Source organism: Lepisma saccharinum, chromosome 7 (genome assembly GCF_977018435.1).
Source record: "Lepisma saccharinum chromosome 7, izLepSacc3.1, whole genome shotgun sequence".
NCBI classification, from domain to species: domain Eukaryota; kingdom Metazoa; phylum Arthropoda; class Insecta; order Zygentoma; family Lepismatidae; genus Lepisma; species Lepisma saccharinum.
In genome coordinates, this window is record NC_139235.1 from 43,052,295 (window position 1) to 43,187,533 (window position 135,239).

The 135,239-nt window shown below is 37.1% G+C and overlaps 2 protein-coding genes across 2 annotated transcripts; one reads left to right on the forward strand and one right to left on the reverse strand.

Annotated features, from left to right (window-relative positions):
- Window positions 1–22,535: 22,535 nt before the first annotated feature.
- LOC145989826 (putative E3 ubiquitin-protein ligase UBR7) lies at window positions 22,536–81,874 on the forward strand. Its single transcript, XM_083125211.1, has 10 exons — window positions 22,536–22,760; window positions 42,859–43,001; window positions 44,666–44,726; window positions 50,547–50,696; window positions 64,668–64,770; window positions 67,205–67,305; window positions 70,907–70,964; window positions 75,224–75,324; window positions 76,724–76,907; window positions 80,698–81,874. The coding sequence occupies exons 1-10, from the start codon at window positions 22,602–22,604 to the stop codon at window positions 80,853–80,855; spliced, it is 1,218 nt and encodes a 405-aa protein (XP_082981337.1). The 5' UTR covers window positions 22,536–22,601; the 3' UTR covers window positions 80,856–81,874.
- A 17,766-nt stretch (window positions 81,875–99,640) lies between these two features.
- On the reverse strand, window positions 99,641–120,267 carry Rsph9 (Radial spoke head protein 9). The gene is made up of 5 exons (XM_083125887.1): window positions 119,978–120,267; window positions 117,110–117,254; window positions 111,688–111,829; window positions 107,640–107,789; window positions 99,641–99,884 (listed from the first exon to the last, which is right to left on the reverse strand). The coding sequence occupies exons 1-5, from the start codon at window positions 120,202–120,204 to the stop codon at window positions 99,724–99,726; spliced, it is 825 nt and encodes a 274-aa protein (XP_082982013.1). The 5' UTR covers window positions 120,205–120,267; the 3' UTR covers window positions 99,641–99,723.
- Between the last annotated feature and the right edge of the window lie 14,972 nt (window positions 120,268–135,239).

Consider the following 135,239-nt stretch of genomic DNA (forward strand, 5'->3'; position numbering starts at 1 on the left):
CATCATATGAAGCTGGTACCTTGAGAAAACTTGGAGGGATAAAGGTAGCCAGGAGCATGGTGCTGATCACATCACCCCCACCTTCAGCCTTGATCAAGAAAGTGTGGGGCCCTAACTCCACAACCCTATACACCTTCATGGAAAAGTGCAGGGGAGCACTTTCCTTTTATTTTCTCAAAAATCTGTTCCAACATATCAAACTGTCACGAAAAGACGTAGACCATGTGACCTACAATTTAAAATAATAGTTTAAATGCACAATGGAGTATTAAGTTTCGGTATATTTGGCAGATAAATGTTCTAAAACAAAAACGCGAATTTTGGGAAACGTAACAGTAACAAGTCAAAAAAAGATAATGCCAATTTTTGGTGCCATAATATATCGGTATCTGTCACGTGAGATTGATTGATTTTAATTTTGGGTGTGTCGCCACTTATGGCCATTATGCACCCTTCAGTATATACGGCGAAAATTCCATTATCTAAAATCCTTACCTTAAAATTAAAAAAAGGGATATGGAAAAGGGATATATCAAACTCTCACGAAGAGGCGTAAGCCATGTGACTTACAATTTGAAACAGTACTTTAAAAACACCATGAAGGTGTAATTGCAGATATTTGCCAGAAAATGCGCTAAAATGAAAATGTGAATTTTGGGGAAAATAACACCGTATAGTAAAAAATAAAAAATAAGAAAATACACCAATTTGTAAAAAAATAACAAAATATCAAGGTCCCTACCGATTAGGCATAAATAAAACAAGAATATCAGTTGTAATTTATTACATTAGTAACAGTGAGTCCTAAGCTAATTTTCGGCATAATCACCACCGTTGTTCTGGCATTTGTCGTAGCATGGCACTAAATTTTGTATGCCCATGGCATGTGTGTCTGACAGCAAAGACTGGAACTATCTCTACCGCAGTGTAGCTGACAAATCATTTCCCTGCCAGAAACTTCTTCAGTTAAGCAAAGAGATGAAAGTCGGTACATTCAAGGCCAGGGCTGTTCAGGGAGTGGTCCAAGATCTCTCACCTGAAGTGATGCAAAGGGCCCGTGTGTGCTCAGCTGTATGGGGTTGTGCACATTCGATTGGCCTTCCGTGAATTGTCTGCACCATCGTCTGACCATACTATCACTCACGACGTCCGGTCTGCACACCTCACACGATTGCTGGTGGCTCTGTCTGTGCCAAATTCTGAGCGTGCAATGTAGGCTACATCGCAGTCGGTGGGAGACTGTATGAGAGCTGCAATTTTTAACCTAGAACTGTCCTAAAACGACTGCATTGCAACTGTACCAGATTACAGCTACATGCCACTTCTTTCTGCCTGCACGTGTGTGTGTCGCTCTCCGACCACTAGTGCTGCGTATAGGCACCATTGGAGCTTTTTCAGGATGCCCCTCGTATGTGATCTTTCAGAAGCTTTTATTATTAGAGTGTTCCTGTTTTAATGTGTGGTTAGCTAAATCAGGTACCTATACAACGCAATTCTATAAATTCCTTGCGTTAAATTTCTGATACCTACGTACATATCCTTTTCGTCGGCATTAATGGTATAACTGCATGTTGTCAGTTTCACAGTGCTTCACTTGTATATACTGTACTGAAGCAGAAATCCCATTGATAATGTAAGGAAATATGATACTTTATTTTGTTCGATTCAATTGTTTCACTTATATGCAAGAGTTAAGTTGTTTGCTTTACAGAGAAGAGAGAAGTAGCTTTATGCATCGAAAAATGAGTCCTCACTCATGGTTCTTGCAAGCAGAAGGTTCCAAACCTCAGTGGAAATATCAACATATAATACCCAGAATGTATAAGGAGACTGATAAATTACAAATTGTATTTCTTAATCAATCACTCTTCACTCTTATCTCATTTAGTCGTAACTTTAAAAATAATCAAGTATTTTATTTTAAACTTACTGCGCATGACAAAATTCCGTAATCCTTCCCTAGCTTGTGCATTGTAATAATTTTCCAAATTCACTATTTTGCAGTTTGAATTAAAAACATAGAGAATAGAGAAATTAAGTCATTTTCATAAAAGATAATATTTGTACTTAACAAAACCATATCTGGATCTGTATGAGTTTATTATATCCATTTGCAAAAACATCGATTTAGTTTAATTTGTAATTGTCAGGGAATAATGTAAATTTTGTCCTGGAAAACCTGGAAAAGTCAGGGAATTTCATTTCTGCTTGTTTGTAGCCACCCTGAAAAAAGTAAAAATTGGATTTTTTTTATCTTTCCCCTCTTAGGAAATTAGCTGAAAACAGGGTAAAGTAAATAAATAACAAATAAATGGCTGGAAATATAGCATTGCCACTACTTAAAGTCTTACAAGAAAATAGTGCATGCTTCTAAACTTTTGTTTTCAAAATCTAACTGTCCAAATCGAATTTACAAGTGTCAAAATTACGTGAAAGATTTTTCTCGTTTTACTAGAGCTACGTAAAATTGACGTACAGTGCACAACATAACAAACCAAATCAAGACGATCAGCAATTGCACCCTCCTCATAACAGTGCTGCCTTACGTCTGACAGACTGCATGAGGTACTGCTAGGTGGAGGGGTGTGTAGGTGAAAGGTGGAAGGTAGGGAAGTGAATTAAGGGCACACCACACGTACATTTTACGTACGATAGTGTTCTAGGGTTAATATTCTGATTCAATTCTTGAATATTCTATAGCAAATATCTTGGTAAATTGATGCAATTGGAGCAGAACATACGCACTTATATTGATCAATATTTTGAACAAATTTTAATTGTTGCAATTTTCAAGTATCGTTATCGGTGAAAATCGGTAAGAGTATCGGCATCGGTTCAAAGTGGTATCGGCTCAGCCCTAAAAATTAATTTTTGTGAATCGAATTGGTTATAAGCAGGAAAAGTGACAACATGTAGAATAAACCACTTAGAAAAGATGCAAATCGTCATGCTCTTAGTAGTTAAGAACCTTATTTTTCGATATTTCATTAACGCCGGTTGATGGGGCGGAGTGTCTGACCAGGTTTCGGAGAACTGTTTGCAGTAAAGATATTTTGATATGTTGTGGGATGAATAATTTATGAACACAATGCATTATTTGGTTTAAATTAGTTGGCGACAACTGGATCTAATGGAATCTTTTAGTTTCCTTTGGTCAGTGTCATTAGATTAATTCACTAAGTCCTGATTTATTGACATGTTCCATTGCAGACACCGAAAAATTCCAATTAATTAAAATATTAATGAGACTTGCTGCGCAGACTAAATTGACCGTGGTGCCCGCCCGTCCGTCAACGTCCAAATTTGAAGGCGGAAACAACGCAATCGCACACCACCATTTTGACGAAAGCATTTCCTGTAATCTTTCCAGATGGTTTCCAGGAAAGGATTTTCTGTTATCGGAGTGGAAACCCGAACGAATGGCTATCTGTCCACGTTGTTGCCAGTTCGGGCTGCAAGTCGCATCGCCCTTCCGGATGTAACTCGAGAACGGTCCTACGGTTGTAATTTAAATTTGAAGGCTACACGGGTGACAGTCCCTTCTCAACGGCTTTGATTTCTCACCAACACTGGCGAGAAAAAAAAATTCTCTTTATCGCTGGTGAACTCCGAACAAAAGCCATCTTTCCAGGCGGTTGCCAACTCAGGCTGCAAGTCGAAAACTTCAGTAGAACCTCTCGCGGCCCGGTATAATTGCAGACTAACATTGTTAAACGCCGTAAGTGCCACAATAATTCAAATACCGTTTTCCACGTAAAACTATGAAATGTGCCATGCTATATAATGTGTTAAACGTGAAAAGTGCCTGGTAGCCCTGTTAGTAGATCAAAGGGCGTGTATCACTAGTGTGAACGTTCTTACGGACTGATATGCGCTTTTGGCACTTACAATGTTTACCACTTTTAGTCCTCAATTGACGTCAGTGCCCAGTACCGGGCCTCGGCCTGGCGGTTGAGAAACACTGCTTCGGGTGACCAGATTCCATTAAAAATGGGATTGTTCCATTTTTGGCCTCTTGTCCGATGTAGCGATAAAAATGAAATCGGGAGGCGAAATAACCTATTTTTAAAAAAAATGGCGTCCCTTTTCTAAAAATAATTAAAATAGTCAACTATTTCTATGACACTTATCTGGTACATTGAAAACTTGGCCAATCCTTTTGAAGAATTTTTAGTCAGTACTTTTCAATAATCTTCCATCTTCTAGTGGTATCAAAAGATGTATTTCCAAGGTATTTCCAAAGTTGACAACATACTACAGGGTGGGATAAAAGTCGCTTCCCTGTATAATATAAATACAAGCCAGGTAGACAGTCCAGCGCCAAGTAGGACATTCCTACTTGAAATCCAGTTACGTGTGATTCGGCCTTTAAGAGGTAATGGATGATTGATTATAACACCATTAAGCCTTGTTCCCATGATATGAACACGCAATATGCTGACCAAGGAAGAAAATGTATTTTATTTTAAAACATAAACTAAACGTAACGTTTCAACCTTCTAGCAAGGTCTTCTTCAGACTCTGTACCCAGTATAAATGAAGCAAGGTACAAAACAGGAAGATATATATACACAGAAAACACTCCCCTCCAGACACAAGATTATTAGAAAGTTGTTTTCTCTCTAGAACATTCCAGCAGGTGGCCTTCCCTTGTCAACTGTACTTTCACCTGACAGGCGATTTGGATAAACATTTCCTTTCGTCTGGAAAGTGGTTGGACTCTATATCTCACGTTCTTTTTCCTTATCATTTCTTTCTTCATTCCTCTTCCTTCTTCTCTCCTCTTTCGCTCTTGTCATTTCCACTCTTTCTAACACCTTCTTCCATTCTTCGCTTCGGTGTGAAACTACCGTGTCGCTTCGCTCTGAAAGCTTACTTTAAGGGAGCTTGCAGACCAAAGCAACAGGCTCTTGGAAACGAAACTTTAGTAAATATAACCTTCCGAACCGAAGCAATACGACAAACTGCACGTGTAGCTCAAACTCGGTCGTTTTCTTAATATCGTGCGGTGTGCCACCTCGGTCTGTTGCTGGTGCATATGCGGTGAATACTTGCCTAGACGGAAGGGGTTCGTTCGTGTCGCTTGTAATTTTGTAAGATTACAACCCCAACGTGCGAATTGTCTCCTGTCGCGTGTTTCTTCGGTGTGAAAGCTCCCTTAGTGTACGATGGATAAAGGGTGGATGGACGTCAGAAATACAAGGCAGATTCCATAAACTATCTAGTTATTAGTAATCAACAAACTTTATTTTAGAATAAATATTAATGTCCTTGTCGTTAACAAACTTTATTTTTTCTGACTGTAGCTACAGTGAACAAAATATTTTGCAGGTTTAACCCACGTTAGGGAATAATGTTTTTCCCACTCTTAACTTTCGTTGGAATGATACCCTACATTGATTTTACGAGACGAGACGAGACGGGACAACGCTCTTCGAGACGAGACACGGGACGAGAAAAACGAATATTTTCAAGACGGGACACGGGACGAGACAGCATTTCCACGAGATCGGACGGGACGGGCCAACACTGCCAGCTATACAGGTTGGCAAAATGAAATATGAAGATACCATGGGCAAAATGCCATATATATACTTAAATCAATTACCATAAATTCTTTACTTGCATAAATCAATTACCATAAACTCTTTACTTGCATCTTCTGCAAGGCAGAACACTATGGGGCATGGTTATCGATAATTTCTATGTTCATAACTAGAGCCCGGAAGTTTGGCAAAATGCCTCTTTTTATCTACTGCATATATTGATAAAAATTTTCCGAATATACGTTTTTTATGTTGTTTCGAATGTTTTAGAAGCCTTTTCATTTTGCCTATTTTGCCTATTTGGGACCCCACTGCCTATTTCTAATTATAATGCCTTTTTTGCCTTTCTCAATGAAATTTGAACATTTTTTTAAAAAAATGTGTAAATAAATTATTTTTCCCCCAAAAAACATTGTTGGCATTTATTTTTCTTCCGTTTATAATGTGAATAATTTTCGCCTTATTTAAGTAATATTGAACTCACGTATGTTTCAACATTGCTGAAGGAGAAAAGTGTGTTTTAAAAAAATAGTATTTCATGCTGAGTTAAGATATTGCCTTTCCGTTAACATGTCCTTGTGAATGATTGACTGCTGAAAACCTGTTGCAGAACACCTGCACAATTACGTCATCACGTCCAGCGTCCGTGTCAAGAGGTTATTGACAAGAACCAGCACTAATGCCCAAGGGCCAAAATCAAGTTCTCTATCTTTAGTTTAGTTCTGCACTTTGGAAGGAAAGGATCGTGTAGTTGTCATCATGCCGAAATTTAGTGTGCTATTAAGTGGTAAGTTACATGGTTACGTGCATGAATTTGGTGAAAGCACATTTTTGACAGATGGTACTATTCTTCTCTGCAAGATATGTGAAAAAACATTCAACTTTATATCTCAGCATGCCACAACAGCAAAACATAAATCTGCAGTTGTCAAAAAGGTTTGACAGAAGAAGATATCCCTAATTTCAACAGTGGGCACTTCATCCAACAGGCAATCTCAGTTTTCTCTTGAACTGTACAAAGCTTTCATGGAAGCAGGGATACCTTTCTGGAAAGTGGAAAACAAGTCACTGAGGAAATTCCTGGAGAAATACACTAAAGAAACGGTGCCGTCGGAATCTACGCTGCGGAATACATATTTAAGCATCTGCTACAAAGAAGCTCTGTAAAGAATTCGTGCTGAAGTTGGTGGAAAGAAGGTTTGGATTTAAACAGATGAAAGTACTGACGCTATGGGACGCTGAATAGCCAACGTCATCATATGAACTATGGAACCAACATGCTTCGTCATTTCTTCTCACGTCAGAACAACTAGAGAGAGCCAATGGTTCGTCATTATATCGGTTATTCTCAAATTCCCTACTTCTGCTCTGGCCAGATGGTGTACATCATGATGACATGTTACTTTTTATCAGTGATGCAGCTCCCTATATAAAGAAGGCTGCCATAGCATTGAAAATTCTCTTCCCGAACATGCTTCATATCACATGTATAGCCCACGTAATGCGCAGAATCACCGAAAAAGTTAGAGTGTTGCACCCAGAAGTGGACAGGTTGATTTCGAACACAAAGAAGATATTTCTGAAATCTCCCTCTCGAACCCGAACATTTCAGGAAGTTGCACCTGAGCTTAGTTTACCTCCGCAACCAGTCTTGACGAGATGGGGAACCTGGATATCAGCAGCTATATATTATGATAACCACCTTGAAAAAATCAGTGAGGTGATCGATGCTCTTCCATAAAATGAAGCGGCTTCAATTCGTGAAGTGAAAAAAACTCCTGTGCTATTCAGAACTGAAGAATGAACTGTCGTTTATTTTTGCACATTATGGTGCATTGCCAGAGACAATTACAAAGCTAGAAAAAAAGAGGTGAGACTCTTGTAGCATCCATGAAGCATCCATGAAAATCTTCGAGGAATCTATGCAGCAGATGATGGAAGTGTCAGGAGAAAAGGGGTCAGCTGTTGTGGAAAAGTGCAAATGGGTAGTGAGTGCAAATGATGACTTGAAACAATTGAAAACAATTTGTGATATTCTAAAAGGTGAAAATGCTGTTATCGAAATGAGTCCAGCTACATTTGCTTGTTTTATGTATGCTTCATTAACATTTTGCCAGAAATTATAGATAAATGTAAGTGACTTTCAAATGTGCCTTTTTCAGTTTATTTTGCCTTTTTTCCCATTTTTAGTGCCTATTTTCCACATTATAAATGCCTTTTTGCCTGCCTATTTTAACGAAAATAAATGCCTGAACTTCCGGGCTCTATTCATAACTAAAATGCAGCCTGGGAGTGGAAGGCTGATCACGGCACGGTAGTGGTTGATTGATTTGGCGTTTACGTTCACTTTATTGCACAGTAAGGCTAATCGGTACTGGACCTACAGTTTAAAGTGGGATCCGAACCACTATGTGCCTCCACCGTGTATCGAACCCGGGAAGGCCCAGCACGATAGTGGTCGATGTTCGATCTCACACCTAAAGTTCCCATGTTTGAGTCCCAGCCTGGACATGTATGCTCTTTGTGAATGTTCCTTCATAAAGTCTACCTAATCATCATTCATCACTCACCATCTCGATTAGCCAATAAAACTGGCAGAAATGCGATGCTAAGTAACAAAATACAAATATTAATATTTGGAACTCTCTGCACTTCATTGGCTGTGGTCACGACCGCCCACGTACAAGGTCAATCTAACTTGGACATTCTGTTTTCTTCTTTGTAGATTTGCCTTCCTTTCTAAGCAGGGAGTCGTAACGTACCCAATTTGCGTTACACGGTACGTTCCATTTTGTAGGAGGAAGAGTATGGTTCAACTGCTGGTACCCATGTAACGTAACGAAATGCAATATCTTATAGAGTGACGTTACAAGGAACGTAACAAAATGTATTATGGTAGATATTAACGTTATAAAGGAACGGAACGAAATGAGCACATTGGAACATAACGTAATATGCAATATGGTATATACTACCGTTACAAGGATACAAGGAACGTAGTAACGAAATGCATTGTGGTATATACTAGCGTTACAAGGACCGTAGTAACGAAATGCAACATGGTAGTAAATAACGGTACATAGGAACGTAATGAATGCAATCCTCCGTAACGGAATGAAGTGAAAGGCAATATGGTCAATTAACGTTACATAGGAATGTAACAAAATGTAAACCACTGTAGCGGAACGGAACAAAATGCAGTTGGGTACATACCATCTGCATAAGGAACGTAAATAAATTCAGTATGTTAGATGTTAACGTTACAAGCAAAGAACAATTCACAAATGTTAGGTAGTAACGTTATAGGCGCGTGACGAATATAATCTATTTAACATCAAGGAAGAAAAAGGAATAGCCCAAGTCTCTTACCTTTCAGTATATCGTATGGGATTAATGTGTAATAGCCGTTAAAAATATGGTTGTTTGTAAAAAAATGAATTTCAACCAGGGTTGATAAAGGGTCAGGAATTTTAAATCAATTCAATTCCGGTTCAGCAGGGAATATTAGCAAGCATAAATGGATCTGGACCGTAAAGAGCCTTTTTATGTTTAAAATATTTCAATTCGTTCCAGGAACCTTTTCTCCGGATCAATTGAAATACGGCACAGGGACCTTCTTTCCGGATCAATTTAAAGACTGTCTAAGTTCCATATTGAAATGAAAGAATACGCAACTTGGACCGAATTAAAACTGTGCGATAAAGAAGGTTCCGGTGTTGTTGCGGAACCCAATAGAACCCATTAGAATTTATGGGTTCGTGGACGTTTAACAATCCTGATTTGAAAATTACATTTTTGGCTCGAAATTGAATACAGCTTCCAACTAGTGTAGAAATGAGTAGTCATAGACGTGCGCACGGGGTGCAAAGGGGGGGGGGGCACATGCCCCACCCCCTAATCATTGACGTCTGCCGATATTTTCGACGCAGGGACAAGCAAGGTATTTTTCCATGGGGCATATTAACCAGATAATAGTGTTGCCCCCTCAAGAAACACCACTTGAATTCGAAATTATCGCATTCCTGCATTCCCATTATAATAATTAATGTACATTACTATGACTGGGATCAAATTATACGCGTGAAATATATACTTTTAGCTGACATTCGTTTTCTAAAGGGGAGATGTGGCCATCCTCGCCCCCTTTCAGATTTCCATGCTCCTATATTATTATACTTTAATCCAGAAATTTAGGGTTGAGGAATCTTATCACCGGTTATTAAACGATATTATGCTCTTGAAGAAAATTAAGTATTTTCAAGCAGATGAAAGTTCACAAAGCAACAACGGCGGAAGAAGGTGCAGTGGCGCAACCACAGGGTGCAGGGGAGATTAGCTCTCAAACTTGTACGGAAATCAATTCTAGGGGGTTAGGGGGCAAACATTGAACTATAGAAAGAAAGGTTACAGAATCTAAGAGTAGCAAGACAAAAGGGTACTGAAGATGGATTTAGTTTTCACGTCTGTCGTGCACTATTTCTTCCAGACGGTCAAGAGCACCTGCAAGGAGGCACAGAGGAGCAATTGCCCCCTCTTGATTTCTATCTTTATACAAATATAAATAAAGTTATATAAACTTGGACAGTTGCTGCTGCTTACGGTGTACGTTTTGCCCGTGTAAGGTAATATATAGATGTATTATTAATTTTTGAAACCCCACCGTTCATTTATAAACACACTGTATATGAGTCATTGTGAATTCGAGTCAATTAAAACATTTTGCGTTGTTGGGAGATTATCTATTAGGATAAAATTTGGACATAATGAATCTAAGTAGAGAAAAATCCAACTTGTATATCAAAATTGCCATGTCCAACTGATCTCCGAAAGTAGTGTTTAGCACGTCACATTTCAAGTATATTGTAATAATCTTCAATTAGGCCAAACGTTAACGAACAAAACAACATTTATTTAACTTATAACTTCATGTTATATAAACTACATGAAATACATTTAACAAAGACAAAAGACAAAATACAATCTCTCTCCAATTCGACTTGTTCACAGTATCTCTTCTAAAATTTTTATCTTTTTCTTAACTTCCATCATATATGATTGATTGATTTGAGTCCACTTTATGCACAGTTAGGCTAATCAGGACTGGACCTACAGTTTAAAGTGAAATCCCAATCACTTGTGCCTCCACCGGGTATCTAACCCGGGACCCCTTCATTACAAGGCGATGACGCTACCACTGCGCCATCGGGGAGGCCATTTCAAGTATAGTCCATGATTGTATCTAGTAGTATATGAACGAGATGTGTCCCTCCATTCAAACAATACGTGGCTTGTCCCTATAAGTGTGTCACTTATAAATTAAGTTTCCGAAAGCAGGTATTATGCATGAACAGAACAAAATATACTCGTGAGAAATTACAAAAATTATAAGTAAGTTCGTGGCGGGAGTTATTGACGGTTTTCCCCACAACCTATCCGCTTTAGGTTCCGGGATCGAGTCCTGGTCTGTAAATATCTTTTTTAGGTGTCTCTTCATTAATTTAATCTAATTATCATCCATCTTCATAGTTTCGATTAATTATAAAAGTCACATAAAAGCGAAGCAAAATAAGAACAAATAAAAATAATTGCAAAATGATTACAATGTCAGAAGTACATTTGAAAAATAAAATGCGGACAGGAGATTCATTTTCAAACAGGTATTTGGGTAGAATTGTGTAGACAGACAGCATGCTCCCGAAAGTTGCCAATCCACGTGTAGCATGACCTTCGATACTGGGGTTGTGCTTTTTCAGGAAAGTTTGCTCGACGCTCCTCAAGCGTCTTATCAAGAATGCCTCGGTGTTTGCAGCATTACTAACTTATTTTCCGTCGGGAAAATCTTTTTTCTCCTATTTAATCTGCGGTTGACTCTACAATACAGCATATTAATCAAGATACAACAACTGAATTACGGCGAAGTAGGTTAGAAACCCTGCGTGCTCAAGAGCAGCTTCGATAAGGCACCTGAATTGTTTCGAGCTGAAGCAGGAAATGGGCGATGTTTATTCCCCAAGGCCATTCTGTAAAACTAATGCCACAAGAAGTTTTCTGTGTGGATTTGTGAGCATGAAATTGTAGGTTAATGATAGTACTACAAGACGTCAAGTGGATTTATTTTTCTGTTTCGTTATTTTATATAGCTTTCCTACCTATATAGTTTGAATAACTAATTAATCATTTCATAAGCAGACAAACACGAAGAAGCCGATCCCGTGGCAAATTGGTTAGCGTAATAAACTGCGAAGTCTAATGTCGGATTAGATTGATTGATTTAGTTTATTTTACTTCGCGTTTTGTGCCTCTAGGCTAATTTGCGAAGATGGGGATGAGTGATGAAATGATGAAATTGATGAATGGACATTCACAAACAACCAAGCCCGACCGGGATTCGAACCCGGGAGATGTCGGATTAGAGCCTGGACTAGAAAATATGGATGGGTTGGGTCATTGTCTTTATACCACTTCCATCACCTATCACATCCTTTATCATCGCGATTAACCGAAAGTGGTAGACGCGAAATAAAAATAGAACCTTTGCATGGAAGTCCGAAAGAGAGGCAAGGGGGGGGGGGTGCACGACCCACCTGGAAAATGAAAGTCAACCAAAAATTATATATATATCTCACACAATTCCATTTCAGCTGCAATAATATATGTTAATTATTGCATGAACATAACTAGCTAACTAACTAACTCTCTAGCCTTCTTAAACCCGAAGGTTCATGGCTGCAGAACACAGGCCTTCCATCTGTCCCTATCCTGAGCAAGATCTATATACTCTTTTCCATCCCTACCGATTTCCTTTAGGTCTATCTCAACGTTGTCCCTCCATCTTCGTCTTAACCTTCCTAAAGGTCTCTTACCATCAGGTTTCCCAACAAGAATCCTATAAACTCCTCTTTCCTCTCCCATCCGTGCCACATGGCCTGCCCACCTAAGTCTTCTTGATTTATTTATTCTAATTATCTCCTCATCCCTTTTAGGTCCAAATATTTTCCTAAGGATCTTATTTTCAAATAAGATGAATATGATAACTTCAAATTAAAGCAATGTTTTTTGAGGAGACAACACTGTTATGCACCTTGTTTGCCTCCCTCCCCCCGGAAAAACTACCTTGCTTGCCCCTCTTTGGAAAAAATCCTGCAGACGTCCATGAACCTTTAGTATCGACTTCGGACTATAAAGCATTGATTCTTCAATGTATAGAGCGGCAATATACCGCGACAGCCTCTTACAGAGTATTTGCCAGGAAATATCAACACGAGAACAGGGATAGGAATTCCTCTTATTTTAGATTTTCTCAAACTAATTTCAAGTATCTGGTGAAAATTCTTTCTATTTAGTATGCAAATAAAGGTTTTAAATTTGAATGGGCGTATTAATTTTCTGGGTTTTTCCAGAGACGATATGAAGCACTGCGGATACGAAGGGCGAACTCAACAAAGTGCATTGTGAGGGAAATGCGTTTCAAGTTGTCAGGCACAATTCGAGCTCCACAAAAACTTTGTAACTGTAGATCGGAATGTTTCATGCGTGATTTTCAAAGATTTTATGGAGTTTGCACTGTGCCTGGCAACTTGAAACGCATTTCCATCACAATGCACTTTGTTGAGTTCGCCCTTCGTATCCGCAATGCCTCATATTTTCAATTACTTTGAAGCATTTTGGACCATTTTTTATTTTTATAAGCAACTGCATTAATTGATAGAATGATCTTAAACATGAAACTAATTGTTTTTTCCAATGATTGACTGTTTTCTTTGCCTTTCATTACGCTAGGTCACTCAGCCGCTATCTTTGTTGTGAGCCTAGATTAAGTGTGATTGGAGCTTATCCTATATGCTTTCTTCATACAACATGGCTGTCGGCTACATGTTTGACATCTTAACACAACTTCTTTGAAACATCGCTCATGAAATGTATTTCACCTATCGTCCTACGGGAATCAGAGGAACGTAACTACAAAAATTCTGTTTTCAGTTTCGTTAAAAAAAAATCCTCTGAAGAGTATTTGGAGAAAATCGACATTTTCCACTTCTAATTCTTATCTGTAAGGCGGAGTCACGTTTAAGAGTCATATTCCTAAGAATACATTATTTCCTCTCCTATTAATTTGATAAATTAGAGTTAAGTCGCTCTGGTTCTCACACACGCTATCAGCCCCTATTTTCCAAAATTTGGCACGTTAGGTATTACGCCAGATGTGTCATTTGGGTATGATGCATTTTTGTTATATGCCTGTGGAGATTCGAACAGTGTTCTCGGCTTGCAAGCCAGGTTATATCGGCGTCAGCGTCCAACGTTTGGAGCGCATACATTGCTCTAAGCAGGATGCTCTCTACCTTATGATGGGACACTTTTTTACCCATGAAAGTTATTGTCCGTGGCCTGCAAGCAAAGTTCTTGCAACAAACTGCCTCGAGAGAATTATGCGTAGGCTATGTGTGACTTTTCTGTTTCTCAGACCACGTGTGACTACCTACAAATTATGTGAAACAATAACATAAACAACTTCCCATGTGAGTATGAGAAAACACTTGCATTCTAGCCGGGTTCGATTCCTGTGATTCGAATTCCACTTTGAACTGTAGGCCCACTCCCAATTAGCCTATCTGTGCATACAAGTGAACTTAAAACAAGACAAACTTTCATTCTAACCTCAGTCACTTATGGGAGCTGCTTAGAAGTAGTAGTGTTGACTGCCATGACTAAAATTTCTGGATCCAAGTTCACTTCCTCTCAACGATTTTATTTGTTGTTTTAAGTCCCCTTTATGCACAGTAAGGCTAATCGGGACTGGACCTACAATTTAAAGTGGGATCCGAACCACTTGTGCCTCCACCGGGTATCGAACCCGGGACCCCTCTCTCGACGATTTGACTGAGTCTGCACTCCTGCGCTACACTCCGCTGTCTATGCAATGTAGTTTTAAAAGTTGTTAACTGAGGTATCCTAGTCACTAATTCCACCGCTGCCACCAGTTAGTCAAGGTATGACTCATCATCAGCCAGGCTCGGGCGAAATGCAACTCATTAAACCGTCGCGGACGAACTGTGGCATTTTTCTAGGAATTTCGCTTTCGGACCAAACGCTACTGAACGTACAGCAGTCCCAGTGCCTGCTCCAAGTTGCACTGCTGCTTTCGGAGCCCTTGGTTTGGGAAGGGGATGGGGGTGAGGAAAGGGTCTTTATTTTTCATACTGAAGCTCGTTCATTTCGTTCTCCTATTTCTCTTGGTTGAATTTTCTGAGATACGGAATCTACCTCATTTTCCTTTTCATTTTGTTTTATTGCGTCACCCACGGTACTCTTACATGTACTTAACATTTTTAATTTCCCTGTACCTGCACCCTTTGGTTAGGTAAAAATAAATAGCTGCAGTTCGTCAAATGTTGTATTTTTGTTTTTGTTACCCATTTTTCTCGTACTTCAGTCAAGGGCAATGGAGCTACTGGTAACAGACGTAGTTAGGAAATAGCATGAATTGTTTCTTCCCCGCACTGTAGTTGACCGATAAAAGAACTATGTAAAGTCTCGTTTCTATTACCACAAATTTTACCGCGCAACATGACACGCGGCATGCGACGCTGCATGTGCCAAGCATTTGTTGAAATGGAAACTGTCTGCAACATGCCGCGGCGCAAGTGCCGGGGACAAAATTGCCCCAAACGATTAAGACGCACAACGTGCGCGGCGGACAATGGAAACAGCCTGCAGCAAGTTCCTGGGGCATACGAACTAGAGTAGAAACAGACGACGCGACTACAATCTGTGGTCCAACAAGATTTAATAACAATGCAAAATCACTTGCAGTCATTCTTACAAAGTTTTCGTATCCACTTTGAAGACGTAAGTCTCTCATCAACGAGTTAATTTTTTGCTAGAAAACTTCTAATCCACCATCTAGGTTGTTTTCGCCTCTTTTTTTAGAAATTCATGATACGCGCCTGCCATAACCAACAAACCCGCCATAGCTTTATTGTTCATCTTTACCCAAGTTAAATCACCACCAAATTATTACAATACAAGAGAAGGAACACTGACTACTCTAAAGCACTGCACAACGCTACACTGCGATCCTGCACTCCAGTGTTGTTGCGGACGTATTTTGAAGAAGTAGTTTTGAATTGGAAGCAGTACGAGTACACTAAATGACGCGCAACATGCGCCGGCACATGTTGCACGTCATGAGTCTGGAACTTGTCTGAATGGAAACGTAGCTTAACAGAAACAGAAGGCTTTCACGATTTGTCTGAATATTAAAGTGATCTCTTCTTTCACACCAAAACATAAATAACTATTCTCAGATTTGAAACCGTAACAGGGGTGTAAGGGGTGACCTTCCACGTAGTACACCCAATCGTCAACTTCATTCCACGTAGTACACCCTGGACTGCTCTTTGCAGACTAACGAGGCTCTGGCGACTGACCCTATGGCCAGTATAATTCTGTGTGTTCTGTTTTTTGTCATGTGTGCTGAGTGCCCCTTTAGAGCCTCAGCTTTTAACCTAAGTCAGAATATTTTAATATTTCAGTTATTCGATATTACAGTTACGTTATTTGTTATGGTAAGGGGCTGGACCCCGTATAACGTGGCGGTTGCAAAATAGCCTAAGTGCTGACGCACCCAAAATTAAAAAAGAAAAAAATGTAACAGGGAATATAGCTTTAATAAATGCCTATAAATATTTCACTATCGTTTATATTTATGTACATGTTGTTAATTTCGAAATATTGGGAAGAAATGCAGCAAAATGCTACATATTCGATTACTAATTTGAGCCACTATACATGTTATGTTTTTATTTCATGAACAATGCGACACCACAGGTCCCGAGTTCAGATCCCAGCCTGTGTATTGTTTTCATTATTTTCTTCGTGATGTCCTTTCATCAATTTTGTCATTGCATCACCCATCCTCGTCTTCGCGATTAGCCAAAAGTGGCAGAAAACCAAAGTTAAATATAACAAATCAAATCAAACATTACTTGCAAGACAAGAATGGATAGGTTATTTTGAAGCTTCTGTTATTAAAAGCAAATTGTGTGTAGCTTTCCTAGACAGAAGTTTCAAACACAGAAAGTGATTGATTGGATAAGGGCTGTGGATTCCTACTCGAGCAGAAAATATATATGTTTCAATTTATTACTTACAACAATAGCAAACTGATTTCCCGCTAAATCAAAGAAAACTTGCATTCACAGTTACAAATTGACGTGTTGAATGACCTTAACTACAGATTTCTCTCACTCCAATTCTGATTAATCGAACAGCACACCACAACGTGGGTCATTAAATATTTCCAACTTACTCTCGAGTTCCTCAACTAAAAATAAATTGACTGCGAGACAAAAACTCCTCTCCGATAACACATTATATGCAGAGTATACGTAAGTTGAAATTCCATCATAATAATTTGAATTCTTCAAGTAGTAGCTACAAATATAATTTTTCATGCATATTTTCTTAGCAGAATATGAAGTTTCTCACTTCAGAAGGATAACATATACACAGTATTTCACAAGCGTTTTTAGTTCGAGCTAGTCGTAGGCCTAATATGAATATAAACGTGACTTCATTACTTACTTTAAAAAAGTGCCAGGCAATCAAAATTCGAGGGTATGCCTGAAATTATTTGTAGTATCTCATGTGTCAAGGGGGCTTTATAAGTAGTAGTAGTAGAAACGTAATTATACTGCATGTTGCAACTGAAACCGTAGCCTCGAAGACCGAAGTCGTTGAGTGGTCCACTCATACACTCGGTACCAAACATTTCAAGTTCGAGTAGACACCTGGGCATGGCTGGGTTTTTTTTTGTAAGCATCCCTTCATAGATTTAATATGATCATCATTCATCTTCATCGTTGCGATTATCTACAAGTGGCAGAAAAGAGATATAAAAGAAGAATAATGTATAACAAACAAAAGAGGATAAAAGGATGAACTGAGTTAATGATAGGAAGTTTTATAACATTACTGTTTCTTGAAGAATCCTGTCCTTTGTTACGATTTTATTTCTCAGTCACACGTTGCTCAATGTTCACGTCGACTGTCGTCCTTACGTACTTGAAAATTACTTTCATGTCTGCCTATGCTCTTCTTTCAAACGTGGTAGGTGGGCGCTCTGTCTGTTTCTACACCAAAAAGTTTAATGAACCTCCTGTCCAAGAAGACAAGAATTACTGAAAGTAATTTTCAAAATTGTAAGCGGATGAGGGCCCTTGTAAATGATAAAATATACTGTCCTTTTATTCGCTTAGTTTTGAGAATCACTTCCCATACAATTCTTGCCTTCTTGAGAGTCCAATGGCCCTGTCTAGCCACAAACCAGTTGCACAAACGCGGTTTCGTTTGTTTCGTACAACAATTCCATCTAACGTTTCGTTTCTACGTAGTTTCTACTTGCTAAAAGTGCCTTTCATATCGCCCCAGGGCGTTGTCTACTCGGCTGCTTCGTGACCGAAGGTCACGTGTACAAAGTTTGAGGATTCACATTTTCCGATTTTGCGTGGTGCTGCTGCTGCTACGAGCGAACACAAGGGAAAAAACCTTGGACGAAAAGTCCCCGCACAGCTCTTCTACTCTTCAGCTCGGCCCATAAGGAAGAACGGTCAACTCTCCCCCTCCCCTCCACGTGGTAGTAGTACAGTGCACAGGAGTTGCGGGTCTGCACAGGTTTCTTTCCTTGTGGTTCAGTTCGCCTTATCAAGGTCGTGCAGCAAATAATTATTTTTCGTCTTCCGATAGGAAAAAGCTTGCCTCTCGCTTACGTGGATGAACGCGTAGCACAGATGATTCCTTGGTTGGTCCTTTATGTTTCGTCCTTCAGCAATTTAATCTAAGCATGAATCATTCTCATCGCCAAACATACTGTATTTTTTAATTGATGTAACACATGTAAACTGAAAGAGAGAGAGAGAGAGAGAGAGAGAGAGAGAGAGAGAAAGATATACATAAACGTTTTCTTACAACAAACGTTTGTTTTCTATCGTATAAAGTGAACGCACATGTTAAAATTCATCTTGCATACATAATCAAATTAGAACAAATCCACGTAAAGTGATTTAGTATGCAGAAAATAAATATATTTGTGATAAATACATAGTTAATCAGTAAATTCCAATAACCAGAACTTCTGTCACGCTGAATCTTGTTTACGGATGTTTTCAAACGTTTTGTTTTACAATTTCATTTTTTCACTGACATCCAAAACGAAAATACGTATTATAATTTAATGACTTTCAAAATGTCAAATGCTGTAATGTTAGTATGCTGCCGATCATAATTGTGAGGCTTCTTCGAAAACGCCTTCGATAACGGTATTTACTATTCGTAACGGATATGTGTATCACTTTTTTGAAACAGACTTTTGTGAAGGGAAAGAACTGTAACGTTACAAAAGTAACGAGCACAATTATACGAGAGGCCTATGTTATTCTCTCCGGAACACGGCATCGGACACGTTATTGCACATCGGAACGTCTGTATGATACCAGCTATAAATAACGTTGTTGCTTTGAAGCAAAGAGTGTAACGTTTTTACAATCGTGACCTCAATTAAGTTACTGGTTAATTGTAACGTTACTATCACTTTCCACACACACTAAAGTTACTAGTCAATCGTGACGAACTTGTTTCTTACCCTGTAACGTTACTGGTTGCCGGCAATGGATGTAACGTTAAAGCGTCACCTAACGACCTACTGATTTACAGATCAGTTATGGTTCGGTACCGTTATGCACACCTGTAACGTAATGTTCATATACCTGAGGTAACGTTTCTGTTCACGAAAAAAGTTATTCAGTTTCTGGTTGTAACGTAACGGAAACCGTAATTGAAAATACCGTTCCATTTCGTTACGTTACGACTCCCTGTTTCTAAGACCTACAAAATAAGTCTTGCTTACTCTCTGTCCTATTTATTTATTGCGTTTTCTCCCGGTTTCTGTCGTTTCCTCCTCTTTACGTTTGGTTTAAGAATTTCTTAGGGAAATATTAGGGATAAAACAGTGCAAATTTTGATAAGCTGGATATTTAGCGTACGGACTAAGGCCGTGTCCGAAATGTGGAAGACCGTACTTGAAGCGGGCCTACTTCGAGAATGGTCTCGAAGTGCGGTCTTGAAGTTGTGAACTGGAAGTGAAAATCTTTCGAACTGCACTTCGACTGCAGCGCCAAATACGATCAGTAGATATAACCGAGGACATTGGTTTTCCACGTTTAAAACACTTTATTTCACCACAGAAATCACATAGCATTTGCAAATGTACTTATACATACATTTCCACACCTTACAAGAACTACAACAAACAACTAGCTGGCTTTCTACCTCCACGATTTCAAACAAATGAACAACAAGTCCGCTTGTCACGTGACCGAGCCTGCAATCTTGTGGTGCTCTGCACTGTGGTCTTGGTACCTCGTGAACTTGACGCTTTCGTCACATCCGCCAAGAACATACTCCAAGTATGTACTTTGTACCATTCGGACAGAGCCTAAGGTCTGTACCAGGCCCGTATCCAAGATTTTTTTTGAGGGGGGGGCCAGACCCATAGGCGAATTTTAAATAAATTTTCTCTCATATTATACACTGTGTGTGTGTGTGTGTGTATCGTATATATATATATATATATATATATATATATATATATATATATATATATGGGGTGTGTATAGGAGAGGGTGGATAGAGAAATTTGCTCATTTTGTTACGAAATGTTGAACAGCAGCATTTTCTAACATATATGTATACAACCACGTGACAAATATTTGCAGTTCATACTGACATTTGTTTGTCAGAGAGCAAAAAAAATTGTATGATAGGGACAGATTACATGTGTGCATAATGCAAACAATTCAAATAGCCTACGAAAAGCAACATAGGTATGTGTGTGGGGTTGATAGATGAGGGTTCACACCCATTTTGCAAAGTCCCTGACTTTTCCAGGTATTTTACATAACTGTGAAATGATTTAATATGCTAAAAAATAAGAGTTACATTTCAACTTGTAAGTTAATCAAATGAATCACGTTTGTTGAACATTTTTGAAAATAATTGAAAGAACCTTCTTATAAGCAATATTACCCAAAAAAGAAGATTGTTGGGAAGATAAAACGAAACGAGTTTCCGGTTTCAAATTCTGCCAAGAAAAAATCGTTTGTTTCCAATTACCTCAGTCCTAGCCTTGTTTTCCTGACTCCTTCAGTTGCCCAGGACTTTAAAGTCAGTGCGAACTCTGTAAATAAATTATCTGAAGGGAACGGCTAAGTAACTTCGCCCTGGCAGTGTGTCTGCTGGCGTAATATTGTTTCTATGGTGTATTTTCGCTTGAAGAATCTTATTCGATAGTAAAAATAAATGCTATTTAAAGAAGCTATTAAATGGGGTTGCATACATGTGGTATAGAAAAATGCCATTTTCAACGGCTTGTAGCAATAATTGTTTTTGGCCTTGATGTCTTCTGCACACTGTGAAAGTTGTCTGTTTCCTGTTATACGGTCACACCACTGTGCATTTATGTTCAAGATAATTACAAATAGAAAAGAAGAAAAGTTGCAGAAAAACAAATTCCGATTGACAGAATTGCGTAAATATTAATGTACTTAATTTGAGTGTTTTGGGCAAATAATAATATATGTTAAAAGTACTTCGGGCAAATTTTTGCCCCCAAAATCTAGCAACGATTCTGCTGTAAAGTGGATTCTCCATTTACATAATATTAATTAACCCTAAGCCATTGAGTGGCAGAATGGACATCAGTTGCAGAATAACCCTGATGTCGGAAAAAGAAAACACATTTTTTTTATCCTTTTGCTCAGTGGTGGCGAAAAGGGATCACAGACCTTGCGGATGGACAGCTAAATGCCTCTTATATAGTTGGTTTTGTATTGCAGTCATTGAGGAACCTTTCTTCCATAATGTAAAAAGTATAGAAAATTCCCCACTATTCTAATTATGTGAAACATTTGTGACGGAGCCGAGGCAAAAAGGTCGGGACATGGATTAAAAGGAATGGACTATCCCGACTAAATCGGAACGCCTGATAGCCTTGCATCAATGGCTGTAGAACTAAAATAGACTAATATTGCAGACTGCAGACTTCTATAGCCTGCCTCTGTCCAGAAACAACCTATTCATTTGTGCAAGGACAAAATCGAAATTCATGTAAAATTTGAAAAACAGTGAACGTAATTTTTGTAGGTTTTTATACGTTCAAATTAAAATTTTTCTTGGCTTGAAGGGGGGCATGGCCCCCCGTCCCCCCTTGGGTACGGGCTTGGTCTGGACCGTACGTCTCTACGTACATGCCATGAAATGTCCGTACCTGTACAGTGGGATCCATGAGTATTACCCTGCAAATTGTCCAAGACTATTTTTATTAATTTTTTCTTACATCTTGTGTGTTTTTAAGCGATGCATTTTTATGTATGCTGGTGAAGAAGTTGTCAACAGCTTGTTTTGAGTTTTTTTTTAATTCTTGAAGCTCTTATTGGGTCAAATAAAGTGCACGAACATGGTGATGAACAATTTGAATGGTAATACTCATGGATCCCACTGTACAGTCAGGACCGTACGGTTGGCAACGCTGCGCTTTCACCACTTGATTTCCCTCCTCCTCCTCCTCTGCCGCTATGCACGGCCCTGCTCCACAGTTAGCTGGGACAGGGTATATGCAACCAGACTTTTGCCTCGCCCTGTACATTTTTAAATAGTAGTCCAACTATAACCACAAGGGTGCAATGAAGAGCTCTGTCAATTTAAAATGACATTATTTCACACAGTTAATTTCATTTCAGTCACAGTACTTCATGTTAATTATTAAAATTGCGTTTCAGGAACGTGCTAACGTCAAACTGAACGAGTGACGTCCATGATTGAATCAGCTCAATGTAGAAACATGAATATGGTGATGGACAATTTTCTTACTACTGTCTTTGCAGTCGGATAAATTGACCGATTTGGCAACTGAGCATCTACGTATGTTGTGAAGCTTTGGTGAGAAACGAACTTTCCCGCCAGATGTCTTCCGAGTCGTTCCAAAAAATTGAGTGAAATATGGCGGAAAGCTCAAGATCAACGGACCAAAGTCTTGAAATCAATGAGGAAGATAGTGGAATTACTATGTTAGATGTATTAGAAGAGGAACAGGAATTGGAAGAAGATGCGAAAGCTGTTTTAGGAGGTTCAGATGACCAAAATTGCACTTACGAACAGGTTAGTGATTAGTAATATAATCTCTCTTTTGCTTGTATTTATGTATAGCAACTATGGTGTTTTTTATCGTTATCCATGATTTAATATGTCATTGCTGAATGGAAACGAAAAGTAGTTGAGCTTAAATGACAATGCCTAACTTTAGTAAAAGTACGGACAACGAAATATAATTTAACGGGTTAAAACTCTTGTAATTGCTGATACAAGTTATCCATATGCAGCTGTTATAAATTAATGTTTGTAATTCCACTGTCATACTGTAGTAAATTTAATTTCATCCTTACTTTTTCGTCAAACAAATATATTTACGATATTTTTGTTTGTTTATTTTATGTCAATTTTGGTGAAAGGATTTGTCTATGACATGTTGCTTTTGTTGGCATTATTTCAATACAATCTGCAAACATAAAAATACACCATTGTCCAATAGGTAATTTAATAATAATTGACAGATTATCATGTGTTTTATCGTAGGAAATAAATATGTAGAATATGGAAACTCCAACATACAATACATATGATGTCCACCATCACGAATTCATGAATTTTGCTGAAAAAATATGTGTTAATGGTGCACATGACATGTCCAGAAATAAAATATTTTCTTCCCCTGTCTATTTGTAGCAATAATGTTAGACCCACACAAGCAAACAGGATATTTGAAACATTCCTTATGGAGGAGATGGAATGCTAGATCACAGACGTTATTTCCAAAGCACTATAAATATAAAACAGAGATGTGTTGTTTTTTTATGTGAAAGTGTGTTCATAATTCTTCCTCAGCATTGTTGTGAAACACTTTTGAAACTTAAAAGTCAAAGCACAAGTACAGTCACAGACAGTTCTGGGTTGTAATGATTCCAATGAGAGTCAATGGGTTTGTTACAACCTCCGTGACTGTACGATACGAAACTGGGTTAACTATTTGCAATGATAAATGAAATGAAGGTATAATTTAACAATACAGGGAATTTATCCAATTTGTTTGAAATTTGGGATACTTACTAATTTGGGCCTCGTAATCACGAATCTGCACTTAAAATTTGGTGCTCACGTATAAATTTGGGGGCAGGTGAATCCAGCCAATTTCTAACATACCTTTAACAGGGACTCTATAGAGAAAGCCGGGCAGCCGGAGTGGAGGCGGGGCCGCATTAGCGGTTAGGGGCGGTAGGTCAATTACCCCAGGGGCGGAGCCCGGAATTGGTGGGAAATTTGGTAATCGAGGGTGTTGAAATAACTTAATTTTGCTATTTCCACATGTGAGCGCCAAATTTTGACTGCAGATTCGTGATTAGGGAGCCAAAATTAGTGAGTATGCCGAATTTCAAACAAAATGGAGAAATTCCCGGTATTATAAAATCGCTCCGCAATGAAATTTCATAAGAAATTTTAGAATTTTGTAGTTTTTGTTTTTATATGTGTAGTTGGAGATTTCAAAAGTGTGTTTCTTAACAATGTTTTGAAAGTACTGCAAACATAATTACTAATTAAAAGGGTACTAGATCCGTATAGGGGAGACACCTAGAAATAATTTATTTCGCACTTTTTTACATTGCTAAGGTACAATTCTGCATTGCGGAACATTTCTTTAGGTGTAATAATGAATTTCTAACTGAAATAATGTCTATTTCTTACATTTACCAGTACTTACTGTTCTTCCTTTTCTCGGTTCTCTAACATGCAATATGGTGATAGCGTACTGGCTTATCGCACGGTATGGCAGTGTTTTGTCGATTTAGAGTCTGAATGCAGTGTTTCAACCTTATTCACCAAAAAATACTTAATTTCGTGGCCGGATTGGTAATTATGCTAATACCTCGTTAGCCCCACAAACCATCACAAACATAGTTAAAAAACTTCATGACACATAATCTTCTTGCGAAAACACTGCATGGTTTGCGACACTTATTGGGGGTTACCTCATCTAAAACATGGAACATCGTGTTTACGTGCAGAAAACAAATAGCAGCAACAGCAATTCCGTGTCGGAGAGATATTTTCCCAGAATAAAATATAAATTGGTGTTGAAAAGGATAAAAACTACATTCCCAAACCTCAACAATGCTACAGAAAATGATTTCCGTAAGTACTTTCTTCTGTAAAAAAGTAAGAAATCCGTCTCCACTATAGGGAACTGTTACCATTAAAAGAAATCACCAACCTCACTTTTTCATGCATGGTGCTTTGAAAATATCATCCACCCCCTCCCTCCCTTACATAAGAAATGCAATCCTATAAGCTGTTTCTTTTATTTTCTCACTGTAGCATTGTTGCAAATCAACAGAGGAAGAAATTATTTCATTTTTGACATGTCATGCATTTTTTAACTTTTTGTTTTCAGTTGAATTTATAATTCTGATGTCACACAGTTGTTATTCAACCTGTATGACTTGTGATGAAATTGTATTATTCCTTTGAAACTACATTTCCTAACTTTAAGTTTGGACTGCATACAGTTAGAAGCATGATGTACAATTTAGTACTGTAATACACGAAATAACCAAGTACATGCTACATCTAAATATACCTGCCTGATGTGCATCCTACATGTAATAACTTTGGAAGGAAGCACTTGTGGTGAGTTTATAATTAACTTATTTCTTCTTCATGGCTGTCACGTAGAATCATGTTAAGTTTTATTACGTGGTAATTTGTAAACAAGATAAATGTTGTGCAGTGAATTGGTCACATAGTTATGTTTACAGGCTATGTGAATTAAACTGGTAGTGTATACAATCTTGAAAATAATGAAAATTATGGAGTAGTAGTGGTGGTTTATCTAAAGAATTGACTGATCTGTACCATAATGAAAACTTTCTTAAACGTCTACAGGCAATAATAATAGCTTAAAAGAGTCCACAAGCTCTCGTGCATCAAGTGAAAACTATATTGACTTGGTCTTGCAGGTGACAGAGAAAGCAACTTCTCAGATATGATATTTTAAATTGAAGTCCCCAGTTAGATGATACTCAATGAGGGGTGAATTTGATGGTTGCAGATTTGTAAATCCACAACAATGATTGGAAATATGGTGTTTCTTCCAACTGTAGCAATGACTTTCATATTTCCACTTAAAATATATTTTGCAAAAGTAAATTCAAATGTTACTAAATGATCTATAAATTTATTTAAAAAAGTTTAGAAAGTTCAAGGAATTTACAGTGTTTGTACCAGTCTAAAAAACCTGGAAATGCTGGAAAATTCATGAAAATATCAGGGAAATTTACTGTTTCTGGAAAAAGTCAACATTTCTGTAGTAGTGCAGTAAAAGTAGGTTTTCAAGCAGAGCAAGAACCTTAAAATTTGAAAATTTGTTGTTTATAAACTGTGCAGAGTTTTTAACAGCAGTTACAGTAAAAATTGTATATTAATTTTGAACTTTTATCATGTAGAAATCTACTATTGCAATTTATCTCTTTCTTGGTGCAATTTTTTGTGTGTTCGGTAGATTGTTATTAGGATCAATATGTATGTTACTAAATTGTACTATAATTATGTATGCAATAATTTGATCTTATTAAAAGATGTTAATCATTAGTTACTACATGATAAGTATCACATAAAAGCACACCCCTGATACTTGCTTCCTTCCCCATTTCAACCAATCAGTTACCGTTGAATTTATCTATTCTTCATTACCTTTACATGTGAAGTAAATACAGGGTCTGTATAAAAAGAAATGAGACCAAATTTTTTTTTGATGCGACTGTACGTTGAAGCCCACTTGCTCCAGGTGGGTTCGATGGAGGGAAAGTAAGCTTCAAAACACACCTAGCGTCAGTCGCCTACGAGCTTCCTGCGGTTCGTATCATGGTTTAAGTGGACCCTTGTCTATAAGCTCGGTCGAAGCTTAAAAATGTGACGTGCCATTGAACAGCACTACACCTTTAAATTCATGTGTGGGAATCTGAAATCGGCTATGGAGACGTTGGCCATGATACAGCCAGTCTCGGGAGTGAAAGCCTATCAAAAGCTGCTGTTCAAAGACGGTCGAGAGAGTGTGGAAGATGAACCGAGGACAATGTGCAACGTGTGCATGATGTGTTGAACTCAGACCGGCGGTTAAGTGTTAATGATTGCAGACCACGTAGGAATTGATAAAATGACTGTGCACACCATCATTACAGAGGATTTGCAGATGAGAAAAATCTGTGCCGATAGGAGGCTGCATCATGACAATGCACCAAGCCGCACCTGCTTCATGGTCAACGACTACCTGGCCCGGAACGGCATCACAACACTTCCCCAGCCCCCCTACATTCCCAATCTGGCCCCGGCAGACTTTTTCCTGTTCCCCCGACTGAAGACAGCCCTCAAAGGACACTGCCATGGGACCGTAGCAGAGGTCAAAGCGGCTTTGACACGCTGCTTGAAGGACATTCCAGAAAAGGACTTCCAGGGTGCCCTCCAAGCATGGAAAACTTGTTTGCAGAAGTGTGTCCACACCCAAGGGCAGGGTTGGCATTATTTCCAGGTATTTTTGAAAAACCCAACCTGGGTGGGTATTTTTTTTTCATTCAGTTAAAACCTGGGTAAAACTGTTTTTTTTTTTCAGGTTATGCTGATAAATATATATTTTTAAAAAATGAAATACATTTTCTCTCATAGTAATATATTGGAATATTCAATTTGTATTGTTTTAGTTCACTGAATCAAAAACTATTTAATATTTTCTGTTAACATAGTTAAGAATTGACAGTCGAGGTCTCACACCTTGAAATGATTAAATTCAAAACATCTGTCCCGCAACAGACCATTGAGGGCCCAGGTCTGCCTACCGCCAGCCGACCACACTCCCACCTGATCCTACTCTGAGGTGGAAGATTATGCAACCAGTAACGGAGTGGCATGTGGTCAGCACGACGAACCCCCAGTCATCGTTGTAGGTTTTCATGACCGGGTTATGTTACTCATTCGTAGCTCCCCAAATTAATCATGATGGTGAGTGTTCACCAGTCACATACACAGGCCGAAATCTCAGGAGAAAAGTTGTTACATTTCCCCAAGGAGACTCAAACCTGCAAACGTCCCATAGCCGGAGCCCAAAGCATGACCACATAGCCACAGTGCAGGACAAATTATTAAATTGTCTAAAATACTATGTTCTGAAAAATTTGGCCAACAGTTTGATTCTACTCTTCCTGGATGGCGTAACAGTTAATAAATCTGATCAGTTCCCAGGGTTCCGCATTGTAATACTATTCTAATACTGGATAGCTGTGGTGGTTTAGCTCTTCAAGCCGGTTCGACGTACATGTATACATCCCGTGTAGTAGTGACGAAATGATGCATATTCTGCCATCTGTTGTTTTCCCACATGAACGAAAATGCATGTAACTCAAGAGTAGACTGCAATGTGCTGCCAACTGTTGATTTTCCTTCCAATTACATGAAATTATGTGCAATTGCATCACTTTATTACGTAAAAAAAACAGCTGAGAAATGGCATCGCTTGAGCGGGTAAAGGGCATCGAAGCGGACGAAATTTGTGCGTTTTTAGAGGAAAGTAACAGTGAAGGTTCAATTTATTCATTTCTATCTACAAGTGAAAGCGAAGTAAACTATCAGGGTTGCTACGCGACTGGAAAACAGGGAAAAGTCAGGGAATTTGGTTGGTCAGGGAATAGTCAGGGAATATTGCATATTTTCTGGAATTTACGTGCATTTTGGAGTTGCAGGAGAACCAGTTACAAAATGAATGAACTGTTCATTTCCACTTCCGAATTCGGTTCTTGCGATTCCAGTTTCCCCAAAAGATTCAGTTCAGAAACTTGTTCCTCTCATCATTTGACTTCTAGTCTGTCTACAAAATTATGGTTCCTTTACATTTCGATTCTATATTTATTCACTCTCGGATCTAGGTTCTTGGATCCGTTCATTTTGCGACTCGTTCTTGTGAACCTGTTCATGACCGGAATTTGGAAAGGCCTGAGACTTTTCCTTAGAGAACAAGCTACTCAAGACGAAACCTACGCACCAGCCATCCTCAGAATTTCTTGCGGAGAAAATGTTGCTTTAGCTTTGTGTGTGGTGATTAAATTTCCTTTCTGCAAGAATACACCCATTCGGAACCCGTTCTCTTTTGATACGTGAAGCGGAGCAGGTTGGTGTTTGGACAGTTCATTGTTTTTGGATCTGCAATAACTGTATACTCCTTGAACAAAAGACAGTGTAATACTTTCTGCCGTGAAGAGCAGAATTTCACGTAAACTGGCTGTGGTTGACGTCACACTGGACGGGTGCGAATGCCTAGTAAAAACAAAGGGACTCACTACTTCGTCCCCCCTGTGAATTTGAGTCCTTTGTTTGCGACCCGTTCAGAAGCAACTTGATCAACTAGTTCATTTGCTCGTTGTCGTAGTTTTTACATTGCAGAGATGTGTTACACCTGAGAAATTAGTGATTTTATGCAGTATCAGTGACGTCATTATTCGAATTTGCATGTGTTTATACCTCTTTATCCATTCCAGATAGTACAATACGCAGATGATTTCTGTTTTTACTGTACTACAGATGATGCAACCCAAGGCGTAATCAAAACGCAGAGATTAATTAGCACCATTAGAGAATGGTTTCATAATGCAGGATTAACCCTTAGTGAAAATAAATCCAAAATCATTTGTTTTAATAACAAACGCACAGACAGTTATCCCAATAATATTTTACAAATTTCTGACATCCCAGTGACAGATTCTCACAAATATTTAGGTGTACATTTTGATAGATGTTCTACGTGGAATACACACATTTTATATTTATTAAACAAAGGTCAAAAGTTTTTCACATAATTCGTAGCATGACAACAACAAAATGGGGAGGCCACCCAAAAATTTTACTTCTCTTTTATAAAAATTGCTTTCGCTTATTTTCAGCTATGTGGGAGCAAAATCCAGTCTACTCAACAAAATAGATATATTACAAAGAAAAGCATTGAGATTTTGTCTAGGTCTTACGCAATCAAGCCCCAATGTAATTGTTTATATGGAGAGTAAAGAAACTTCTTTGAGTCACAGGTGCTAATACTTTCACTCTCTTACATCCTTTGATTTATCATCTAGATATTCCATTATATACTCAATGTTCAATCCACTTCAGAGATCTAGGTTTACATACAATGTACAGAGAAAATTGGCCAATCCACGTAATGATTTACGCCGATGGTTCTAAGAATAACAATGGTGTAGGATGTGCCTATTACATCCCAGAGAAAAACATTTATCAACAATTTAGATTACCTATAGATTCATCTATTTTTACTGCGGAAAGTTACGCCCTATACAAAGCCTTACAATGTGGAATAGCGGAAGATTTTAAAAAAATTCTTCTCCTTACAGATTCTCTGAGTGTTCTTCAAGCATTATCTACATCCTATCCCAAATTATGTCACCAATCATATCTTATTATTTTAATTATTCAACAAATTCAATTTGCTTGCAAAAGAAACATTGACATACAATTCAGTTATGTTAAAGCACATAATATTAACGTAGGAAATGATCGAGTAGACAGATATGCTAAACAGGCCAGATATTTACAACTCATAAGTTTCAATAGGTTAATGTATACTGATTTATTACCACGAGTGAAAATAAAAATTATGGAACGAATGGTGCAAAGATCAATTTAAGGTTGTGGGCAACACATATAAATGGATTAAAAAAGTAAAAAATAAAGTGTTCCCCTTGCTTAGCACCACGCCATGAACGCATATAGGGGGTGTGGGGGTAACGCCCCACACTTTCTTGATCCGGTCGTGGTTGGGGGTGATGTGATCAGCACCACGCCCCTGACCACTTTTACCCCCCAGGTTTCCCCAGGTACCCATGTTATTGATGGATTGCAGAATTTAAATCTAAGGTCCCTTGGTTCAATTCATTCACACTCCCACGGCAAGTCATAGTTTTTATTAATAGATTAAGAACAGGACATGTACGTTCACCATCACATTTAGCAAAAATAAAAATTAAAACTCAAGGAAATTGTAAATGTGGCAATAATAATCCCGATGCTCAACATTTAATTCTAGAATGTCCAATTTTTTCAGATCAACAAATCATACTCTACAAAGATTTACAACGATTAAAAATTCCATTTCCAATATCACTCTCATCCATTTTAACAGATTTATCCCCTTCATTAATATGGTTGCTATATGCATATTCTCGGAAATGTAAACTCGAAATATAAAGTGATTTTTATATATACATATATATTTTTTAAAAAAATCAGAAGAAGAAACAGCAAGAGGACAACAAAGTGAATTATTTATAATTGTTTTATATTTGTGATTATGATTAATTTATGAAACTAACTATAAACTTGAGAAGAAAACATTAAAACAAATACAAAACAATAACGATGTCCAAAGTCGACAAGATAATGCTGACAGGGACAAAAAAGAAGAAGAAGAAGAATGCACGTGTTTTGTGCATGTAGAACGAATTTATTTTTTAAAAACTGGTGCAAAATAGAGGAATTAAACGTATGCTGGTCACACATCGTTGTTAGATTAGAAATGTTGGTTTGATGCCGATAGTAATTTTACGTATTTTTTGTGTGTAGAATGAAATTATGCTGAAAAGTGGTGAAAATGGGCCCAAGTTCCTTTTGTTTTATTAAGATTTCATCATACTACAAATGCAACTTTTACATGGTTCGGTTTCGATTCAGTATGTCTATTAACGCATACTGCAGAGTTTTAGCGATTACTTAAGATTTTGTCAATATATACTTTTTGTGGTTAGGTTAGGAAGGTCAGGTTTGGGTTCTTAGAATTAAAATAAAGACCCTGAATGTACTCTACTAAGGTTCCGATTTATTTCTACATTCATTCCCACTAGTTTACGATACTTACTGTCGCTTGTCAACTGGAGAATACCTTGTCCGTGGGAAGCGTGTATGATTGAGTAAGGTCATTTTGAAGTTTTTTTTTCAACATAAATAACTTTTTTCGAATCCAAACAGTGCTCATTATTTTAAGGAAGGTTCAAATTTTGTGTCACAATGGTATGATAATTAGTCTTCCTGCTAGGAAAATTTGAAAAAATCATAAGACATTCGGAACTGTTACCTTTTAATAGACAGATTTCGATGTTTTTCGTAATATAAAATTGATTCCAGCATGTGGAAAACTCAAATAATGGAGATATTTGATTCCAAAGTATGGCCCGCATATATATTTTTTTTAGATGTATGGTGGTTCACCAGCTCCATTCACGTTCTGAATTTCCGAAATATGTACTATTTTCAATGAATTAAAAAATATAATCATTAAACTTATTGCATATTTTCTAAAGGTACATGACCTAATTTTCTGTTGTTTCTCATTTGTATTGATATAATTGAGGTTGTGTTGTATGCAGGTTACATTGTACAGCTTTGATATATGCCACATTTTTTTATTAATTTTTTTACACCACTTTAATTGTAATGACTTAGTGAAAATGCGTAAGTACAATAGTTTTTATTTTTTCATTGAATAGCATCGTATTAATCACTTGGTAAATTTTCAGCTAATAAAAAAAGGTAAAAAAGAAGGTAAAGTGCTCCCCTGTGCTTAGCACCACGCCATGAAGGCGTATAGGGGGTGTGGGGGTAACGCCCCATACTTTTTGATCCTGTCGTGAGTAGGGGTGATGTGATCAGCATCACGCCCCTGACCGCATTTATCCCCTCAGGTACCCATGTCATTCGACACTGGGTAGGTGCCGGGGACGCTTCCAACGTTAGAAAAGTTCCCGGATTTGAACCGGCCGGGGATCGAACCTGGGACCTTTAGCATGGTAGTCAGACGCTAATAACTTTTCAACTAATAACTGTGTATATTCATATTCATAATAATTAACGTGCCTGCATATTTTATTGAAAAACATGACGTTCAAAAGCAAAAGTCATGACAACAAACGTGTCTGGAAAAAATTCATTTCTGGTCTGGAAAACCTGGAAAAGTCAGGGAATTTCATAATCAAAAAATCGTAGCTACCCTGACTATGCAGAACAGGAAGTAGATAGTGTCAGTGATAGTGTAAGCGAATTAGACGGCATTACATCCTCACCTGTTGCATCATCGAATGTAACCTGGAACTGGAAAGAATTTGACGACTCTTTCAAAGCAAATAATCTTGCATTTTGTGGATTGTGCAGTCCCCAAAAAGCAGTCAGTAATGTTCTTGATGCCTTTTTGTTGTTTTTTGACAAAGAAGTTGTAGAACTCATCGTCAGAGAAACTAACTTATATTCAACAATGCACATTGAAATGTGCAAATGGCAACCAGTCGAGCCCCCAATATTTCCTAAAACGATATGAAGGGACAAGTTTGAACTCATATGTAAATGTTTACATTTTGTTGATAACACGAAACGAGATTCATTTCCAGGGCCTAAAAAACTTTTCAAAATTCATGACTTAGCTGAAATGCTAAGGGAACATTTCAAAAGTGCGCTTTTGCCTTCGGAAAATATAGCAATAGATGAATCACTTTGTGGAGGGGTATATATATTCCAAGTAAGGCAGCAAAATTTGGTATCAAAACTTGAACTTTGTGAATCATCGTCAGGCTATTTACTGGATTTCATTATATATGAGTGTAAGGGTACAGATATTACTACCAATATTGATGTCACAGATGATTTGAAAATAGTTGTGAAACTGATGGCACCTCTTCTTACGAAAAACTGAACACTATGGATGGATAATTATTACAATTCTCCAACATTAGCTTTACTTCTCAGGCAAAATGGGGTGAATGTTTCTGGTACTTTGAGAATGAATAGAATAGGGGTGCCGGACATAGTAACTTCGGAAAAGCTAAAAAAGGGGGAGGTAATTGCCACCGAATCCAATGGTATGATGGTGTTAAAGTGGAAAGACATTACCTTTATTTCTACGTTTCATGATGCTTCGCTAGTTACAAAAGAAAAGAGGGGTGTAGCTACAACTAAACCAAAGTGTATAGTGGAATATAATCTTGCTATGGGTGGGTGGATGTGAAGGATCAAAAGCTACAGCCTTATCTTATTGAAAGGAAAAGAGGTACAAAATGGTATATCAAGTTTTTCAAGAGATTGCTGAATGTGTCAGTTCATATCTATAATAACAAGACCAAAATAAATCACTTGGAATATAGGTTGGACCTTATAAAAGCTCCTGTTCTTACCCATGGACCTCAAATTCCAAGGCGTACAAGTAGTGGTAGGCCATCTATAAATCCTCCTCCACAACTTCTTTTGGAAAGGCATTTCATTGAAAAGATCCCTCCTACAGGGAAAAATCTAAGCCTCAAAGATGATGCGTAATGTGTACAAAGCATGGGAAAAGAAAGGAAAGTATTTATTGGTGTTCAGATTGTGAAATACGACTGTGTTTCGAAGCATTTTTTAAGCTGTACCACACAACTTGGACTTCTAAACTAACAAGAACGCAAGACAGAAGGAGTACTTTGTAAGCGCAACATGCAAGTTTTTATTTTTGTTATTATAGTATAAATGTCATTATTTATACATTTTTGTGTAGTGTGAAGTTTCGTTTACAAGTCGTGAAAATTTCATTGTAATTGAGCAAATAGTTTTTAAGATGTGTTCAATTTTGTGACATTATGCGAAATTCGCTGTTTTGGTGATTTAAAATTACCGCCTCTCGCAGCGGCTGACGGGTATTTTAACTCCCGGCTTGAAGGGTTAGTCAACCTCCGTGGCAGAGTGATTAGCACAGCACACTGCAAAGCCAGGGGTCCCTGGTTAGAATCCTGGTTCAGACGTGGATGTTTGTTTGTCCCAATAAAAATACGGAGAAAAGGGGGTATACTACTGCTTAGGGGTATTAATTTTATTACAAATGTAAGAAACAAAAGTAGACAGGCTGTGTGACTGCTCATGCAGAAGACCCGGATTCGAATCTTGGGGTGGGTGATCTAAGGTCAGAATTTTTCTGGTCTTGTCCCTGCCTAAAGCAGCTCTGGAACTCACCCAGTCTCGAATCAATGGGTCCTGGGGGGGGGGGGGGGGTAAAAGTAGCTGGGATTTTGTTGTGATCACATCACCTCCAAAATGGCAGAGATCAAGAATATGTCGGGCCCTACCCCCATATCCCCTGAATGTGCTTTCATGGCACGGTGCTCTATGCATGGGGAACTTTACCTTTACAACATGCAGTAGCTGCACTTACACACTTTTAAATCTGCTTGAATACAGTTTGTTCACAGTTGTGTTTTCTCATCATTTTTTAAAAAATGTTTTAAGTTTAAATATCTCCTCGATGTATTAACCATGGCAAATTATAAGGCTGACATATTTAATTGTCTTGACTGTTTTCATCCAAATGGAATATCATATCCATCCCCCGAAGTATATGGTTGCTATGAAATTAACAATTCCCATGAACAAAACATTAGTGATCCCAATTTGCATCCCAACATACATATGCACTATATTTTTTTTAAAAAAAAATGTCAAGCCATAGCTTACGAAATGCCCTAAAATATTTGTCTTTTTTTCTAAATGTACAAAAATGTAGTTTATGCAGATATTTGAAAGTGGCATCAGAATTTGGAGCTACCTCAGAATATGAAATATCAATTTTTCATCCACCATCTTGAAATGCTTTCAACAAATGCAAAATAAAATCATTCCCTGGGTGTATCTAGTTGGGACATGAATTTTAGCTTAAGAACTCTAAATTTGCTACAGATATCATGGGCTCAAAATTGGTGACTTTCCCCCACCCTTCCTAAACCACACACTATACTACAGAGTTTTTATAAAAACCTCAAGCTCAAGTAATGTCCTAACGTAGCTGAGACTTGGTTTTCTTAACCTACAAAAATCTAACCTCAAATATTTGCATAACTTAAAGCTCTCCCAAGGTATGTTAAATCAGTCTGTCGTCCATCATCTTTAAACAGTGATTTTTTTTTTTTCAAATACAATATGACACCAATCCTTTAAGTTATCTTGTAACTCTAAAAATTGAAACTCAAGAGCTTTACATTTATGACAATATGTATGTTTGCGATTTTACCACCATTCCTCTCCTAAACTATGAAATATAATTTTAAAACTGCAAAAATGTGCTGTAGACAGTTTTGGAAAAAAAAAAAAAAAAAAAAAAGCATGGTATAGAGCGTGCGTTCAACATGAGGAAAATCAGTTTTACCTTCACCATCTTGAAACACATTGTTCAATTTCACTCCCATGTAATACCATTGCAGTCTGTCAGGTTTTTCTAGCTGCAGAAACATGTTATCATGGTCACTAAATAGATGACTTGTCTTTCTTTGCCCATCCACCCCACCCTGTGGCAGCGATTAGGGGGGCGCCCCCCCCACTTTTCACCACTTTTGCCCCTGCACCTTATATACAAATTGAAAAATACTGTCTTTGCCCCCCCCCCCCCCCCCGGTTTTGGAACCCAATCGCCACCACCCCCACCCATGCTGCTCCTAAATTGTGCATTTTGTTTCGATACTTTTATTGTGAGTTTACAGTGCAAGTAATGTCACAATGCTCCTGAAAGTTTTATGCACAGAGCTCGAAATTGTAATCTGAAAAGATTTGAAAATGTCAAAAATGGTCAAAATATGAAAGTATACGTATGCATTGTATTTACGTGAGTACCCCACACTCCCTATTTTTAAGAAAGAAATGAAATTGTGGTAGATTATGAGTGCTCGACTTCTTGGGTATAGAGCTCCTAACCATAAATAACTTATCCTACATGGGTAAGGAATTCCTATGTAGACCTCAGATTTTAGGTTTAACCTATTCTTTCCTTTTATGTAAGAAATAATAAGTTATGTGAGGGTTTCGTTGAAAAACACAACAACTGAGGAAGTTTTATAGTGCCTAAGAAAACCTGTTTTAGGTTTATGCACCTAAATCAAGCCTTTTTTTTTAATGTTTTTTATGTATTTTTAAAGGGCACACGGAGGCATTTGCTTTGTTTGGTCATGAAAAATTCAATGACGAACGTGTTTCAAAGGACCTCTCTGTCGATATCCTTTCCTCCAAGTGGATGGTGATTTTCAAAGCTCTAAACAAAGCAAAATATCTGGTGCCACTGTTACCTGTGCAATCCAAAGTGGTCTGAACTGTGTTGTCTTGCTCACTTTTGCTTCACTTTGGTGCTTTGTGGCATTCATGCCTTGCAAACTAACATTTCAGCATATAAGATAATCCTTACAGACAAAATTGCGGAGTTTGACTATGGATAACATGAAAAAATATTGTTGCCTAACTATTGATTGATTGAGTTGGTGTTTTAAGTCCACTTTATGCACAGTAAGGCTAATCGGGACTGGACCTACAGTTTAAAGTGAAATCCGAACCAGCATGTGCCCTTGATTGCAAGGCGACGACGATACCACCGTGCCATCGAGGAGGCTACATTGTTGCCTAACTATATGGTGAAGAGTGGATTTTAATAGTAAATTTCCAATGGGAAGTTATTCCATCGCTGTAGGGTTAGGCAACACACACAAAGTTATGCAAGATACTGTGTATTACAGGATATAGGTGTTCCATTTTCATTGCCGGTGGCTATACCTAATCAGCATTTTTGAGGAATTTTGAACTATTTTAATTTTTGGAACCTAACATTAGATTTTCAGGATTTTTAGAACCTATTTTAGGAACGTAAAAGCACACTTTTTAGAACCTAAAAATCCGAGGTTTACTCATAACGTTCAATCAATGCACTGAACTGGAGGGAGGGAGGGGTCATTGCCTCAGGCATTGAAAAGAAAACAGAACATTTGCACACATGAGAAATAAAATGAATCATTTGAAAAGTGTTTGGTTTAATTGTATCACAGTTAACTTTATTCTACTTTCACTACATTTCAATAAAATGAACTCAATTCTTCTTTGTAATGTTTTATACATGGAAAATTTATTGTAAAAGTTGATCGTCACAGGTGAAACCATGTGTGCGCCCACCCGAGCCAACCCTGCCCAAGGGTCCTATTTTGAAGCATGTTAATGATTTGTAGCGATATCTTCAATACATTTTTTCCCCTGAATTTGGTCTCATTACTTTTTATACAGACCCTGTATTCCAGTACTTGGGTAAGTGTGAGTATTTACCAAAAATATTGTGATTTTCTTCCACTAATTGACCTAATGATTTGGTCTGGAAAACCTTGAAGAGTTAGGGAAATTTGTTTTTACGAAATAGTAGACACTGTGAATATAGTGAGTTTGGCAGTTGATACTGTACATGTTTCCTTAATATTCCTGCTAATAGAGAAATAGCACCATGTTAGTGTATCCATTGTTATTCTGGTGACCATTACAAGTTATGCTTTAAGAAAATAATAATTATTATTATTGTTCTGCTGGTTGTCAGTTAATTTTTCGAGAAGAAATGGTTTGTTAATATTGATCGTGTTTGGTGTAGCTTTGTTTCTGGGCAAGCAGGTTCAAATGTTGTTAAGGTACCTTCTGAAAAAATTGTAAATACTTGATATAGGCATACCCATTTCTGTAAACAATGCAATATTTTAAAAATATTTTTGTTACTCTTGTGACAGACTCATGGACATATTTGTGAGGGTGTATATTTACTGAATTATGTTTCAGCACATGGGTATAACATTATTGTTTTATATGTAAAGATTTGCTTGCCTCTGTGGCAGAGTGGTAGCCCCACATGAGGCTACATTGTCAAATCCTGGCCTGCGCATTCTTTGTAAGGATGACTGAGCATGTTAAGTGACTGACTTTAGGTCACACCACCGAAGTATCCAGGTTCAAGGTCTAGCCTGGGCATGAATGTTCTTTGTTAGTGTTCCTGTATAAATTTCATGTAATCATCTTTCATCCTGACATTCACGATTAGCCAAAAGTGGCTGGAAATCGATGTAAAAATTACAAAAATACAACTATTTTTGGTAGTAATCCAAACCTTGATAATGTGTCATTTGTTCTATTAACACTATCAGATAAAATTGGAATTGACCCTCTGTACCCCCTGAGGAAAGTGAAATATTTTGCATGGTTTATGACGATTTTGTTGTTTATGAACGTTTCCAGTTGATTTTTGCTCGTGGGAATGTTGTATTGTGAACTAAAGTAAGTCTGTTACTTTACCATGTAGCAGAACAGCCCAAAAGCTTCACGCAAGTGAATATGCATAGTTATGTTAGGATTGCTAGGTTTGGTACTGATAGTTATTTTTAACATGTTCTTTTGCTATTTTAGTGTTCATACAAACAGTTTTTATGAACATAAAGCAGCGAAGGTACTCCGAAATTGTAGGTTTTAACTTATGTGGGCCATACTTTAAGATCTATATAATATATTCATTACTTGTGCTTTCCTAACGCTGGAAACACTTTTACATTACGAAAAACATTGAAATCTGTTGATTAAAAAGAAAAACAACATAATTCTTGAGAGGGTACAGTGGGTCAATGGCCCCCGAAAGATCTTCATTAATTGTTTCCATAATTTTCCTGGGCACAAGTGTTTGGTTTCTTTTGCTTCTGTTCAGTTCAAACTGCACACTTATTTTGCTTAGATTCTCTGCATAGCCTTTTGATCTTTAATAAAGCATGACAGAGAATATGTTATGAACCACAATGTATGCCATCACAAATGTCACTTTCAAATTTTATCACTCTTCTGTAAATTGGCTATATTATTTCATATTTACAGATTTCTTTAATGTCTTTATATTTCACATTATAGTCCCTATTAAAACCGAACCTCTTATTTTATATATTGTTTCAAATTCTTACGGGAAAGCCATGCTATAACTTTTTCACTATAAAATTTGCTCTACAATAAGGATTTGAAATTAGTAGTCGCAAGTTTCAAAATACAACTGTAATTTTTGTTTGGTCTCTATGTCAATCAGTGGTGATTTGTCAATCCTTATACTTTTGAACATGAACTTTCACACTGGATATATTTTTTCCAGAAACATGGGCTTTTCGTCTTATTTATTTGCAGAATATTAGCATCCATTATTTTGTGTGTGCAGATCTTTTAAAAGTCTTGTATTGACTAACAATGTTAACTTTTCAAGATACTTGTCGAGGAATAGTGAAGTAATATATCCTAATATGGAGTGGGATGTGCAGATTTTTTAAACTGTGGGTTATAAAAATTTGCAGCTGTGATATAAACTTTCATGTCTCAGCCTATAATAGTTAATGCATGGTTTAAACTCCAAAGCAAACGCAACAAAACGTTGCACTTGGTGTTATGCCTCTGTGTCAGATTAGCTACAATGATGCATATTTAGCACCTAATTATAAATGTCCAATTTCTATTTTCCATTTCCACAGGGTGGTGCACAGAAAAGTAGCCTGGGTCAGCAGCATATACTACTGACTGGCTACTTTTTCATGTGCCACCCTGTATTTTTTATGACTACAGGGCAAATAATAATAATAATATTTTATTGTCATTAAGCTTGCACAGCAATAGACAACGTCAAGAACATAATACATGTGAAATATATTATAAAATAATATAAAATTATAACCCATTTTATGTTTAAGTTGCACTAAAATACAATATTTTTAATTTCAAGAATTTCTTGAGTTGAGTACAATGGTGTAGCAACTAACCAGGCATACAGTTTATGTTTAAATACATTCATAGGCATATTTGTCACATCAAGAGGTAGCTTATTAAATAGTCTTAATCCTAGAGCTTCATAACTATTCAGGGATTTTGAGAGTCTGTGATAGGGTATATTTATACGCCTGCTGTTTCTTGTAGTATAGGAATGTACATCTTGTCTACTTTGTAGCTGTGGCAAATTTTTCTTTACATACAACAGCACAGTGTAAACATATAGATTTATCACAGTCATAAATTGTAACTTAATGATCAGTGGCTTACAATGAACTAATTTGTGTGAGTTGGTAATTATTCTCACGGCTTTTTTCTGCAGTATTAAAATTTCTTGTACATAACTGCAGTTCCCCCAAAGTAAAATTCCATATGAAATAATGCTTTGAAAGAAAGCGAAGTAAGCTGATCTTACGTAATCTTCAGGTACATGACTGTTTAGATTCCTTAACAAATATATAACCCTGGAGAGCTTGGCAGTTACGTATTTAATATGTGGTTCCCATGATAATTTATTATCAATGACAATACCTAGAAATTTCACATTGTCTTGAGCTATTATCGATCGGGATGCCTCTAAGACTGAAAAACATATGCTGAGGTTTACTTTCATTCAGCAAAAAACCATTAGCTCTGAACCATAAAGAAGATTGATACAGGGTATTATCAGTTATGCCTTTAAGAGTGTTAAAGTCAGAGCTGGCATTAAAGAAGGTAGTATCATCTGCATATAGTATTGTGTGAGCAGTGACGCAAAATGGTAAATCATTTATCATGAGAGCAAACAATAAAGGCCCAAGACCCGAACCTTGAGGTACACTGCATTTGACCTCGGCTACATTTGACCTCTCCATTCCTATGCAGACAATTTGTTTACGGTTCTGAAGGTATGAATGAAATAGTTTAAGATCTGTACCACCAATGCCATAGTATTTAATCTTTTTTAGAAGTGAAATGTGTTCTACACAATCAAAAGCCCTGCTCAGGTCACAGAAAGAGGCCTGAGCAAAGTCCTTAGTTTCAAAAGCCTTAAGTACATTTTTGACTAGTGAGTCCATGGCATCAATTGTTGACTTACCCTTCCTGAAACCAAACTGTGATTTGCAAATTAAGTTATTATGGTCCAAGTAATTGCATAATTGAGAATGCATAATTGATTCTAAAACTTTTGAAAACACTGGAGTCAGTGAGATGGGACGGTAGCTGGCTAAACAATTTTTCTCACCTTTTTTATAAATTGGTACAACCCTTGATAATTTCAATACATTTGGAAATGTTCCTTCCCTAAGACATATATTTATACAAAAGGTCAGTGGAAGAATTATAGAATCTATGATTTTACTGGATAAATCATAGATATCTACACTATCTGATGGCTTCAACTTTTTTACAACATCTATAATTATCTCTGGAGTTATTTCAGAAAAAACAAATTTTATTTCAGAATGTCTTATGCTATACTGTTCAAGTAAGTCAGAAACTGTTTCAGAGGGTCGTACAATGTTGTTACGAATTTCCTCAACAGAATTAATACAAAACTTATTAAAGTCATTAGGGGAGATTTCTATAACATCTCTTTTGCTGTATTTGGCAATCGAATTAATTAATTTCCAGGCAGTCTTGCATTTATTCCTGGATGCCTCAATATTAGTTAGATTATACAATTTCTTTGATTCATTTATAGCCCATTTGTATTCCTTTCTTGCCCTCAGGTAGATTGATTTAGCCAGATCTGTCTTATCCCTCTTAAATAAATCTAAGTATAATAAAACCCTACATTTCATACCGGCTAACTTAGGAGTGTACCAATCAGCATTCTTTTTTGTATTTTCTTCTTATTAACTTTGAGACTAACTTTACACCTTTTCTGGGGAATACTCCTATCATAAATATCTAAAAATACCGTTAGAAACCTTTCAAATGTTACATCAGCCAATGTGTGTTCTGTATCCAAGGACTGAGGTTTACTTAACAGATCCAGCCAGTTTATATTACAGAGCAAATTCCTGAAGTTTAATATTTTATCATCCGTTATTGGTCTTGAGATCACTATTTTAGATTCCTTACAGTTACAATCACAGGGTTTTAATTTATGTATTTTTAGCCAAGGAGAATCATGATCTGAGTATGCAAATACAGTTATATCACATGTTATACGAGATGTTTTTATGTTTGTGAATATATTGTCCAGGCATGCCGAACCCCTAGTGGGTTTATTATTCATATAGTTAAAGTCAAACTGCCTAAGCAGATTTTTAAATCCAGTCACACTTTGTTTATCTTCTGTTACATCAAAAGGAGAGTTTAGATCACCACCAATTACGATACTAAAGTGTTTCCACCCATGCTTTGTGCAAGATTCGAATCTAAGACCTAGAGTGCACATTAGCACATTACTCAGCCACAGGTGCCTTCTTGAAGCCCAATTTCAAACGAAGTTTATTAATATGTAGAAATTTACAAAATAATAATAATAATAAGCTGCAGTTTCTCTCAAAATTAATATGTATCATTTTAGGGTTATGTAAAGAGGCAAGCTTTGTATGCGTGCATGACTTGCACTCCTGTAGTTGAGGAGGACTTCAAACCAGCAGGCGTGTGCTTGGCATGCAGTTACCATTGCCATGAAGGTCATGAACTTGTGGAACTCTATACCAAGAGGTAAGATTAAGAATTGTTTAGTCATGTGAAAGTGTGTATGCATGTAATATTTCTTGTACAAATAAACATTTGTCATTACCATCGGTACTAGAGTGGAAATCTTACAACTTCTGAACAAAATCACATGCATTCTAAAAGTGTTACCATGAATTGAATTGTTGTTTTAAGTCCACTTTATGCACAGAAAGGCTAATCAGGACTGGACCTACAGTTTAAAGTGGGATCCGAACCACTATGTGCCTCCACTGGGTATCGAACCCGGGACCCCTTGATTACAAGGTGGCGACATTACCACGGGGGAGGCTCATGTTGCCATGAGAATAAGATACCCTTAATGTGCATAGCCTAAGAGGTATAAATATATTCCATGATCAATTGATGGGGATTCAACTTGTTTGAAGTTATTTCGGTCCACAACAAAGAACACAAAAAGGGCACATTAAAACATGCTTAACCCTATCTTACTTGTGCTGAGGGGGAAACTTACTTACCTGAGGAAGCAAGGGGGGTGGGGGCTTCACAGGCCCACAATTATTTTAATCCCTGAATTTCAAGAAACCATTTTTTTGGTGAATTGCTTCTTGCTTTCTTATTTATAGAAGTTTAGTTATTTATTGATTATAGTGATTACAAAAATTACCATCATTAAAAAAAAATATTGCATGAGTGTCACACCCATATTTTAACATTTGCTAAAACTCACAAAAACCATAATAATTTTTATTAATGCTTCTTGTTTACAGAGAGCCAGTTGTTTATTAATTATAATAATTAAAAAATATATAGGCTATCATCATTACCAACCAATTGTACACTCTCACTAGCATGAGAGGGCCTCCCCGATGGCGCAGTGGTAGCGTCGTCGCCTTGTAGTCAAGGGGTCCCGGGTTCGATACCCGGTGGAGGCACATGGCACAGTGGTTCGGATCCCACTTTAAACCGTAGGTCCAGTCCCGATTAGTTTTACTGTGCATAAAGTGGACTTAAAACACCAACTCAAACCAAACCAAATCACTAGCATGAGGTCTCAAATAACATGCTTTTAAAGATGGCACCTGATACACACCCCCAAGTATATTTTGCCTCCCATTTATATTACATTTATGTTTTTTATGAACAAAACTAATACAGAATATTCAATAATGTTTATTTCTACGTATTATGTACTGTACAGTATACATATTAACTTAGAATGATGCTACATACGTGTCATACGTAGTGCTGACGTTCAGAAGGGTCAGTAAACTTTAGACCTCTATAACTCGGAGTTGGCGATTTTGGCCCTCAATAACTCGAAACTTGGCAAGTCGAAATCCTTGATACCTCTTAATTTTTTTCATTTTCCCCTTAAGTTCAAGTTATCAAGATTCCACTGTATTTGCAGAGAACACTTTCGTAGACTATAAGATCTCAGAACATTGATTATTTCTGCAGCAAAGATCACTTGCACATTGATTTATTTTTTCTTCAAATAATTTGTGTATGAATTGCTTTAGGTTCTAGGTGAAAAAACAGCATGCATTGTTGAAGATTGTAGGTATTTATCATTCCTATCTTGAAATGAATATTGCAATCCATCCCCATGTGGTGAAATAATTGAACAGAAGTATTTCAATCATACTTTACCATGATTATCTGATTGTCTTATGTTCTTTTTACTCCAGGAATTTCCGTTGTGACTGTGGCAATAGTAAGTTTGCATCCAACAAGTGCAACCTTGAACAGGTAAGTTGAGTTTATATTTGTTGTTTTTATAGTTGTTTATTGCTTATTTGATTTTTAAGGCAGCCACAGTTGTCCAGTTGGTATGGTGTCTGACTGCCACATGGAGAGGTGGGTTTGAATCCCAGGGTAGGGACTTTTCTAGCAAGGTCCCTGCATGAGGCACCTCTGGGGAAGGGAGGTTAAAGATGGCTTGAGCATGGTGATGATCACATCACCTCCACAGCCTTCCCAATGGTATAGTTGTAATCTAGGAGTACCAGGTTAATTACCTGCTGAAGGCTCATGGTAGTTTTGATCCCACTGTAAACTGTAGGTCCCATCCCTATTAGCCTATCTGTTCATAAAGTGGACTTACAACAAACTCAAATTTTGCCTCAACAAATGGCTAAGATAGTGAATGTAGGGCCCTATCTTCACACCCCACATGCTTTCATGTTTATGAGAGCATGGGGGGGGGGGTGCTTGTGGAAACACAAAAATGCAGCAGCGCCATACACCAAGTCTCAAGTTATGGTCCCCTACCTATCTGTTGACAGTTCCAGTTCTTTCCGGCAGCTGGAACATGGTGCTGTTCACATCATCTCCAAAATTGCTGAGATTAAGAATGTGTGGGGCCGTACCACCACATCCCCTAAATGTGTCTTCATGGCATTGTAAGCCTTGTTGTGTGTGTGTGTGGTTTCTTATCTATGCATATACAAGACATACAAAATACGTAGGTTCAAATTAACAACATAACTTTAATGCCTGGAAGCCATTCACGTACATCTTACACACGGTTACTATAACAACCAATCAATAAAATGCTATAGAATACAAATTCTTCTTCTTCCTCTTATTATGCGTCTATCATCTCCTCCTGGAGTCTCTTTTTTTTTTTTGTTTTAAGTGCTGGTCTCACCGTATCTATCAGGAGGTCTCCTAAGTCTATTCGATCTTCTGATTGGTGTGTGCCCAGCGTCTGTATGTGGTTGGTTTTGGTTATCTCTTCCCTCTGCATCCTCCGGCTGTCCTTCTGGTATCGATTCAAGGTTTGGATCAGGTAGATCTGTTGATGAGGGGTTTGGTTCACACTCACGATTTCGTAGCCACCTGACGTGTACCGTTCGTGTCGATCCGTCGAACAACTGCACTTTATATATTAGGCTGTTGCCAACTCTAGACAATACCATTCCTGGTACATGCTTGGGCGAATTTACCTTCGGGGTCTGCACCCAGACTGGATCATTCGGAAGATATGCAAGGTAAGTTTTGTCAAGTCTCTTCCTCTACTCGGCCCCGCCGTGATCCAAGAAATGGTGGGCGATCCACTCGCCTTTCCCGCTCAGTCATATCTGTTACCATCCACCAGAGTCTTGGTTGAAATCACAACATGGAAGGAGAAGGCAAAGTTTGAGTTTCTCCTAATCTGGAATTTCTCAAAAACAGAAGAACTTCCGCGATCCTCACGTCCATTTGTAATGAACTTGAATTGGGGTGTTCTAATACCAATTTTCTCAAGTGGTCTTTAACGTTGCGAATATATCTCTCGGCCATCCTTTACTCGGACTATGGTACGGAGGTATGATTATGTGCCTTATTCCGTATTGTGAACCGAAGGTCTGGAAAGTTAGACTACTGAACGCAGGTCCATTATCTGACACAATATTATCTGGTAGACCTAAGTAAGAACAAGACTGTAATATCCAACGTATGGTTTCCGCCGAATCCAGAGAATGAACTGGCCATATGTCAACCCATTTACTGAATGCGTCGACTAGAGTAAGAAATTTCTTTCCTCCGAAGAAAAAGTGGTCTACGTGTATTCTCTCTGGTACGCGTGAAGCTTCTGGCCACTCATTTATAGGGCTTTTTCTTACTTTCCTCCTTTCCGATTGACAAATATTGCAATTATCAACATATTTGTCTATGTCCCTGAGCATCTTTGGCCACCAGTATATTGACGAAGCTGCATCTTTCATAACACGGGATGCTGCATGATTACAATGTAGTAATTTTAATACCTTTTCACGTAATATGGATGGTACAACAATTTTTCCCATCCAGCTAAGGTAATCACTCTCCACAGATAAGACGTCGTCGCTCGAAGAAAACACCCAATCCGGATTGAATATCTTTTACAGATAATCTATTTGGCCAACCATGTTTGACAAACAAAATTACCTTGTTTAACAGTGGGTCTTCTAATGTGGCTTTATTAAATTCCTTCAAAGAGATTTTTGAATCACATGTGTCAACGCTGTTGCAAGTTGTCGCGTCTATATCTATTGGGATTTCACTTTGTACTTTATCTCGTAGTCCATATGGAACTTCATAGTGTCGTTTAAAAACAGGCAAAGCATTCCTTCTCAAAGGTATATCAACTTTAAACGGTGTGATGGGCTTTGATAGATCTCCATCAAAAACTCTAGCATATTTGCTAGATAATAAATTAGCTGTTCTCACACCTTCACTTTCCGGTATTTTAGTATTAATATCTTCGTTATTCTTTCGTTCAGACCCCGTGTTTGTCAACACAGTGTTACATTGTGTTAACAGTTTTCTCCAACCCAGATGAATACTGTCGAGCCATGAACGTCCAATCAACGGATAACGCAGTTCTTCTTCTTCACAATATAACCGGCAATTTATACAATACATCATTCAATGATAAATCCACTAAGGTTTGACCTTTCAACTTTAACGTATCATTATTCACGCCTCGTAACGTTAGTGAAGTAAATTGTGTTTGCCTATGTGGAAACAATTGTTTGAAAGACTTGTTATTAAACAAAGTAACATGTAGTTCACATTGTACAATTCGCTTATCAATACATAAATCAACTACGCACGGTTCTGCTGACACCAGAACATTAGTGCCATCTACATCTTGTGCTCTTGGCTTGAAACTAACACTCCTTGCTTTTGAACGAGTGAGTGTTGCATCTTCCACTTGCGTATTTTCTGTGTTCGATGAAATAGTGCAAGTACTATCTTCTGGCGGATGAGAATCACTAGCCTCGACGTGCAATAAAGACAAACCATGAAATTCATTATGTATGTTTTGTTCAACAATAGTGTCTAAAGGTTTAATATTAGACGTAGATATTTGATCACTTGTAATTGTCTTACTCGCAACTCCACCATTATTTTTCCTAAACTTGCATTTTACATGCCAATGACCTTTCGTTTTGCAAAATTGAACATATCGAATATTTTGCTGGACAATGTCCAAGATCATGCCTTCTGGAGCATCTATCACATTCTTCAGTGTTTTTATTACTTTTATCCCGAGGAGTAACAAAGTTCTTTTTGCTTGCTTGCGAGGACTGGAAACATGGTTTAAATATCTGTGTCCCAGCAAATGCAACTAGATTAGGACTACATTCCTTTTCACGATGTGTGAACATTTGTGTTTCCCGTTCAATTAATTCCATTTGAAGCACAATATCTTGACATTTTGTTGGAGTCAATGTAGGTTCAGAAAGTAATTTCTTTCTAATGGCGTCAGACCGAACGCCTACAATTATTTGCTCTACAATGGCTTCCTGTAAGTACTGTCCAAAACTACATTTAAGTGCTTGTTGCTTAACACGTACCATAAATCGTGTTGCATCCTCGCCGCTTTCCTGCATGCATTGCCTGAACTTAAAACATTCCACATATTTGTTTATTTTATGGCCATAATGTTTAAGTAGATTATCCCTGAGGATCGAATACGTTTGCCGTTCGACTGGTTCAGGTGCTAGGATAATCTTCAGCACTTTGAATGTTTCAGGTCCCATAATCAGTATGGGCACCTTCCTGGCTTCATTAACATCATGAGCCAAGCAAGACTGTTCAAACCTCGTTAAATAATCTTCTATTTCTTCCGAATCTGGCCGGAACTCAGAGAATAAATTCAAACCGAACATATTCATAATTGTGGTCAACTAAATATCACAATATCGTAGACACAATCCGTATCACACTGATTTGAATTTGCCTTGTACAATTATTGTAATCTACGCCGTAGACACAATTTGTATCGCACTGACTTGAACCTTGCCCTTGTGCAATTATTGTAAATAATACACAAACCGTGTAATCTTGGTTCTTACCGTAGAAATTGATCAAGCAGACACAATTTCTCCTTGCATAAACCTATGCTGGAATGATGATCGTCGCGTACTCTTCGTAACGTCTTCACCCATACTTCTTCTTACGAAGAATCGCCAAGAATATCCTGTACGACTGCGCCATAGATGTAAGCCTTGTTGTGTGTGTGTGTGGTTTCTTATCTATACATATACAAGACATACAAAATACGTGGGTTCAAATTAAACAATATAACTTTAATGCATGGAAGCCATTCACGTACATCTTACACACGGTTACTATAACAACCAATCAATAACATGCTATAGAATACAAATTCTTCTTCTTCCTCTTATTATGCGTCTATCAGGCATGGCGCTATATCCACGGGGAACTTTACTTTTACCTTATGTCAGCCAGTACCTATAAATTGTCGATTTAGTATTTTCCATCTATAGATCAGAGTTGTAGGAAAAGTTTCAAACTAACACAATATTTTATTTAAATTTGACTGAAAATTTATCCTTACAAAAGGTGCATACATTGTAGATGGAATTAGAAATAGGAGACAGATGTATTGTATACAAAATATGAATGTAACTATTAATTTTATCCTTTATTTTGACACTGTTTCCAGAAAAACACTCTTGTATCCTTAAGTAGACACTAGCCTCCTTATCAGAGTGGTTAGCACAGCATGCTACATGTCAGGTTGCAGGTTGGAAACCTGGCCTGGGCAGGAGTGTTCTTTCTAAGTGTCCCATCATCATTCATCTGTGTCTTTGAATCGGCCAAAGTGGCAGATAAGTGAAGTGAAGTAAAGTAAATCAAATTTAATCATCCATAAGTACACCATTTTGGAAGAAAATCACACATTGATTTGATTTGCTTTATTTTACTTGGCCTTTTGTGCCACTTTTGGATAATTTGCGAATATGGGAATGAGTGATGAAATTGATGAATGGACACTCGCAAATTTCCATGCCCAGGAGAGGATTCGAACCCGGGACCCCTGGCGTCGTAGCACTATGTGCTAACCACTCTGCCACAGGGGCCAGCAAAATCACACATTGAAAAAAGCAAAGATAAAGTACACAATATCTGCATTCAGGGTGGCTACTCACCGGGAATTCTGCTTGAATTTTTCCGCAGATGTGAAAAATTACAACTTTTATTAATCCAAATCCTATTGAATTTACACATATTGTAAATATGCCTGCCCATACCTAATGCCCTGAAGCAAGTTTTTCACAGTTTATTTTTTATTTTTATCGAGGAAGGAAAAGAATGCTGTGTGAAAAATAAGACATAATCCTCTTGATCCGTTTGCTTTGTTAATGTCTTTTGTAGAGCAATCTGACAGCGGGAAGATTATTGCAAGGTAAGATTTCTTGAAGATGATTTGTAGATTTGAGTTTGGAATTCTTAACACAATGAACAATTTTTCTTAGATTAGAATATATACCGAAACATTTATGACTTGGGTTTGTAGATGTATTTCAAGTCTGAGTATGTGAAATTACAAATGTAAACTACAGACCTCAAATTAAATGTTTTAAATATACAATTTAATTAAATTGAATTAGAATTTTTGGATACATTGGAATCGCACAGACCCTTTGTATTGTTGCTATATTTGTGTGTGGGTGCTGAGAGGCGGTAATACGTAAGGTTTAAATAGAGAAAACATCTGCTTGTAGCCTTGAATTTATCACTGTCCTAGAGTAGCCACCCTGATATTGAATCTCTCTGTATTATTTCTAGGGCAAAAGTTCAGAGAATGAGCTCAACCGGTACAACCAGAACTTCAGAGGTTTATACTGCATATGTCATCGTCCCTATCCTGATCCTGAGGATCAGATAGATGATGAAATGATGCAGTGCATTATTTGCGAAGACTGGTTTCATGGCAGGGTGAGTATTAATAGAAACTGTTGTAGTGTGCTTTAATGTTCTTTGAAAGGACTTTACGTAGGAAGGAGAGTGAAATAAAAACGTTAAAAGTCTGACAAAAATTGTATGATAGACTGCATATATTTCAAATTCAATCAACTATTATTTGAAAACAACCTCAAGGCTGCAACACTGATCACGTGAATGTTATTTTAAGATGGCGCCTCCTCCACACAATTGCTTTGACTAGTCTCCCTTGTAGGTTGAACTTGCTTTCATAACCACCTAGGGCTGGTCTATTCTGTGGTTCTCATCTGTGAGGTGGCAAGTGAGGCCTGTTGTCCTCCTTCAAAGCTGTTTCTCTTGATTTATGCTCTCAAGTCTGTACAGTGGAACCCAGTTTCTCCATTATACACATAGCCTTCGTGTCCCTACAATTGGTCCCTGAAGATGAGAGTGATGTCAGGTCTCGAATTACAATTGCTTGTAACATTTTCTGCATTTTACGTTTGTTTAGAGCTAAGCCAACACCAATACCATTGGTGATATTGTTTCCGATTCCCACCAATACTTGAATATTATGACTAAAGTAATTCAGAATATTTATAAATTTCAAGATACGTTTTCCATTGGAACTATATCATAGGACTCCAACAGAGATTTAATTCTTGAAGCTTTCCTGGCAGCGAATGATGAAAGGTTTTCTCGGGATATTAACCAGGTGATTTCCGGATAGCTTTCGAAACCTGACATCACTCCCATCTTCAGGGACCAATGAATCCCTGAAGATGAGAGTGATGTTGGCTCTCGAAAGCTTGGAAGCCTATCCGGAAATCACCTCATTGATATCCCGAGAAGAGATTTGCTTTAAAATCTTCATAATTTTACATGAGATAATCACAAAATCCATTTCTCCCCACAATGTAGTGGCAGTCTTTCTGTAGCATTGGTTTACCTGAGCACAGGTGACTATACAGGGTTCCCACACACCTGGAGAACCTGGAAATCTCAGGGAATTTGGAAAAGTAAAATTCTGAGGGAAAATCATCTAATTGTTTAATGAGTCCCAATGAAGTACATCTGACGGACTAGAAATATGCTTGTATCTGTTGAAAATAACAATTACAATATTGCAATTTCAGTAATTTGCTTTACACATTGAAGGTATAGGCTTTAAATAGAATGTTTGTTTTGCATTACAGATTAAGTACTGTTGTGTCCATTTGTAAACTTCTATTTCTCAAAGTGTGAAAATATTTGGGCCTAAGTTTCGATTGTTTAATTCAGAACTAGTCATGGTACGTAGACATTTTTTTCATGGTTCAGTTGCTATTTATGTTTGTTAACACATGCTTCCGGGTTTTGCTGATTGCTCATTGTGTCTTGTCTTGAATTTTTCCTTTCCTTATCTTTTTATATGATTTTGTTTGTTTGCGAGCAGACATTCATTCACTCTTGTCTTGGGTACAGGCTGCTACTGTCATCTACTTGGTGTGCGAAGAAGTATTACGTCGCTAAATGCTTTCGGTGTTAGGTTAGGTAGGTTATGGTTAGGTCTTGGCATTAATAAAACTTCCCTAAATAATTTTTGCTATGTTAGGTGGGTCAGATTTAGTGTTTTTAGCATTAAAATAACATCCCTTAATGCTTTCAATACTTGATCATGTAACAAATCTGTTCTCAAGCACATAATCCTCTTCAATCTCGCATGAAATCTATTAAAACTCTGTGTCTGAGACAACCGGACACAATGCAAAGTGCTGCCGCTCAAATAAGCTACTTTTCAAATCATAATTTCTTCTGGAAATACTGTTTAGTGAAACTTTTAACTGTGCTACTTACCTTGTCCAACCTTGAATCTTACTCCCCAACATTTTATATTCTAAGTGCTTCCAAATACTCCTATAACACTTGTGAAAAATCATTAAACATTTGGGACCTTTAACAATATTTATTCTATATATGATTTGTTTGAAATTATACCTTGTGCGATGTAATATTTTTTGAAAAGGTGTTTAACTCCCACAAATATCTGCAACCTTAGTCCATAATTATATTCGCATAGGGATGCCATTTTATTCTTGAATTAGTTTTGTTATTTTATGTCTCTTTTCTGCCACTTTTGACTAATCGCAACTATGAGGATGAGTGGTGATATGATGAAATTGATGAAGGGACACTGTGATGTGGTCATTGAATTTAAACTAAATGTTTTGGAAGCGAAACATTTTTACCATTTTATGCAAAAAGGCTAATGACCACCTCATATCAGCATTGCCCAGTCAGAGGGAAAAGGTAGAACAACTTAATATTTAATATATGTGTATAAATGAACCATACACAACCTCTCTCCCTTTTTTCCTTATTATCTCCCTTGCAAATCTCTGTGGCAGATAGTCAAAATTCGTACAAAGTCGGTTACCTTTCAACCGCAGAGATTCAGGCCACTAATGCTGAATCCAGAATACCATGGATCTTTTGTACCAAATCTAGAGTTTGACAGAATCCCCTCTCCTTCCTATACTCAGGGATAACTGCCCCCACCTTTTATGGTTATCAAGCCACAGCAGGGCAAGTCCCCAAATATAGAATCTTTTAACTGGAATACTATTCAAATCCAGTTTCCATTAAGCAAGAACCTCTACTAGCATAATCCCCCACTTGAGCAATTTAATTGAAGGCAAAAAAGATTAACGGTGTTGATTAAAAATATATATATACCTAGTCATATCAGAAATTCTGTTACAAGGTTAATAATGAACTACAGGCACAGTGCTCAAGCTATTGTATTAATATTTGGATGTTACAAAGGTACAGGTCTTGCCAACACAGAGCACCAATCACTGTTCAAAATGGCCACCTCTGGCCTTCACACAGGCCCAAAGTCTTTGAGGCCAGTCATTGGTCGCAGCATGCACGGTTTCGAGGGGAAAGTTCGCCACTGCCTTCACAAGAGAACACTTGAGACTCGCAAGGTTTATATGCCTCTTCCTACAGACCATGCCCTCCAAAACGGACCACAACCTGTAGTCCAATGGGCTGCTGGAGGGCCACTCAACCAGAGCAATGAAATCAGGCACATTCGTGCAGGTTTTCTCCGTGGGGGTCCCAAAGAATTCTTGAACTGAAAACTGCTGTTCCCAATATTCAAAAAAGACATGCGGATGATTGTCCTGGCCTAACGGAAATGAATGTATTTGGTCCTACAAGTGGAGAATTACTTCGAGGCGAAACAGGTCTGCTTTACTTAGAAAAAGATGGACATAAGAAGGAATTTCTTAGATTTCTATTTGTATTAGTCTTTCGAAGTAGCGACGAATTTGACTCGTAACCATTGCTCTGCCTCCCCCCCTTTAAATGTAGGGGGGTACGAACCTTCTCTGGGGGTGTTGGATGCAGACCAGTGGGGTCCAGACCCCCAACCCCCGCTTGTTATGGCTATGTGATTTTGTATGTTGTTTAATGAATGTAAGCCATGTAGATTCAAAAAGTTATCAAGGGCTCTCTAGCACGGTCCACGTACTTGCAGGTTGTTACGCGAATCTGAGATTTGTGGCAGATTAAAGTCACCAATAATAATAATGTTGGCATTATATAATTCTTTATAATTTTCAAAAAAAATTCTAAAAATGCATACAACCGAACCGCGGTAGCTCAGTCATTAGGGTGTCTGACTACCGTGCGAGAGACCTGGGTTTGATCCCCACCGGGGGAGAACCGGGATTTTTTCCACCTGTTCCAGCAGCTCTGGCACCCACTCACCGTCGTATAAAGTGGGTACCTGGAGGAAACTGGGGGGAGGGGGGGATAAAGGCAGCCAGGTGCTTGGTGCTGATCACATCACCCCCACCTTTGACAGTGATCAAGAAGGTGTGGGTCCCTAAGTCCACACCCACTATACGCCTTCATGGCGTGGTGCAATGCTAAGGGGAGCACTTTACTTTTTACTTTTATATAACTCAGTTCTTGAGGAAAGATTAAAGTACACAGCTACTATATAGTATACCTTATTTCTTATATTTATTCATACACATAAGACATTATCATTAGAAATAACATTCCTGGATGTAATGTCTTGCCTCACTGCTATTATTACTCCACCTCCTCTATTTCAGTATTTCGTATCATTACGATATTTTTGTAATTATCACTAACCAACTCACTACTGAAAACACCCTCATGTAACCAGGTTTCTGTAATAATAAATAACTGCCATTGCCATTTGTAATATTGTTTACATAGTATTCTCAAGTCTTCGTGATAAGCTGCCTTACATTTTGATAATAGACTGTTATGTTATCAGTAGTCATCATTTAGAAATAATGGCATCAATTTGTGTTGGATACATCTTCAAGCATTCTTAAAATATCCACATTTTTCTCTCCTTCATGTGGGAACCTTGCAGAAGGAGACTGTGTGTTTTTTGTCCTCTCTTACTTTTACTATATCTAATGTAATGAATGCAGAGAAAATGGGGTGAGTTTTCTCCATTTCCAAGAAATTATTTTCCTATTTAGTACAACTGAAGGTGTTAAGTGTCACATTAAGGCCAAACTGCAGATTGATTGTGCTTGTGTGACTAGGTTTAACTTGCTAGGTTTGGTGTTCTTGGTATTTAAACCAGTGGCGGCCTGTGGCAACTATGAATGGTAGTGCCAACATGATCAAGAAATCAAAAAAAAAAAAACCCTCCACAATGCTCCCTCGCTCCCTCCTTGAGGTTGCGCTCCTGGCCAAGATGTTCATCCTCGTTTGGTAACGTGGAAAACAACGTATGTTTAAATAATAACGTACTAATCCGATTCATCTTCACTCACTAACCTATCTTTATACACTACGGGACACTTCCCTAAAAATATAACAATTACAAGACAAAAGGAAAAACAAATCCTATCACCTTCTCCTCCTTCATGCACCCATATTGTAACTTGATGTCGAAATGCCAAAGGAAACTCGCATCATCATAGGATTTTTTACTTTTATATTTTTTAAAAAGTCTGGATGGCCCTCTTGGTGCATCTATCTATTATTAAAAATGTTCATTTAACTTTGGAAAAATACGAGGTTCATTTCTCCAAAAGTAGGCAGAAATTACTTTCCCAACGGGTCTTACAAATCAGTCGTATTTAGCTACTTTTCTCTGAAGGTGGCAACTGTGTTCCCCCGCCGTGCCAGGCGAAGACGGGCACGGTTTCTTATGGGCTAACCTCGACCCCTGCCACTTTGTTCTCGGCTCATGGTGGAAATGTTCCTCGCTGAGACTTCTTCAACCCTCTGCACATGTGTCAACTTGGTTAGGCCAACTCTTGGGTGGCACGGACTGTTGCCTCATGAGGGCACGAAGGAAACAGCTGGCGATGCAGTGAGGAGGTTGGGGCGGTTGTCATGTCAGCTTGACTGATTGCAAGATTCGAATCTCCTTGTCTATAAACTATCAATGTATTCATTTAACATTACTTGGCGAGGTATGCGTTTCTTCTGAGGGTAGTGCCGTGGCACGGCGGCTGTAACCCTTGAGCCGCCACTGATTTAAACATTTCAAATACTGTAATTCAAATGAAGAAGGTTTGGTTGCCTTGACCTGCAGGCACAAATCATGTTATTTATTTATTTATTTATTTGAGAAAATTTCAGATACAGCACAGGTGGCCATTTTACACTGAAATTGTCAACAATGAGAAAGCAATAATTATAATAAGCATAAAATAAAAATAAAATAAATAAATAAAAATAAATAAGAAATAATTAAGAGTAACAAAACAACATAAAAGTGAATAGCAAATGAACAAAAAAATAAGTAAGAGATGGCACTATGTGATATTAATTACAAGTATTTCCTCTGATAGAAGACCGAAAGGCAAACTCGGAGGAAAATATATCAATACTTGAGGGGAGATCATTGTATTGTGCTGCAAGTCTATAAAAGAGAGATCTTTTTTGAATTTCTAGTCTAGGTTTTTTAGTATAAAATAACCTTGTATTGCGAGTTGTGCGCATAGGTACTCTAAAGTGGAATTCCTCAAGAAGTGTGTTGCAGCGGATTTTGCCATTCACAATTTTGTATAAGTAACTGAAATCATTCTGCAAACGTCGCTGATAAGCAGTTTGTAAGTTTAGAAAAGACAAGAGATGCGGAGATGAAAAATTGCGTAATGAGGGAACCCTGTGACGGACTATAGCTAGGAAGAAGTGAAAGACTGAATCGAATCTGGAGAGGTGAGTGGGACATGCCATGGACCAGACGGGAGAGCAGTATTCTATTATTGGGGAGATGAATGATTTGAAGTACAAAGTGAGGGCTGAGATGTCACTAATTTCAGTGAAACGGTAGAGTAAACCTAAGAGACGCATGGCCTTTTTTGTGGTGCATAAAATATGTTCCTCAAATGTGAGCTTTTGGTCGAAAACAATGCCTAGGTCCTTGTGAGAGGATACTGCTTTGATGTTATTGCCAGAGATGGAGTAAGATGACTTTAACAGATTCTTCTTGAGAGAGATAGTGAGAGTAGTACACTTGTCAGGATGTAATGTAAGGCCCCATGTCAGGCACCAGGAAGTAAATGTTGCTATGTCATTCTGAAGAAGATGAGTATCGTCGGAAGTAGAGATTTCCCTGAAAATTTTACAGTCATCTGCGAAAAGAAGGTAATTGCTAGAGGGAGCTGTGAGATGGTCGGCAAGGTCATCGACGAATAATATAAACAAGAGAGGTCCTAGAACACTACCCTGTGGAACTCCAGAGAGGACAGGAAGAAAGTTAGAAACAGTTCCAGGAAGAACAACACGTTGTTGGCGATCGCTAAGGTAGTCTGTGAGAAGGGTGAGAAATTTGCCATGAATGTTGAATCTATTGCATAATTTGTGAATCAGAAGACGATGACTAACAGTATCAAAGGCTTTGGCCAGATCAAAGTATATTACATCTAATTGTGAATTATTTGAAATGCATTCCATAGCATGTGAGAGTAAAACAGACAGGTTTGTAAGACAGGAGCTACCTGGAAGAAAACCATGTTGCTTAGAGCTTAAGTACGGAGAAACAAATTTGTACAGTCTGTCTTTGATTACTTTTTCACAGATGATGGACAGAGGAGAGAGTAAGGAGATTGGTCTGTAAGATGAAACAAAATTTTTGTTACCACTTTTGTGAATCGGTGTGATGTTAACTTGTTTCCAAGCGTGAGGAAAGATGCCTTCCGAAAAACATCTGTTCAAGAGAATGGAGAGGGGATAGCACAGGGATTGCACAGTTTTCCTGAGGAACATGGTGTTGATATCGTCCGGTCCTAGGGCACGGTGAACTGAAAGAGACGACAATAGATCCTTCACCTCATCGGGTGTAGTGACAAGCGTTGTTAGGGAGGAGGAACAGACTGATCTTACGTTTGGCAACTCTGCAAGGGAAGACGGGGGGCAGAAGTTACCATGAAAATAAGCGTTGAAGAGTTCTGCCCTTCGGTCGCCTATTGCACTTTCACTATCATGCGTAATTTCAGCTGGAATCCTACTGTTATTTTTCCTCGAGTTTATTAGATTAAAAAAGTTTTTTGGGTTTTCCGGGAATGTTACAGTGATATTGTCTATATGTTCCTTATATTTTTTTCGAAGCAGATACTTTGAGTGTCGTCGCAGAGCCGCAAAGGTATTGTGCGTGTGTTCACTCGGGAAGCCCTTCCAAAGTTGCCATGCTCGTGTCTTGTTGGCCAGTACATCCCGCACTTCGGAGTCGAACCAACACGGAAATCTCCGAGAAGATATTTTCCCTGTAGGCACGTGGTCCGTCACTGCTGCTTGAATGACACCTGTAAATAGGTCAGCTGCCTCGTCGACCGTCCCGTCTTCCAAGATGCACCAGGGGAAGGAGTCGAGGGAAAGTCTTATCTCCTCCCACGGCGCTCGGTTCCACAGGTAGCGTTTGTTCTGGATGGAGGGGCGATGACCTCTTCTAGGGGGTGGGGGGATGAGAATAGAAACATCCAAACTGTCGTGGTCGGAGGTCAGGAGGTTCTTACGTGGCGTGATACTAATATCGTTTAGAGTGGATAGAACATAATCCAGGTTGCTGTCCTTCCTGGTGTTGAACAAATTATGTTGCTTCAGGTTTAAACCACAGATGAAAGTTTCAATAAACCATGCGTCGTTCGTACACTTCGCTGTTCCATTCACAGGGTCTTGCCAGTCAATTGAGAGGTTGAAGTCGCCGAAAAGCGCAACGTCTCCCAGGGCAACTGCCGCAAGCAAAGAATCTCGACATTCTTCGAGGAGGAACAAAGGACTGTTTTTATGTGGCCTATAGTAAGAGCCAAGGAGAAGCTTCTTGGCACCGGTCACCGAAACTTCCACCCACAGTATTTCACAGTTCCGTTTTAAGTCGTGGCGTACTTTGCTTGGCCATTTTGAGTTAACACAGATCATAACGCCCCCACCACGAGTCGCACGATCGTTCCGATATATGGTGAAATGGCTTGCGAATGGCAGCTCACTGTCACAAACGTTTTTTGTCAACCACGTTTCAGTAAAAATTAGGCAGTCATATGCCATGAGTTCACACGCAAAAATTGCACAGTCGCCAAGCTTATTCTTAATGCTCTGTGTATTTTGGTAATACACAGAGAAATTTGCCACCGTTTTCACAGGCCCCGGATTCACATGTATGTCCCCGCAGATCAAGGCCATGCACAGGAGGTGAAAGTACCGGACCGGGGTCCCCTTACCTGCCGAGCGTTGTTCCCTGCTGCTGGGCGAAGCCATGGCGGAGACACGCACACTTGTCGCCGCGAGTGCCGGAAAAGAAAATCTCCTCTGAGCACATCTCCACCGCAATAGTTCATCAGAATCCTTTGACACAGCGGAAGGAATGCTACACTGAAGCCACGAGTACACTATGATTAAACACAGGCCGAGAAAAACCACTGAAAACTCTCGAAACACAGGACGACGATCAGCACCACTATTACAACTTGCCGTCATCTTTCAAAAGGAAAAGTTGCAACTCTCACGAATTGTAACTTCTGTAACCTGCATTTTGGGAGCAAATATCTTCAAAATTAGTCATTTATACAACTTGCAAACTCTTGAATTATGTACCATAAAAATCAGGTGTGCGGATAGCAGTAGCAATGTTTTGGGTGGCAATTCCTTGTAAACCCACTTGGATAGGAGTCAGGTCCCAGGACCAGTAGTTGGGTGGGTATCCAGTTTTGTCTAGTGGTTCTGGTACTGTCCCACCATCGTTGGCTGAATTTCCTTCTGGAGTTGAAATATCATCAGCGTTGCATGTGACACATCTCTTCAACCACTGGGGGTGTACCGCTCGTGTGACTCCATCTTCTAGCATGATCTCGTAAAGGATCCTATCCTGAAGACGAGTAACAATAACTCCTCAGGTGTAATTTGGAGTATCACATTCAAGGTATTGAACTTAAATGGCTGAACCAATGGAGAAGGTACCATACCTCGACGAAGAGAGTTTCTGAAACTGTTTCGCTGACGTCGTCAATTTGAACAGAGATTCACAGGCCTGAGATACATCATTGAGTTCCCACCAAAACCTGGGCCAGTGTTGCAAGACCGACACTGCTGGTAGGCTTTCCTGGTCATCTAGTTGAATGTTCCAAAGAATAAAAAGGAGGTTGGCAATTCCCATATCCAGTTCGAGTGTGCTCAGGTTTGGTTTGTAAGTTATGAGCTTGGCAATGCTGGTCTTGACAGTATGAAGTTGGGCTAAGCTGCTGTTAGAGCTGTGATAAAAGGTGGTGAAGTGATATGTTTGATCCCATTCAGAAGTTACGAGATTCGACCAAAGTGAATGTTGGTCTGATGTCTGATATGACAGTGTTTGGTATCCCTAGAGTGACACAAGACTGCATAAGCAAGTGGATCGTTTCCTTCATGTACAAAGGTTCATGGGAAGGACATGGATATTCAGGTTAATATTAGTAGAATGAGATAAAACCCAGATGTTGAATAAATAACATATTCAATTGAAAACTAGACGTATGTCTGAGACGTTCACATACACTGTAGCACGATACAGAAAGCTAGTACAGTAACAGAATATATCTATGATTTCTCTTCTAGCCATGAAGGACAAACTTAGTAATCATACACTAATACCTGGGCTGTATGAATATGAATTATATGTTTTTATTCATAAAAATAATAATGGTAGAATATTGCACAAAATTACAGGCTGTTTATAAATATATTTGATTGGTAAAAATTATTGGCAATATTACCAATACTCTGATCTGTGTACATTGGCCAAAATCCATAGAGTAGTGTTTATCCTCACCCATCTTTAATAATAATAAAAAAATTGAGAATGATGTGAAAATATAACAATTTATTATGTAATGAATACTGTGATAAAATTGAGGATTCTGGAAAACTTGGGGAAAATTCATTTATATTTCATTTATTTATTTATTTATTTATTTACTGCCCTCAACAGAGGTAAGCCTCCCCAATGGTGCAGTGGTAGCGTCGTCGCCTTGTTATCAAGGGGTCCCTGGTTCGATACCCGGTGGAGGCACATAGTGGTTCGGATCCCACTTTAAACTGTAGGTTCAGCCCGATTAGCCTTACTGTGCATAAAGTGTGCTTAAAACACCAACTCAGCAGAGGTAAACCTACAATTACAGATGGCAGATAAACACGCACACATTGGTTTACACAAAAATAAAACATAAAGAAAACATAACAGGGTGTCTACCAGTCAAGAAATTATGCTTTTGGTCAAGATTTTTTTTCTCAGTATGTTGAATTTATTACATTGTTAAATATACCTGTACTGGGATTTGATAAAATTGAATATTTGGTTAAGATTTGTTCACTTTGTTTCTTAAGAATTACATTCTTGTATTTGTGAAATTTTGTAAAAATATTTAATAATGTTAATAATTTTTATAATGAATTATTTATAATTAAAAATAATTAATCCCCATCCATGTTGAAGTTTGGATCATTAATTTTTATGTCCATTAATAATTAAAGCAAGTCTAAATCTCTTGTTAAAGTACACCTTCAGTTTTCATCTTAACCGACCTTGTGGTAGGGGTTTTTCATTGAATAAAATATATATTTTGAGGGAGGGGGCAGATTAAGTAAATGTTAAGAAAAAGTTCAAGGAAAAGTCAAGAATTTTGGATTTGCTATTTTGGTAGATACCTGTACAAGTTATAGCCACTTTTAGAAATCTATCCCATAATAATATGGTGGAAACAAAGGACTTTTTCCAACTTCGCTTGTTAATAGTAGTAACAATGGATGTATTGTTTTGTAATTTGACTATGTCATACTGCTCAGCAAAGATGAGAAAGTCTCTCTGGCGCTGCTGTCATGTGAGCAACTTGTTTGTTCGAGGGTAGGGTCGGGTGGTGGGAGGTGGGGGTTAGCAAGGGCTGCTCGATTTCTAACACCCTTTCAATGTTGCCAAACTTACATGGACGAAAGGTCATTGAGTTCGAGTGAGTCTGTTGTGTGTGTTGTTTGTACCGAAATGAAGGGCAAAACCATACATAGTGAGAGCCGAGAGGTGACTTTGAATGTTGTTAATTTTTTTGACAACAAAGCGAGAGAAGGATGTTACACGTTTCTGGTCAATCAAGCTACAAAGCAAACTTTTGAGAGCTAACGTCACACTCAACTTCAGGGATTCACTTCAATCCCTGAAGATGAGAGTGACGTTAGGTCTTGAAAGCCTATCCGGAAATCACCTGGCTGATTTCCCGAGAAAATCTCTTCAAATCATTCTTTCTTTTTAAAATGTAAGCTGTGTGTATATTTGACAGGTTATTTATTTACATAAATATTGTTTATGCAAACCTTGCCCCCTAATTTTTCTTAAGTTAGTGCCTCTGGCCTGGTCCCCCCCAATCGCCGACACTGTCTCTAAGGATATAATTAATAATGAAATTGAAGATAAAATCTGTTTCTTAGATGGTAATATTTACTATCACAACCTTGACAATAAATTTTATTGTTATTAATTATTTAAATTGGGAATCGTCACGAACGCTATCCATTCTTCTTCAACCACTGACCGTGCCACCCTGAACGTCGCGTTTTGTGGCAGGTCTGCCAGAATTCCATCTGTCAGAGAACAGCTGTGAGACAACATGGCAACAGCATGCCATTTGAGAGCAGAGGAAAAGAAGGATTTCCCCCAGATTCTCGTCTGCTGCTGTTCACCGGGACAGAAACAAGTAGGGGTGGATTTTAGTTCTCATATTTTCCTGGGGTTTCTCTTCTTTACTGAGCAGTACCTTCGTATTTATACTAAAGATAAAAAACGACAGATCTGAAATATCGTGTAGTTTTTGAGAAATTGCACTTTAATCGCTGCCGCATGCTGCTGGTCGAAATTTCGACTGCCAGGCAGCTAAAGGTTAGTGGTAGGATAACTGAAAATTGCCGTGGGCACTCAACACCAACTGTACTCGACGCGATCTACTGCGTTACTGTGGTTAGCAACAGATTTGAAACTGGGCTAAGTTAATAACTAAGAACACTGCTAGGCACCCCTAAGTCAGTACTCTTCAAGGATATAACATGCAAACTTTACAAAGGGAATTCGGTTTCTTTTTGAACAGGCCTTGTATATCAGGTTGATAAAGTTATCATAAATATTAATAATAATGCTGATATGCTAATACTGAGTGATAGAATTACAATTAATCTAGGAATTCTACCTTTCCTGGCAACGTGAGTTGAACAACTGTTCTCGAGTTATCAGCCTGGTTAAATCTGCGTTAATTAGAAAGCTAATGCCGATTTAACTTGGCTGGTAACCCGAGAACACTTGTTTGAACAATTAATCTGTCCCATCTCATAATAGCCAGAAGTCCTGGGTTCAAATCCTGACCTGGGCATGGGCCTTCTTAAGAGTGTTCTTTAATTTCATCATATCATCACTCATCCTCATCATCGCGATTAGCCAAAAGTGACAGAAAAGCGATGTTAAATAATAAAAATCAAATCAGATATAATAATAATAATAAAGAAGAAGTGAAGGTTGTATGACTACGAGGGGAAATCCTAAAATAAATTTAAAGTTTATTGCACAGTGTGTCGAATACTCTGGGGAAAAAAATTGAAGATTCTAGAAAACTCTGGGAAAATACATTTCGAGTTAACGTGGGAACCATGCTATAGTTTCAAGCTGGTCACTTCTATTTTGATCATATGTAGTTTAGAAATGATCATGTTACATGTTTGCCAACCTTTACACCAGGACTGCCCAAACTACAGCCTACAAGCCACCTCTACCCACTATTACCTTTCACGTGGCCTGCCTTAGTACTTACAGAGAAACTAATTTCATTTTAAGGCATTAAATTTGGTATAAATATGATGTGATATAGCATGTGACCAGTTGCCCTAGTTACTGGACCTGCATGCAAAATAGTTTGGGCACAAACCTCTACTAAATCACGAATAGCTGTCCTCTGTGGCAAAGTGGTTAGCAGAGTGCATTACTAAATCAGGGGTCCCAGGTTCGAATTCCAGCATGAGTATGGGAGATCTTTGCGAGTGTCCCTTCACTCATCCTCTAGAAGGAGAGTTCTAATCATAACACTCTTCAAGTTCATTTCATACCATCACAATAATTTCTGTGAATATCTTTACGTGTCAAAATTTGCATTGTATTGTTTTTCAGGGTATTTTTATCCAAGGAAGTGGTTGTTAACCATAAGGTTCAATATATTTTTTATGATAGATACAGCAGAACATCAATTTTACATTTTTCAAGAGACCAAAATAAAAACTCAAATCTGGGTGAAATTTTATATCTTTGGAAATATAAAATCAGTGAAAATTCTTACAAATGTGACTTTCTTGGGACCAGGTAGACTATATATATTATGTAGGAAAATGTAAAACTAAGGTTAAACTATGATTACCATTGCCACACTTCCATGTGTGTGATGTGTGTAATATGTTTGTTGGGGTATTTTCTTATCTTATATTACCTTGCATTGTTTATTTCAGCATTTAGGCACTCCCGTTCCAGCTCAACATAACTATGGAGAGATGACTTGTGAGCTTTGTATGCAAAAATATAAGTTTTTGTGGAATTACACTGGAATTGCAGGTATGGTTTGTTTCTTAATAATTTAGTTATTATGGTGCTCTTACTGTGATGTAGGAATGTCTTTAAAAATTCACACATTTGGTGAAACTTTAAAAAAAAGAGGAAGAGTGAGAAGGGCTTGTATACAAATGAGGAAGAAATAATGAAAACTGTAAAATTTCCAAATGTTCATTGTAGTGGACATATTCTTCGCAGATTTTGTGCCTTCCCCCCCCCCCCCCCCAAAAAAAAAGTGGGATGCAATCATAACATTTTTTTGGTATGAAAAGTTAAGATATTAGTTGTTATCGATTTGTGCATTGCGGTCGAAATATTATAGTAATTTACTACAGCGTTGCGAAGTCAAAAATTAATTTTCTGTGTCCAAAGATTCTGCACCACTATCACTAGTTTAGTTATCTGATGTGCCAATGTGACAATTTTACGATGAAATGTTATTAACCAATTTGTGGACTGAAAAAAGCAGGGTGCAACAATTATGTGGTGAAATGCAGTATTTAACAGATTCCTTTATATACAATTATGTGTTAGGTGGGAGGACAGCCACAGGCTGAACTTGCCATTTATAAAGAAAATTTGAAGTTTGAAAGTAATATAAACAATTTTCTTTATTTTCTAACAATTTGAATTTAAATAATGCAAAAAATTATATTTGTTTTGTTTTCTTTCCTCCCTATACTTATTATTTCACTACATTTCAAGAGAGCACCTCTTCTCTCGTCTTCAGGTAAACTAAATTCTTTTTTCCGGAGGTGGAGATTGAATCAACAACAGAACTATGATCTTTACTACAAATCCGGTGCACTAACCAACTACTTTTTGGCTTAATCAGTTTCACATTGGCATGCATGTGTGTGGTACCTGTGTACGTCTATCTTCTTTAGAGAGTAGTATATTATCTCACCCTTGTTCACATGGTATGTTGGTTTTCTGGTTTGGTGTTTGATAGTATGCTTCTTAGTGTTGTCTTCACCTTCTGCTGGATGATGACGTAAGTTAGAATATTGAGATTTTAAGCCAATTCTGCTTATCTGTTGTGATAACCCAGTGAAGTATGGTATGAATGCTGTGCCTTTTATGTCAATCATTATATGTAGTGCATACCATACTTCCCTTAGGTGTCACTCTCTAAGTTCATTGGAGGTTTATTTACACTTTATGGACTGGCCTGAGAAAACCTGTTTTTCCACAGAGACTGGGATATTTTTACTTTTATCCAGAAAATTATAGAAAAGATGTCATTAAATTTGTTACTGTTTATCAAATCTTTTGTGAAATGTCCTCTTTCCACAGATATATAATAAGAGACATTTTGTATGCATTTTCTCACAATTTTTAGAAAGAAAATTAAACATTGTAACAAAAGTTACTGAAAACATATTTTGAATATGTAATATAGAATAACTGAACAAAATCATCACTAACTGTGAAATTCGAAGTGGAATCCTCATAAAGAATATCTACGGTGTGCATGTAAATTGTTTTGTGCTATTCGGAAGAGTATAAGCAAAAGTGCACTATTTGTACTTACCTTGATGAACGATTTATTATTTGGATGTTTCAGATATAATCATGTTACTCTGAATTTTGGAGAGTGGGAATTGTCTTTTCAATATTTAAAGCTGGTGATTAGCATTAATGCTTACATTAATTGATAGTTGTTATTTAGTAAGATCTTTATCTTTTATTATAACATATTATTTTTTACGTGGAATTTTTGGAAAATCCATCTTCAAAGCCAGGAATTATACTTGAATTTTATCTGGGCCATAGAGTCCAGCTGAATATGTCAATTTTGGCTGATAGTCATACATCAGAAAGTGGCTATGTCACTTTACTGTGGATGTTTACAGGGATAAAGTGGTATGAAATGTTAACTGATAAGGTAAAAAAAGAATAATAAACATTGACGCAACAGCCAAAGAGGGCCAGAGCTTACCTACCGACTGCCGTTCTCACTCCCGCATGTCGAGGTGGGAGACCATCCAACCAGTTGTGGGGTGACGTGTGGTCAACATGACAAATCCCCAGTCGTCATCTTAGGTTTCCATGTTTTGTTCAGTACGAAGCAGGCTATAAGCCTATAGCAGAAAAAAAAAGCAGTTTATCCAGTAGAAGAAGAATGTCAAAAACTTATTTTTTCACGAAATTTCTAATTTGGCTGGTACTCACTTAGGCTACACCTCGCAAACACTGGCTACTTTTTATGTGCCACCCTGTATATTTACTATTTAAAGAAATTGTGTTGGCAAGAGTCATAAGTTTTGCTTGAAGGAATAATCATTGTTTTATGGTGCTCTATGCTAAAATATTATGCCTTGTTGAGATCTCAGACTTGGTTATTTCACACAATATTTCCACTTGTACTTTAAGCATAATTTATCTTAAACTTCCATATTATATCTTAATTATCCTCCTTCTTTCTTGTTGCCAGTTGCAAAAGTGCAAAATGTTGAAACAACCAAAGTGACCAATGTTAGTGATGATGGTACCAAGGATAAACAGGAAGAAAAAGCAACTGATGATTCTGTACAGGTGAGTTCAGACTATACAGGGTGGCTGCATGCTGGGAATTCCGTGAATTCCAAGAAATATGTATGAATTATTTGCTCCAGGAATTCTGCATGAATTTTTCTCTGTAGACGTGAAAAATTGCAACTTTTATTAATCCAAATCCAATTGAATTTATACATATTTATAAATGCTCTGAGGCACGTATTTCACAGTATAGCTTTTATTTTTATCGAGGAAGGAGGAAAAAGCTGCGTGGAAAATAAAACACAATTCTCTCAATTCGTTTACTTCGTTAGTGTGCTTTGCAGAACACACTATCTGACAGTTGGAAGATTATTGCAAGATACAATATATATCGAAGTTGATTAGGTAAATTTGAGTGTGAAATTCTTATACAATTAACAATTTTTCATAGATTAGTATATCCCGTAACATTTGAGACTTGAGTTTGTAGATATATTTTTAGTCTTGCGTATGTGAAATGGTAATTGTAAACTCCGCCCCTGAAATATTTTAAATATATAAACTGTTGAATTGAATTAGAATTTCTAATACATTGGAATCCCGTTGACCCTTTTATATTGTTAATATATTTGTGTGGTTAGTGAGAGGCGGCAATATTTAAAGTTCAAATAGAGAAAACGTCCACTACTTGTAACCTTGAATTTTTTTAGTTTGCCTTGAAAACTGGGAATTATACTTGAATTTTTCCATGGTCCTAGAGTAGCCACCCTGCTATATTTGCCGTAAAAAGGTAGGATTAGAACTGATCTGATATTGATGTTGAACTTTCAGGTAACCAAATAGTTAGCAGTGAAGTATTCTCAAAATTTGCCTGATTTAACCCAACAATTCTTATTTATTGTATATATTTATTTCACATCCCATCCGGATTAATTTGATATAACAGAAATGATGCAGATATGGAAGTAAAACAAACAAGAAGAAAAAGTTCAAAAATGTCCATAAAATTTCCCTTGTTACCTTAAACTGGACCTGATTTTTCCTGAAGCAAGGGAAATTTTCCTTGTGTAGCAACACTGCCTCTGGCAAATGTGGCACAAAAAGCAGGGAGAAACAAGCAGTGTTCTCCTGTCAACACTGTTTGGAATGGTAGCAGGCTTACCATTGCTGCATACAACTTAGGAGATCAGTAGTGTGTGATTGAGAATGATCAGTGGTGTACATGAAGCAGTCAAGTTCTTTAAATTCTGGTTTAGGTGCTTGTTTTAAGTTTTCATAATATATGCTGAGCAATTACTCGTATATTAAAGCTGAATGTGTAAAAATACAAGAAAAAAGTTGGTTTACCGGCGGTAAACGTGGTAACATGAAGAATACACTACTGTAAGCACGCTTGCCTTTGGTGTAAATGGTCCTGGGTGGGACAAACCCATACACCATAATGCCCTTCTGTATAATCCAATATCACTTAATTTTATCAGTTAATCTGTCTCAGCCCTACCTCATGCTCAGTCATCTTCTAAGACTAAACTCATCATATCGCTGGCCCCTGTGGTGGAGGGGTTAGCACATCACACTATGATGCCAGGAGTCCCGGGTTCAAATCTCATCCTGGGCATTGATGTATGTGAGTGTCCATTCATCATATCATCACTTGTCCCCATCTTCGCAAATTAGCCAAAAGTGGCACAAAAAGTGAAGTAAAATAAATTAAATCCATAAAATAAACCCATCATATCATTGTCATATACATAAGATAGAAGACAGAATGATTTTTCTTTCTTTCTTTGTTGTGTCCCATGGCCCACATGTTCCCTGATTCCTGTGGGTATAAACCAGTGCGTCAGATCATAAGTACAGAACAGTTGACACTGGGAATAACATCCCATGTAGAGTAGACAAAATATGTGAGAGAAAGTTTGCAAGAAAAATGAAACATGAATAAAAAGAAAAAGAATGTACCATACCTACACCTAATTGGTATATGCACACAACGTAATATTTTGCAATTGCAGAGTGAATGATGAGGCAAGCAACTAATTAAATGAAGGGTTAGGGTGTAACACATGGTAAGTGGCATTTTGGTCATTTCAGAGTTCATAAAGAAAAAAGGTTATTAGAAGCTATAGTGTAGATAAATTGTTTTCGTGTTGTGTTTACAAATTTCAGAAGGCTTCACTGATTCCAATCCAAATTGTATGACATGGCAATTTCAGTCAAAAATAGAAGGATACTTTGTAACTCAAAAATGACCAAAATGTCGCCCATGTTTTATATCCGAGCCCTTCAAATTATAATAGTGAACACTATGTTATTACATGTGAATGCATGTATAGGTAATGATTGTAGTGATAGGGTTAGATGCAAGGTATGAAATTATATATTCACAGTGGAAAACAATTTGCTATTTTTTCTGCCTGTTCCCTGTTGTTGCTGCTTATACTGCTGCTGGTGTTTTCTAACATGTGCAACATAACTTCTTGTTTCATTTGTTCTGTCGGAGTTCATACTTCATGAAATGTTTGACATTTTATTTGTTACCAGTTGTCAGTATCAGTAAATTTTAATTTTATATATGAATCCATTGTCAATTCTTTTATCTCATTGTTCCAAAGTTCATAGAATGAAACGAAACTAAACATTTCTTAATTTTCATCTGTCACTACTGGGACATAGCCCATTCCACCTTTAAATAATAGCAATACTCTTAACTATACCAAATATATAAACATTGTAATAATTCAATTCAGAATATTTATATAAATGTAAGTATTTTGTTAGAACTATCTACCCGTTATATTTAAGTCAAGAAATTATGCTTGTGGTCAAGAATTTTTGCTATTTTTCACAGTATATTGAATTTACATTGTTATATACCTGTACTGGGATTTGATAAAATTTCATAATTGGAAATCTAAAATTGTTTTGAATTGTAGTTAGGATTTGTTCACTTTGTTTCTTAAGAATAACATTCTTGTGTGCTTGAAGTTTTGTAAAAATATAAAATAAAGTAATGTGGCCATTCCTTATCCAGGATGAAGTCTGAAGCATTAATTTTTCATGCATTAATAACAAAAGAAAGTCTAAATCTCCTGTTAAAGTACAGCTTCACTTTTCATCTTCATCGTCAGCCTTGTGGTAGGGTTTTTTTATTGAATAAAAATATCTATTTTCTTAATTTTGCAATTGCACCTAAGGAGGGGCAGATGAAATAAATGCTAGGAAAAAGGAAAGAAAAAGTCAATAATGTTGGATTTGTTATTTTGGTAGACACACTAAGTGAGCAGCTCGGGAGTAAAACTTGATAACCCACAAAAGTATGAAACCAAGAAAAATGCAGATGAAAGTGCATTCATTGCATTGTGGCTTATGGGTTACCCAGATGTTTCCGACTATCAGTACAGCAACTTTAGGCTGTGCAGCAATTGAATCCAGCATTAACAAAATTTTTAATAGTGTGTGGGTTATCAAGTTTTACTACTGAGCCACTCAATTATGTATTCATAATTTTTACATGCGAGATAATCAGAATATTGAAGTAGCTATCATTTAAACCTTTTTTTAAAAAGCCATGTCAATGTAAAACAAATGAAAACTATGCATTTTTGCAAAATTTCCATGATATTTACACCATTCGGTGTATTTTTATATTTTTCAGGTTAGTACCATCAAAGCACACAGCAGTAATAGCAGAGAGTCCGGAACAGATATATCAGGTAATTACAATATCTCTTATAGTGTGATGCAATAATTAATTTCTTACAATGAATTTATACCAAAGTCAGAATGGGTGAAACTGCACTGAAGAATAACCTAGATGGAAAATCATTGAAGATAAATGTATCTTTTGTCAGAGTGTAACAAGACCTTCAGTTTCATATTTCGTAATACCAAAAGGAAAAATAGATAAGTATGGTATGAATTGTGATGTTTTTATAATAAAAGAAAACTTTTCACAGCTATTTTTTAGGGGTGCATATGAAGATCGGGCAACTCTTGAGGCCACACTATATATGTACATCCAGTACAGCATTTTATCCTAACAACTGGTCCAAGCAAAAGACCATTTAACTCCCATTACTGGCCCTCGACAAGCTCGACCATAAGAAGCCTGCATAAAAATATCTGTGGAACCCTTGGAAAAGAAATTATAGAAAGTTATTGAAGTGTTAGTAACACAGCAAGAAAGCAGAGCAGTTAAGAACAGTGAACAAGTGGTGGACCTCATAAAAGGACTTAAGTTGAATGAGATGAAGACTACAATGTTTAGCTTAGACGTGAAAAGTATGTTCCCAAGCATCAAGAGGGGACACATTTTGGACATTGTTAAAAAGAGAATGGGACAAGAAATTATAGGAGAATGGCTTAGTGAAAGGGTAGTGAAGGTGCTGGAAACCATTTGGAATAACGGTTACAATATAATGGGGGATAAAATAATGTTAATGAGTGAAGGACTGAATATAGGTTCTAGCCTAAGCCCAGCATTGGCTGAATTGGTTATGAATAAATGGGAAAAGAAAGTGGTAGAAAAAGGAGGTGGCAAAATAATTCTGTTTTGCAGATATGTGGACAATTGTTTTTGCATATGGAAGGGAACTAAGGCAGCTTGATATATTTGCCAAAGAAATACAAGATGAAGAAAGAGGAATATTGTTGGAACTCGAAGTAGAAGAAGAAGACAAGGTAAGCTACCTAGATCTACTGATGAAAAGGAAGAGAGGACAAGAAATTGAAACCGCTTGGCATCAGAAGAAGTGTGCAGCAGGGGTATTCTGCCACAAAAGAAGTGATGTAAGTGAGGTGACAAAAATAAATTTTATAAAGAATATGGAGGACAGAATCAAGAAAATATGCATGAAAGAATGTGAAAAAGAAGGCAAAATAAATAGCCTATGGAAACAGCTGGAAAAGAATGGCTATGAGGAGGATAGACTGGACATAAAACAGGAGGAGGAAGAAAAGTGGCAGAGGAGAATTGGAAGAGAAAGAAAAAGATAGGTGGTTTGGAATAAGGAGTATGGGGAAGATCACAAAAAGATATGCAAAGTGCTTAGGAAAGCAGGCATTAAAACTTACAGGAAGGATGGGAGAAGCATCTTAAGAATAGCGAAGAATACAAACAAGAAAAAGATAAACAGGGAAGAGGAAGGGATTATCTACAAAGTGAAATGTAAAGAATGTTAGAGTGTGTACATAGGAGAAACGAAAAAGAAGCTGAAAGACAGGTTGAAACAACATAGGCATTATGTACGACTTAAGAGAGGAGAAATGCGATATTTAAACACACGAGAGAAACAGGACATGACATAGAGTGGTATGAGGCTAAGCAGATAGGAAGGGAGAAGAGAATGCTAGTGAGAAAATGAAAGAAGGCCAAGGAAATAGAGAAGAAAGGTGAAGAAGAGACAATGAACTGGAATGGGGTACTGAAGATAAACAAAGAATGGAAGATGGTGTTAGATAGAGTGGAAAGGACAAGAGAGAAAGAGAAAGGAAGAAGAATGAAGAAAGAAAAGAAAAAGAGCGTGAGATAAAGAGTCCAACCACCTTCCAGGTGAAAGAAAATGTTTAGCTACATAGCCTTTCAGTTGAAACTACAGTTGTCAAGGGAAGGCCACCTGCTGGAATGTTCCAGGAAAACAACTTTCTAATAGTCTGGATGAGTTATTTTTGTGTATATATATATCGTCCTTTTTTGTACCTTGTTTCAGTTGTACTTGGTACAGAGTGTGATGAAGACCTTGCTAGAAGGTTGAAACGTTACGTTTAGTTTGTTTTATAATAAATAAATTTCTGCCTTGGTCAGCATATTGAGTTTTTTTAAGGTTTAGATGTTTGTGAATGCATATAATTTGCACATTTCACCAATAAAAGTTACTAGCATCTGCAGACAAAACTTGTTAGTAGACAAAACAAAGTACAGTAAAACCTCGTTAATCCGGATCCCGATAAGCCGGACTTTGCTTAAACCAGCCAGGTGCAAATAAATGCAGAATGCAAGGTTTTAAATGTGGCTAGAAGTCAACAAGAGAACTTTCCAAAGAAAAGGCAGTGAACCACTAATGAAATTCTGTTTCCCGCAGACCTTGTACTGTACTGTATAGTGTATTTAGACCTATGCCCTTTAAATACACCATAATAAACGTGTTTTGTTGCTATAAACTGGGTTTTAATGCACTTTCTACTGTTCTTTTAGGTTATTTCAGTTAATCCGGACTTTCGTTAAACCAATCAAGTTATCCCCCCATTAGTCTCGATTAACAAGGTTTTAATGTACTTCACAATTCTATGTTATCAGTTCATTATGAATATTTTAATCCAGTATCATGTCTAGAACCTTAAATTTTAATGCCCCATTGCGGTTTCTTCTTTTGACCATGGTGCAGTGTAAAATAATGAAGGAAAAAGACAACTGGAATAAAAGCAAGATAACACTACCACTCTGAGCAATGTTAAGGGGTGCCATCCAGTCTAGCAGCTCCCAAGTAGGCCACCGCAGGGGTGTGCAGAGTACTATTTTTTTTTTAATGTAAAATTTCAATTTTCTTCTTCCATCACAGACCTCCCTGACAGAGTGGTTGGCACAGCATGCTACGATGACAGGGGTCTTGTGTTCAAATCCCGACCTGGGCATGGGTGTTCTTTGTGAGTGTCCCCTTATCAATTTCATCATATCATCATTGATTCTCATCTTTGCAAGCCCTGTTATTCCAGGGGAAAATAAATGATTTCATCTCTCTGTGACCGTTGGTTCTTGAGCTGTGATTTTTTAACAGTTCCAAGTTAAGAATAGATTGAAGCAGAGGTAACAAAGTTTTTCTCAAATTTTTATCCTTTGTTCACATTTCTGAGTAAATGCTCATTAAAATCTCATAAGAAAGCATAAAAAAAATATCAATGAGCACATTAGAGATCTACTATCAACAAGGGTGGATTTTATTTAAATCGATTTTTTTATTTTTTTTAAAGAAAAAACTTAAAATTGCTGGTGTGGTTTTTGGCACCATACATATATGTACATATGTCTTTTTTTATAGAAAGACTTTATCTAGTAAACACCTCTGTAAAATATTTGAACACTTTGATTAAAGCAAATAAAAAATTGAATGTAAATATACATATTTCTGTTTCGGATACTTCACATATGAACCTACTATGGAAATATTTGTCGAGTATGTTTATGAAACTATAATACATAATTTCAGTAACTTTTCTTCCAGTGAAAATAAAACATTCTGGATGTACTCTAAATTGTAACTTGAAATATTTTTTAAAGTCTTGTAGCTGAATTTTGGCAATTTTTTTAATGATAGTTTGCAAAATATCAGCTACGATGTTCATTTACAGTTTAATGATAATGACACTTTACAGTTTAACATGATTAGTATTTTGTATATTTTTCTGCACAAATTTTTGCCTAGAAAAATTATTTAATTTCAAATCGAGAGAATTTGTGTGTGTTTACAGTTTACATATTACATTTCTTTTTGGTGTGCTTCACCCCATCTGTACATACATTTTGTTTCCTTTCTTTTCCTTTCTTAGGGCCTAATAAACACCATTAAATGATTATGAGATGAATGTACTTTCACCAAAATTGATTCTGATATCTACAAAATCCTTATGTACGTTATTCTATAAATTATTTACTTAGTGATTTAAATCAATGATTTTTTTTTAAAAAAAATCACCTGATTTAAATCAGTTCACCTTGCTATCAGCATAGTAGTAATGTAGTTTTGACACATATACCTATGAATGTGTGTCTGTCCCAAGAAATAGCTGAAATAAACCAATAATGCTTGTGTTAAATAACACAGCCAACAAATCCAGTTACTTGCAATAAAGTTATGTTACCTACAACACCTGTTGCATCGTGGACAACCTGCCAAGACGGGAGTAACTTTTCTGTTGAGCCACAGCACTAACTAGTTTTTCATTTTCACAGTGAAATTCTTCCTTTTCTACTTTCTAGACTGTAAACTGAAGAAAACAAAACCTTTGTACAATGGAGAAGGGGCTATCTTCTGGCCAAACATGTGGAGGAAACTATTGTGTAGCTGTGATTCCTGTAAGGTAAGCGTACACTCAAAGAAAGGTAGAAATAATATTGATAACAAATTCAGAGCAGGGTTATCCATAGATTTTTTGGGCACATACAATCATATTTCTCTAACATGTAACTTAATTCCACGTAATTTTATTTCTATTAATTAAAACTAATAAGCTGAATTCAATCACCAATGATTAGTGATATTTTCTCCAGAGCCAAGTTGGCATGCTGACTGGCAAATCCTGAATAATTTGGGAATCATGTTAAATGTGTGTGTTTGATTACTTCTGGGTAACAGTTATTGTCTTTCTCAATACTCAAGTAATCCTAAATACCAGTAGATTGATATGACAGTTGTTGATGGAATATTTATATTCTATCATTGTAAATATTGTGGATACTTTAAAAATACTTCAATCATGTTCAAGTTGTCATCTGTTGACATAACAGTATCATGTTTAGTATTGATCAGGTTGGATAAAAATCATGATTTTTTTTTTCAAAACTTTTTTTATGATTTTTTATTTAAATCAGACTTTTTCATTTAAATAGATTTTTTATTTTTAAAAAAATAAAATTGCATATATATATTTCTCATAGAAAAGCTTTTTCTGGTAAACAGCCCTGTAAAATATTTGAACAGTTTGATTGAAAGCAAATAAAAATTGTGTTAACATACATTTTTCTGTTTCACTCTCTGTCCTTGACGTAAAAACTCAGTGGTACAACAGCCTTCAAAGCGCCATGGCCTGCCAGAGCGTTTTTTTTTTTTTCCTCAACGCATCGAGTCCCATCGCTGCTGTTTCCTGACTTTCATGCCCAGAGCCTCGCTCCCTAATTGTTCTCACGCTGCTGGGTCAACATCGAAATTTTTGGGGCTCCCACCAGGAATCGAACCTCGGACTGCTCACACGAAAGATGAGAACGTTAATCACTTGGCTACGGGGAGCCCTGTCCTTGATATATATCTCCCCAAAAAAGAAAGTCAAGTGGTGTAATATCAGGGGGCATAGGAGACCAGGCAATTACACCATTTCTACCAATCCAGTGTGCTGGAAATGTTGTGTTCAGGACATATCTCTCAAACCTGTCGCCTGGAATAGAAAAGACCGCTTATTAGGAATGTGGGACAAAAACTTACGGAGTTGGTTCATCATATCAGCTGCAGTATGATCTTGTGTGTCAATTGCATTTGTTATTCGGGTATGAAGTTGATCCATACGAGCCCTCGGGAATTGTCTGGAAATTTACTCTAAAATTGCCTAGGAAGAGTTGTAGAATTTATTTTGCCAAAATGAGTTTGATCCTGTTTATGATTCCAACTAGCATAACTGAAGGTGAGAATGACTGTGCTGTAGTAGACTATGAATTTTGCAAGCATAAATTGGTATATTGATAGTTTACTTAATTTTTATTTTGTAGGAGCTGTACAAATCAGAGGATGTAAGTTATTTGCTTGATGAGAAAGATACTGTTCAGATGTACGAAGAAGCTGGAAAAGCTAAGACAGGAGCTGACCAAACTTCTCAGTATGAGAAAGGAATGAATGCTCTACCGACACTTCTCTCTTCAATGGACAGGGTAAAACAGATAGAAGCTATCCAAGGTAAGACCAGAAATAAAGTTAAATGTATGTTTGTAGCATATCGACAAATCAGATAAATTTGCTGCTGCTGTACTAAGAAGAGAGAAACCCTCTGGCACTGTTGTCAAATTTTCAAGTTGTTTCAATTTTCAAATGATGCAGTCATCTGCTTGCAAGGTAATCCTGCCCCTGTATTACCAAAATATAAGGTTTTGTTCAACACATCAGTGTCACTTTTAATCAAAGCCAAATGTTTGTATCAGCGAAAGCAGAGGCATGATATTTAATGTTGATTTTTTTTTTTTTAGAACAAAGCAAGTCAAGAAAGCTATCAAGAACCTGTTAGAAGTAGAAAATGCTCATTATAACAACTTTATTTGCAAGTTAATAAATGCACAACTAGATGCATGGTCATGAAAATAGGTGGTTGCGCAGAATTGCACTGGCGAGCAGAACAAAAGTCACTGGTTCCTGCACACTGTGGCAACATCAACCGGGCTGCACTGCCTAGTTCAAGCATAGGGCACACAGTTTGTCATATTGTCAGTTTGTATCACATGGATTACAAAGACCAACTCTACAACAAGATCTTTCAATCTCTTAAACCTCCGAACACATGGGGTTGTGCTCCGACATGGCAACAGCGCGAACTTCTGCCACCTGTCTAATTGCATGGCCATGCATTTAGATATTCCATTCGTGTTCCAGAGAAAGATACACACACCCATGAAATTGGTTTGTAAGAAGTTGATTTTTTTTTTTTTTAGAACAAAGCAAGTCAAGAAAGCTATCAAGAACCTGTTAGAAGTAGAAAATGCTCATTATAACAACTTTATTTGCAAGTTAAATGCACAACTAGATGCATGGTCATGAAAATAGGTGGTTGCGCAGAATTGCACTGACGAGCAGAACAAAAGTCACTGGTTCCCGCACACTGTGGCAACATCAACCGGGCTGCACTGCCTAGTTCAAGCATAGGGCACACAGTTTGTCATATTGTCAGTTTGTATCACATGGATTACAAAGACCAACTCTACAACAAGATCTTTCGATCTCTTAAACCTCCGAACACATGGGGTTGTGCTCCGACATGGCAACAGCGCGAACTTCTGCCACCTGTCTAATTGCATGGCCATGCGTTTAGATATTCCATTCGTGTTCCAGAGAAAGATACACACACCCATGAAATTGGTTTGTAAGAAGTTCTATTGATTTTGATAGCCACTGCCACCATCCTTTTGGGAATTTGTTGTAGCAACTCTATCTCATTTCAGTGTAATGATAGATATTCCATATTTACCGTCTTAAGGTAGCAATACAGCTTCAACGCTATTCACTTGGTACAAATTACTACTGTATTGGCCCGAATATAAGCCACCTCCGCATATAAGCAACACCCTAAAATTTGAAGGAGCGAAAAGAAAAAACATGATACCCGAATATAAGCTGATGGAAGAAAAGAAAATACGTACCGGTAACCATTTACCGGCAGTTTCAGGGAAATATAATTAATTAGGTACATAGGTACTTTATTTTATCATAAATACAGTACATACAAAATACAGCATCATTATTGAAAAATTAGGTTACAACTGTGAAACTTGCATCGTAACTACGCCTTAATCCAAGGCTTGATGATGCTTTCTTCTCCACACAATCGTTCATATCAATCCATATAATCGATCAGTAGAAGTGAGTACCTGTATAACCTTAGAGAAGAACGAACACAATCTTAATAAAATCAAAGAGTACATTATCAAGAAGTCTTGACAGTTTTTACAATGCAGCCAGTTTCTACAATGCTATTGTTACATTATCGTTTTTTCAAAATTAGAAGTCAGCATATGATTTGACGAAATGTCATATTTTTTTAAGGTCGCGAATATAAGACTCATCCTAATTTTTCACAATTGAAATTTGGGTAAAATGTGTGGCTTATATTCAGGCCAATACGGTATATCTCTGTTACATCAAATTATATAAACAATAGATATTTAAATTTTATTACAGTATAATTATTATGCGAAGAATGGTAACAGTGCAATAATTTGACATTTTCTTCATGTGTAGTCTTGTAATTTAGAATAGAATTGTATTTTTATTTTCTATAGGAATATTGTATAGTTATCTTGATAAAGTGGGGTTTTTTTAGTGTAATTTTGAATCTCTTGTCCTTACGTAGTGTGCAAATTCAACTGCTGCATTAGGCATGTATGTTGCTTTTCAGTAGTATAATGCAGGAACATACTAATAGCTAAATCTAACATAACTCCAGATAATAGATGCATGACATATATACAGTGGAAGCTTCATTTTATGTTTTTCAGGGGACCAAGCTGAAGAAACTGAAAATACTGGTAAATGTAAAATGAGGAAAATTTTATAACATTCTTGCTGTGTTGGGACTGTGAAGATTGATTGTATAATGCAGGAAAATGTAAATTCCGGGAACGTAAAATTGGGGTTCCACTGTATATATTTTTGAAAAATTAATTAAAATACCCATTTTTGAGAAAATATCCACAAATTTTCTTTACACTATCTTTTTTATTTTCCCCTGTCCTAGGCATGTATAATATCTCGTGTGAAAGAGCTCTTCAAGACCTTTCCAACGCCATCTGAATCACTTCTATACGTGCCTTGATTGCCGAAATATTGCAATTTCAAGTTAACAAGATGTTGGAAAAAATTGTCAGAATTACACATTTTGCTCCCCTGTAATTTCGGAAATATGGAAGATATGGATCTGCAACGTTGCATATTTTCCTATCTCAGGTGGCCCTATTTCAAATGAATCAATATGTGTGAAAAGTGTCTCTTCATTGGTTCATTTAACATGGAATGGTGCATATATTAATATTTGTAAATATTCTAAACCTTTTTTTTTTATAACAGATAACCTAATACTCACTTTCTCTGCGAAACTATAGCTCTATTAATGTGCAATGTGCAAGTGCAAAGCACATAACATCGGCAGGTCCATCAGATCTATCAAAGAAAGAATCAAACAACACCTAACTAATGCAAAAGAAAAAAGAAACCAACCCACCACTGGTCTTCTAAGCACATCAAATACAACAGCCATAAAATCAAAAAGGTGCATGTCAAGCACACAGCCCACACACTCAGACACACCAGAATCAAGGAAACTCACACCATCATGCACTTCCTACATGAGCTAATCATCGAAAGCGGACAAGCACACCACTGCAACAGTTAATACTGGGCAATAGCAGACGACACGGACACAGACAGGCAGTTGACAACAGCACACCTAGTGGCAGCCAAAGGACTAAAGACAACAGAAGCATGCCAAGCAACAGTGCAAGAAGTTCCAATGAGGATGGTAACAGTGGCCGCTGAAATTGATAGAGCTATGGAAAAATGGTTTCGCAGACAACGCGAGTACTATAGTGGAACTACGATCAAAACAACCTGCGCAGACCCGCGACTCCTGTGCACCATACCCCCGCAAGTAGGGGAGGGGGAGAGTGGACCATGCTTCCTTATGGCTGGAGGTGGAGGGAAGAAGGGAAAGCTGCGTGGGGACTTTTCGTCCCAAGGTTTTTTCCTTGTGGTCGATCTATAGTTACTCTGTATTTATTTACTATCGCATCTCTCATTTCCCAAATATGAATAACTTTTCTTATGCAGTGGAAACCAGTACCAGTGTTTGTTCAAAGTGGTATCAGCTCAACTCCATATTTTTCACATTGTGTCTGTAGCCACCATCATATATTAATTGCTGAATTTTTATCTTGGTAAGCTGTTAGCTGCTTGCACCTAACATGATTGTTTTGAACTGTTCCAGAGTATAACAACATGAAGGTCCACTTGAAAGAATATCTGCAGAGATTTGCAGATAGTAAGAAGGTAGTGAGGGAAGAAGATATCCGTGAATTCTTCTCTGAAATGGAAGCTCGTAAGAAGCAAAGACTGCAAGTCCAAATACCTCATTTTTGTCGCTGATTGTTGTCATTCAGCATGAGGTAATACACAGTGATACAATTTTAATATGGATAAGGGTATTTTTTTTTCTTTTTCAAAGAAGAGACATATGTTGGTCAGAAAGACTGTGATTTCATTCATTCGGTGGTCATTTGTGTGTTGTTTTATAAGTAATGTTTTTGCAGGGACCCTACCAAGTGTAGTATTATATTATCTGATTATTTTTTCTGGTGGTATCAACATCACACTTCATCGGGTATTCCTTCTTTTAGTTAAAATTGACTATTTTTGTGCCTAATTTATTTTTTCTAGTATTTACGAGCCGTGCAAGAGCTTCAGAAATGAGCTTTGCCATAGTAATTTTCAATATTGCACCGTGTTCTGTATAGACGTAATGACTGAATTAGTGATATTTGAAGCATAAGTGTATTATTCTCAACCTTACCCTTGTACAACCAGCCATAATATTTGAAATTGTTTAAATTGAGTTCCAGTTGAATATTATTTTACTTCACTCCTATGTTTTTAGTCTCCTTTTAATTAATTTTCTCATGATGCAGTAATTGCATGCAAACAAGAAATGATAATAATTTTTTATGCATTTTGCTCCACAAATACTTATTGGCTTTTATTATTTATTTCATGGAAGAAATTATTTACCTTTTCACATTGTTGATTTACTTCAGGGTATGTTTTTAGTTCCTATATATTTGTGAATTAGTATCCATCATCTTGTATATGTTTTGTGATGTATTTTTTAACAATTAGTTGAAAAATATTGAAAGCAATAAGTAAATAAAGTGTTTGCAGCTATGTATTCATGTCAACATCAAGGAAGTTAATCTGCAGTCACATTTTTTTTCAAGATTTGTTTGAATGTGAAATGTATCAAGACTAAAGTAACTGTGGTGTAATCACTGTAGAAGTATTTTTCTTGCTTTGTTTTGCAATGTCAGAATCTCCAGATTGCATTTGTTTGAAATCCAAATGTCAAGAGTGATATTTGTTTAAATTGTGAATAAAAATGGCATAATTTTTAATATGTAATTTTTTTGTGGTATTCCATTTTGTTGTAGGTTGTATTATTTGTACCTTTATGATTTATCTTTCTGAATACCCATTGTTTTATGACTTGTGGTTATAGAAGTGCAGGTGCATACTGTATTTACTCATGTATAATACCCACTTTTTTCCAAATTTTTTGCCCCCAAAAACAGTGGTGCATATTATGCACAGAATAATTTAGACAGCGAATATAAAACCATAATACAATTTACCGGATTGGATTTCTTAACAATAATAATATTTAAAAAAGCACTAAAAATCATCGCCTTGAAATCAAGGGGTCCGGGGTTCGATACCCGGTGGAGGCACTTAGTGGTTGGGATCCCACTTCAAACTGTAAGTCCAGTCCTAATCAGCCTTACTATACATAGAGTGGACTTAAAACACCAAACCAACCAAGTAAAAGTGAAATGGTCATTTCCCATGATTTCACTTAGTAATGGAACATTTTGTGACCAAGAAAAGCATCGCCATTATGGCAAAATTCGAGCATGCGCCTCCCATCACATGGTATGTGTATCAGCTGTTGTTGATAATAGGAAACAACTTCCTGAGGGCTGCAAATCCGTAACATAATTTTGATATCACTTCTACTACAGAGTAAACAAGGTGGTTACAGCTTTGGGATGCTAAACACAGCGGAGAGGGAAGGTGGCGTGGGTTGGCGTCTCCTTGTATACACAAGATGATATTCTCCTCTTGATCCACATAGCAACCGGTGATATTCTGAATAGGTATGATGCCATTTGCTGTTGATCAGCATAGCAACAGCTTTACGACCTACATGTAAGAACCCCATTTCTTAAACCTAAATTGTACTGCGCATTATATACACGATATAATTGTTTGTCGCTTTTCTGCCACTGCCAACTGCCATACATAAAAATAACCATAGCAAAAAAAAACATGTTTTCTTTTAATTTTTATGTTTGATTCTAGTTTTATACATATTTTACGTGTAATTTAAGTGTCATGTAGAAAACCTTTTTTTTTTTTTTACACGTAATTGCACAACCCTGCACACAAGTGACAAGCAACACATGCAGCTTGTTGTCATTCTGGTACATAAGATTGCATTTATTTCTGAAGGTTCATTTCCTAAGTGTCAAGTGTTGCTCATCAATTTGATATGAAAGCTCCCTGGTACTCATTTCATAATTACCAGTACTAACAAGTCACTTCTATTAAAGGCCTTGTAACTTATGTAGTTGTATTTTTTCTTCAAATAATTTAATTTTTCTTTCACATTTATATTAATTTTTCCTCTATGTATTATGATAAACTGAATAACCACACCAAAACAGAAAATTACAGCATGTACTTTAATGTAACACATCATTTATGTGTAAGTGTGCTTCATTGAAATTCATTTCTTTATGTGTCATTATAATCCCTGTTGTGTCAGTTGATTATGGCATGGTGGTGATTGTTATGCAATCCCAATTCTATGTTCAAGCCTAGGCCTGAACATTGTTGTTCCTTCATAGATTTCATCTAATCATCATTCATCCCCATTATCACAGTTAGTGTAAAGGAACAGGGATGTAAAATCACAAATTTATGGTGTAATATTAACCCTTAAACAGAGACATCGGTCTGTGAAACCTTTAACCTGCCCAAGTAACACATATGTTACCAAAAAAGTATGTCCCTTGTATCCTCTGTAACACATATGTTACAAACAGCTTTAGGTACAATTACCGAGGGTTTGTCACACTTATATTTGTATATTGAGGTTGAAACACTGACAGTTCGTTCGGGAACATGTGTTTACAAAAATTCCAAATCCCCCCCTCTCCTTTCTCGGAATATGTCACTTGTTTGGGCTCACCCAAACACGTGTTGGCTCGACACTTGACAGACACAATGAATGCTTGGTATTTACGATGCTGTTTTCCTCCAAGCTTCCAACGCTGTGATTTAGTACTGATAAGGCACACATTGTGTTTAGAATTGGTGATCCAGCCAAAGGTGTGGCGGGGGGGGGGGGATTGGATGAGTTTTGGCGGTGTCAGCTTTCTGTCGCCTCTATGTTAGAAATGAAATGAAGCTTGACGATAGCCAGAGGCCAGAAGCATGAGAGTAAAGCGTGGGTCTATCCAGAAGTATAGACAAAACAAACGATTGCAAAGGCTCCCTTCCCTCCTCTGTTAGGAAAGGCCTCACCATAAAACAGTTTGTATCATATAACAGCTCATCGATTTCCCTAATGCACAATCGTTTCCTTCTGGACATATTTCCACAAAGAGCAGAGTCAACAGGGAAGAAATAGATTCACAGTAGCTACACAAGATGCAAGTGTGAACGAAAAAAGCAAAAGTTCCAGTTTTCTCCCCAAAGTAGCTGGAGAAGAGGGGTCAAACTCCACATTTTCATGCTTTTTTCATTGAAATTCGGGGGATGCAGCCCCCGCCCATAAGCTCCCCCGCGGTTGGGGCATCTAAATTTTACTTGGTTGCATGCAGTGATGTTCTAGCTGCAAAACAAAAGTTATCCGAAGCAGATTGGTCCCATAGTGTCAGTTATAACAATTTTATGAATAATATACAAATTGGCTAAAATTTGCTAGAGTTTTACGTTTTGCCTTATTATTCAAATTGTATTGCACCCACGAACATGAATCAAGTTTCATTCTGTTGCGGAAGGTCCATTCATTGGGAAGAAGAAGAGAGAAAAAAAAAAAGCAAAAGTTCCAGTTTTCTCCCGAAAGTAGCTGGAGAAGAGGGGTCAAACTCCACATTTTTTTTTTCATTGAAATTCGGGGGATGCGGCCCCCGCCCATAACCCCCCCACGGTTGGGGCATCCAAATTTTACATGGTTGCATGCACCGATGTATTGCCTGCAAAACAAAAGTTATCCGAAGTAGATTGGTCCCATAGTGCCAGAGTTATTACGATTTTTCTCCATTATGTATACGAATTCAAATTTCCCGCTCAAAGCCTCTGCGACACTGGGCTTACTTTCGTCAGACCGCGTGGCTACTAAGGGTTAATGTTTTGTAGTTCTAGTGTGGCAACACTGATTGAGCTGTCTCTCCCCCCTCCACAGTACCTTATTATCAACCACTTGCCTACTCTCTGCACATGTTACTGCTCAGTTTGTGACTGTTACGAGAGACTTCTTATTGTTTGAAAACATGCAAACCGGGAGTTTCGCATTACGTATTCAATGCTAAGGTTGGAAGTGATTTACATAATACATTTTCTTAGTTTTGTTCCCATGTAATTTTAGTTTTCAATAAATTTGAGTTATTAATCAGAATTTTGCCCTTTCATTGTCTAAAAAAATGTAATAACAAATATTAAAAAATAGGGTCTCTCAGACCAGATGTTTCTAATTATGAAGTAAAGACCTATGTTTCTGTTTAAGGGTTAAATATCTTGTGCAACAAGTGCAAAGATGTGCTAAGTAGTCAGTGACAGTCTGCTCATAGACTCACATCTTCGCTGCCATTTAACTAGAGTAGTTCCACAGGTGTCCTGAGGTTGCCGAGTTATCACGGAAAGTTTGGAACTTCCACCATGGATCAATGGTGAGAATGCTAACTATTATATATATACACAGAGTAGGGATGGCAATAAAATTTGGATAACGAATATCTGGATTTCAAATTATCCGATATCCATTTTGGATGCAACAAGTACCGTGCGTCCATTTCGATCTTCAGCCGAGAGATCGGGAGAAGCGTGGCGGGCGGCGCTGACGGAGATGCCGACATTTGCGGCCTGTAATGCCCGCTTATTTTTATGGACATATGCAGACATTTATATAAATATTGCAAAACGAGCACTAACATGTGTATTAAGAGTTGTTCAAACTGATATCCACCAAGTGCCAAGTGTGTAGACTTTAGGGGAGAATACGTTGAATAGCCTGAAACTTTCGTGCCTGTAGCTAAAGTCCTTCTGGGTCGGGCCGAGAACTTATCAGCCCCCTTCGTAACGTGAACCTTGTGGCTGGCATTCCAATCCTCTTACTGACACAATACACATACACACTGCAATAACACAAACAAGTAACGGCAAGTAATTAATAATAACACTTGCGCACTTGGTTTACATCTGCTCGCCACTATATTCACAGCTCTGTCGTGAAGGAACAAAAAACTCGAGCTCGGAGATTTCGGATTGCAAGGAAGCTCACGAACACCATTGACTTTTAACGGTTTCGTCTACAGCGTAATCTTGATACAGTGTTGCACATTCGAAACCTCCAAACGATCCCAATCGGCACAAAACTCTTTCAAGGATATAAACTTAAGCAGGACGTTACTGGTCAAAACTATGATTAAAATGTTTTATTATCTGTGGCTCTTAACATCGTTTCTAAAGCGTATTTTTTGTGTATATAAGGGCAGAGCTTGGATGAATTACAGATGATAAATTATAACACAGGTTAGTGCTCGTTTTGCAATATTTATATAAATGTCTGCATATGTCCATAAAAATAAGCGGGCATTACAGGCCGCAAATGTCAGCAGCGCCGCCCGCCACGCTTCTCCCGATCTCTCGGCTGAAGATCGAAATGGACGCACTGTAATTTGGATATACGAATAATTCAGATACCCAGGTAATAGAGATATCAGACTAATATATTAGGGTGAATCGAATGAAAACGAAACAATGGATGTATTGGGTTATATTTATGTATGTGTGTGGTGACAACCCTGTTTAGGGATAGAGTAGGACATAAGGAAGGAAACTCCTACTGTATAATTGACCCACCCTAGATAGTCGCATGTGAGCACGTGATATGCATAGGTGGTCGGGCAGCAATATTGTCCAAGCAGGCAGGCAGTCACCTGCCGCAGCAGAGTGTTTTCCAGCAAAGAAGAGCAATGTGGTGTTATTCGTGTTTGAGTTCGCGAAATGCAGCGGCAAATGGAGAAGATGCTCTGTCATTGACCCGTGTGCAGGACTGGCACAAGCGTTTTTGCAAGTGAAGGGAATCTTTGAAGGATGATGAGCGACCTGGTCAAGCTCACATCGTCATCATTGACACTCTGGAGGAGCAAGTCGACTGGATAATCCATGCAAACAGACAAGTCAGCATCAGGGACATCAGCATGGATGTGGGAGTGAGTTTCGGTTCCATACGTACCATCGTTACAGACAGACTGCAGTACAGGAAAGTGAGTCACACCTACTCACAGGCAAAATAAACTCCCTGTCATACTGTTGTCGAATTATCAACCCGCATGAAGGGAGCATATATCAGTCAGCTGTTTCCTTTGTTTGCCTGGTCCTGTGTTGCAAAATTGTTCAGCACTCTCAAAAGCTCGCTCGTTCCTGTTTCAGTACACAGTGTTTGATTTCATCATGGAAGGGTAAAAGTACATAGCGAAAGCAGAAACTTAATATTTAACGTTGTTGATAATTTAAAAATTTTCCATGAAATATAGCCACAACTTCATTTTCAGTGAAAGGTGGTCACAACTTGTTTCCAATACATTTTACATCATTAGGTATGCAAAACAGGTGCGTGCATTTGAGAGGGGTGACTTCAAGGTGTGAGGCTGAAGTGCACACCCGTAGAGCCAGACCACGAGCCGCCACTGCTTAATCATATCAAATCACTTATCCCCCTTGTTGTAATTAGCCAGAAGTGGCGGAAAAAGTGACATTAAAAAATAACAAAAATAAAAATTGCTAGAGTGGCTGTTGTTACAAAGTCAATCAGTAAAAACTTCCTCTATTTTTGTCCACCTTATTTTATTACCCATGAGATTTGTTGGTTTTGAATGGAAAGAGAGAGAAAAAGTGAGAGGTCATTATTGTGAAGTTTCAATAACATATAGTTCGTTACACACCCCCAACAGTCATTGGTGATGCACATGCAATCACTGACAAAAGTCAGCTTTACGAAACAGTAGAACATTATACCAGTTATTTTAGTCAACTGGTAAACAAGGAAAAACTTTTGATCCAACCCTGTATTATTCTAGATTTCAGTCAATCAGATCATTTAGTTATACGCTTATGCGAGGCTATGAAGGCACTTCCAAGAATAATAGAATCTGAAAAAGGTGATGAAAGATGCAAAGTTTTATCATTGAAAAAGAGAAGACTAGAAAAGTTTGAATTTATTATTGAAATAGTGCTGCAAACAAAAATAGTTGAAACAGTGCATTTGATATCTCCAGTTCTGCAATAACAAAAATGTAGACTTGGAAAAAGCTTCGAACATCCTTAACACTGTAACGACGGACGGGTCTTTTAGGCCCGGTTTCAATTTTTATACCTGTTTAATTTTTTAATGCTGCAAATGAATGTGTTTTCCTTCCGTGGCTTTTCGTCAATTTCGAAGTCCTTTGAAATCATTTATTTTAATATTTGGTTATTTTTTAAGTTTGGTCAGAAAATGTATTACTCGCGTTGCGGACGGACAGGTCCTTTAGGCCCGATTTTAATTTTTAAATATATGGGCCTATTTTTTTCTACTGCAGAAATATCCCTCTTCGCCTCTGTGACTTTTCAACGACAGTCATAACCTTGAAAAGCATATTACTGGACTCCGTTCCTGAGTGGTTAGCACATCGCCCTGCGATGTCAATGGGCTCGGGTTCGAATCCAACTGGGGCATGGTTCTTTGTAAATGTCCATGGATCAATTTCATCACTGATCCCCATCTTCGCAAATTAGCCAGGGGGAGCAAACCGCGAAGTAAAATAAAGCAAATCAATCACTTGAAATCATATACAGTACCCTTTGCCTGTTCAGTTTACCCAGGAAAAACAAATATCCTAAGTTGCAGACTGATACTACAGAAAAGAATTTTTTTGTTTTTCGACATTAGTCTGCATAACCATTATTGGTTATTTCAGTTTGTTGGTTTCAAAGCACAGGTGCCGCAATTTTCCTGAACTTTCTGAACGAATATGCATGCACACTTTGTTTGATGCAAAGCATCTGTGTAGTTTGGATGACGAATTTGTTCGTTCTTACAGAGTTCTTGTGTATAATTGAAGAAATACAATGGCTCGCGTACCAAATACACGAAAGCTTAGGTCTCGTCTCCAGGTAAGCTCGAACCTATAAGAGATGTATTCGAAACTTGGACTGTTTAACTACGAGAAGCGTACATTCCTGATTGCATCATGACTGTATACGAACAACTGGTAAATTTTAGAAGGCGATGCACTTTTATACAGTACATGCCGTCGAAATCTGGTAAATACGGAATTAAGCTGTGGCTGATTTGTGATTCTCAAACAGCTTCCTCGGTGCTTTGTTTTTTCCACTTTGTTCACGTTCGCACCCGTGGGAAAGCATTATGTTTTGAAAGCTAAAATCTACAAAGGAAAGGAAGCTGGAGTTACTAGGGAGAAAAATCAAGTAGAGAAAGTAGTGAAGGAAATCGAAGGTAGTGGAAGAAACATCACGTGCCATAATTTCTTCACGAGTGTATCTCTTGCAAGGGATCTACTTGCCAAGAAACACTCTATTCGGCATGATGCGAAATAACAAAGGAGAGGTGCCGCCAGAGTTTACTGCCAGAAAACAGCGAGTGTGTTGCTCCACGTTGTTTGGATTTCAAGATTAACTTGATAGCATCATATTGCCTCAAGAACAACAAAGTTGTGATTCTACTTTCTACGTTCCGTGAACAGCCGAAAATCGACGCTTCCACAGCACAGCTAATAACACAAAATGGTATGAAACTATAGTGTGAAACGAAAAGCTCGGAGAAGGCCATGGGTTATATTTCATGACATGATCGACTTCAGTGCACTAAATGCATTTGTTTTGTACCAAACAGTACATCCGTAAGAATTGGGAGCCAAATCAGGTAGACATAGAAGGTTCTTGCAGTACCTGGGGAAAGGAGCTCAGTTTCAAACTAGTAATGGACGAGCAAACCAACGGGTGTTCAAATGAAGAGCAAGGTGTACAGAAGTAATCCAGAAGGAGGTGTCATATTTGTCCATCAAAAATCAATCGGAAAACAAGAACAGTGCGCCGAAATGTATGCAAATGTTTGTACTCAGCATTTACGTGTTCTATGTAACACTTGTTAATCGATGTTGTAAGTTATTTTTGACAAAGAGTAGATAATAAAAATATGTAAATTCTTAAAAATCATTAATGATAACTGGACTTATGATAAAAATGTTTCAAATGTAAAAAAAACTATTATACTCAAAACTCAAAGGTTTCTTTATAACATATGTTATTCAATGTTTAAAGTTCTTTTGTAAAACATGTTACATATTAGAAACATGTAAATGGTTAAATGTCATTAATAAATAACCTGAAACATTATTTTCAGTCATTGATATAAATTAGAAAATTTGAACGCCTGAAAAAAAGTAACTTATTTCCCCGGGTCCAATAGATCCGACAATAACGTATAGTCATTGTAGCCGTTGTTATAGTGTTAAAAGTATATTATTTGTATACAGACAGAATTTTCAGAAATCATTGTTAGCTAAATCATTAGCTAAAATATGGGGAGTTGAACCAAAATTTGAGAGTAAACCCACACAGCACACAAATATCCAGAAGACATCTAATGGATATTTTCTGGATATTCGTGCCAAAATTCTGGATATATAGGAATGTCCTGTAGACACCCATTGGATGTCCGTCCAGTGGACATCCAGAAAGGATATGTTTTGGACATTCTAAGGATCATTTTTATTCATCGTTGAGAGATTCTGTGGATCATTTTTGAACTCCCATGTTTGGGACATTCCATGGATGACTTTTGGATATCAGTGTGACTTAGTTCACGTGATCAGGACGTTATCTACACGTTTTTAATTCATTGGGGACAAGGATATATTCTGGACTAAAATTGGACCTAATCTGGGCATTAACCTGATATTTTTCACACATACTTTGTATACGAAAAGAACATCCCTGGATTAGATTTAGGGATATTGAAGATCTCGTGTACATATATGCTTATAAAATGACTCCTCTCTCTCACACACATGCGCTCATACACCCATGCTTTGCCAGATCTACAAATTTTTGGCACTGCAGCAAAATATTACTAAAGGTGCCTTCTACATAAAATACAGGTACTTGTGAAAGGAACTTAAATATTTTGCTCTTATTCAATTCCTTAAGTGTGTGTGTGTTCCTCAGGAAAGATTTGATTTGATTTTTGTTACATAGCTTTGCTTTTCTCCCACTTTTGGCTAATCCCGACGATGAGAATGAGTGATGATAGTATGAAATTGATGGAGAAACTCTCATTCCCAGGCTTGGATTCGAACCCGGTGTGCCCTTGAGTATGGGTATGCTGTAGTGGTGGTTAAGTGACCAAATCAGATTTGAGGACCCCCTAATTTTGTTCTATCCATGGGGTTTTCATCCCTTGCCCCATTGTTGTTGTTTTCTTCCATTAGATATGAGCTACAATTGCCATTTCACATGCTGATTTTGCTAATCCCCATTGTTGCAATTACCCAGAAGTGGCAGAAAAGCGACATTAAATAACAAAAATAAAAATTGCAAAGTGTGGTGGTTGTTACAAAGTTAATCAGAAGAAGTTCCTCTATTTTTGTCCACTTTATTTTATCACCCATGAGATTTGTTGGTTTTGAATGTAATGTGAGAGGTCATTGTTGTGAATTTTCAATAACATAGTTCGTTTGTAACTGACTGTCACACTCTGCAGGTACTTTTACATTGATAACACAAACAATTATTATGATTCACCTCTTCGCCAGGGTGAGTGCCTAGCGGTCAGAGGCCAAGAGATTTAATATTGTAGACTTTTGATTACTGTTGTAAATTACACAACCAACAGGATTAGTTTAATTAATATTATATAATTAATGGATAAAGACTGTGACTGTCATCTTTTTATAACATTCACAATTAAGTAATATAAAAATCTTTGATAAGAAGAAAGACATTTCATTATCACTGTTACTGTTCTAACTATGTATTATGGGATATAGTGTAATATACCAATTCGTAAGTAGATTTCAGTATTTTTCTTTCTTAAAACAAATAATATATTTGTTTTAGTTGCTAATACAAAACTAACAGCAACAATTATGGCGACCTTCAGCCAGGATTCGTGAATATGTAGTATGGAAGTTATCTTCTGATTACTTTAAATAATGGATCGGAAGCAACATTCTTACAACTTAAGAACGGGAGTTTTCTTAAGATCCGATGTCGTCGATAGTTTCAGGTAAAATGAAACTATTGAAGAAAATGCTGACCCAATGAAGAATATTATTTGTTGCAGTAACATTGAAGCAGATTCCCGTCTTGTGAAGTGCAATAGCTGCAATAAATGGGAACATTTGGAGTGCAGAGGTTTGACTGTAATGCACTGGGTAATATTTAGCTCTTCTAATGAAAGCTATTTTTGTAAATCTTGTAAACCAGATTTTGATCCATTTTTGTTAAAATCTTATACAAGTACAGTGAATCCCAACTTGGACAAGATTATTGCTGCATTTCAAGTTACGGTTACCCAAAGTTTGCAGCAAAATAATGAAAATCTTCAAGAAAAGTTGCAACAGAACATTCGCTGTGAATTGCAACAAAATAATGAAATATTACAAAGGGAATTGCAACAAAATAATGAAATGTTGCAAAGGGATATGCAACAAAATAATGAAATGTTACAAAAGGAGTTGCAAAAGGATATGCAACAAAATAATGAATTATTACAAAGGGAATTGCAACAAAATAATAAAAATCTGGAAGAGAAGTTTCAAGCCATTCGAAATGAATTACAGCAGCATAATGTTAGGTTTAACGGCCGGCTTGATCATATTGAACATTCGTTACAAGATGTTGCCCAAACTTGTCAAAATGTTAGCAGTGAGTTGAGGTGTAAATTGGATGAAGGTATTAGTACAATGCATGTCGAAGTTTCAGTTATTCAAGAACAAATGAAGAGTCATGACGGAAAGTTGGCAAGGTTGGAAGTCTGCAATGATGAAATTATGGAGAAATTTACTCAACATGAGGTTAGGTTTGAAACATTAAATGCGGAATTAGATAGAATGAAGGTAGTTCAGACTGCTACATGTAGCTCTGAAACCTTGGTAAATGACCTTAGAGATAGGGTTATTTCTTTGGAGCAAGGCAATGCCATCAGCAACAGTGTTGCTAACGAAACTTTCAATGGAGGACGAGAACTGAGCGAAGAGGATGGAAATAGTAAACAAACTGAGCATGTGGCTTGTCAAACAAATAATGCAAATTCAAATCGAAGATCACGAAATGTTAAATTTCGGGCTAGTGACAAACGTGGTGTTGGTTCTTCGGGTTATGATTCATCTGATATTGATGTACCTGTAATTACTAAACGTAAATCAGGTCAGAACGCTACTTCTTTTGGAACTGATTTTACCTATAGGCTTTCCAATACATCTTATTTGTGGGATCCTCCATCACGTAACGAATCACCTGCTCATTTCACTACACATCCGTTGGCCAATAGGGACCTCGCACTTTCGGAGAATGCATATAGAGTGCATTACAATGAACCTTGTTCTACTAACCATTATGGTTATGGAAGTCCTCCGAATGCCAGTTTTCATAATGAAACTCAGTGTTGTACAACGAAAGCTTATTCAAATAATCCAATTTCACAAATGTATTTTCAGCATATACCTTCATGTGAGAAGCCATTATATACTGTAGCTGGTAATACAAATACTACAACTTCAATGAGTCCGATGTTTTGTAATCAAAATTACATTCCTAGAAATGACATTTTGAATAATCCAATTAACATTGCTTCTAAGAATTCTCAGTCTCCAAATTTTGAATCAAACCAGTTTTGTAAACCTGCGCGTGCAGAATGTAATACAAATATTTCTTCAAGAAACCAATTTGGAGAATGCCCGGGTAAAGTTATTCGTGTAAATGAGCTAAGCCAGTTACCACGTTTTGGAGGTGACGTCTCGAAACAATCAGCTAGGGAGTTTATAGACCAGCTGACAACAATGTTAAATTTGATTGGTGTATCTTCTCAATATCGCCTGCAAGTTATTCACAAATGTTTCTACAATACTGCAGCGTATTGGTTCAATAGTGAAAGACGGAATTTCTCATCATATGATGATTTTGTGTGCAAGTTTCTTGAACAATTTGCTTCGAATGATTTGTTAGAAAGCCAACTGGCAGTTTTGCGTTCTCGTAAATACAACACATCTTCTGGTTTATCATTAGAAGCGTACGCATTGAAGGTATATTTATCATATTGCAATCTTGTAGAAAAGCCTAAACAAGCTGAGATAATAAGAGTAATTCTGAAGCAATTGCCAGAAACAGTTTCTAAGAATGTGGGTTGTCACGAAATTTCCAACCTTAAACAATTAACACAAAAACTCAGGACAATAGACTTATATTCTAGTGATAAAACCAAATCTTTGTCACTACCTGGTGATTATATAAGTGGGGAGTACAACTCGAATAGGTTCGAAAAATCTAGGCATTTTGTAAGGCAAGTGTCTATGGAAAATAAGTCATGCAGTGATTCATCTACCCAAACAGTAGCTTCAGAGAGACTTACGGGCCAACCAGCTGCTAGGAATCCCAGAAACAACTATAGGCAATCTGGAGCTAACCAAGAGAGCTATAGGCGACAAGGTAACGATCGAAGTTTGTACTTTCATAATAACAATCGAAGAACAAACACTCAAGGGAACGCTAGTAATGGCAATAATACAGATGCACCTAGATACAACAGGAATAGAAGATTTCAAAGTCCGACCAATACAGAATTGCGAGGTGGCTCCATTAACACTAACTCAGAGATTTCAGCAAGGAACAATGGAAATTTCCGAAATGGAATGAATTGCAATGACATTAGTTTAAATCAAGAATGTTCCTCAGTAACTAATGCTACTAGTGGGAGCCCTCAGAGAACATTAAACAACTAAGGCGGGGAAATGCGCTCCAATTCGCCCTGCCAAAGGATGACCACATGGAGCTTACTTGTAATTATGATCCTTACCTTTTGCATGTTAAGTCTTGTCTCGGTGACTTTAATAGAGTTAAATATTTAGGCGTTGATAAAGAAGATGTTTTACCTGTTGCATTTTTGCTGGAGTGGTTTGATTCAGAGCCTGAGTGGACTGTTACAGATAAAGGAACTCCTACACCTTTACTTGAAGCACCAGAAATACAGGGAAGAATTTGTGACTTGTTTCTTAATTGTTTAATTGACACTGGTAGTCAATGTAATTTGTTGGATTACAAGGTTTGGATCACTCTAAGTTCTTTATTGCCAAGTATAAAGCTGGAACCAATAGAAGGAATTCAGTTGGCTTGTTTCGCTGGTGAGCAACGTATAAAAGTTGTAGGTTTTAAATATGTCATTATGCAGTTGGGAGATGAATTTTTCCACGTGGGTTTATATGTAGTTAAACAATTACATGCCGATTTGATCTTGGGAGCACCATTTTTGTGGCAGTACAAGGCTATAATTAATTATCGTATGTCTACTGTTGAACTAATTCATTCAAGTGGTAAGGAAGTATCAGCTCCTTTTGTTCCGAGTTCTACAAATAATACTTGCTCGCAAAATTCCGTAATTGAATCTTGTAAAACTTTGACATTTGAATCTTCTCATGTTAATGATTCTGCTTATCTAGCTTCTGAAGAAGATATCCATAAGAAAGTTTATGGCAACGAATATTGTGAAGCTGGAGTTGCTGATAATTTATATAATTTATTACTGAAGTATCAAGATGTGTTTTCGGACAAACCAAAGGCAGCCAAGGTGGAATCTTATGACATAGAGCTAGATACGAATGAACCTATAGTGGCATCTACGTATCCTATTCCATTCGCTAGGCGAGATGATATGGAGAAAGAATTAAAGAAATGGAAAACGTGGGGAGTAATTCATGAAAGTACTTCTCCATACCGGAACCCTCTCCACATAGTTCCAAAGGCAGGTGGATTGTGGCGTCCTGTTGTTGATTTTAGGAAGCTGAATGAACATGTAATTTCACCCATGACACAGGTTGAACCTATATCTGAACTTTTGCCTAGGTTGAAAGGCGCAAAATTCTTTTCGACGATTGACCTAACTTGTGGATATTTTCAAATACCACTGACACCTAGATCTTATAAGTTCACATCTTTCTCATATCGTGGTATTTTAATGGAATTTCATTTTTTGCCCTTTGGTATTAAGAGTGCTGTTAGTGTTTTTGTCGACAGAATGCATAAAGTGTTTGGCAATGATACCAGTTCATTTCTTATAGTGTATGTGGATGATATTCTTATATTTTCATCATCACTGGAAAGTCATTTAAAACATTTGGACTACGTGTTGAAAACTTTGAGAGAAGTAAATATGTCCATCAAATTATCGAAGTGCACATTTTGTAAAACTGAAGTGAAGTTTCTTGGTCACATAGTATCAGGTGAAACCATCGCTGTAGATCCAGAAAGAAATCTAGCAATAACTGAATATCCTACTCCAACAAATAGAAAAGCCTTAAGAAAATTTTTAGGAATGGTAAATTGGAGGAGAAAATTTGTGGATAAGTTTGCAATGATTGCGGCTCCTTTATACAATTTACTTAGAACGAATAAGAAATGGGAATGGAATGAAGCACATCTCCAGGCATTTAAACGTCTGAAGGAATTGGCTTTGTCTCCGGAGATGTTAGCTCAACCTAACTTGAACAAAACTATCCATAAATTTTATGACTTATATGTGGGGCCATTTTTGGTGGAGGAAGTGAAGAACAATTTCGTGAACTTGGTGTCTTTAGATGGACAACAGATAAAGTGTAGACACAATTTACAAAATATCAAACCCTTCCACTGTTCATTGGAGAAGAAACACGAGCTGTTGTTGAATGTTAACAAATAGGTTCGCAAGTTTCGAATTGATTGTCATTCTTTGAAAGATTTGTTATAGTATTAAATGTTGTTTTGAATGTTGAATATCTTAAAGTTATGTAACTGTTCGATGTGTATATTTAAGATCTTGTATCTTTTTAAGCCACCAAAGTATGATGTCTATATTTTCTTCACCCCAGGAGGGGAGGTTATTGTGACTGTCATATTTTTATAACATTCACAATTAAGTAATATAAAAATCTTTGATAAGAAGAAAGACATTTCATTATCACTGTTACTGTTCTAACTATGTATTATGGGATATAGTGTAATATACCAATTCGTAAGTAGATTTCAGTATTTTTCTTTCTTAAAACAAATAATATATTTGTTTTAGTTGCTAATACAAAACTAACAGCAACAAGACAACATGAAAAACACATCAATGCCCCTTACTTTCATACATTCGCACACTTACTCATGCTTCGGCATTTGAAGCACATAATAAGGAATACAATTTTGGCTTCGTGCTTTGAGTAATTAATGTAGTACTAGTTATATTTTATGCATTTCAGTTTCCTTTATAGCTATCTTGTAATCAGGTTGGAGTTTAAGTATGGATGAAATTTGACACTACTACTCTATGCAACCATAAATGAACGTTACTTATTATAGCATTACATTATATTCTTATGATTCAAATTTTATCACAATTATATTCTGATTACATTAGCGATTGATAGTGCCGGACATCTCTGAAAGTTCTTTTATGAAATATAATTTTACTGAAATTGGTGCTCTGAATAAGATAATAATCTCATCAGAAGTAAAGATATTAATTGTCGTAATAAGCAATGTCGATTAACAAATGATAATGAACGTATCTCGGAGAGTTCAGCGGGCGATATTAATTAACTGCAGGTGAACAAAGCTTTTAATCACATCACACTTGGCCACTCAAGACATTATGTGGCTTACCTTGCTAGATCTAGTTGGCGTATCCATTCTGGGCGATTTTGGGCCGCTGGCAGCATGATGAATAAGGGTGGCTTCACACTCCCAAGATGTAAGCATCATCTGATCTGAATAGGTAAAGGGGGGAACTACCCCCACGGGCCCCTTTCTCTTCTCTACTCCATTGCGACTTGATACACTCCTGGGTGAAAACAATAAACAACACGGATTGGTATACACAGAAGGTACGCATCCTTTTGACCGTAGATGAGTAGCATATGGTCGTAAGAGATAAACTGTGGCTTCTTACTGCTCAAATTCCCTATTTATGTTTTATTCAAAACGGTTGTTATCCTAGGCTCCTGGTTTAGGCCGTGATAAATCATACTGAAACCGTGGCTTCCAACCCTTCTATCATCGCCTGTTCTGTTGGAGTTCCTTGACCCTTATTTATTGACACCTCTGAAGAGGCTATCCTCTCGCCGAACTCATTGTGTTCCGCACGCTCACCTTCCAGAGAGCAATAGGGAGTCCGTATCCATTGTCAATCACCCTTTGATTTCTCGCTTGCTTTGCCTCCTATCAAGTTAGACTTTGGGAATCTTGACGATTATAATGTGATAAAGAGCTGTCTAAAATTTCATTCAAATCCGTTCACTTCCAAAGTTCATTTTTTTGTGGTTTACATCCGTAGACTGGCCTCTTCGAACATGAAATGCTTCCATATCCCCGGTGAACAGCGTACCTCTCGGGCCTTTACTGCAGTTTATTGGCATTGCCTATTATGGTGAAATTAATTTATTAGGTTATATAGTTATTTAATGATACCTGATTAGTTTAAGACAGATTTGATTGTTATACGTTGCATGCCCCCAACAGTCATTGGTTCATAGCAGAAGAGGCCACTCACTCTCTCCCCACCCCGACCGAAACACACACGTGCGAATGACTCATCACAGCCCTTGGCTATCAAATCTGGCAAACTGAAAGTTTCTTGCAAACTTTTATCCACATGTAGAAGGCCTTGCAACGTGAGCAATACAGAAAATATCACAGCATGCTTTTAAAAAAAATAAACTCACAATCTAGATCATATATTATTACTAACTGAAAAATTGTGAAAATCGCTCAACCAAGGATCAAACTGCTGAGTTTTTAGTATTCAGATAAAAAGTATTGAATATTCTGTTTATTAACTTCCTTATGAACATAAAATTTAGCCTAGTCACTGTGAAGAACTTTTCATTTTAGTGGAAGCATCACACTGTAATTGTTGGAAACAACCAGTCACAAAATTCAACTCTTCGGCAATATCTGTGATCACTATCATGTGTAATGGCATGTGAACTTCTCTCGCTAGACGCCAGTATGATCTCGATGCGTTACTGACACGTTGAGAGACATTTAAATGCTTTTTTCTGACACCTCGAAAAGGAGCAAATTGGTACAATAATTCATTCATAACTTTTTACTGGCTAAAGATAACTCGAAATAACCTTCACCACTGCATTTCTCGTGAAATTCTAGCCTGATTTGTATATCATTTCACTTCATTCCCATTTAAAATTTTGAAGTTGAATTCAAGATGGTGACCGTCATATGTCCTATAACATTTTCCCCCACCCCTATTACAAACCTGCAGTGTTAATTTTGCGGAAAAGTATGGCACTCAATTTTTATTTGGGTGTTTCCATACTTTTAGATCACCCTGTATGTAGAATGAACATAATACACTTACACAGGAAATTAAGATGTGGAAATTGTGGAGAAGCCAGAGGTTGCTTTCGTAATGTGTTGGTATAGCATTGGCATTGAGTGCCAGACTTGCATATGATATCTATTCGGTTAAATTTTTCAGATAACTTTTCAGTAAGTTTTACTAGTTCATATCATATTTGTTTTTATTATTTTGAGTGTAGTAAGCAATGTGCACAATTAAGATGCATGCAAATTGATCATCTAAATTTATTCATAACTTTCAGTTATCCAAATCAAAAGCAGAACAAAGGAGAAATGTTTCATTGAACAATTTACATTTTCATTAATGATTATTCATGCTATGAATCCTCATCACAGACAATCTGCATTATATCATGAATGGTACATCCATATTCTTTCTCCCATTTCCAATGTATATGAAACCATATTGTGGTGCATCCACATCGTGGTAGAATGTCATGCCAGGCCAATAGAGTGAACGCAATATCATTGTTCTGCGCCTTTCTTCAAACTGCAAACCCCAGCATGCTGAGAAAGAAATATAATTAATTCATCTTTGTTGCAAAAGTTCATAGGGGAACCCAGGTTTCCATTAATTTGTAGCTTGTCACAGATTTGGTGAAATATAAGTATGTTACATCATACTAATTAATTTACATTTTAACAACATCCAAAGTTAATAGATGCCACAAACTCCCTTGATTAGATGACAAATATGCATTTATGCTAGAGATGTGACAAATTAATCAGTACTCTATATCAGTGTTCTGCAACCTTTTTTTTTACTCACGGCACACCCAAGATGGGTCGAGACTCAACACGGCACACCAAAATGTCTGTCCCCTCAAAATCACATGAATCTTAATATAATTACGAAATATTACGTCTTTATGTAATCAATTATTATTATTATCATTGTTGTTGTTGTTATTATTATTATTATTATAAAACATGAATAGACTTATGAATTTATTAAAAATTTATTAACTTTAATTCACTGTAGGAAATACACATTTCTAATACGAATTTTAAAGTAAATACTCTACTCATACCTTCAATGTGATACTTGAGCCTACTTAGCTGCACACAGACGGCTGATTCATGGCGGAATCATTGACAAAGCAAGCCTCATTTCTTCATCGATTGATTTGAGTCTTTCTCTCTCTCTTTGATGTTTTAATTGCAGTCAACGTCGAGAAGCCCAGTTCACACAAATAAGTAGTTGAAAATTGTAATAACATATTAACTGTCATCTCGGAAATAGCCGGGTATTCACTGGTTATTGACAACCAAAATGTATTCAAAGGCACTTTGAAAAATTTTAATTTCAATGTTCTCTCTGGTTTCAAATCTGCCAGTTCCTCTTGTAAGCGTAAATTTTTCGGAAGATATTTTGAATCCATACTGAATGGATCACAAACCCAGTCAAAATCTTTAATGCTATCTCCAAAATGTTTTTTGAAAGTCTGCTGCAAGAGTACTATATGTTCTTTAATTAAGTCCATCAACTCCTTGTTATTGTCAGCAAGGGGCCATACAGTTTGGAACATCTCGCACGATCCATTTTCAATTGTCTGTATCCACAAGTTCAACTTATTAATAAATCCTTGAATCTTGTCCAAATTAGTCAGAATATTTTCGTTTCTACCTTGCATTTTTCTGTTTAGTTCATTCAAGTGTACGAAAATATTGGAAAGATATGCCAACTTCATCTGCAAATAAAACTGCATACTCATGCCCCTCAATAGTCAAAAATGAAAGTACTTCCTCTTTAAGTTCAAACATTCGCGTTAACACTTTACCTCGAGATAACCATCGTACTTCTGTATGTAGCAGAAGTGTAGTGTGCTCTGATTCCATTTCTTGACACAAAACAAAGAGCCGCATATTTAGGGGCCGCGATTTGATGAAGTTCACGACTTTTACTTCGTCCATCACAATTTTCAAAGGAGATGGCAAAGACTTAGCAACAATGGCTTCGAAGTGAAGAGACAATGGTCGGTTCATAAGTTAGGATTTACTTCGCATACTTTACCCACGAATCCTTTCACTCGGCCTGTTATAGAAGCGGCTCCATCTGTACAAACACTAACGCAGTCCTCCCATGTTAATCCATTACTGACCACATATTCAATAGTCATACAAAATATTTCTTCACCGGTTGCTCGCTCGGGTAGTTCTTTGCAAAAAAAGAAATTACTTGCAATTACATCCCCATCAACATACCTTATGTAGGAAAGAAGTTGTGCATGACCGCCAATATCGGTGGACTCGTCGTTCTGAAGTGAGAACTTTCGACTGCTCTTTATTTTCTCCTTCATAATGTCTTCGATGTCACTGGACATGTCATTAACTCGGCTGCTGATTGTGTCAGCAGAGAGGAATTTTTGAAATTTCAGTAGGAGCTTCTGAACCCAGGACTATTTTTACCATTTCCTTACACGCGGGCATTAACAACGTTTCTGCTATTGTGTGTGGTTTTCTGGCCTTTACGATAAGTTCGGCTACCTTATAGCTAGCTTCCTGTACTTTTTGCGAAACACGTACCAACGTAGTCATGAGCGTCACTTGTTTTTTATTTTGTTCCAACAACCGACGAAAATAATTCACATCTTTACTTAACAGAGAGGAATAATTTGTTGACAAATGTCGTTTTAATTTACTGGGAACCATAGCAGCATTACTGAGTTTTTCACCACACATAACGCACTCAGGGATTGCACTCGAGGACAGACCACTCCGTACAAGGAACTTATCCATATCGAAAAAAGAAAATAGTAAGACTGGTTTAGCAATCCAATATTCGCACTACTGCAGAGCACAGCTGTGATAGAACTGAACTGAAATACTGTAATTGTTGTCTGACAATGTGTGGGTCCTTCGGCGAAGGAAAAGAGCAATAAAGTTTAAGAAGCGCCAAGAAACAGGCACAAAACAGCCAGCCGTACACAAAAGATGCAGTGTTACAAACAAAGAACTTGCTTGAATAGCTCTATTGTATGATTGGTGCAGACCGCTAAAAGGCTTGCTAAAAGTCTTACACGTCTTTCTTTGCGGTGAACACAAAGCTTGCCACCTGTAACCTATCAAACCGGCCCTATATTACAGGTGAGAATACATATAAGATGAGTAAATAAATTACATTTAATTTCTATGAAAATATAACAGTTATCAGCAAGAATAAACAAGCACCTTCTTACTTAAAATTGACAATTAATTTCTTACAATATTACAATAGTAGATAAAAGTTCGCGTCACACCTTTCACCTTGTGACAGCACACTGGTGTGCCGCGGAACACTGCTCTATATCGGCATCGGCCTATCCAGCTATATTGGTTTTCAGTAAAATTATCAAACATTTTACCAATGCCATATAGCTATAAATATTTTATAATTAGTGCAATATTCTGCCATTTTGTTACAATTTTTATGAATATAAACATTTAATCTGCATGCTCTATTTCTTTTTAAAGTAAATGTCTAAATGTGCAGCTTCCTTTGCAGTCACCTTGTAGCTTACGTGTACAAGATGGAGGAGGTCAATGAACCATTCATGATCTTCAAGAGCAAATTGGAATTTTGTATCAGGTTGGTAAATTTTATATTGGTACCAGTCAAAATTTCTTATCAGTCTGTCTCTAATTTACGTTAATTGAAACCTGAATTTTCCAATATAGTGTGTATACTATACACACTCAATGAAATGTTCAAACTTGAGAAAACATTTTTTTTAATCAATATGGACCTGGTATTGCAATACAGTTATTGCGCCAGAAGAGAACTGAGCAGGGAGGCATGGACAGGTATATTTTCTAGCAAAGGAACAATTACATTTATTATACATCTAAATGACACCAAAATTGCATATTTGGGGTAAACTAGGATTTATTTATCTCATTTTGCTTGTTTGTTTGCCCGTGGGGTACAGAGATGGTATTTGCCCTCACCCCCTTCTCAGAGTTGTATTATTTATTACTAAAGTAATGCTAAGCCAACGTTAGAACAAGCGGAACATGAATAACCCTGTTGAGATGGACCTATAGGAAAACTGCAAGGATGGAAAAGGAGTCATTCCATGCGAAATCTACACAGCCTTTGACCTGACCATCACCGATTTTCATGAAATTTGGGGAGTTGAAACTATGCATAGAACTTAGTAACTATGAAAATTTTTAGTTTTGTGCGTCTTGTAATTGTTAAATTATTCAAGGTCAAAGTTTGCAGAAATTGCCCTTTTTGAGCCCGCTTAGCTATACTAAATGTGCTGTAACTCCGTCACTATTTTGCCTAGGAAGCTCAAATAAAGCTTATTGTACAGGGAATTGAACAAGCTTTCCAGTGATAAATAACAAGCCCACGTTTCGATAAAAATATAATTTGGTCACGTGACCTTGACTTTTGACCTTGAATATCTCAAAACATGTCATCACCAAAAATCCTGAAAAAAATATATTTGGTCCCTCATATCATACTATAAAACATACCAAAAAATCATTCTGGGACTGCAATGGGACCAGAAGATACAAAATAATATGTGTAACTATGTGACTGATAAAAGCCTCATTATATGAACTATGAAGAGTCAAATGTCCCTTAACACTCCCTACAAAATGTGAAGGAGTTATCATGGGTATAATTGGTCATGAAAGAAATAGGTTAGGCACAGGGAGATCCCTAGCCGTGTGTGTCAAGCGCAGATCCGGCATATTGTTGACCGCCATATTGAATTCAACGCAAAAATTTCAAAGGAAAGGGGGTGAAGTGATATACAAATGAGGCTAGAATTTCACGAGAAATGAAGTGACGAAGGATTTTCCAACGTATCTTACGCCAGCAAAAAGTTATACACATATCTTTCACTTACGATATATGCACATTATAATGTTGTCAATGTTCCTGTGAGCACACTCGTTGACGTCTCTCACACTCGCATAGAACATTTGGTAATGTAGCATGTGCAACAACATCGCAAGCAGCAACTATGCCTTCTCTCAGATGGTCAATATCAGGGACTTTTAGTGCATGCACCATTCTCTTCAAATGTTTCTGAAGGTAAAAGTCCTCCTAAGATGTTAGATCTGGGGAATGTGCAGGCCTTTTAATAGATCCCCGTGTGCCCATCAATCTACCTAGAAAATTACCATGAAGAAATTGCAAAAATGTCCACATAGTGTGGTCACACTCTGTCCTGTTTCAAAACTCTCGAAAAGTGCCATATCCCGTAAGCAAGGGTGAAAAAACCTGTTCACTTAACAAATCCAAGAAGCCCTCACCATTTAAGGTTCCGTTGTTGAATATGGACCAACCATTTCCGTTCGCCATACATTATACCACATAAATAGCTTACCAGCAACAACCATTCGACTGAGCAAATCACAGGTATTGCATATTATTTTTATTAACTTCACCGTGAACATAAAAATTTGCCTCGTCACTCAAGAATTTTTCATTCCAAAGGAAGTGTCACGTAATTGTTTGAGATACTTTTCCCAATATTCTTCACTATTCAACTATTTGGTGAATGTAGCTGATTAAAATCATATGCAATGGTGCATATACTTCTTTCTCTCCCAAGATGTCAGCGTGATCTCGATGAGTTCCTAACACGTTAGGAGCATTCCAATGCTTTGTTTTTAACACCTCGAAAAGGAGAAAATGGTTACAAGCATGCAGTAATAAATTTTTGCTGGTTAAATATCTGTTGGATAAACCTTCGTCACTTCATTTCTCGTGAAATTCTAGCCTGATTTGATATATCACATCACCCCCTTTCCTTTGAAATTTTTGCGTTGAATTCAATATGGCGGTCAACAATATGCCGGATCTGCGCTTGACACACACGGCTAGGGATCTCCCTGTGCCTAACCTACTTCTTGCATGACCAATTATACCCAGGATAACTCCTTTACATTTTGTAGGGGGTGTTAAAGGACTTTTGACTCGTCATAGTTCATATAATGAGGCTTTAATCAGTCACATAGTTACACATATTATTTTGTATCTTCTGATCCCATTGCAGTCCCAGAATGATTTTTTGGTATGTTTTATAGTATGATATGAGGGACCAAATATATTTTTTTCACGATTTTTGGTGATGACATGTTTTGAGATATTCAAGGTCAAAAGTCAAGGTCACGTGACAAAATTATATTTTTATCCAAAGGTAGGCTTGTTATATATCAGTGGAAAGCTTATTCAATTCCCTGAACAATAAGCTTTATTTGAGCTTCCTAGGCAAAATAGTGGCGGAGTTACAGCACATTTAGTATAGCTAAGCGGGCTCAAAAAGGGCAATTTCTGCAAACTTTGACCTTGAATAATTTAACAATTACAAGACGCACGAGACTAAAAATTTTCATAGTTACTAAGTTCTATGCGGTGGCTCAGTCGGTAACGCGTCTGACTACCATGCTAAAGGTCCCGGGTTCGATCCCCGGCCGGTTCAAATCCGGGAACTTTTCTAACGGTGAAAGCGGCCCCGGCGCCCACCCAGCATCGAATAACATGGGTACCTGGGGGAAACCCTGGGGGGTAAAGGCGGTCAGGGGCATGATGCTGATCACATCACCCCCACTCACGACCGGATCAAGAAAGTGTGGGGCGTTACACCCACACCCCCTATACGCCTTCATGGCGTGGTGCTATGCACAGGGGTACACTTTACCTTTACTTTACCTTTTACCTTTTTTACTAAGTTCTATGCATAGTTTCAACTCCCCAAATTTCATGAAAATCGGAGATGGTCAGGTTAAAAATTGCACATATCTGTGTTGATTTGGCATGGAATGACTCAAAGATTGAATTGATCTTGTCCAGGATAGGGACAGATGGAAGACAACCATAAACCTTCAGGTTTAAAAAGGCTAGAGAGTTAGTTAGTTGTAACCCTGTCAGTCATAGATGTGAAATTTATTTTTGCACAGCAGTAAAGAAAATCGAGAATATTGTTTTCTAATGTATGTGAACTTACTCTGCATTTTGTGCACCTCATTCCATAAAACTATTCACAGGTATCGGTGATTAAAGTAAACAACACATATATAATTTATATACAATTTCCGCTGATATTAGCCAATATTAATGCATTGATTCAGCTCAGTAATTGTAACATAACCACACACTCTGCAAAGACTAACTAAACTCTCCTGCATTCTTAAACCCAAGTGCTTAGTACTTCAGCAACCAATCCTTCTATCTGTTCCTATCCTGGGCAAGATCACTTTATCCTGGCTATCCTTTATATTTTCCATCAACTCCAGCCATTCTTCCTTCCCTCTTGCATGCTATATGGCTTGCCCATCGATTGATTGATTTGGTGTTTGAAGTCCACTTTATGCACAGTAAGGCTAATCGGGACTGGACCTGCAGTTAAATGTGTGGGATCCGGACCACTATGTGCCTCCACCGGGTATCCAACCCGGGATCCCTTGATTACTAGCTGGCGGTGCTACCATTGTGCCATCAGGGAGGCCTACTTGCCCATCGAGTCTACTTATTTTAATTATTCTAATAATATTTGGACATGATTTCAGATTCAGTGTAACCCTCTCCAGTTACTGTTTCTGCATCTCTTTTAGGCCTGCCTAAATGAGTGCTTCCATATGTACCCCCACACCCCGTATACGCCTTTATGGCATGGTGCTAAGCACAGGGGAGCACTTTACCTTTTTTCATGTATCCATATGCTCAATGATGTCACCTTTGGTGCTAGCAGATGCAGGTTCAATTCCAAGTGGGAATTTCAAATTTTCTGTGTTGACTCAGAATCGTGAGGAGAACTAACTGAGGAAAGCTATAGCCAAGATCTTCTGTCTCAAAAACTGAAGAACATCATTCATACAACTCGTGCAACTCAATGTGCAAATTGTGCATTACTCAATGAAAAGTCTCTTGGTAGGCCTGTGGCACAATTTAGTTTTAGGTATTTGTCTAGAGTTTTATTTTCCAAGAACTCCTGGCCTCCCCCATGGCGCAGTGGTTGTGTCATTGCCTTGTAATCAAGGGGTCCCGGGTTCGATACCCGGTGGAGGCACAAGTAGTTCGGATCCCACTTTAAGCTGTAGGTCCAGTCCCGATTAGCCTTACTGTGCATAAAGTGGACTGAAAAACACCAGCTCAACTCCAAGAACTCCTAATTTATATTCCTATTTTTTTATGTGTAAGGAGCAACATTTCACATTCATACAATATTACAGGCAAAAATATTGTTTTGCATAAATTAACTTTAAAATAATTTTACAGAAATTTTACAAACAAAGTATCCTGGCAAACTAAATACTCACCTTCTCTTGGGAGATCAAGATCAATTGTGTCTAGAAAATCAAGGGTGTAATTATAATCTGGACGTGTGAGCAAATTTGTGTTCCATTTCTGCAGAGGCTTTCGGACATGCACGTAAGACTTTAGCTTTTTAGCCTCATCTATTGTTAGACCTGTAAGTATCAAAAACTCTCAATTGAAGCTCTAGGATTTCAATACGTGACGTTTTGCAATTATTCCAAGGTATACACACTGACCTAAGATCTGAAGCATGTTATTTTCTGAAATGTTGCCAACAAAAAAGCAGGGGAGGGTTTAGCTTGTAATTCCTTTTGAAACGTATGTCTTTACTCTCTTACAGGAACCTATGGAGCAATCCCATACATAACCATAGAGATGGGGAGAAAGTGAGTGGGTGAAGCAAAGTGGTGTGCACTGCTGCAAATGACTGGTAGCTGCAGTCGCATTACTCCCTGCATGCAATCCCTTACCCCCTCACACATTCATTGATTGAGCTCTCTCTAGTTACTACTTGTGCAGAGGAATTGTTTTCATTTGTTTCCTCCAAAGATTCTTGGGATGTAAAGTCCATAGGATTTGAACCAAATAGGTCCAGAAATTTTTGGATTGCAAAAATGCAAATTATGAATATTGGCTGAGTCAGAACCACTTTGAACCAGTTTCTGGTAGTGATGCCAATATTTAAAACATTCTTGAAATTTAAAGGGGCTCGGAAGAAATTACAGAATGTAAGTGTGGAATTACACCATACCAAACTAGAGTTTTGTCTTAAAATGTTCATAGATTCACTTATTAGATGAGCCACCTTTCTCTTTTGATTATTTTACATTGCTTTTCTATATTTTGGGTTAAACTTGGTGGTGAGGATAATTGTTGATCTCGTGAAAGGGTGATGGAACAGTACAGGTATACATTTTTGGCATAATTTACAGAATCTGTGAAAATATCAATTCCAGTCCACACAGAACAGACGAATTTTGCAAAACTATTCAAACTGATATTTTCTGATCATTACATCTGTATCAGCCCAGCACTATACATGGTGTAATGAATACAGGGCAATACTTCAAGAATGGATTCTCCATGCATAGATAAGAAATAAGTTTATATGAACATGGATCTGGAAATGAGTAATTTCTGAGTAATAAGACCTTCAAGTAACAAGTAATTCCCCTCTCAGTCTTCTGGAGCCTGTTCGAAGCATCAGATTGTGGTGAAACTTCTTATAGAGGCTATGGAGTGGGTACATCCCTCCAAAGGTGTGTCTACCATACTCGAAGAAGCTAGACGAATCCTTTTGTTGCTTTGAGCCATCGTGGGAAAATGCAAGAAGCCAGGGTTTCTGGATTTGAATTCCAGCCTCGACTTGGATGTTCTTTGTGAGTGCCCCTTCATCAGTTTCATGATGTCATCACTAATCGTCATTGTGATTAGCCAAAAGTGGTAGAAAGAGACCTAAAATAATGTAATTCATTCAAGTCAATCAAGAAAGTGATTCACTTTTGCATCAAGCACAAATTATATACTATACAAGGGTTGGCTAAAAAGTAATGGCAACACTGGTATAATTGGTACTTGACTGTATTGGCAGAGGAGCACGTGTTACATTCCTTCAATGTAATCGCCCCCATCTTTACAACCTTCTGCCACATTTATGGAAGGCGTCGTACACCGTCAGTGCATCCATCTCTGTCAATGTCCCGCATTGACCGCCCTATAGCATGTATGATGGCTTCAAACATGTCGTGGTGCTTACTGTGCAGTGGTTCCTTCATTTTGGCAAACAGGTCGTAATCACAAGGACTCATATCAGGTGAATACAGCGGATGTTCCAGTACTTCCCACTGCCAGTTATGCAGGAGTGCCGTCACAGTGTTTGCAGTGTGACACCTTGCATTGTCATGCAGGATGATGGGAGACCATGCCAGAACATGCCGTCGCTTCCTCCTTAATGCGGGACGAAGGTGCAGTAGTAGACTGCGTTGATCGTCTGCCTGGGAGGTACAGCATGGTGCAGGATGACCCCCTGGCTGTCCTAAGCAATAATAAACATCACTTTCACACAACCTTGTGCAGGGTGCACGTTCGTTGGGCAAGGGGAACCAGGGTGTTTTCATTCATTGGACTGCCGCTTCAAGCATGGTGTGTACGACCGATCCCAGGTTTCATGCATAGTGACGATCCTTTCCAGGAAGTCCTCACCCTCTCTCTGGTAGTGGTTCAGCAAGTCCTGTGCAAGTGCGTAGCGATGCCATTCTTGCACTCGGTGATTTCATGCAGTATCCAATGTGCTGCGATTTTGCGGAACCCAAGAATGTTGTGCAGAATGTGCAGCACCATTTTGTGACACACGCCTATCTTCGTGGATGATTCTCGAGCAGTCCATCATCGATCCACAAGCAGCAGGGCAGCCAGGAGCTCAATAGTGGGGTTGTCCGTTGGGGGTCATCCAGAATGGGGGCAGTCGTGCACGGAATCCCTGCTTTCCTGAATTCACCAATCGTGCCACTGTACGATACAGCAACGCTGCATCACCACATGCTTCACGCAGTCCCTGCCAACATTCCTTTGTACTCCGACCACGTGCCACTTCAATTTTGATCCACGCACGTTGTTCTTCTTGCCTAAACATATTCTTAGGGTGATTGCACTCTCGTCGTCTGCTTCAGAGCACTGCTGTTTTTGACTGTATAACATACAGCCGTTCTCACTCACTATACTTCCTCGTCTGACATTCCCTTATCAGCCACGAAACGCTTGTGGTGCTGTGACTCGCCCCTTTCATGTAACAGCAATGTTGCCACTACTTTGTATCCATCCTGTGTATATTGAATACAACTAGCAAAGTGCCAATGTGGAAGCAGTGTCTATAACATGGTGCCAAGTTATATTGCCAAAGTAAATCCTCTGGAGAGTCTGAGAGTGGCATCTCATGGTGGAAATGTGAACTAACACAATAGTGAGGGAAGCAGGTCCGCAGCTTGTCATACTCAGGGATTGTGAGCCAGAGAATGTAGAGGTTGCAGAGGCGTCTCGTGAATGCATGCAGTGAATGCTGTGAATGCGTCAATTGTGGGAAAAGGAGAGCTTGCTCTGCGACGACATTCATGAGCATTTCTACATTCTAATTTCTTCATATTTATTTTACACGAGAGCGCTGAACTAAGCTTATATTACATTTCTTGGATCTGAAGTGAAAGAAAGTAATAATTCTTTTCCCACAATTGATGCATGCGTCACTTCAGATCCAAGAAATTTAGTATAAGCTTAGTTCAGCACTCTCGTATAAAATAAATACTTCTCCTATATGAAGAAATTAGAATGTAGAAATGCTCATGAATGTCGTCGCAGAGCAAGCTGTCTTTTTTCCCACAATTGACGCATGAGCAACATGCACTGCATGCGTTCACAAGATGACTCTGAGAGGGTGGATATATCCATCGAAGCCACTGCAGATAACAAGTGGGCATGATGGATGTATCGGCTATGCCCACTTAAAGAGTTAAGTGAGAACAGGTAGCTAATGTTGTTGCATGTGTATGTGATTTTGTGTGTTCATTCGGTGTACTTACTTAAACATGTTTTCCATTTATTAATTAATATTGTGAAAGGAATTGTATTTGTCTTGCACTATAGGACCAGACAGAATGCCGTAATTTATATGCATGTTCATTTTTGTTTTATTGATTTTTCTTTAATAATGCATGTTTTATGTTAATTCGAATTTTGAATAATTCCTTTTTTTTGTGGCCTCTGAGTTTGAATTAAAAAAAAAAGTACACTGTAAGAATATATATTTTCATGACCTAGTGCACTTTTGCTGAGGAAGTGTTCATATGTCTACCTTTAGGGTCAAATTTATATATCCAGAAATGAATGGTTAGAAAAAAGTAATCATTTGGGCTATGCATCATCAGCAATCTTCATATCACCTAAGGAATTTTAGATATCGCATATGATATTGGTTAGTTTAGTTTTGGGTGAAAAGTCTGGAGTTTTTATGAATATATTAGTTACTCGTAACGTGCAAAGAGCTTCTTGATAACTTGCCTTTGAATCCTTCATTTTCAATAATAGTTCCATCAGGGCACTTGTATAAAGCACCCCTAGGCACAACAACAGCTTCATCACTTATTTGTATTATAGTGGCAGCCAAACGATGTTCTTCCTTCAGTGATTTTGGCTTTCTCTCCTGAAATATTGTTAGTACAAGAATATATACATTCTGTCAGTTTATTGAATCGGATTCCCAATGAACTTTATAATTAGTATATACAAGTTTAGAACAGACGTTTGACTTGTTGGTGACATTTTCATTCAGCTAAGATGATTCACTTGTGTGAATATCAGTGAGTGTGGAGTCTGGGGCAAATGAATGGGTCTATAACTAAACTTCCTCAGATGAATTCAAGATGAATGGAAATACCAGAATATAATAAAAAATATAATGTATGTGTTTTTGTGTGTGTGTGTGTGCAGGTGTGTGTGTGTGACTATGTATATATATAAACATAATTGCAAATCACTGCATTGCCAGGGATATAAAATGTTATCTAATTTTTCAGAGCTTTTTTTTCAGCATATCTCACTCTTTTTAATTTTAAAAAAGTCTGATTGCCTTAATTATGATAGATTGTAATAAAATCAAAAGCATATGTAGAAGATTTAGTATAAAAATAGGAACAAGGAACATGAATCCTTGGAAGCAGATGATGAAAACACTATTTTTTCTATTTAAAATTGAGCTGCTTACTACTATGCTAGTAATACTTATATTAAGAGCATAGGTGTAGCTAGAACTTTATATTTGGGTGTGCACAAAGAAAAAAAATGAGGTATTGTACCTTTTTAATAACATGTTTTGCAACACAATCACTCGGCTCTTTAACTGCACTGATGTTTGTAAAAGAATATAAATGCACTAAATGACAGTGTTGAAAATTTTTGAACATATGTATTTGGTCTAGGAATTAATTCGTGCAGTTGTTACGCACACATTGAAGCTGTAGTTCAAACACAAAATACATAAATACCTTAAGAAAAATATTGTCCATCGCGAGCCACCACTTTCGCCGATCTGTCAGGTAAGTTACGGATTCCATGGTGAAAGAAGTCCTCATCCTTTGAAGCGATCCAGTCAGAGACCCATTTTTCGATATCTTCTGAAGAAGTGAACCGCTGTCCAATCAAATCGTTATTCATGCAATCGAACAAGTAGTAGTCTGAAGGAGCAATGTCTGGTGAATACGGTGGGTGGGGTAAAACTTCCCATCCGACATTTTCTAAATAGGTTTTGACCGGTTTTGGAACATGTGGGCGAGCGTTATCATGTTGAAAAATAAGTTTATCATGTCTGTTCTCCCATTCTGGTCGTTTCCTGGCCAGAGCTTGCTTCAAACGCATTAATTGTCGTCGATAACATTCTCCATTAATAGTTTCACCCGGTTGCAGCAGCTCATAGTACACCACACCTTTCATATCCCACCATATGCACAGCATAACCTTTGCACAGTGAATATCTCGTTTTGGTTGTGATGGACCTGGTTCACCTGGCTTCACCCAGGCCTTTTTTCGTTTCGGGTTCTCGTAATGGATCCACTCTCATCGCCAGTAACAATGTGATGCAAAAACCCCTTTCTTTTCTGTCTTTGAAGCAGCAATTCGCAAATGGTTTTTCGTCTTTCAACGTCTCTGTCTTTCAATTCATGTGGAACCCAATGTGACATCTTTTGAATCATTCCCATGGCTTTGAGGTGTTTCGAAACTGTTGTTTGATCAATGCCTAATGCTTCTGCAAGTTCTTCCTGCATTTGACACGAATCCTGATCGAGCAATGCTCACAATTCTTCATCTTCATTTTTTTTTGGCTGTCCAGGTCGCTCTTGGTCTTCCAGGCCAAAATCACCACTTCTAAACCATGCAAACAACTTCTGACACGTTCGCTCAGCTAGTGCATGGTCACCACACACTTCCACCAAAATACGACTACTTTCGGTAGCACTTTTCTGCATGTCAAAGTAATGAAGCAGAACACCCCGCAAAAACACTTTATCTGGCACGAACTGCGCCATGTTCAGTTGACTACAAAATGCTGTTGACGCGTCAATCAACTGCCCTATACTACGAACGATGGGTGCTGACAGGAGTTTTCAACACATGTGTGGATACACGGAACTGTGGGACGATACGCTCGTTACGCCATCTCTTGTCCAGGCGCACGAATTAATTCCTAGACCAAATAGTTGAAAAAAATCAAATTGCATAGATATTACACACACACAAAATGTTCATAAATGTTACAAACAAATACATCAAAATACACGTCATCTATAACAAGAGGCACGTCTGTCAAAAGGTACAATGTTCTTAAACTCATCAATAACTTCATTTACATCAATAGACTAAGCTTTTTCCTGTTCCACAAATAGCAAGAGCAGGGCTTCCAATCTATCCTGCTTCTGAGTTGCTCTTAATTTAGTTTTAACTTGGGTAAGCTTGGAGAAAGCTCTCTCACACGTGCAGCTTGTGACAGGTTTAGAAGAAAAGCGCTGTAGTACAGAGTAGAATGCAGTAAATATCTTCTTTCTCCAATGACATCAAAATATCGAAAAACTATACACACTAGTTTCATCAGCGATAATGCACACGTTTGTACCAAGTAATGACATTTTCAACTTCTTGCAAACTGCCGCTTATTTTTTCTCTTATTGAAATATCTGTATTTAATTCTCTTTGATAAAGCAGCCCATTAGGGTGTGCCTAGGCACACCCGGCACACCCCGTACCCGTAGCTACGCCTATGATTAAGAGTATGATTTCAGCATTTAAGACATTTTTAAACTTCAAAAACAGCACATTCATTTGGATTTAATCATATCAGAACATAATATGATGTAACTTGCCAGAACCAATTTGTTTAGGTTCAGCCATAGATTCGAAATGTGTAATAAAACCAAGGCTATTTCCTTTTCGAGAGGGGAGGGGGTGCAATCTAGACTTTTACAGCCTCTGACAAAAAATTTGAACTTCATTCACATTAAAAAAAATATATTTGAAAAATCAAATTTATTTTTTTGATACCTTAGTTTCCCATGTTTGTACACTCCTGTTCACATAAAGTGGCACACTTTAAGTTTGAACAGTTGAAGAATGTGCCACTTTATCTGAACAGGAGTGTACCATAGCAGACATAAAATAAAACTGAAGAACATGGGGTGTTCCATAAAAATGTACAAACACTTTTACAACATGTAAGTCACTACATTTTCATTCTTGATTTGAAATAATGCTGAAAGTTTGAAAATGTAAGTGTAGAGAAGGAACTTTCAAAGACAATCTGCCATAAATTGTATTGGCAATAAGTATAAAGCAGATACAGAGTTCCAGAAGACTAAGGACATTCACGATTTTCACAACAGGAAAAAAAATACTGGAAAGATGCATGAATCAAAAAGACCTTCTGAATTTGAGCATTCAATGAAGTTTGAAGCATGTCACATGAATCAATCCAAGAGAAGTTTGAGAATTAGGAAGAGTTGTATTTCTAGCTCTCTTCATGAAAATCATCTGACTAGATAGGTTTGGTAAAGAGGTGGCAGTGAATACACCACTGGACTTTTTTTTTATATAGAGACGCATCCAAGATCACATTTATGGCACAAAACTGATAAAATCCATGAACTACAAGCAGCCATTCAAGGAAAATGATAAAATAACAACAAATTATTTATGATGTTCGCAATTCTATTCATTTGAATTTTCATCAGTGCTTGAACCATTATGTTCATCAGTTTGAATTCATGCCTTAACTTTAAAAAGTCTACATTTGTATTCTTTAATATTTATACTACGAAAACTTAAATATATCTTCATAAGCATCTACTTTGTAGTTACAACGCAGTAAAACCTGTTTAATCCGGACTTTGCTTAATCTGGACAGACAAAAGGCACAGAAAAAAGCAGAATGCAAGGTTTTAAATTCTGTTTCCCGCAGACTTTGTACTTTACTGCATAGTATATTTAGGCCTATGCCCTTTAAATACACCATAATAAACGTGTTTTGTTGCTATAAACGGAGTTTTAATGCACTTTCTACTGTTCTTTTAGGTTATTTCAGTTAATCCAGACTTTCGTTAAACCGGTCAAGTTATCCCCCATTAGTCTGGATTAACGAGGTTTTATTGTGTTTGTGTATATATTTTTGGAACACACTGAGGGGTGTGTGTGTGTGTGTGTGTGTGTGTCTGCATATATTGAGAGAATTTTGTGCCTTACACGTCTTAGTGAAAATAAGTTAGCAGCATGGTTAAAATTTGAAATATGTATGCATTATCCATCTGCCTTGCTTTCAACTCATTTAAAGTTTAAGCCTAAGAGAAAATTCTATGATGTAATTTACAGCAATAGCTTAGACCATGGACAAAATCTAAACCTTCCCTCATCTGGGAATTTGTGACACTTAAATCATTATGAGCCTTACCATGTAGGAAATTCAATATTCCCACCCATTCTCCCTGAGTTAAGTTGACATGTTTATAATATCCATATTACCCATTATTGCAAATTTCAAACTGATCAAAACCCCTCTACAGTGTGGAACAAATAGCAATAATTAATTTCTTAAATTGATTGCTTAAACCATACACCTTACAACCCAAACTTTTCATCATCACCCATAGGTCATCTTTTAGTTCAACTCGATAAAAAAATTAAATATTCTTTATTTTACCGAAGGATTTTGAATAAAACTTCGAAAAGCCGTCCCAAAAATTCCCTGTTGAAGGTGGTGGTTTTACCCCCTTCCAGCTCATGGTCTCATTACCACACTGTGTTGAGCTTGAGAGTCCCCCTGAACTTTTTACAGGGGAAAAAGTACTGAATATAATTACGTTCCCCTCCACAAAGAAAAATACAACTTTGCTCTGTTGTGGCAAATCTGCTGTTTATAACTAACACTTCAAGGCAATAGTTACTATATTTTACCACTGTCCTTTAAAGGTGTGGACACCATGAAACTGAAACCTGCTATGTTGGTAATTATTATGTCCCCAAGAATATTTATGACAAGTACCCTATACTATATATTATGTTAATGTTGCCTCTATTATCTGAACATTTTGGTCTCTTCATTGAGAGCATGACCTTCAATAAAGCTTAAACCAGCAGGAAGCAGCAGAAACTCATACTACCATGTAATCCTATTTATATTCATGTTTTAGCAATCTTCAATACTGAAAAATGAATCAAAAGACTCGAAATTGGATCAAAACTAGTGCAATAATTGCAGAAAAAGGTGACATTGTTGCTGAAAACTGAACAATAAAGACATGAAAGGTGCAGAAATGCTCATATTTTTACTGAAAAATAAATCAAAGGACAGTGAACAAAAAAATACATTACAGAAGGTGCACTTTTTAAAAGTCTTAATATGATTGGCAGTTGTTAAGCTGTTTATTAAGCTTTTGATACTTACAGATTCCTCTATGAGAAAATCCAGAGGATCTAATACTTGAGTGACAACATCAGGAGTTCCATAAAACCGATAAGTGCACATCTTTGTTAGATCTTTATGTATTTTTGTGACTGATGGCATTAGAAACCAGTCTACGCAATTTAAGCTGGAATAGAATACAATGTTAACTGCAAAATATAATTAACAATACAAAACTTTACAGACATTTTTCTAACTTCAAAATTCACCTTATAGAAAATTAATTGCTCTCTCATCCTCAATAAATACGCATAGACAAGTTGCTCTCTAAAAATTTGTCCAACCTGGAGCATTTGTAACCAGCAACTAATAATACTATTTGTTACTTTTATGTAAATAGGTGGGTGAATCTCGTGTTCTTTTCTAACCCTTAGAATCAGCAACTTGTAAATGTTGTTACCTTCTTCTCTCAATCTTTACTACACTGCCACTCAATGTTGCCCACCTATGGTCCTTGTACCATTTCTTGATATACTTTTTTTTTTTATGTATGTATATACTGTGCGTTCATTTCGATCTTCAGCCGAGAGATCGGGAGAAGCGCTGCGGGTGGCGCTGACGGAGATGCCGACATTTCCGGCCTGCAATGCCCGCTTATTTTTATGGACATATGCAGACATTTATATAAATATTGCAAAACGAGCACTAACCTGTGTTATAAGAATTGTTCAAAGTGATGTCCACCTACATTCACACATTCCTGGCATCGTTTGATGAAATTTTGATACACACGCAAAAGTTCTTCTTCCGTAATTCTTCCAAGTTCTGCCCTTATATTGTCTTTTAGTTCATCGATGCTATGAGGGTTATTTCGGTAGACTCTATTTTTTTAGGTTCCCCACAAATAATAGTCATATACGGTAAGATCTGGCGAACGTGAAGGCCATAAACCTCTAGAAATTACTCTGTCATCAGACACCTCCCTTATAGCATCCAAAGAATCAGCACCGGTATGGGCTGTGGCCGAATCTTGTTGAAAATACCCATATTGTCTCTCATTATCTGATAACAACTGAAATTTATAAGTGATAGCGAGGTTATAGCAGCTGCCGAACACTTTTTTGCAGACCAGGAGAAATTTTTTTTTTAGAGGGGTTAGAGAAGTTGGAGCAACAAAGTGCCAAGTGTGTAGACCTTCAGGCAGAATACGTTGAATAGCCTGAAACATTTGTGTCTGTAGCTAAAGTCCTTCTGGGTTTTTTAATATAGAATTAAGTATTGCATATTCCAGTGGAATATAAAATTTATCATCTGCTTGTGTATCAACATCTTCAGGCAGAATAGAGACAGAGTATCTAGTGAGAATCACTTCTATGTTACTAGCAACACTGTAGGCTAGCAAAGTGGAATCTACAGATCTACCAAGATGAGAGAAATGTCAGCAAATTAAAGTGGACAGGCATTTGTTTTCTCCTCTCGCTCCTCCTTCATTTGTGCCTAAGTGCCCATATGTTGCTGTATTTATAGATTCCCTCCCTTGCCTCATTGTCAAAAAGATGAACGTTAAATATTATGTCTCTGCTTTCCCTGTGCGTAGTTCTTTCCTTCATGATGAAACAAAACAGGTGACAATGGTGTGCTGAATAATGCTTCACATTTTGCCAACTCAAGAGCAGGATTACATTCTGTTTGCATCACTCATGCTCCCTCTGATCGCTTCACCAGAAGAGTTTCCTCTTCTTGTTGAAGATGTAGAGGGCTAACATTGTGCTAACTCTACTCGTGTAACAGATACTAGTATTGCATGTATCCCATCCCAAGAGAGAGAGAGAAATGCAAATGTATGCATTTCCTATTTACTCCAGAATCCACCAAAGCATAGTATCACACAGTGGTGACATCTACACACTGCATGAGGTGGGCAAGGTTTAGGAGGCTCCAAACTATGTCCAATATTCTTGAAATATTGTATAATCCAGAAATTCAATGGACAGTGTTGCATGTATGGATTATTGGACCCAAGAATCAAATGATTATTTGACTGAGAAATGAACTCCTTTTGGAAAAAGACAAACTACATCTCCAGGAATAGAATGCCACAATTCTAGGAAAAAAGGCTTCCATTATTTTAGGCTTGCACTAAATAAAAACTGCCTCTTTTGATGTTTATTGTTGAAGAACTTTTTGTCATGACATATGAAGTGATTAGTGGTGGGGCTAGACTTTCTGGTCTTGGTGAGCCACCATGGTGGCTGTCAAAGATTTGGATGGGCCACATCTTCAAAAAACAATGTATTCTTGTTTTCATATTTTTATTAAATGGTCCAAATAAAATAAATTTTCATTAATACATCATACATTTATATTTTATTTTCCCACCACGGAAGTCGTCATTTATGTTCTCATACACACACATTAATTATGCAACTCTATGTGATGAATGATGATAGTGATATTCATTGTCAAATGCTTAGATTTATTTATTTATTGGTCTTTTTTTTCTGAAGACCCTTGGTCGATTGATTGATTACTTCACTTTTCTGCCACTTTTGGCTAATTGCGAAGAAGAGGATGAGTGATAATATGATGAAATTGATGAAGTTACACTCATTCCCAGGCTTGAATTCGAAACTAGGACTCCTGATGTTGTAGCATGCTGTGATAACCACTCTGCCACGAAGGCCATCCTGTAAATCCTTGGTGAAAGGGTATAGAAAATGTCAAATACAGAAATTGTTACAGCTTTATTTTGTTCTAGAAAATGTTAGGAATAATAGAAATGAAAGTGAAAAACTTATATTTGGAAATGCAAAGTGTAAGCTGTTAATTATCAGTACACTTGACATGAGTTTAATTAAACCAACAATACAAGTATGTCTTACTGCATATATTAAAAATAATTTGTCTTACCTATAGAAATATTTTCTGCTTCGCATGACATCCTTGTCGTGACCTAGTGCTATGAAGTAGTCATGTTGAAGACCAGGAATGCGACCCCAAAGGTACATCTTTAGTATGTGGTTTTCATTTTGCAATATAGTTAAAGAATTTTCTAACATACAGCACTGTTCATTACTGAGCGTATTCCCAGAGATATTTAAGAATTCTAAATTACTACAGAGCTTAGTTATGTTCATTGTGAAAGAGAAATTTCTTCACATACAATGCAAGTAAATACTTCATGTTGTTTTTGAGTTATGATGTTGGTCATTTGTTTTTTTAAAAATGTATGGCTACAAGGTGGATGCATACAGGTGGTGTGCATCAAGGCAATGGACTATAAATGAAAGTGACTTGTGATGTCATTCCTACAGGAGGAGTGCAGGCAAGAACTGAATTCTGAGAAGCTGGGACTAACCAACTAACTAACTCTCTAGCCTTCTGAAACCTGAAGGTTCATTTCATGGCTGCAGCAACACAGGCCTTCCATCTGTCCCTATCTTGAGCAAGATCTATATGCTCTTTTTCATCCCTACTGATTTCCTTTAGGTCCATCTCAACGTTATCCCTCCATCTTCGTCTTGGCCTTCCTACAGGTCTCTTACCATCAGGTTTCCCAACAAGAAACCTGTAAACTCCTCTTTCCTCTCCCATTCATGCCACATGGCCTGCCCACCTAAGTCTTCTTGATTTAATTATTCTAATAATATCTGGACAGGAATACAAATTATGTAGTTCTTAATTATTTAACCTTCTCCACTCACCTGTCTCCTCATCCCTTTTAGGTCCAAATATTTTCCTAAGGATCTTATTTTCAAATACTCTCAATTTATGTTCCTCTTTCAATGTAAGGGATCAAGTTTCGCATCCATATAATAATACAGGCAAAATTACTGTTTTGTATATTTTAACTTTTGCTTTCTTAGATATTAAATGAGAAGACAAAAGTTTATGAATAGAAAAGTAACATGCATTTCCTGAATTAAGCCTGCCTTTTATTTCCTCTTTAATATTTTCATTTGTTAGTATTATTTCTAAGTACTTGAATTTGGAAACTGGTTCAAACGAGTTGTTATCAATAATTAGATTATTACCTAACACTTGGTTTCGGCCTGTAAGCATATATTTGGTTTCCTCTTTGCTAACTTCCAAACCTATCTCTCTAGCTGCTTTGAAAAATATTTTAGCATTATTCTTAATTGTATTTATATCATCCCCTAATAAGTCTACATCATCTGCATATGCTAACAACTGAGTCACACCATTTAATTTTAGTCCTTCGTTAGTTTCTTTTACCTTCCTAACAGCATATTCTAAGGCAAAATTAAAAAGCAATGGAGATAATGCATCTCCTTGTTTTAACCCATCATGAATTGTAAATTTATCAGACATATTAATACCCACACGAATTTTACTTTCTGTTTCACTGGTGCATACTTTTATCAAACTAACAAGCTTCTTAGGTATTCCAAACTCTACTAATATATTATATAATTTATCTCTTTTGACCGAATCATATGCTTTTTTGAAATCAATGAATAGCTGATGTGCACTTTGATTATATTCCCACTTTTTCTCAAGTGTCTGTCTGATGTGAAAAATTTGATCTGTTGTTGATCTGTTACATTTAAATCCACATTGATAATCACCTATATTTTCATTAGCATATGGGGTTAGTCTTGCTAAAAAAAATGTTAGATAATATTTTATATGTTGTTGAGAGTAGAGAGATTCCACGGTAATTATTGCAGTTTATTTTATCACCTGTTTTAAACACAGGAATAATTATGGATTCTTTCCACTGTTGAGGGATTTCATCTTTATTTATTTATTTATTTATTTATTTAACTGAAACACAACAGGCGCATGCCCAATTACAGTGTTCAATATGGGATGACACCATTACATAAACAAGAACATAACTAAGAAAATTAACAAGAAATATGAATGATGCAATATACATTTTACTTTTAAGAATAATTGTGAGAAATTAACTATTAGATTATAGAAGCAAAGGGAACACAGAGACAATACAACAATAAATGACGCTAAACTATTGGATATAACCTTACAAGCTGAATGAAAACCAAAATTCAATGAACAAAACAAAACAAAACATACAGAAATTCAGCGATTAGATCTTATGTTACAATTACATTTAAATAGGTCTACGCTTGGATTATTCTTAGAAACTAAATTAAATAACTTGCACATTCTCCTCATGGGTTCAGCTTCGGTCATTTTGGTTCTTCCAAGGGGGATTTGAAAGAGATCAGTTCTGGGCCTTAACATACAGTTTGGCACATAAAAATTTAAATTCGACAACAGATTAAAAGAATCTATTTTACCATTGATAAGCTTGGAGAGAAAAGTTATTTGAATTGTTTGCCTCCTTTCGTCGAGTGACGGAATATTAAAGATTTCGCGTAATATGTTGCTAGGAGTGAGTTTTGGATATGTACCATCAAGTTTAAATAGTAGATATCTGAGAAATTTATTTTGAAGCTTTTCTAATTTTTCGATATCTTTCTTGAATTGCGGGTTCCAAACAAGAGAAGCATATTCGAGTTTAGATCTGACGAGCGTATAATATAGCAAGAGAAATGTTTCCTTTTTTCTAAATTGATGACCCATTCTCATTATAAATCCCAAATTTCTGTGAGCTTCGCTTAAAATGCGGGCAATATGTGATTGGAATGTTAACTTTTGGTCAAAAGTGACCCCTAGGTCGGTAACTATATTCTCACTTTGTACTAACACATTAGAAATAGTGTATGAATGTTGAATAGGGTGTCTGTTGTGGGTGAATGATACAAGTTTACATTTCTTTAGGTTTAGGCTGACTTTATTAATTTCACACCACTGAAGCAAGTTATTCAGCTCTTCATGTAATATTGTACAGTCATCAGCGTTTTCGATATTTTTGTATATTTTAACATCATCAGCAAAGATTAATGTCTCACATTTTGTGAGTAGTTCTGGCAAATCGTTTATAAAAATTAAATATAGCAAGGGACCAAGGTTCGACCCCTGTGGAACTCCCGAACTGGCCATGAATTCGGTTGATCTGCAGCCTTGATACACGACATATTGTTGGCGGTTCTGCAGATAGGAAGAAAGAAGGGTAATAAGTGGAGGAGAAAGGCTATTGTTGGCAAATTTCTGTATTAATATATCGTGGTGAACTGTATCAAATGCCTTTGAAAAGTCTGTATATAAAACGTCAACTTGCCCTTTATTAGCTATACTGGGTGCAATGTAGTTTGTCAGTTCGACAAGATTGGTTACGGTTGAGCGTTTTTGGACAAATCCGTGCTGTTTGGGGGAAAGAATGGGTTTAATATGAAAATATATATGTTTGTATATTATCTGCTCGAAGAGTTTTGCTGGTACTGACAATTTTGCAATAGGCCTATAGTTACATATGTCAGCCTTATCAGCGGCTTTGGGAATCGGACAGATTTCTGTTGTTTTCCACATTGCTGGAAATCTCGAAGTTCTGACAGCCAAGTTGAAAAGGGTGTGAAGAGGGTACTTAAGAATTTCCGAACATCCTTTAATTACATAAGGGGGGATTGAATCAGGTCCGGCGGATTTTTTAGGTTTCAATTTTTTAATGGTTTCCTCAATTTCATTTAGTGATATTTCAGAGATATTTAAGATACTAGGAAGTGAGTTCATGTTTACATTAGGATGCGGATCTTTGTAGATAGATGGTTCTTTGGAATATACGGATTCAAAATACTTTGCAAGGAGATCTTGGATACTTTCATTATCATCAATGGTTTTATCATTATACTTAGTTGGCTGCACGGGTGGATTTTTTCTTTGATTTTTAATGAAGGACCAAAACTGGTTAGTATCGTGAGCAAGATTGATTTCTGAAGTTTCAATATAGTTTTGGTAAGCTTTACTGATCTCCCATTTTAATTTCGTTCTTAAAGTTTTATACTTAGTTTCGTGATGTGTTACATTTCCCATTCTTTGTTTCCATTTTTTGTGGTGACGTGATTTTGCTTTCAGATTTTTAATAATTTCCCGCGTGAACCAACATGGGTAAGATTTTTTTACTCCATATTAAACAAATTAATTTATGAATTTGACATATTAACGAATTTCCACCATATTTAATTAACTCAGCGGGTATTAAATCAATGCCAGGTGCTTTGTTATTCTTTAGCCTTTTAATAGCATTTTTAACTTCAGTCAAGTTAGGTTCTGGAACGAAAGGTTCTGCTGTGTGAAGCTGGGACAAGTTCTAAAAATAACCCACAAAAGATTTGATAAGAAGATTTTAGAAGTATGGAGAAATTTGGCAATTCAAATATGATTCAATACTTCTGCCAAATTGGATACTAAATACTGTTATGTATGTATGCTTATTCAATTATGGGTAATAAATAAATATTGAGACTGAGAACAAAGCAGGTGATGAATCGGTGATTGAACAAACATGTACAATTATACATCCATGCCTGATCAGTGGCGATTTAACCACCCTCCCTGGCTAAAAAAATCTCCCTAACACAACTGACTGTCCCTTTTATATTATGTGTATTTATTTCTTGTGGTTAGATTTGTCAGAAATGTAACATGTATATACAGGTGTGCCCACAGACGGGTTTGCCGATGCAGGTTGCATCCACCCAAATTTTGGGGGCTATTTTTTCATTCGCTTTTTTTTTAATGAAAATTTGACAATAAAAATATCAGCATTGGACAGAAGTTTAACTTCGTTAACATGTAATATGTGTTAAATATAAATTAGGATGAGTTATGGTTAGACATAGCATTAGCTGGGGAAGGGGGAGGCAAGGGAATGCCACAAGTGCAGAGGCAAGGTGGGTGCTGAAGGAGCAAAAAGAGAAAAATTTGCAAGGGGTCGCGGCCCCTTGTGAAAATATTGACTCCTTATTAAATTGTATTATTGCCAGTTGTGTAATAAATACCCTAAAAATTTTCTTGCACTCTTAGCTTGCAATACTACTCACAATGTACAAGAGCAAATTGAATGAAGTGGGAATAGGATGCTAGAACTGACCTCTCCTAAAAATCTGTAAAATTTTCACAGTTCACATTTTGTGATATATGAAAAAGTTATTGGAGTTTCTGGTTGTCTTACCATTTTCTTGATATTGTACCACTTTTCCACCTCGTTTCTTAGTGATGCACCCTTTTCGTTGTTGGCGCCCATGAGCAAATAGAGAAAAAGCTGGAAAAGAGTAAATATCAGAGCATCCTGTGAAAGTATTGACGCCAAATTAAATTAAATTAATATTCTTGTAAGTTTGTAAAGATAGATTGAAAATTTACCTGCTCGCTTCGCTCGCAAATATCCGGGTTTCACATCTTGATATAATTGTGCATTAGGATTTTAATTTATTTTATTTCAGTTTTGTTATTTAGCGTCGCTTTTCCTCCACTTTGGGCTGATCGCGATGATGAGAATGAGTGATGATGTGGTGAAATTGATGAAGTGACACACAAAAAACACCAGTGCCATGGCCCGGAATTCAAACCCATGACCCCTGGCATCATAGCATGCTGTGCTAACCAGTCCGCCAGAAAGGTCGGCTGCTGCATTACCAGATACGAACAATATTCTTGGTGTTGAATAATAACATCAGTTTTAAAAATATAATCATTAGTGTTTGTATACTACTATACGAGGGTTGTTTGAATATTTAGGTAAATTTTCAGGGGATGATGCCACAATTCATTAGGTGAATAGATCACTTTTCCAATATCACAAAAATTCACAATGGCAAAATTGCACAAATTTTGCTTCAAATTCATTTCCCATCCAGCCTATTCACAGGACTTAGCCCATGCGATATCTTCCTGCATGTGCACCATTGTAACAATGTTTTTCTATTGGACATCATCCTGACACAGGATTCTTATTGTTTCTGTGGCAGTTTCTTTGATCTTTTCCGGGTTCGATACTCCCGGTGGAGACACATGCACAGTGGTTCGGATCCCACTTTAAACTGTAGGTCCAGTCCCGATTAGCCTTTCCATGCATAAAGTGGACTTAAAATCACAAATCAATTAATCAATCTATGATCTTTTAACCAGCGTTCAAATGAACTATGTGCTTGAAGCACTTTAACAACTGGGCTTATTATTTCAACAATCTTTTTCATTAATATTAAGCAATATTATTTCAATCATTAAGGAACAAGGTCCATGAGCTGGATGTGATTCTTGGATCCCTCAAAGAAGTCCCACATATAATTTGTGCCACTGAACATTGGTTGCGAAAAGAAGAGTTTTCTTCCACACAAATTCCAAATTTTAATTTTGCCAGCGCATATTGCCGTAAACACCACAAACGAGGTGGTGCCGCCATACTAGTTAAAAGCAATATACCATATGAAAACATAACGAAAACCAATTATTTAAATGAAGAATTCAATTTTGAACATGCAGTAGTGAATTTAAAATTACAACAAAATGAAGTAACAGTAGTTTGCTTATACCGAACACCAGATGGACATGTAGGCACATTTTTTGAAAAATTAGAAACCTTGTTGTCCATTTTACTACATAAAAAGTGGTCCATTATAGCAGGGGCGGCACCAGAAATTTTTGACCTGGTGGGCAAAGCTGTATATTGATAGATTAGGGTGGGCAGATATAAATGTAAGGCCATATAAGTGTAAGTGAGTGTAAGACACATATGACATACAGACATATGTATCGCCTTCTCTCTTACATGTCCGATTTTCCTTCACTTCTTTCCCTTTCCATCTATTTCATTTTCTCTACTAGTTCCATTCTTCAAATGTTTCTCTTAACTGCCATGCACACACACACATCACATGTATGTGTGTTTGGTGTCTTCCCTTGTTCTTTTCTAACCTATTCTCACATCTTGTTCCACTTCTTTGTCTTCGATGGACACAATTATGTATTTCAAGGAAGTGTTTGTGTGTGTGCAGCCATACATTCTAATTACATTCTTTCCTTCATGTCAATCTAGTGAAATAAATGTGAATTGGTTAAATCACATTTTGTCCTTCAAGTGCAAAAATACAAGGCTTATACCTACTCCACTTTATATATTAGGCGACAGTGATAGAAATTGTGATGGTAGACAAAGGTAAAGGATTAAATTACTTTTTCGTAATTTAAATGCATGTTCCTGATCATATTATTTTCATCATATGAGTTTTTGACTGAAACTTTTCTTGGCTTACATTTGTCAGTTGTAAAAACCTTGTATCTGAATGTTTGCAGTAACTGCTATCGGGTGCCAAAACGTGGGGGCAAGGAAAGTTTACTTTTTTGGTAGAAAAGTCTTAGCATTAAGAGGCCATAGTGCAGGTATAACAAGTCGGAAAATGTGGTGGGGGACTCCCCCCTCGCTCCTCCAAATCGGCGCTACTGACTGTATATTTGGATTAAAATTAATGTCTTATTGGGAATGTAAAAACACACACAAACACACACAGAAAAAACATTCTTTGTTTATTCTGCATAAAGTATCCCCAGGCTTATGAAAGGCTATTTTGACAAATTATCGCCAAAAAGTTATAATCAAGTAACATTGGAAAATCTGTTAGCTAAGTTGTAATTCGTTATCTGAAGTAAGTGTTCGTTACTCATGTGGGAGAAGTAACACACGTATGGTTAGATGAACACATGCACTGAGGTAACAAATAGATTACATTTTATGTGATTTTGGTCACAAGGAATTAATCGAATTTGATCCCCATACCCGATAATTCATCTCTTTTTCACAGACGACTTGGGTTGTATGGCGTGACCTTTCCGAAAGCACTCAAATGTCAACCTCTATCCTGCATACCCTGGAAACTTTAATCTTGCAGGCGAACGAGTCTCTGCCACCTGGAACCAAAGTTAAAATAATAATTTGTGGGGGTTTGTATTTTCAGTGCTTGCATGTACCCCCCCCCCCTTGCCCTTTGTCACTTTCATCTAATCACCATTAAGCTTCATCGTCGCCATTAGCCAAAATAGCAGAAAAGTGACTTCACATAGAACAAACTGTCGAATCAGCAACTACTTACTCTTCCAAAAGTGGAGTTTCATTATAGTTCATACCCCTTCAAAGTTGAGGCGGTAGTTTCAATTTCGCATTGTTTCATTGTTGGATCAAGCAGCTAACTCCGTGAACAATCACGTTGTTTTCCGAAAGTCTCAAATATTTGTTTCTGGCAATACACCCTCTTAAATGAACACATCTTTTATGGTGATAATATAACACGTTCCCTGTGAGTTCTTTCTGTATATTTTTTCTCCAATGGCATAACGTTGTCACCTTATAATGAAGAGGTTCTGGTTTCTACTGCCCCCTCCCCTGGTGGAAGCACAATGCACACTGGTTCGGACTCCACTTTAAACTGTATGTTCAGTCCCGATTAGCCTATCTGACCATAAAAGTGGATTTTAAAACAAACAAACAAAATTTTCTAATGGATACTTTGTGACACCTTTTTTCTTTACTTCATCTGCATCTACAGATTCAGTTGACCTTTTCGACTGAACCTCTGATGCTTCTAAAGTTTAACCCATTCTCATTGTGATTGATTAGTTCTCTGATGCCCTCAAAACAAAGCTTTCCTTCCAAAACCTTCTTCTTTTAATTCTACGTAAGTTAATCGCAAGAAAATCGCTATTATTATTTTTTAGTAGAACGCATACAGAGTTGTTATTTTGAATACCATTTAGATATTTGAAAATGACAGTATGTCAAATATAAATATAAATATAAAAATTGTAATGAAAAAAAGAAAGATACACTTCTGGAATTTCAATATAGACCTAATTAAAAAGTCGAAATAATTTATTGTGCTGCTGGAGGAAGCAACGCTGAGGTTTTTATTTGTTTATTTAGAGATTATTTTAATTATACGCAGGCCAGGATTTATATATATGTGAAGACCTGGAGCTTACATCACCAAGACCTCACCCCAATCCCCTCCGCAGTTTCAGTTATAACTTTTCGCCAAGCTACATGAGGTGGTTAGTTATACGTATTTCTACAGTTTTCATCACATCCGAAGTACCTAATTTTTTCTTTATGTGGTACTTTTCAAAGCAGTTTTTTCCCCAGTGAAGGCCCGGAGTGGCAGCCCTCAAGCTCACCCTAAACCCTCATCTCATTTTGACCATACCCTGCATAATTTTGCACCTCCTAAGCCTACCAGATGCTTCTAATCATAGAAGTATTCAGTTGGTCACGTTTTCTTGTTTCAAGATCTCTAGTAATTCCTTTTGCTTTCTAATGACAAAGTTAAATCAGCTTTTTATGGGATGATGATATGTGAACATTTCTAGTATAGATAATATTCATTAGTAAAATATACATGTAATGAACACCAGAATACACTTATTTATTGCAACATTCACATATCTCTAAGTATATGTACTTAGTGAATTTGATTGGGTGGGCAATCGGGTGGGCACAGGAATTTTTGGGTGGGCACTTGCCCCCCGTGCCCACCCCTGTCGCCGTCCCTGCATTATAGTGACGGGCGATATAAACATAGATTTTTTTTAAAACACAGTCCGAAAAAAATGAACTAAATACAATTCTAACCTCCCATAATTTGATTGCAACAATAAATTCACCAACAAGGATAATGCCAACAAGTAAATCATGTATTGATCAAATAATAATTAACCAAGATTTTTTTGAATACACCACAAATATTTTACTTTTAGCCTTGTCCGATCATGAAGCAGTTTTCATAAGTTTCCATATACCGGAGAATATAAAAGAAGCAACTGCAAAACATATCACTACTGTAGAAAAGAGAAAATTCACCAAGGAAAATATAGGAAACTTTGTATATTCCTTAAAGAAAGAAAACTGGACTGATGTGCTCATGGAGGAAAATTTAAATACAAAAGTAAGCTTATTCACAAAGACAGTAAAATATCATTTTGAAGTAGCATTTCCATACAAAACATACAGACAACCCCTAAATTAAACCAAATCAATTTCCTGGATAACTAAAGGGATAAAAAAAATCCTGTGAAACAAAAAGAAAATTATATAAAGAAATCCAGAGAAACAAGAATCCCATACTTAAAGACCACTACAAAATATATGTAATTATTCTCAGGAAGGTAATAAACAATGCTAAGAAATTGGCCATTGCAGATAATATCTGCAAATCTACAATAAATCAAAGAAACTATGGGAAATTGTTAATGATGAAACTGGTAAGAAAAGAAAGAACATGAATGAAAAAATAGAAATAATGGCTGATGGAGAGAAAATAAGCAATCCCCTTGATGTGGCACAAATTTTTAATACATACTTTGTGAACATTCCCAATACCGTAAATAAAAATGCAGTAATATCCACACCTACATTAAGAACATATTTCAACAGTCCTCGAAACACAAACACTATTTTTCTCACACCAGTAACTGAGGGAGAAGTCAAGAAAGTATAATTATAAATTTAAAAAATAAGTATTCATCAAGGCCAGATGAATTTTCAAGTTCTCTACTCAAAAAATGTGCGAATAGTATTTTACAACCACTAGTAAGTATTTGCAACGCATCTTTAGAAACAGGTATTTTTCCTAGTGAGTACAAAATAGCAAAAGTGAGACCATTATTCAAGAAAGGCAGCAAAGAAGAATGCTCAAACTATATGCCAATTTCTCTTTTGTCGGTCTTCTCTAAAGTAATAGAGCAAATTATGCTAAATAGATTAGTAACTTTCTTAGAAAAATACGAAATTTTATCCAAACATCACTTTGAATACCAAAAAAGTAAATCAATATCAGAAGCTATTTTCGAATTTACAAATAACTAGGGCTAGGATTTTGATGAAATTGCATCTTTTTTTCTGGTGAATAAGAAACCCAAATCTTTTAATATTTATATGTTTCATGTCGTGCTGAAACTTTTAAGCACTATTTGTTGGGGCATTTTTTTGCATTTTTTGCCATTATGGGTTGTATAAGTCATTTTTTGGTCATTTTTTTATTTTCTTAGTTTTCCAGAGCACTTGTATGCTGCGAGTGCATGGGCAGCATTAACGTGAAAGGATTAAGATGAATAAATATCCTATTTTTTCATATCTTCCCTAGACAATTTAAAATATATGAAACTGCAGCTACCTTCCATCCATCTCAGAAGAAAATAAACAACACGAATATAACGATTTCCTTTCAATGAAATTCAATTGTTAGAAGTTCAATACAGCTCGCAATTTTGCCCCAGGAGAAGAAAGTCGTTGCCCTGCCTAATCTTATCTTCTAATCTGCTCAGACCAATTGTTGTGTTCCTTGAAAGTGAATGGATGGAACGTGTGATCTGGCCATTGTCCAAGTTCCTGTTTATTGCGAGAATTTACTTTGGTGCAGTGTTCAGTAGAGCAGGTTTTCGAAGCATTGGACAAGATGCCAAAAACCAAGCAAAGTACACAGTACAAAATAAAACAGTTTGTGTCCCAGTATGGTGAAAATACGCTCAGTACAGACGGATCAGTATTATTCTGTCAGCTTTGTGGTGTAAGAGTTGCTGCGGAAAAGAAATTCACGGTGGAGCAACATGTCAACCACGAGAAACACAAGGCAGCTCTGAAGCAAATTCAAGATCAGAAGAGGACGGTGCAATTGTTAATGGGTGAGTGTTCCTCCAAATCCTCTGTTATTTCTGAAGAACTGTGCGACTCTTTTATTTCTGCTGACATTCCTCTTAGTAAACTAAATAATCCTAAACTTCGAGCATTTTTGGAAAAACATACTGGGAAATCGATACCAGATTCTTCCACGCTAAGGAAAAATTATGTCAAGAAATGCTACAACCAAACAATGGATCAAATTCGGCAGAAAATTCATGGTAAAAAATTTGGGTGTCAATTGACGAAAGTACCGACTCACTCGGACGGTACATTGCAAATGTAGTGATTGGTACGATGCAGGAATCCGAGTCTACTCAAGTGTTTCTAATAAATTGTGAATGTCTAAAAAAAAGTGAATTATTCAACGATCAGCAAAGTTTTCAATAACGCGATGCAGTTATTGTGGCCCGACGGCATTCAATATGACAAGATGTTGCTTTTCGTATCAGATGCGGCACCGTACATGGTTAAAGCAGCGAATTTTCTGAAAGGTCTGTACTCGAAAATGGTACATGTAACATGTCTTGCACATGCGTGTCACCGTATTGCTGAAGAACTGCGAAGTCACTTTCCTGATGTAGACCAACTGATTGCAAACATTAAGAAGATTTTCCTCAAGTCCCCATCATGGGTGTTAGCTTTTAGGTCTCATGCACCTGATGTGCCTTTGCCACCAGCTCCTATTCTTACTAGATAGGGTACATGGTTAGAGGCTTGTGGTTACTATTGTGAAAATTATAAAGTTGTGAAAGAAGTTGTAACCTCGTTCGACAGCAGTGAAGCATTGTGTATAAGACAAGCACAGGAACTCTTGGCTGATCCCGAAATGGAGGGAAAATTATGCTATATAAAGTCCAACTTCGGCTTCCTACCTTCTGCCATAACTTCACTCGAGACATCTGGAGCTACATTGGTTGATCAAATTAATGTCCTTAACAAAGTTCAGGATAATTTGGAAGCAGTTCCAGGTACTGTTGGAATACAAGTGAGAGAAAAGATGCAGAAAGTGCTAGGGAAAAATGCAGGATACACAATAATATGTTCTATTCGTGACGTATTGTGTGGGAAAACGTTTTCATTGCCAGACTCTGAAACCGAATTAGAACCAAGTGACATTGTATGTTTTAAATCTGCCCCTATTACCTCTGTTGATGTTGAAAGGAGCTTTTCTATGTATAAAAGTGTGCTAGCTGACAATCGTCATTCATTTCTTTTTGAAAATTTACAGATAATATTCGTTACACACTGCAACTCAAAACTGAACAGTAACCTCTCATAATTTGTCAAAAGTTGCATACTAGAGTTGCTGTAATTTGAAGTGCAAATAAAATTTTACTTTGGAATTTTTAACGGTTTTTAGGTCATTTTTAAAGTCATTTTTTGGCAATTTTTAGGTCATAAATGCATCTTTTTAAGGACATTTTTTACGAATTTTTAGGTCATCAAAATCCTAGCCCTACAAATAACATACTAAAATCGAGAGACAAAAAATGCATGTCTATGGATTATTTTTAGATTTTACCAAAGCATTTGATTTGGTTCAGCATGACATTTTACTAGATAAAATGGGCCATATGTAATGGAAAACTTCGCTCTCTTCTTTGGATCTCACAATTTAAATTACGCATTCCTAACAATAAGACGCGACCCAATCATCAAACCTTTTTTGTGAATAGAGCGCGAACAAACATTGTCAAGAAATCCCCTATGTGGAGAATGAGTATTCTCTACAATGCCTTAGAAAAGCGTAACAAAAATATTGATTTGTTCTCTATGCCATATATACAATTTAAAAACTGTGTAATGAAAACAATATCAAATAACAGTCACTGAAGCATGTATGAAAACCTGTATCTCTGAACTCTCTAACTGGGCGCCAGCCTGTTGAGTTCATTATTGAAAATAAATAAATAAATAAATAAATTATGGAATCAGAGGTTTGGCAAAAAAAAATGGTTCACGAGACAGATGTCAGTATGTAGATATTAACGAAATCAAATCAGACCAATTGTTCCTCAATACAGGTGTACTGCAAGGTTCAATTCTAGGAGGAGTTTTATTTTTACTCTACATAAATGATCTTCCAGAAAACTTATCAGAGTCTCAAACAATACTTTTTGTGGATGATACAAATATAGTAAAAATCCTGGAATATGAGCAACTTCAAAAGAATTCCGTTTCAACAATGACACAACTAAACACCTGGCTAAACAATAACAAGCTTTCCCTGAATGTTAATAATAAATTTTAATCCAGTAAAACATATAAAAAACTTAAATGTAATTATTAACAATGAAGTCGTCAAAGAATGCAATGCAATAAAATTCTTATAGGAGTATGGATAGACACAAACCTGTCTTGGGACATGCAAATTACTAATTTAACTCAAAAGTTAAGCAGGCTCTGCTACATGATGAGAATTTTGAGAAATGTTTTAACTTTGAATGATTTAACAGTATATTTTGGACAGATTCAACCTGTTCTTATATATGGTATCTCTTTCTGGGGCAGTTCACCCAAAATGCAGAAAATTTTTATTTGGCAAAAATGCATATTAAAAATTATGAAGAATGTATCCCTCTCAAACCCAAGAAAAAAAAATTTAATGGATTTCAAATATTACCTCTTCAATGTTTGTACATATTACAAACATTATTCATACAAATTCTAAAATCTTCTCAAAAAATCTGAACATACACAAGTACAGCACTCGTATGCATAACTCCCTCCACCTTTCTACTGTCCGCACATCCAAAACACATAATAGTCTAGGATTTCAAGGTGTAAAACTCTATAACAAGCTGCCAGAGGAATTCAAGAATCATAATCCAACCAAATTTAAAATAACAGTAAAAAGCTTGCTTATGAAGTATTTGTTTTATAGCACAGAGGAGTATTTAGATCATATTTTTCATTAATAGACATGACCTTTGTTTTTTCTTCTATTTTTATGTTATTTTATTTTTATGTTCACTAATAGCCATAACCTTTGATTTTTCTTCTATTTTTTATGTTATTCTATACTCTTTTATACTTTTCAATATGCATAAGTATGTGTAAATTCCTTTGTACTCAAAATTATACATGTAATTCACCTATCCCATACATAATGCTATTTGTACTTATATGATCAAGTGGATGGAAATAAATCATAGTTTAGTTTAGTTTAGTTTAGTTTAGTTTAGTTTATTTGCGTCCAAGGACTACCGGTGTGTACAAATTACAGTACATGGTAATATAGGACATGTCAATACTTACATTACAATACAGGTACATTAATAGATTTTACAAATACAAAATATATAGCCAAAAATTGTAAAAAATTGGGTCTTACTCTGCTATTATATCAAAATCACAAAAAAATATAACATGAGAAGATATACTAATTACCCACTTTCATTTGACATTTAATTTTACAAGAATAATATGTGATTATACTACATTATGTACATTTGTCTTATGTAAAAGCCGCTTCCATGTATTCAGCTATAGAATAAAAAACATGCTTCAGAAGCATTGATTTTATCTTGTGCTTGAATATCATCAAGTTTGGTTCTTTCCTCACATCTTGTGGTAGTTTATTGTAGAGATCTATGGAAGAGTTTAAGGGACCTTTCT

What these genes read in the sequence shown, in the direction of transcription:
- Rsph9 (XM_083125887.1), bottom strand. Translation starts at nt 120,204, where the DNA reads ATGAACATAACTAAGCTCTGTAGTAATTTAGAATTCTTAAATATCTCT. An exon ending in AGCAGAAAATATTTCTATAG is followed by an intron (nt 117,255 to 119,977) that starts GTAAGACAAATT and finishes ATTCTATTCCAG; the next exon opens with CTTAAATTGCGTAGACTGGT. An exon ending in TGAAAATGAAGGATTCAAAG is followed by an intron (nt 107,790 to 111,687) that starts GCAAGTTATCAA and finishes TGATACTTACAG; the next exon opens with GTCTAACAATAGATGAGGCT.
- LOC145989826 (XM_083125211.1), top strand. Translation starts at nt 22,602, where the DNA reads ATGGCGGAAAGCTCAAGATCAACGGACCAAAGTCTTGAAATCAATGAG. An exon ending in CAACTGATGATTCTGTACAG is followed by an intron (nt 67,306 to 70,906) that starts GTGAGTTCAGAC and finishes TATATTTTTCAG; the next exon opens with GTTAGTACCATCAAAGCACA. An exon ending in GTCCGGAACAGATATATCAG is followed by an intron (nt 70,965 to 75,223) that starts GTAATTACAATA and finishes TCTACTTTCTAG; the next exon opens with ACTGTAAACTGAAGAAAACA.